Raw genomic sequence first — 118,450 nt, 5'->3', positions numbered from 1 at the left:
ATTGCCCCATTTGTTCAGTTCAGTTCAGTTCAGTTGTTTTTTTATTTCTGACCATCATATCAAAACAATACACATCAACATAGCAAAGGTCAAGAAAAAGGTAGAAGCGACAAAACGCGAACGTTAAAACGTGCTTGTGATCGAAGTAAGTTATTGAGTTGAAAAAAATTTGGCACGGTCGCAACACCTTCTTTGCCCCGATAGCTCAGTGGTTACGCGCCGGGCTCAAGATCACACGGCGCTGGTTCGACTCTCGGGGTGTGCGTTTGAGCAACGCATTTCAGGACTGCTCTCCATTCAGCGGCACCTAGTGAATGGAATAATTTCTCGGCAACAAGACTTCAACAATCGGAAACTTCACTCTGCCAATCGCGGTAACCGGCCCTGCGTCAAGTGCCTCTACAAGTATGCGAACAAGTACCAGGAATAACCTATCAAGGCTTTGTCAGTCCGAGGATAAAGATTCAAAACCAAACCAAACCAACCAAACCAAACCAGTTTGTACCTTTGTGCATTTGCAGTTTGTGTATTTTTTCGTTGTCTTGTTTTGGATATGGACAGCTTTGTCTGACGCAAATAAATAATAGTAAAGGAAAATTACTAAATAATTTGACAGTGTGGCAATGAGCTCGCCTCTGGGTCCAACTCTAGCCAATTTCTTTTTGGCGCTTGTATAGAATAAAATTTTTGCTAAAACTGATGTGAATTGCCATTCAAAATTGAACTATAACGTTAAGCTGACGATATTTTTGCTATATTCAATAATGAGAATTCTTGTGGGCAGTTTCTTTACATGCTTAACTCGCCACATCCCAATATAACCTTTACAGTAGAAAAAGTCGTTCCCACCATTTCCTTTCTCGACGTCGAAATCAAAGTTAACAGCAACAAACTTGATGTCCAACTTGGGTTTGGTGAAAACCAACTAGTAGCCTAAGCTACTAACCTCCTTCTGAATTTCAACGCTAGGCCTATATGCCCTTCTAACTATACAAGTCGGGATTGATTAAGTGCCTGCTTAAGCGAGCACGAGGCACTTTACGATTGCTCAAATCCTGATCGTTTTAATAATGAAGTCAATCGATTACATTCTTATTTTAATGTTAACAACTATCCTACGTGATTTTTTATAAAATGCTGAAAGGGTTTTTGGATTCAAGTTCTGCTGACTCTCAGACGGAGGAACGTAAACGCGAATTAAAAAACTTTCTCACTGTCCTTTTTATTGGTAAAGAATCTAAAGGTTTTGTCAAAAATATGCCTTATAGTTTTATTGAATTGAGGTTCAACAGTGATATATTATCCCTGTGTATAAATCATTTAAAGTTGGTTAGCCTACTATTTTCAGCTTAAATCTGAAATTCCTTCCTTTCTGTATTCATAGGCTAGGCTATGTCGTGTAGCCTACAAGTTCACTTGTTCGCACGACGCGGAGTTTACACTACAGTGTAGGCTACATAGCCTACATTGGTGATCGGTATGTTCACGCGACAATTGGCCACAAGTGTGAGGGAGCATTTAAACTTAACTACTCTCAACAAAAAAAATGCCATTAAAGATCATACTACACTAGAAAGATTGTCAAACTAAAAAGATTGTCAAACTTTGTTTTCATGATATTATGTTAAATGCCGTCTAGTTGTTAGGTTTTATTTGTCTATGGTTAAAACATCACCTTCTCTACCAAAATCGTAAACAGCAGTTAACACAAAAAACTTCTTTATAGAAATCTGTTAAACTGTGACCTACAAAATCATGAAATCAAATACTGGAAAATTCACAGATTGTTTTCATTTAATATAACCTTACTTTTTCACTTAGTGCAGGCCTATAGTTAGTTGCCAGGATCAACTGATCACAAAGGTGGTGTAGCCTACACAGGGCCTCCGAGAGAAGTTAGCACTGGTCGGGAAACAATAGCCTACGAAAAATGGGCCCCATAATATTTTTTTTAGCAAATATTGCGTTGCATGTTCGTGCTAAGCCGAAATTAGCCTACTTTCCTCAGTATGAAAAGAACTTTGTTCAATGTAAATCAATAATAGCCTAAGCTTAATTAATCACTGGATTACACTTGCAGAAAAAATGCGATTGAGGCTAACTATTTTGTCTAGAAAGCTTTGTAAACACACAATAAACTTACAGGCAACGAAAATAATTCAACCAAGCATTTAATTCAGGAATGTCCAAACTTTTTCCCACGCGAGCCAGATTTGATAATAAGTGTTCGCGGGCCAACAGCCACAATAATTTTTCTGAAAACTGCAAGTTGAATTTATATGCTTTTTATGTGTCTGCACGTCAAAAATAACACATTGTGCAACAACAGGCGCGGGCCATACAAAAACGTCTCGTGGGCGGAGTTGGCCCGCGAGCGGGCGGACTTTGGACATCCCTGATTTAATTCAGTCGGCAGCCGTGGCCGAGTGGTTAGCGCGTTGAGAATCGCAGTCGAGAGCTTGCATGTTCGACTCCAGCCACCCGCACTTGCTGTTGTTTCTCTGGGCAAGAAACTTAACGATAATTGCCTCTACCCAGTGATCGATTTCGAGTAATGGGTAGTACCAAATTTAAGTCATAAGTACAGTAGACAACCGGAAACTGACATTGCAGTCGGCTGCAGCGTGGGTCAGGTGTATGTCGGAAGGCGTACACCGATGCATAGCGCTCAAGTCCGCTTTCCCGCAATGCAGGATAAAGAAAAACAAACAAACAAACCCTTTCTGGACTTTTTGCAATGCAAAGTTACGGATCACAGCATCAAATAATAAAATATTGCGACATCTGAATTGATGCACAACATGTATAGTTAGGCTGTTCAATCGGTTTTGAGTCATAGGCCCAGGGCCTCCGAGAGAAGTCAGCACTGGTCGGGAAACAATACGAAAAATGGGCCCCATAATATTTTTTAGCAAATATACAACTAATTTGTATATTGCGTTGCATGATCGTGTTAAGCTGAAATTAGCCTACTTTTGCAAACTATTTTGTGTAGAAAGCTTTGTAAACACACAATAGGCCTACAGGCAACGAAAATAGTTCAACCAAGCATTTAATTCAGGAGTGTTCGAACTTTTTCCCACGCGAGCCAGATTTGATAATAAGTGTTCGCGGGCCAACAGCCACAATAATTTTTCTGAAAACTGGAAGTTGAACTTATATGATGTTTGTGTGTCTGCAGGCCAAAAATAACACATTGTACAATAACAGGTGCGGGCCATACAAAAACGTCTCGTCGGCCGGAGTTGGCCCGCGGGCCGGACTTTGGACATCCCTGATTTAATTCAACTCTTTCTGGACTTTTTGCAATGCAAAATTACGGATCACAGCATCAAATGATAAAATTTTGCGACGTCTGAATTGATGCACAACATGTAGCCTATAGTTAGGCTTTTCAATCGGTTTTGCGTCATAGGCCTACTGGAGCGCAAACAATTCTTTACAAATTTCAGTAATTGCTAAAGCCACGTTCTCAAAGCACAACCGTTGGAGGTAGCTACCGGGACACAAAAAAATCATAACAAAACTATTTGGAAAAACCTTTCGAAAGTTGCATTCAATGATTCCTTGTGTAGAGATTATGGGGTGGTTCGTTCTGTTTGCAGCTGAAGTTTGCTGTGTGGCTTTCTGTCAAAAGTAGCCTACCAACTTATCCAAAATGTCATTGTTGTAGCCTACAAATGGTTTAAATTTGTCCCACATGCCCGCATCTGCACAACAGACATACGATGAAAATTCCATGGAACTTCAAACTCACCGACGATATGTTTGAGTTTGTTGATAGGCTACATTTGTCAATATTCCAACAACTATCGAATCCTTTGCAATGTACGGTAGAATACATTTCCTTCGAATGATTCAGCTAGTTAAGTGGAGTTATAAAAGCGTTTTGTCCTCAGGAAAAGAAAATCATTTTCTTTTAAATTTATAATTACCCCTGCAACTTTAGCTTGCGAGTAGTAGCCTACTCTTCTCAGCTTTCTCTTACTTACACTACATCTTCCTTTAATTTCATTAAATTCATCAGTGAATCTTGTTTAGGACCTTACTCCACATAATGCAAAGCAGTCACAAATTTAAAACTGCTAGTTGTAGGCTACTTTAGCATTGACACAGCTTCCGATCAAGCTCTTGTTGGTCTTCAATTGCAAAAGGGTAATGTAAAGCATTGGGTTTGACTGCACCACGCCTTGATTACCCTCTTGAAGTCAATTTTCTTTGCAAGATGATAGGACAGCTTTCTTTAGATTTTTCAGAATTTTTCCTCTGACTGGGTGTTACGGCCAATCTCTGTACAAATCAAACGTCATATAAAACCGTTCAAGTCTACTGAATATTACGTCATGGAAATTCCTAAAGCATGTGCCAAAATTGCACCATCGTTCATAAGACCTGTTTGGACTTGTTTGGGCCTGTTTAAACAGGAAATATTACATCAGCTTGAACACCTGTTGGAATGACTTCATAATTGTCTTTCATTTATTGCGTCACAGTTACTTTCTACGTGAATTTGAGATATTGATATCTATTCTGGTCATTCGTAAAATGATTGTTTGAAAGTTGGCCGCACATTTAACTGTTGGCTTAGTGCTTGCTAGCTGGACAAAGGTTCCGTCTTTTATCCAAGTAATTTGTATTGTAGTGACAGTTTTTAGGTGTACGGCGTTGCACCAGTCATTTCGATAGCCTCGGGCTAACTTTACTGGAATACACTTTTGAATAGACGTTTCGAAAGTGTGTTTATTTTTGGGTCATTGCATGCAGACGAACGGATTTGGGAACCTTACGTTACAATTTTCCCACGAAGAGATTATGGTTTACCGCTGTGACCATAAAAAATAAAAGACGAGTTCTTGTTAGCTGGTGGGCCAAGAAATTAAAGCAAAAAAATAAAAGACGATTCTCTGGCTAGTGTTTGTACGGAAGCACAGGCAGCATAAAAAAATAAAAGACGTTTTTGTTAGCTGGTAGGCCAAGAAGCACTTAGAAGCAAAAAAAATAAAAGACGATTCTCTGTCTAGTGTTTGGCACAGAAGCACTTAGAAGCAAAAAAATAAAAGACGATTCTCTGGCTAGTGTTTGTACGGAAGCACAGGCAGCATAAAAAAATAAAAGACGAAGTTGTTGGTTGGTAGGCTACAAAAGCAAAGAAATAATAAAAGAAGATCTTGTTGGTTGGTAGTCTAAAGAAGCAAAGAAAATTAAAGACATTTCTTCTCGGTAGGCAACTGAAGAACTTTAAGCTAAAAAGTAAAGACATTTCCTCTCAGTTTGGTACAGAAGAAAAATAACTTTGACATTCATTGGCAAGAAAGAAGATTAAAGGCAATCCATCTGTGGTTGAAGATTCAAGTCGAAGAATCCAAGCAAGTTTTGTGGACGTTTGGACTTCACATACTCGTACAGCTACGGTATCGTGCATTTAAATTCTTTTTTGTATTTTTACGGTCTTGGCAGTTAAGTTTTTTATAACTACTGTAATTTGTGTGTTTGTGTAACTTAATTTTTTAATTGTTAAATTTAGCCCTAACATTTAATATGTCTACACTCGGTGGTGACAAGGACTCGACCGCCGTAGACTCGACTGAGTTTAAGCCTGATGATGTTCTTTGCGGTCGGGCAGGCCATTCTGGGGAGGGACCCATTAACGATGAGGCTAAGTCAGTTCGAGAGGCCCGGCATCTTAGACGGGATATTTTGACTCAAATTGGGGAACTTTCTGTAGCCCTAGGTTCTTTGAGTGATAAGCAGGAACTGTTAATTTTTCGATCTAACTTATCTACTTGAGAAGAGGAATTAAGGCATTCCCATGCTCTTTTGAGTAAAATTGTTAACTCTGCAATCTTGGCAGAACTTCGTGATAGGGTAGATCCCGAATTTAACTCGTTAAAAAATAACTTCGAACAAAAAGAAAGTGAGTTCTCAGATAGGTTGGATGCTGACATACATCCTGAGGATAGCGCCTCAAATGTAAGCACTAGGATGTCTGAGAGCTCGTCACGGATAGTTGCACAAATTAACCTACAGTTAAGACGAGAGGAGCTCCAGATCCAAGCTGAGGCCGAAGCAAGAGCTGCTGAGGCCATCGCAAGAGCAGAGGCCATACGAGCTGAGGCTGCCGCGAGAGCTGAGGCCGACGCGAGAGCTGCTGAGGCCGCACGAGCAGAGGCTGCCGCAAGAGTTGAGGCCGAAGCCGAAGCTAGAGCTGCTGAGTTCGCACTCAAAGACGCTCAGTTGAGGGCCGAACAACGTAAAGAGGCAGTTTTAGCTGAATATCGTTCTGAGTTGGGCTCCCGGCGTAGCTCTAGGAAGGGCTCTTCTAGGCATTCCAGAAGTGAACATCAATCGCAGTTTAATTTACCTAACCTTTTCCAGACGCCTGTTCAATCTGTAAGTGGACCAGTGCGATCCACACGTTTTCCAGCTGTTTCAGGAGGTCTCGGGGCCGTGGCTAAGGGTCTTCCGAAGGACCTAGTGCCAAGGCCTGCGAATTTTAGCCGAACTCTTCCCCCAGAGCGTACAGGTCACGGGGCCGCCATTAGCAGTAATGCTTTGCCCCCTTCAAAGTTTTCTGCGCCGCTAGTTGTTGATCGCCCAGCTACACGTAATTTGGGTGGTTGTGAGAGGCGTATCGTGTCTCCTGATTTTAACGTGTTTGAGGATCGTGATCGGGCTGTGCATGGGACTGAGCCCACTCAGCCCCTTAAGGGATATAGCTTGTCTTCTCCCGCTAAATCGAGTTCTCAACAGCAGGATTGCTTTTTTGAATACCAAAATAGTAGGACGTTCTTCGATAAGGCGGCCTTGATTGGTTACGATGGTAATAATATGCCATTTATTTTCTTTAAAAATCGTGTTATGGCCTTGATGGCAGCTTCGCCCTTTAAGGGAACTCGTTTGACTTTGTTACAAGCAGCTTGTGTTAGAACAGCTGCGCAAACGATTGCTAATTTGGTTTCCGACACTCCTGGCTTGTCAGAGGAAGACAGAATAGAAATGTCGTTAACTCGCTTGTCCCAGCGTTTTGGAGTTCGTGGAGGTCTTTTTGCCGAACCAGAAATTAGAAAGTATCGCTATGGTAGCAAATTGAATTCGACCTCTTCCAGTGATCTGAAAGAGTTTAAAGATGAATTGTCGCAGTGTCTGCTTTACGCGCAAGCTTATGGTCAGCGTGACAAATTGGAAGGACGTTTTGTTTTGGATTTGGCTAAGCGACTCCCGTTTGACGCTAAGCAGCGTTATCTTGACTTTTTAGGTGATCAGTATGGTGGCACTGATGAGCCTACTTTTCAGAGTTTGTTTGAATTTGTAGTACGGGAGGAAACGCGTAAGTCGACTGATTTTAGCATTATGCTAATGGGCGATTCTGGTGAGTCGCAGCAATTTAAAAAGTTTGGCAAAGGAAAATTGCCTTCATGTCCGGTTAGGCAGACGTCGGTAAAACCCCATGATAATGTGATTTCAGGGAGTTCGCAGTACTCGACTGCTGTTGGCGCACCGCGCGGCGGTGTGGCCAGACATAGTGACATACCGGCGTGTTTTTGTTGTTCGTCACGTGGTCAAGTTGAATATCATTTTTTGTCTAATTGTAAAGAATTTTTGCGCTTGACACCTAAAGATCGGAGAGATGTCATTGTGAAAGCTGGCAAATGCTTGAATTGTTTGCGCCAGCATATGGTTAGAGACTGTAATCATGCAAATAACTGTCGTAAGTGTGGACCTACCAACGATAGGAAACACTATTTTCTTCTGCATGATTTTTATGTGACGTCACGTGATTCTCTGGATTTGGTCGGTAAAGATGAGGCTGGTGCCAGAGTTCCTGTGCGTAATGTTAAGATTGGAAATGTTAAAGCAGCCTTTAACCGCGTTACTGCTGCTCGTGTTTTGAATCCAATGACTGGCAAATCGAAGTTGGTGTATTGTCAGCATGATCCTGGTTCGCAGTTGACCTTTGTTTCGAGTGACTTGGTGTGCGAACTTGGTCTTAAACCGTATGATAAAGCGTCGTTTAAAATGGATACTCTGGCTGGTCAGAAACCTACTTGTGCTGACCTTGTTAAACTCAACATCCAGTCGTTAGAGACTGATGAACTGTTTTGTGATATAACCTCGGTGGTTAACCCAGCTTGGGCTGACGATGTTAAAACTTTACCCCATAAACAAGATTTAAGTGGTTTCCGTCATTTTCATGACGTGAATATGTTTCATTTGAATGATTGTAGTACTGTAGATGTACTGATTGGCAACGACAACGCTTATTTGATGTGTGCAAAAGAAGAGCGTGTTGGTGACAATCGTAGTGAACCGCATGCTTTGCTCACTCCTCTCGGTTGGTTGGCTTGTGGTGGTAAGTCACCCTTAGTTGAAAGCGTTGCTAAAGTGTGCAGAGTGCAGACGTCTTCAGAGTCGGATGTCATCTCTGGCTTTCAGCGTAAAATTGAGTCTCGTGATATGGAAATAGCAGACCTGAATAAAGTCATTCAGGATTTGACTTTGCAAAATGAAACCTGTGAATTGTCTCGCAATGATATTTTGGCTAGAGAACTTGTCGAGCCGAATATTGAGTTGAAAGATGGTCGATTTGAGATACCTGTTCCGTTGAAGGAAGATATTGATTTACCTAACAAATTTGTGTTGGCGTCAGATAGAGCTGCTGATTTAAAGAAGAAGGCTTTAAAACAATCTGAATTCCGAGGAACTTGTGTAAATGATGTAATGTCTTCTTGTCCTGAATTGTCTGACTTGTTAAACCCTCTGGCAGATGTCTTGGCTAGATTTCGGCTTGAAAGATTTGGTTTCATGGCTGATGTGACCAAATACTTTTTTCACATTTTGGACTCTTCAATTCGTAAGCCCAATTTTATTGAACTGCTTACGTACACAGGCAGTGCCGTTCGGATCGTGAACGAACGCCCTTTGGTACCTTTGAGTGACGACCCTAGGGATTTTACTGTCATCACCCCTGCCTCACTTTTGACCCCATACTTAGACCCATACTGTGCTGTTGGGCAACCACATGATCGTGACCAATTAAGAAGGGATTATCGGTTCAATTTGTCACTTTCTCAGCAGTTTTGGAATAAATGGATCGATTTTTACTTGCCAGGTCTTCAGGGCCGGAAAAAATGGCTAAAAATGGCCGAGAATTGGGAGCCTGGTCAACTTGTAGTGGTAGGTTCTCTCCAAGACATTGGTAAACGTGGGAAGTATCAACTTGGGAGGGTGCATGAGGTAGTTCCACAAATTAGGAAAGGGAAGCCTGTGGTTCGTAGAGCCAAAGTTGCCGTCTGCAACTATGATGAGAGTACGGGGAAAGTGAAAGTAGACTACGTGTTGAGGGATATTTCGTGCCTCGCCCCCGTAAAGAACACCTAAGTGTTAGGGTTTGAGCCTGGTTTTGTCTGCGGTGGCCGATACTTGTCTGAGCCCAGAACAGTCGGTTATTATCGCAATAATTTATTGTATATAGCGTCATTTTAGCGTGTACCTATGGTACCAATTTCATGTATCGTCGCGTATTCTTATTGCTGTTCATTCTTTGCATGCCCTTTGTATTTGCGTATTAACTTAACGTGAGTGACTCAAACAATTTGTGTATCATGTGTTTTATTCATTGGCTCACGATTGTCCTTCAATTCTTTTTTAGTTATGCCATGTTAGACTGTCATAACTAGGGGCCGCTATGTTACGGCCAATCTCTGTACAAATCAAACGTCATATAAAACCGTTCAAGTCTACTGAATATTACGTCATGGAAATTCCTAAAGCATGTGCCAAAATTGCACCATCGTTCATAAGACCTGTTTGGACTTGTTTGGGCCTGTTTAAACAGGAAATATTACATCAGCTTGAACACCTGTTGGAATGACTTCATAATTGTCTTTCATTTATTGCGTCACAGTTACTTTCTACGTGAATTTGAGATATTGATATCTATTCTGGTCATTCGTAAAATGATTGTTTGAAAGTTGGCCGCACATTTAACTGTTGGCTTAGTGCTTGCTAGCTGGACAAAGGTTCCGTCTTTTATCCAAGTAATTTGTATTGTAGTGACAGTTTTTAGGTGTACGGCGTTGCACCAGTCATTTCGATAGCCTCGGGCTAACTTTACTGGAATACACTTTTGAATAGACGTTTCGAAAGTGTGTTTATTTTTGGGTCATTGCATGCAGACGAACGGATTTGGGAATCTTACGTTACAATTTTCCCACGAAGAGATTATGGTTTACCGCTGTGACCACTGGGCTATAACTTTAAAGATGCCACTAGCTTACAGATGTCGGCAGCAGTGGCCGAGTGGTTAGCGCGTTGGGCTCGCAGTCGAGAGCCTGCATGTTCGACTCCAGCCACCCACACTTGCTGTTGCTTCTCTGGGCAAGAAACTTTACGATAATTGCCTCTACCCAGTGATCGATTTCGAGTAATGGGTAGTACCAAATTTAAGTCATAAGTAAAGTAGACAACCGGAAACAGACATTGCAGTCGGCTGCAGCGTGGGTCAGGTGTATGTCGGAAGGCGTACACCGATGCATAGCGCTCAAGTCCGCTTTCCCGCAATGCAGGATAAAGATAAAATAAACAAAGATAACACTGGTCTACAAAAAAAGAATTTTTTTTTGCTCCATGAACTTTGAAAACTGCAAACTCCATGAACGTCAAAAGTGGAAGATTTGGCGTTGCGTTTACCACCAACATATGCAGTGCTGTAACGAAAGGTTAGTGTTAGACAGGCCAAAACAACCTAAATATGGTTACTGAACAAGCATTGCCATAGGCTTGCTTAAATCTTTGTGGTTTCATGCAAAACATTGACGGGGGGAGGGGGTCAGTTACACTTATAGCCTCCCTTTTAGCTTGTTATTACTGCCTTGTTAATTATGTTGCTTAGAAAACAAATTGGTAACAAAATTATAATTGGTAGGTGTATTTCAGCTACTTATGCACCACATGGCCTGGATTTCTGGATCTTGCACAATGTGTATGTGCAATAAACGCAATGTCAAATCTTCCACTTTTGACAAAAGTAACAATATGCTGTTATCATAGGCTATCTCACAAACCTGACGTGATAGCATAAATCTGAGGTCATATTCGGATTCAGCACCCCAAAATTACTCTAAATCAGTTTTCAAAGTTCACAGAGCAAAAATCGTGTAGACCAGTGTAATCAATTACTCCAAAAACGATAAGACATTTGAACAACGCTGTCTGTAGGCAACATTATGAATTCCAACTAGATTGCAACAACATCCATAAACAAAAAACTCAAATAAAGAAAAAACTCACGACCTTCCAAAATCACATCATCATGAGAAGCATGACCAACAAAAGGCTACTTGACCACACGTAAACAGAATATCTTTTAACTATGACAAAATTACATCCAATTGCAGCAATAATACAATCAAAAGTTTTAAAACTGTTCGGCCACACTAAAAGATCACAATTCGGAATCAGCAAAGTTTGCTTAGAAGGAAAAGTAGAAGGAAAAAGAAAACGTGGCAGACAACCAAAACGATGGCAAGACAACATCCAATCATGGACCGGACTCAACTTGGCGACACTGGGCGAGCTGGCTCAAAATCGCCACTCTTGGAAGCAAATAACCAGTGATGTACGCGCATACAAAAAATATTGACGCCGTCAGCGTAAACGCAAACGTTCGAAAAAACATACGCTGTATGCATCAACGCAACTTGTAAAAAAAGTTGGCGGCGTCAACGTCAGCGCATACACTAGCGTAAACTAATTTTGTTTGCTAGGTGCCAAACATTCACACGGTACAAACCACTCGAAACAAACAAGTTTTATTTCGAATTTCCACGAAGAAACACAAGCATAAAATTGTAGGCTACTACTACAATAAATACTGATGAAGAAATGTAGGTTAGTGTGTTTATCCTAATGAATATTTGTAATAAGCTTACCTCAGGTTCCCAAATGCATTGTTTTTGTTTTACATTTACTTTCTGCAGATACTGAATCGAAACTTAACATTCTGGCTAAATTTCAATGCCGTACCAAATAGAAAAGTTTCCAAAATTGTGGATGCTACATTTTACATTCAAAGAAAATTTTAATGTATTTTATACAAAATGCAACACTATAAAGTTACTAAACCAGTAGGCTTAGAATGTTGAAAACTTATGGTAAAAATTAATCATTATTTATTACAAAAATAGCATGGAAAATCAGCAGAGCCCTATTGGCATATGCAATATGCATTTCGCTCTAACTGTAGAGCAGTGTTTCTCAAACTTTTTTGGCCCAAGGAAAATTTTTACCGCCCCCCAACAATAACGATTAATTACGAAAAGCAAATATAAAACAATAAATACCGTACTATTAATACTACAAAAAGTGCTCCATGCCAAACAGAGCGAATTATACCAAATATAGGCTATTACCAGCAGGGGCGCCGAAACGATTTTTGACAGGGGGGGGGGAGCAAGATTATGAAAAAAGGGAATTTTTGTTGCTGAAAGGCCAACTTTTTTTAAAGTTTTAAGATAAGATATAGCGATAATGCTTACATATCAGCTCATTATCGAGTAATGATACAATAAGTGTCCGGTATACAAAGAACAATGGCACGGAAGGGCATCATGCTATATGTTATAATGATGTAACCAACTGTGAGACAGAATTTTGTATCGTGAATATTATTTTGAGGCAAAAATAAAACATTATAATTAGGCTAAAAGCAAATAGCAGAAATTGTTATTGCTAAATATGCAGGAGATTACGTGACCTTAAAAGGGCACCATTGCCCCCCTTGCCTCCAATCCACATAAAAATGGAGGGCAACCGCAAGGGGGCAACCGGCCCTCCACCTTGCTCCCCCCTCCTCGCTTCCGGCGCCCCTGATTACCAGTCTTTAAAACCCTTACAGTCTGTTTTACCCTAAAAGGTGGATCATCAGAAGGTCCTTATTCAAATAGAATTCTATTTCTATTAGAATATAAGGACCTTAATTATGATGATCCCCTGTTAGGGCGAAACAGGCTGTAAGGGCTTTGGAGACTAGGCCTATAGCAACTAGGCCTATATTTGATGAAAAGCAAATATATATTTGCGAGCATGAAAACAGTATAGGCCTACTGGTAGTCAGTGTGAACTTTGGGCTTGGTGAGAAAGTGCAAGTTTCTTCACATTCGGTGTAAAGCCAATGAGAAACATTCGAAGATCACCTATTATGGATATGTCAAGTGGGTTGGTATATAGCAGAACAACACAGCTGAATCCGTTTTCTACCAGGTATGAGGTAGGAAATGCTACCACGAAGATACGAGCTCTTTGACGAAGTCGTTACGCTGTGCGGTAGATAGGTTAAACCAGAATGCCCCCTAATAATCAAAACGCCCCCCCCCCCCTTAATCCGAAGTAATCATACCGCCCCCCTGAAAAATCAAAACGCCCCCTGGGGGGCGGTACCGCCCCGTTGAGAACCACTGCTGTAGAGCATCATTAGTGCCTAAAAAGCAAACATAAGAAAGCATTACCTAAAAACTGTCACTAAATAAATAAATGAATCTGCAGTAGCCTAAGATAATGGCCAAGACTAACTGCCAAGACTAACTGGTAGAATAGGCTACTGCGTAAATAATTACAGGCTGCGTAAAATATTTATAGGCAAATTTAAACTAAATTTAAACTAAACTACACGAACCTAACTACTATGACAAAATAATGATAACAATGCACAAAAGCAAACCATGGTTGATGAGAGTCGAATGGCTAAAGCAATACGTACAAAATGAAACTGTGTGAAGATAGCATGTCAAAATAAAACTAAGTGACAGAACATGGCAAAAACAATGGGTTCATGACCTAAGTGTTAAGTGCAAATCAATAAGATAGCGCAGCGAAAAATTCACAATGAAATGAAGCTGGAAAAGCAGGACCAGCGAGCCGAAACCTGTACTTAACAAGAGGTAAAATCATTCTCTTGATGTTAATCGAAGATTTGCTCAGTGAAGTCCATTTATCTTCGCATATGTCCAAATCTGCAACGGGTGGCTTTTCAACAAATGTTACTGTGAAACAGTCCGCCCCGATAGCTCAGTGGTTACGCGCCGGGCTCAAGATCACACGGCGCTGGTTCGACTCTCGGGGTGTGCGTTTGAGCAACGCATTTCAGGACTGCTCTCCATTCAGCGGCACCTAGTGAATGGAATAATTTCTCGGCAACAAGACTTCAACAATCGGAAAACTTCACTCTGCCAATCTCGGTAACCGGCCCTGCGTCAAGTGCCTCTACAAGTATGCGAACAAGTACCAGGAATAACCTATCAAGGCTTTGTCAGTCCGAGGATAAAGATTCAAAACCAAACCAAACCAAAACCAAGATGGTTTTGTGTTTATGTACAAAGAGTGTCGGGAGGCGTAATGTTTGAGTAATGCCGCCTTATCACTCCCGGACTGGTGTCAAAAGTGTTCCATGCAGACCTATGGCCGGACCACCTGGTGGAAAAGTTTCGTGTAGTTTAGTTTAAATTTGCCTATAAATATTTTACTCAGCCTGTAATTATTTAGGGGAAAGTGGTGTAACTTGGACCAGTGTGTAATTTGGACCAGTCCCCCAAGTAAAAAAATAAAAATCGTTTCGTCAATATTTTTGAACAGCTTGAAAGAAAAAATAATAATAGCCCGGATGTGAAAAACTCAGTGCATTTGGTTTAGAAACGTGGATGGGAGATTGGAATTTGTGGTTTTGGGTATTATGCTGATGTTATTTTGGGGAGTTGGTTGCTTAGCGCTCAGATGTTATTGGCATGACGTTTGAGACTGATATGATGTTGGTATTATCTCTAACCTATAAGGAGATGTTGTGATCAATTACAAGACTTATAAACAAGTATGGAGGTCATAGTTGGTAATTTTTAACAGTGCATGACCGTGTGTAATTTGGACCAGTCATCTCACCTATGCAGCATCGCGTCAGTTTAAAATTCCCAAAGCTTCAGTGTTAAGACATGTCAATAACGGGCTACCAATAAGTATTCTACACAAGGATCAAAAACCATTGGTCGACAACTTGAGTTGATCTTCCCAAAAATATTGAAGATCAACTGGTCAAACATGTTTTGGAAATGGAGTCAAGATTTTATGGTTTAAGGGCCATAGACTTAAGAAAGCCCTTCGTATGACATTGTGTCTGCCAATAATATCAATACCGCTTCAACAGTGAAAGGAGTTTGACTGGAAAAGGTTGGCTGAGAAGATTCTTGAACCGTCATCCAGAAATTTCATTGCGAAGACCTGAAGCAACTTCGGTTCAAATTACATAGCCTACTCCAATGGTCCAAAATACACACCCCAATGGTCCAAAGTACACACCATATGTGTAATTTGGACCATTTTTGAACATTTTTTGTTGCTTAATTATTCTGTATTTTTTTATTGTACGTGGTTTATATTTTCTACACTGGTTTGCAAGTACATAGACTGTATCTGGGTGAAAAATAATACACATTGATCGGCAGTTGGCTGAGTTGTGCTTATTTTTCTTTAAGGGGTTCAAAATACACACCTTTCCCCCGCAGTATTCTACCAGTTAGTCTTGGCAGTTGGTCTTGGCCATTATCTTAGGCTACTGCAGATTCATTTATTTATTTAGTGACAGTTTTTAGGTAATGCTGTCTTATGTTTGATTTTTAGGCACTAATGATGCTCTGCAGTTAGAGCGAAATGCATATTGCATATGCCAATAGGGCTCTGCTGATTTTCCATGTATTTTTGTAATAAAGAATGATTAATTGATACTTGATGGAGAATCGCTGGCCTGCTGCTTCTTAGTCAGGAGATCTCCTAGCCTATCCTTAATGGAAATCAATATATGTAGCCTATGGTAAAAATTGTTTTGTCCAAATAACTAGACATTTTTGCCCAAATGATTTTTACAAACAACTATTTTAGGAGGATATTGAGAAAAAAACAAGAAACCTCATAAAGTTACCAATATCCAGAAGGCTTTTAAATTTTACCCATGAAGAAATGCAGCCTACATGTTGGTGAATATCAGTCATAAACTTACCTCTGTTCGCCAACTGTGCTCTATTACAGTTGCTTTTAGCAGTTGAGAAATCGAAAATTATCATTCTGCCCACATTGCAATACCACACGCAATAGTTTCCAAAATCGATAATACATTTTACATTCAATAAAAAATATTAATGTATCTAATAAATTATAACAATCATGTAAAGTTTTGAAACTGGTGAGACGTCAAAACATCATGGTAAGATTGATTTTCCTAAATAACAGACCAGTCAATACGCCTAAGTCTTTCTGTCGTCATCATATTTGGTTTTAATCCTTTATTCAGTTTCAAAGCAAAACTAGACCCTAGTTTCAAGTTTGGTTTTAAATTTGTATCCTCGCATAGACAAAGCCTTGGTAAGTTATTTCTGGCAAAGTTTTGCCTACTTGTAGAAGCTTTAAACCACTGGCACTGACGCAGGGTCGGTTACGGAGATTGGCAGAGTTAAGTTTCCAACTGTGTTGAAGTGTTTTTGTCTGTGAATTATTCCATCACTTGGTGCGGCTGCATGGTGAGCAGCCCTGGAATGCGTTGCTCAAGCCCCCCTCCCCAAAGCCAAACCAACGCTGCTTGATCTTGAGGTTTTACTTGGACAATGGACATAGTTGAGTGCTAACCCATACTGAGGCTCCGAGCTATTGAGGTGGACTGGATTTGTTTGTTTTGTTTTTGTTTTATTATCTTTATCCTGCATTGCGGGAGAGCAGACTTGAGCGCTATGCATCGGTCTACGCCTTCCGACGTACACCTGACCCACGCTGCAGCCGACTGCAATGTCTGTTTCCGGTTGTCTACTCTATTTATGACTTAAATTTGGTACTACCCATTACTCGAAATCGATCACTGGGTAGAGGCAATTATCGTAAAGTTTCTTGCCCAGAGAAACAACAGCAAGTGCGGGTGGCTGGAGTCGAACATGCAGGCTCTCGACTGCGAGCCCAACGCGCTAACCACTCGGCCACTGCTGCTTTCACCCTTCTAAGTTTATTGAATTTAATGCCTTTTTTTGATTGTTAGAAATACAATCCCTGAAAGCCGAACAGAACCAGTTTTGTTAACTAGCCTACTGTGCCGTATATTAATTTTTACAATAAAAACAAGAAGTTTCTAATTGCAATGCTGCTTCGTATGAATAGAGATGGAAAGATTGCCAGTATTGTTGATCTTGAAGATCAAGATCAGATCACCAAAATAGTCTGGTGATCTTGAAGATCAAGATCAGATCACCAAAATAGTCTGGTGATCTTGAAGATCAAGATCAGATCACCAAAACAGTCTGGTGATCTTGAAGATCAAGATCAGATCACCAAAACAATCTGGTGATCTTGAAGATCAAGATCAGATCACCGAAATAGTCTGGTGATCTTGAAGATCAAGATCAGATCACCAAAATAGTCTGGTGATCTTGAAGATCAAGATCAGATTACCAAAATAGTCTGGTGATCTTGAAGATCAAGATCAGATCACCAAAATAGTCTGGTGATCTTGAAGATCAAGATCAGATCACCAAAATAGTCTGGTGATCTTGAAGATCAAAATTAGATCACCAAAATAGTCTGGTGATCTTGAAGATCAAGATCGCACCTATCTCTATCTCTCTGCATTCTATGTGTAATCAAGGTATCTAAGGTGTTCAGTTGTAGGTTGAATATTTGGTAGTTGAATTAATAGTTAAACTGATTAATAGTTAAACTATGACATGAGGAAGCCAAAAGAAGAAGAAGCAAGTACCTTGTGGTTTGTGTGACGAAAACGTTGAAGAAAAGCTTGGTATCAGTTGTGATGCTTGCCAGAAATACTTTCACCAAACCTGCTCGAAGCTGTCGCAAGCAAGCATCCTTCTGATGCAGGAATTAACAAAAACAAAGATGATAATAAACAAAATAAACAAATAAACAAATGCTAAGCAATCTTGAACGAATTAAACAAATGTCCCATGAAATAGATACTTTGAAAAATGACCTCAACACAAAATTCAAAGCTATGGAAGAGAAAATTAACTTGATTGAAAACAATATTGATTAAAAAGTAGAGGAAAACTTGGAAAAAATTAAAACTAGTACAAAGGATGAAAGAACAAATGAATTCAGAAAGAACAATCTCGTCTTTTATGGAATTCCAGAAAGTGCATCAGAAAATATTGAAAACAGAATCAAGGAAGATTTCCAAATTTTTTCCTCATGCACTAAAAATGTGACATTGAGGTGCAAAGTAAGGATATACAGAACATTTACCGACTTGGAAAGAAGGAAGAAAATAGCACAAGGCCTCTACTCATCAAGTTTAACAATCAAACAATTACTCTGTTTAAGTTGATTATATCAAACACTGACTTATTACCGTTTATTGTTTAATGCCATTCGCCAATTCGAGTGCTTTCTTCAATCCATTTGTGTCTTCAGTTGGGAGCAGCTGACTAGACGACTAAATGGTCTTTCGCTGCTCCTGGTTAATAAGATTGAATTTGTTAACACTGAGCGTACTTATGCTTTCCTCTATGTTCATGAACTGTTTGTTATTGTGATGTTAGCTTATTGTGTAGCGTACTATTACAGAATCTGATTGGCAAATAAAGTTCTTTCTCTCTCGCTCGCTCTCTATCTCTGCGTACAGTAGATTGCTTGACAATTTTCATATGGGCTACAAAAGTCAAGTAGCATTTACCAGAAAAGTAAGCAGGGCCAGTAAATGAAGGTTTATTGACGGCTACTTTTCGATTTGGAAACAGGATAAACTAGCATGTTTAGTGTTTACACTATTCTTTCCACTAGATCAGGGGTGGGCAAAGTTGTTCAAAGAAAGAGCCGCTCGCGGATGAACCATAAATACCAGCGAGCCGCAACATCAGTTGACATAACATAACAGCAATAAAAACACAGTAATTGTTTATCCATACTATTTGTTTTGTACTTGACTCACTAATCTCTGAAAATTTGGACCATAAGTTGTTAATGCTGTGCGAATTAATTCTTCCAAGTGTTCATTTGTCAAGGTTGCACGATGTTTTGATTTTACAAAGTTATAAATTCTTGTAAAAATGAATAAGTAGCCTAAGTTCTGGCACTACTTCTAAGCTTCAACTAATCGCTGCTTATAGCGACTTTACTAAACTTCCAATTGTTGCTGACTGAACTCCAAATGAGCCAGGAGAAGCACAATGTTGCTTTTGCAAAGTCACAGATCCATTGTTTAACAATGGCTACAGTAAAAGAGAGACTCTTTTTTGATCTTTGTGTTGTATTGGCCGCAAATTAGATTTTGAAGACAGTGTAGGCTAAGTAACAAATCTTAATTTATACCAACCGATTTTTGCGCCCCTATCAATGTGGCGTCCATGGCTCGAGCCATACCTGCTATACCCTAGGTACGCTACTGCTTGGTTGACAGTCCGAGATAATATATTTATAAAGTACTGTATAATCTTAATTTTTTTGTAATATTAGCCTACGATTCAATACAAGAGCCACAAAATTTATGTTGAAGAGCCGCATGCGGCTCGCGAGCCGCAGTTTGCCCACCGTTGAGATAATGCTTTTGTGTACTTTTGTGATTACTTATGTTTATTTACCAATTAGCCTATCCCGTATTGAATTGAATCACAAACAGTAAACTAACAAATACGGAAACACTTGCAAAAATACCGAAATACTTGCAAACATGCCGAAACACTTTATTTAGTAATACAACTTTTGAAAATGTTCGGTTATCAAAAAAGCTTTTTGTAAAGAAATAGGTCAGTTGTCCCAATTTTCAAGTCATGGTTGTAAATTGTTGCAGGCTCATAGGCTAGTTAGCCTAAGCTTATGCCGTTTGGGCGCTTGTTGTGCGATCCAACCATGTCTCTGATTGGCATCCAATTATAGCAAAGATTCCAGCAAGCACAAACATGCTACCGGAAACCCATCCTAAGTAAAATGAGTATTGATAGGAAAATACAATCGACGGTGATCCCGCAGATACTTGCATTGAAAGATAGAAAGCGAATCCACTTGTGAACACTCCGCATCCAGCAAAAACAACCAGTCCTTATTAAAAATTAAATAAACAAACATTACCAGATTTATCGGTTATTAGGCCTAAGAATTTCTAAAGATCTATGCTACACCAATATTTTCAGTGTGTTTCTTGTAATAGTGATGATGATGGGCTAGTTGAATTGTTTTTATAAAGTTATATTGTTTATAATGATAAAAGTAGCCTTCTCATCATTTTCTCAAAGTAGCTCACCGTAGGGCGTAGGCTAACTTGAAAATCTTATTTAATAACAATTATTCCATTTATAATTCGTCTTAATGTCTCCATATCGCAACAAAGGATCCTACGGTCATGTAACAATGCACTTACCTGCAATAATGTACAATATTCCTCCAGCTAGAACAGGACAGAACCGTTGGATTCCCATGCCGATGGAATGATTTAAAAATCCAGTCACAAGGAACGCAGCCACAACAAGCATCAAGATGCGAGTTACAAATATCCACAGAATTCCTTGTTCGCTTGGGTCCCAGCCTAATTATAATGCAAAACACACAGACGTAGTGTCATTTAAGAATTTTGATCCCGACCGAATTAAAACATTACAATGATAAACATATAGGCCTAGGCTACCATATAGTCGAGTGATGTAGCTACTGATACAAGGTTATAGGTAAATTGTTCGTAAACAGTTGTTCGTAAAGTTAACCCATTGGTGCCCGGTCATCGTTCTAGTCGGAATATTTTTACAAAAAGTTTCATGCAAGGTCCTTATGGGTTGAATATGAATATTCAAAAGAAAATTTTTTGATATCTGTACCAGGAATCCAGAAAATGGTACGTCCCTCTATGGACGCTTGGGCATTCGTACGAAGGCTTGATGTAAAATAAAAGAAATTAGCATTTTCCGGTAATGGAATTTTTGAAGTGAAAAGCAATACTGCTGCCCTGAGATGCGATAAAGATGAATTCTAATAAAAATGCATCGCCTTTTCATTAGATTTATTGAGAAACGAACAAAAGAAACTCGATCTAAACAGATAATATTATAAATTCCTTTCAGTTATGATACATTTCGAAGCAATCTGGGTTCAGTCGAATATAACACCGACGGCATCTGTATGACGTGCATTTGTGTCAGTGTTTGCAGACACTTTTTGTTCGTCTTGATGATCAGGTGATTGCCCTGATCCCTTCTCATCTCTTCACGGTAGGCAAGTGCATGCGTCGATGGTAAGAGAGAAATATCTTGTTCCCATTGATCATAATTGTCATTTCTACACACGATCGGATAAAGTCAAGGAAGCTAATCTTTTCAATATCTCTCTCTCCTCCGTGATTGCCCCAATTTTTCTACAAAACCTCCAAGCTTGCACCATACTGATATTTAGAATCCAATTGTACACACCCCTGTACCAGTTGCGGTTTCTTGAGCGGATGGAATAACAGAAACTGAGATTGTCCAGCAGGTCCACATCTCCCATGTTGTTATTGTAGATCTTGAGTAAGTAAGGCTGATCCACGTCCAGTTTCATTATTGCATCACGAGAGTATCTAAAATTTGATGAAATGATTACCTACTATAACTGAAAGACAGTACCGTGGTACTGCTATTTTGGATTCATCAAATGCTGGCATTTGCTGTACCGTGTTCAAGTGTTCAAGAATCGTTCCACACAACAATGGTTTGATCATCTCTAAGGTAAAGTTGCTTCATATCTCCCTTCTTCATATCATTAGTCTCTTTCTTTGATAGTAAAGATAGATTGTTCATTCGATTTCACATCATTGCCCCCAAAACACATATCTCTTTCTTAGACAAATGATCTATAAACTCCAGCCTCTTGAAAAGATTGTCGCACACAACCTTCGATCCAAGAATCAGTCGAGCACTTTCCACAAGGTCATAAACAACGTAAGGCCCCTGACTCAGTCCATACTTGAAGATGTTTGTTTTTGCACTAGCGTAGGGACACAGTGGATTAGCTTTCCAGAGGAGGTGCACAACTGCACATAGACCAAATCTTGTTGGTTTGCCCTTTATGAATTACTTGAGAGGGTGGGGGCCAAAATAACGGATCATTGATCAATTAATTCTCCGTAAAACAATTCTTTGTAAAGCATTTCTTCGTATACATCAATTGTCAATTGCAGGCACGAAGAAATGGTTTAGGAAGAATTGTTTTAAGAAGAATTAATTTTACGAAAAACTGTTTACGAAAAAAACGTCGGACACCCTGATACAATATAGGCTACCGGTAGGCTACTTTGTTTTAATTTATGTTAGATTCATTTAATATGCCAATACCACCAACATGTCGGTTGCAGAAACAAGCAGACGTGGACTATTTTTGTTGGTTGAAGTTTAAAGTTGTAAACCTTGTTCAATTCATTTAGTTGTAGGTTTGCTGATAACAAATTGGCAATATTGAACATTTTGAAAACATTTTTTTGATAGGATTGCGTAAACAGTAGAGTAGATTTTGAAAAAGTCAGAAAACTTACCAATATCTCGGCATTCTCCAGTTTGAGACACACAAAACCTGAAAAGTCCACCATAGGTGTAATTGACTGCTTCCACCCAAGAATCAGTAAGTAGTGAAATGAGATAAAATATGACACCAATAGCAAGAAACGTAACTGAGAAGATGGATGTAAACACACGCCCAGCCATCGCCGTACCAACTTACACAAAAACCTATTTTGTTCTAAGCAAAAATTTTAAAAACAATATTCAGAAAAACCTTAGATATTTGTATTATGGTAAAGAGAAAGCAATAGGCCTACGAAGACTATTTTTTACAAGTTGGCTATTTAGGTTTACGAAAAATATAATCAAGATTAATTTACCAATCAGGAGAAACAATGGGGTAGCCTACATAGGCTACAGTGGGATATCAATATCGTTTGTATTAATGCAAGCATAACATAACCTACTGTAGTCTCATGCTTCATTGCTATGTAGCCTACAACATAATGTCTATGTCTTAAACAGTGAAATCAATGGATAAGCCAAAAATTATGTTGACTAAAAGCTGAAGCGAAAGGTTTCAACATCTTGTCAGTAAAAACAGATTTTATTCTAAAAACTTGCTGAAATAAATCTGATACAACCTCACTAGCAGGCATATGCATCTGTCATTTAAATAAATGTGTTAAATTACACTGATTGTACTACACGCTGTAATCACGTATGTATCGAGTGTTGTCACCGTTTGCATCATACGAACACAAAACTACAGTTATTTTTCTGGTAAATAAAAAGGATATAGTGGCTTTGTGATGTCATCATTGTGATATTTATGCAAAGAGTGCTCTGTCATATTTACGTCACACATTTAGCTAAGTTCTCTTATTTTTTTGAGAAACATCTCACAAGTAGCCTACCATATAGTCGTCATTTGTGACGTGGTTTCTGACGTAGTCTTAAATATGTAGCCTGTTATGCAAACTAGTAGCGGATTCAGATGAGGGAAAACTTAGTCACGTACCCTCCCAGACCCACTGTAGCGATCCGTTATTGCGTCAGATAAGTTTTCCTTCCTAACAAGTGAACCGTCCATTTTAAGCCATACGTCATCTTCAAAACATTTTGTATTTTTCCATCTAAACTACTTTAAATAGACAAAAGAGAACAGAAAATAATTAAATTCATTTTTGTTATAAACCTTCAATATTATTGTTACGGCCAATCTCTGTACAAATCAAACGTCATATAAAACCGTTCAAGTCTACTGAATATTACGTCATGGAAATTCCTAAAGCATGTGCCAAAATTGCACCATCGTTCATAAGACCTGTTTGGGCCTGTTTAAACAGGAAATATTACATCAGCTTAAACACCTGTTGGAATGACTTCATAATTGTCTTTCATTTATTGCGTCACAGTTACTTTCTACGTGAATTTGAGATATTGATATCTATTCTGGTCATTCGTAAAATGATTGTTTGAAAGTTGGCCGCACTTTTAACTGTTGGCTTAGTGCTTGCTAGCTGGACAAAAGTTCCGTCTTTTATTTTTTATGGTCACAGCGGTAAACCATAATTTCTTCGTGGGAAAATTGTAACTTAAAGTTCCCGGATCCTTTCGTCTGTATATAATGACCGAAGAAACACACACTTGAACTTCTTTTCAAACAGTGTATTCCTGTAAAATTAGCCCACGAAGAAATTATGGTTTACCGCTGTGACCAATTATATGATCACCTTTTCATAAAGCTCAAAAATTCATAAAGCTATAGCCTGGATATTGGTCTTTGTTTTTGTTTGTATTTTATTTTTATTTTTTTCTTATTTTCCTTTTTATCTTAATTTTTTATGAAGGTGTTGCGACTGTGCCATTTTTTTAAACTTAATCACTTATTTCAGACCTCAAGCACGATATAACGTTCGCGTTTTGTCGCTTCTAGCTTTTTCTAGACCTTTGCTATGTTGACTTGTATTGCTTTTGCTGTGATGGTCAGAAATAAGAACAACTGAACTAAGCTAAAAAAAACACAAAATCAAAAACAAATGCCAAATAGTTTAAACATTTTTCACACAAATCTCATAAAATATGAAAATAAAATTATATTTTCTGTTGTGTTGCTGACACAGTTTTTTCAACATTTAATCTTTCACGTTACTTCCAATCGAAGAAAGTCAGAAAGATGTACAAGAAAGCTTTTCTCGATAAACTTTTAGTGCAGTCGTGGGAGCTTAAAAAGTGGTGTTTGTGGGAAAATTTTTTTATCAAGCTGATACTTTTCTCAGACCTTCCCCATATTATGCAGATGGCTCAGAAAAAATTCCCCATCAATCGGATGATGGGAACCCCCCTTTTGGACCCATTTTCCAAATGACGTCACAATCCCTTTATGAAAATTTTAAGTTTTTCAAAATAGGACATATTATACATCATTTTTTAGCTTTTTTCAAGGGGAACAACTTTTTCTATTAAGAAGAACCCTGAAAATGTACAGAAAAAGAGTTATTACCGATTTAGCAAAAGGATAAATCTGTCAATTTCAGGCAAATTTGAAATTATTCGTCACTGTTGGACTTATTCTTCTATATTCTATAACAAAAATTAAACAAAGTAAGCGAAATGTAAATTGAAGCTATCATCAAAAACGACAAAGATGTTGCTTTCCTCCTCGTCTTGTCCCGTTTCATATCTTCATTGTACGAGAATTCTTTTTCTTCGGTACCAACATCGACGTTACGCAGAAGTGAAAAAAAGTCTTCATTCTTAAGTTGTTCGTCTAGTCTCTGGAATATGTCGTTCATACAAATTATTACTTAGATACGAAAAAGATGTGAAACTATCTTTGTATTTCAAGCATGCTTAGGCTACTATACTATTACATTCCACACCATGACATTCACCACACGAAGAAACACATGCCATTCCATAATTGCGACAGGTGCAAGTTTTCGTTCCACATGGATTTTTCATTGATTTCTTACATCTGCATCTAATTACTTTGGTCAATGCTTCTGGTGCTATAGGCATATCCGTCATTATTGGGACAAGTTCGTTGTTGCTATTGTTTCTCCATCCCCATTCACAAACATTGAATTTAAATTCTAAAGACGTAACCCATGGAAGCAGGCTGCTCTTTGGCTCGGTGGTAGCTTTTCGGTGCAATTATCCCTTCGCATGCCATATACATGTAATTGTCATGTCTAAAAGTAAACAAAGATAAATATTACATACAGGGTATCTAGAATTGGACAATATCTTGAAAGTGTAAACATTATTATATAATCCCTATGTAAAAATACATACCTGAGTTTAGTAAGCGTTGAATCTTCATTGCCACAATACCAGATCTTGAATGCAGTTATAGAGGCTTCTCCGACCTCGTTTTGGGAACTCCAGACATTGCTGATAATTGCAGAATTCTCTTTCAGCGTTTCTGATTTTCGCAAACTTTTTTTCCCTTTTTTAATTATCGATGACGTTGTGTCGCATCCTGACCATGCATGGAGGAAAAGAAGATCTTCTTTAATATCTTTAATACTTGGGTTGGCTTCTTTGATTCTCCAGGCTTTGTTGAAGCGCTCCTTGGTCGAAGTAAATATCATCATGAGTGTCAGTCTTCCAATGATGCAGTAACATAGTAACTACATCAGTATCATCAGCAATGACATTTACTGGACCTTTTCGAAGAAGAGCATAATCAAGGGATTTCGCTACAATGGAACCGTCAGCATCATCAGAGCATTTTGCCTCGCGTAATTAACCGCCATGCGATGTGCCTTTCTCCTCTGCTTTGCAGTTTTATTCTTGTGCATTTCGTTTTTCAATATTCATTGTGTAGATCAGTTATTTTCAATGTAGATGTTATTGTAAAATCATCACAGCAGTTGTGAACTTCAACTTCGGATTGTCTCAGAAGGGTAGAAACAAACTTGATGAATTCAGCCTTGGTTTCGATGCAGCTGAGGTAGCGATCTTGAGTAAAAGGAAGTGAATTGCTCGCATCAATTTTCACAAACGTGCTCTGTGGAACGGAGTTTCGGCGCAAGTGCTCGTGACTTTTAGTACTTTCGTCATGATAGACATCAAATACAACTACAGCATGGGTATAATGTTTTTGGATATATTTCACATACGAATTTCAAACTTCCGAAAACTTCATTCCTTTTTTCCAGCGAACTTTATGTAGTAGGCCTAATGCACCACCGTCGATATAATAGAAGTTGCTTGTTGATTTCCTCTAAGGCATGCGACGAAGAACCAGGAAAAAAGAATTTTTCGAAGAGAGGGTTTGTCAGGCTTTCTCATCATACCTTCCTTGAACATAGACATTGGCTCTGAAGTCAACTCGAATTCGAAAAATTGCTCAAGGCTTTCCTCGCTTTCAGCAACAGCAAACATCCTATTGAACATGACTTTCGAACCAATACCACTTGCACTACTTTTTGCTTTGTTTACTTCCATTAAGGATTCTAATGGTTTGATCAATTGATTGATGCGATAGTAATTGCTACTCCATCTAAACCTTTTTGGATATTTTGACCAATTTGCTCCGCTTGTTCACAATTGACGTCATCTTTTCCGGCGATGGACACTAGACCGTTTGAAGGAGAAGATAGGTTTACATCTGGTACTAAGAATGGGTTTTTCGTTGTTAACCAGGCCAGAAACTTTTACAATCTTCGTAATCCCTCTTTTTTCTTGAAGCACCCAACTCTTCATGCTGGTTAGCCTACTTCATAGAAACTGAGCCTTGTTTAGTTGCGTCATTGCTTCATGAATACTTGCCGAGTGACTCACACCAAAAACCCAAAGATGTCGAACACTTTCTGCATACTTTTCCTTCCGTCAATCTTCCACGCGACTTAATTGATCGCATAAGAGCTTACTCGATCGCAAGATCTTTCCAAATTCCGGTGAAGCTTTTTGCTGTCCTCTTTACTGTGTGCTGCTCGGTTAGAAGTTGATCGTAGGCTTACAACCATAGATGAAAAGAGAATTCTGCAAATATCAGCAATATCTGGAGTCATGGTGTCGAATGTAATAGTATAGTAGCCTAAGTAGCCTATGCTTCAAATACAAAGATAGTTTCACATCTTTTTCGTATCTAAGTATAATAAGTATGAACGAGTGAACGACATACTCCAGAGACTAGACGAAAAACTTAAGAATGAAGTTTTTTTTTTCACTTTTGCATAACGTCGATGTTGGTACCGAAGAGGAGTGCTCTTACAATGAAGATGAAACGGGACAAGACGAGGAGGAAAGCAACATCTTTGACGTTTTTGATGATGATGATAGCTTCAATTTTTGTTTCGCTTACTTTGTTTAATTCTTGTTAACGAATGTAGAAGAATAAGTCCAACAGTGACGAATAATTTCAAATTTGCCTGGAATTCATAAATTTATCCTTTTGCTTAATCGGTAATAACTCTTTTTCTGTACATTTTCAGGGTTCTTATTAATAGAAAAAGTTGTTCCCCTTAAAAAAACCTAAAAAATGATGTATAATATGTCCTATTTTGAAAAACTTAAAATTTTCATAAAGGGATTGTGACGTCATTTGGAAAATGGGCCCAAAAGGAGGTTTCCCATCATCCGATTGATGGGGAATTTTTTCTGAGCCATTTGCATAGTATGGGGAAGGTCTGAGAAAAGTATCAGCTTGATAAAAAATTTTTCCCACAAAAAACCTTCCACGACTGCACTATTTATGGAGATCTTAATTAAGTGATCTATTAATATTGCTGTCGGACCAACTATGACAGCAATCTACGTTTGTAGAATTTTCAGTTGAAATAACTTAATTTGTTATATTTGAAAGTAATGCAGTTTTCAAAATGAAAAAAACAAACAAATTAATTTTGTTTGGCAATGTGTTTTCAATAGCAGGAGCCAGGAATTTATTAGAGCGTTTAGGTTGAGCTTTCATATACGCAAAAATAATTTCATTACAAATGTTGGCAAAGACATTAATACGTTTCAGAGCACATGTATGTAAATGCTTCACTAAATTGCAATGGCAAAAACAGCTGTGACATCACTTACAACGGTGTGGAAACAGACATCCATTGGTAAAAACACAAAATTAAGATTGCTGCAAACTCTCGTGTTTCCAATAGCCACTTATGAGTGTGACATTTGGACATGCAAAAACGTGACGTTAAAAAGTTAACGAGTTTTGAAATGTGATGTCACAGAAGACTATTACGTAGCAGCTGGATGGAAAGAAAAACAAATGAATTTGTTACCCAACAAATAGACGATAAATGGAGTCTGATTAACATCAACCGAGAATCGTTGGGACACACAGCAAGAAGCAACTCGTTGGAAAAATTAATGTTGATTGGGATGGCACAAGGCAAACGAACAAAAGACGACAAAAAATGAAATATTTTGACAATATCAAAGAAATTACGGAAATGAAAAGCATGTCGGAAGTAGGTTACTACTAAAAACAACAGACAGAACAGAGTGGAGGGAGTTCATATAGGAGATCAAGGCTAATCAAACATGGTCAATCTGTTGAAGAAAAAGAAAGAAATGCTCCACAACATGTAAGTATGATCTAAATAAATAAACTGATGTAATTCGAATTATTCCGTGACAAAAATGACTTGGAAATCAAACTCAAGATATAAAAAAAAGGATTTCATGCTTCTATTACACTAATAACAGATGCAAAATCAATCACAACACAATGTCATTTACAAAACCACACATCAATTACTATACGTATGACACCATGTAGCATTTGTTTTTATTTAGTTTTTAATGCAGTGGGTTAACATGTTATATCACAATCTCGTGTCTTGACTGGAACTGCTTTCAGATTCGTCTTTTTGTAACAACTCGGCGTCTTTCTTCATACAGAATGACAATACTTTTGGAGTGAAAGTCTCTTTCCAATCGCCCAACGAAAATATCATAGCAACTCCCTGTTAAAATAAAATTTGTCAGGATTTTGAAGTGTTTCGACAAGCCTAGGCGGGATAAATGTAATTGTTCCTGTTTACAAAAGGCCAGGGTTCAAGTCTCGGTGAAGCTGAATTAAAGATAAAATTGTCGGTTGAACTCGTTTGTACAAGGCAAGTGAAGGTGATAAGGTGTAATAAGTTAATGTCATGAATGAGCCGGATACGGTTGTAAAAACGTTAAACACCATTAAGCAATAGAACCCTTCGGTAAGATTTAAGCTCATTGTTGAGCAACAATAAGTAAACTATCATAATACTATACGTCGAAGGTTAGTTCTGCCATCAATAGATCATTCATTGGCCATATCAAAGCTGTATTATTAGCTCTCGGATTCCATGATAGCTTAGTGGATAAGCAAAAGAAGAAGGAACAAGATTCCGAATGTTAGATACGCATTTGGCATATATTTCGGAACAGAGAACACATCATTTATTCATGGATATGTTTAAAGATTAATTTAGTTGAAACTATTATTGATACTGAAAGCCATACAAGAATGCCAAGAGTTGAAACAAACGTATTGAAGCACGGCAGGTAAATTTTTAAAACGTTTCTTACTTTTGCGTTGTCTTATTGTCTAAGAACATTGAACGACGTGAAAAGATCCATATCGACAAAATTTACCTGCACCAAAGCAGCAACATCGTCCATTTGGTTAAAAAGCACAGCTGGCATTTGGAAAGAGAAAACCAGCCAAAGTAAAAGCTGCGGAAGCACAGACACAGCCAAGCTAATCAAAGAACAGATGGTGGCACGAAGCAACCATTGACGGACTTGAATGACTTCAGCCATCGACTTTTTAGAATCTGCATATGGAAACACTCTTCACTACAAAATTATCTTGTCACAGATGGTTGTTTTGTGCAACAATGTTTAGCTTACCATAGCCTATTTACAAACATTAGAATTTCTGTAACCTACCCCAGTTAGACTATCAAATACATCAAAATGTGGTAAGACAAGCGACCATAAAAATGAACAAGAAATCATAACAACAAATTGAAAATAAACATCGAAAAACAAACTCTCAAAGCAAACAAAAAACGAAATTTGTGCAATTGGTTTAAGCTTAAGCAATTGCCATAAAATTTCAGGACTGATCAGGCAAACTTTAGACTGTGCCAAATATAAAGTTGAGAACAAATCTAAGAACTCAAATTCTCATAAAATTAAAAATATGGAATTGTGGGGTTCGCTTTGAAGGATTTGTTCTGCATCGATTAAATGAAACTTTGACCACAGGTTCAGGCAACAGGTTCAAGTTCAGGCAACTTGACCACATTTTTTTTATGGAATTTTTTCAAACAGATTACAAATTGGCTTAACTTATATTTTGTTTTTCCAAAAAGTCCACGCATGGGCAAAATGTCGTTAGTGTATTGAATTTATAAATAGATTTTAAAAACAGGATACAAAGTCGAGGTAAAAGAGTACGATTAACTCTACAACTGAGCCATTTGTTAGGGTTGATTCCAATTTTGAAAAGATAAACTCTTTTCGACTTCACAGCTCTAGTTTCAAGATAGGTTTCATCATTACAATTAACTGGGTAGCCTAAAGTTTGTTTACAGTTTTCAAAGTATCAATTTACAGGCCATTAGCTTTAAAATTTATTTTTATCTTTTGAAAGCTTAAGCAAGAAAGTGATAAAACATCATAAACATCGGTTGAAAATTTATGAATATTAACAACTGTACAAAGGGTTTAATAATTCGTTTAATAAGTTAATTCAGATTAAATCAAACTGCATTGCGACTTCATTACCTTGGTGAGTGTATGTTTTTATACAGAGGTAAACATAAAGAAAGCCAATGGATGTAAGAAGCACGATACCACAAAAGGAGTTGTATATAAACGGAAGATTCCACTCAGTGAGGGTGACATTTCTTTCCGTGGCGTTGTAGACTTCAGAAACACATCCATAGAAATTGGAGGTTTTATATTGTACGCCATACCGCCATCTAGTAATTTGGAGCATAATTCTAACCTGGAAACAAACAGCTCCAAATATTATTTCTGACTTTACGAAGCACAATTGTATTCCGCCTATATGTTCAATTCTAAGCAGTGCTCTGAATACCTACCATGGCGACAAGCGCTGCGCATACCGCCACACTCCAACTCCATACGCGTATAAACATGGAATAGAAATGGTTCAATACCGATTGGTAATAGAAGTTTCTTTGCAAACGCCATACATAAGTGTACAAAGCCATCAATCTGAACATACAAGCCTTGTCAATGACATAAGTCCACATGTACAAACATTGCATCGGATACAGGCCTTTACCAGATCGGGCATTTATCTGCCTCGACATGGTCAAGATCTACACCAGATAAAATGTCTGTCAAAGCATTGAGTTTGTTTAATTGAGTACAATGTATAAAATACCTATTCCTTGTTTTACGTTCAGCCTGCTTAGTGAGTCATTTGTCAACTAATAAACGTCATCAAGTTTTGTAAAAAAAATCGCAAAATGAAGCATTCACAGGCAAAAATTGTTCAAACGTTTTCATTCAAGCCTATGTTTGTAATTTAAAGTTTCCAAACGTAAACTGCCTGGTCAATGGCAGTGTAAGTATCTTTACCACTATTGGGTCATATGCTACTGCATGTAATGTAATTCTGAGAGTGGTGTTATGTTTTGTAGTAGGACATTTTATTAACGATTCAGTTATTTACACTCATCAGAGACAACATCAGTGAGCGTTACCATCACAGATTTCTATAACTTATCAAAAATGTAGCTCAAAACATGGTATTGTCTGGTGTAAACTAAGCTAAACTATCCCTACATGTCACAAGTGATAATCAACATTTATTCCGACGTTTCGTCAATCGGAAAAGACTGACTTCTTCAAGAGGCTAGATCTGGTAATAACCAGGGAATGTAATGAAAGATAGAATGGAATGTAAGGCACATTTTGGGATGGAAGATGGGAAATGTCAAAGATGGAAGTGTTGGAAGATTTGGATGATAGGATGAAAATAATCTTCTATCATTCTATCATTAAGTTTGCACCGACATATCAAGACGTACAAAAGTTGTAAAATAAAGTGAGTAAAATTTTACGTTTGATTATGTTTTTTAAACAGGAATATGTTGATTTTTTGCATTGAACCAGCGCGGCTGTTAGAAGACGATTGTTCAAGGAAGTAAAGTCGACAATGTTCACACTTTATGGTATGACAATGACATACTTTCACTTAAGTTTAGACATTAAAATACACTACATTGAAGAACATCGCTCTTAGATGATTCTATTTCTGTGAATACTTGAACAATTAATAAAAGAGTAAGAAACAATGACATTATGTGGCAGCATGCAAAGCGCTATGAAAACTAAAACGCAAACTTAATTCAGCATAGCTTTATATACCGGGGCGGTCCATTACAGAAAATTAATACAACAAACACAGAACTTTTATCTATATAAAAGCTACATTGTGGAGTCACCGAAATAAAGCATAAGGTTTCTAAGTCAAAGTTTTCGCCCAACTATAAATAAAACTTAAGCGATAGAAGAGCGGGTAAGGTTGTATCGTCAGTAATCAGCGCAAAAGCAACACAAAAAAGCAGCCACTCTTACGCTACCTCAACCTGCAAACGCTGGTTGAGAATACACCTGCAAGTACCAAAAAATTATTTTCTACGTGATACCTGATATCTGATACAGATATACGATATACCGATATCTGATACCTATACCCCTGATGTCTCACATAAATTGACGGAACACGAATAACAGCCACTTTCCACCTCGCTGTGCTCCCTGCACAACAAGTGTTGAAGTTGCGCCGAAACAATCTCTCAGAAGCTCTCAGATTCTTCTAGGGCGGTGCCGTCGGTCGCAAAGTCGTACAGTCAATACGATTTTGGCGTGTCCGGAGTCGAAGTCGGCCCTTTGTAAACCGAGAAGTCGGGGTCGTATATTTTTTTCCGACTCTACAGCCCTGGATTCTTTTTGTAGTTGTAAGATAACTTCTTACACGAAACGGAACGGAACTCAGAAAAGTATTGTTGTAATTTTTTTTAGCTAATTACAAAATTTGCTGATAGAAGATGGAATGGAAGATGAAAAAAAATTTTTGAGATGGAATGGAAGATGAAATGGAAGATTTAAATGATGAAATAGAGGTGGCATGGAAGAAAATCTCAGGATTGAAAATGAAAAAAACGTCTCCCATTCCTTTCCATAGCCTACCCTGGTAATAACTAACATTCGAACAGTGCAGAACAAAAAAATGCGTTTTTGCCAAACAAATAATCATGCAAAATGGAATTCAAATTTGAAACAGAGTAATCTCAGGCAAATTTAACCGCATAAAAATGATCTTTGTTACATTGACTTAGTTACCCCATCCCTTTTAGGAGGTCCACTACTTCAAACAAGAGGTTGCAAGCCAGCTGAGACGAGACTGATCTCAAGGCAACCACTACAATGTAGACGATGCAACGCAAGAATACGGCGAAGAGGAGCAAGCTATTGTATACATGGAGGATCAGGAAATGATGATTGCTTCCTTCTGTTCCTTAAGATACAATTGAAAAATCAAATAAAAGTTAAAATAAGAAACTAAAACAACCCTGTCCATTGAGGGATGGAGCAAATTAAAGATGGACATGAAATATCTTAAAAGTATTTTTCTTTTAAATGTTTGAGAGATTATAATTCATCAACATTTTTTGGGATTTATCACTTTAAATAATTACTTCCTTGAAGCTTTGCGACCGAGTCAATGTTTTTTACTTTTTTTTTTTCCAAAGTTTTCTCTTAATTTTTATTGTTTTTCTTATTATTTTAGTCTCAAGCACTTTTTAACGCTCGCTTTTCTTTTAAATGTTTTTACCCTTTTGTAGTGTTGGGCATGTGTTGATTTTGCTATAATAGGCCTAGCTTGAAAATCAAATTAAACTGCACAGTTTTTTTTTTTTTAATTTTACGTTAAATTATATCAGGATGAAATGTAGCCTACATCTTTTTGCAAATTATAGCACGAAAAAATCTTAAAATTCTAGCAACGACTTACTTGAAGGTTGTCTCTGTCGGTCTGTATGTTGATTGCCACTGGAATTTATTTGTAACTCCAATAAACTGTAAATAATCACGTTAGATTATTTTTAAAAACACTCCCTCACAAAACGTATGTTTGCTGGCAAGAACGCAATGTAGTCAGAAAAATGAAATTACTTGATGGAAAGATGACAAGACCAATGCCTAAGAAAAGATTACTGAGTGAGATTGAAAAATAATTTGATAGCAATTTAAGAACAGCGGGCTAGAGAGACCCAAAACCGTGAAAAGGTAAGTTGGAAGTCATCTGCCGGCAGTGACATGACCAGTTGATGATGCTAGACCATGCTTTTTAAAAACGAATTTTAATTCGAAATTTATCTCTTAAGTGATATGCTATCAATTACAAAAATTTACAGTTTTTTCCCCAAGTGATTAACAGTTCGAGTGGCTTCTATTTTATTAAAAGCATTTTAACGTCTATCCATTGAAAGAAATACCCCTTACCTTTCCTTATCATATTTGAGATAAAACGTGATTCTGAAACTGACCATAACCAACAAGTATAAGATGAAACCAGTTAACACTGTTGTTGTTACTACTTCTACGGCTTGCAAGTTTATCTCGGTTGAAGTAAGATCCATCGTAGGGCCTAAAGAGCACAGTTCTTCTAACACCTTCTAATCTAAGGCCTCTTCGCAGAAAGCACAAATTTGTGACTAAAAAAAAAACTGCAAATGAAACAAATTAGAGACATTGACTAGTTGGTCATTTTGCTTTGGCTTTAACAAAAGAAATTATGTTTAAACATTTTTGATCTAGTCAAAATGTTTATCAATAAATTGTTCTACTCAAAACTTTAACTGAAAAAATATAATAAAGAAACATTTTATTGTCCACCTTAGTGCCTGTGTCTGTTCTTTGAAGCCTAAGAAAGTAAGAAAATTACTAGAAATATATTTCAAAACATGTGTTCTTTATCAGGAAATTATTATAGCTTTTATTTGACAAATCTTAGTTAAATACTTTCATTTTCTCAATCATTCGGTGAAGAGAGCTGTTGGGTTTTAATTACAAGAGCTACTGTAAAAGATGGCTGATATTTTTACGTTTACTACCTCCTGTCTTTTCATAGGTTGCTACCTGACTGAGCAAATGTTGAGCTAGTGTAGCTACCAATTACCCAGTCAGCTGAAGTTCCCGTTTTTTCACTGTTTAACGACATTTTATGTCACCAACTAAGTTAATGATGTAATCCTAAATACATGGAATAAAACACTTAAATAATGGGCATCTGCTATTGCAAAAGTAGCGCGTTAACCCTTACCTCTATTTGGGTTATCAAAGCAAGCACTACCGCTACTTCTCTGGCTATTTTTGCTTAAATTTACACAGGAAGCACTTTGTGATGTCAAAGTGACCTTGAATACGAATGATTTCATTTGTTACACTGCCATTTCAACGTCGTTATAGAAAACACGTTCTAGAATCTAGATGAAATGTATTGTTACGCATCTAATGCGGTTGTTGCATTTAATGAAGAAACGTTTTAAATTGGCATTAGGAAAGCTCAAGGACTTGCTTCTGTCCGCAAAAAAAGCCTCCACAATTGAGTTTTCTTTTCGTACCGATGTTTCATCGGTTTCATGCGATGGCACAAAGACTCCAAAACATTCATCCTCGTAATCGTGACTGGTGTTGGTGTCACTCTTGTCGGTATCAACGCGGCTTGATATTTTCTGCAACAGTCGAGTGATTTCTGCATTGATTTTGTCACGTATCGTTTTCACGAAAAATCTCCAAAAACGAGTCATTTTTTTCACTTTAAATTGGAAAGTAGAGAGTAGCGAGAGTGCGACTGAAACAAAAGCAGCGCCGCTACTGCAGCCGCTACTCTAACAAAATTGTAGCGGCGAAACGGATACCAAAAAGTAGCGCGCTACTGCCCATCTCTGCTTTATACAATCAATAACTTTTTTGCAATAATCATATTGTCGATTGACTAATGTCTGTCAGTTAGTTTTAATGTCAGTCTGTCTTACTACTGTTAGTGCGTTTTATCTTTTATAGAAACTACAAATTTCAAGATATTTTCAGAGCTGCTGTTATCTTGACATTTTTATTATTATCTCGACTGAATGGTGGGCTAATAATGTATACAGTGTACTCTACACTATTCCAAACGGAATCACTCAAGTTCTCACTAGGAACAAAGCTTCAACTAATGACCACTTTTCAACTCAATCGTTTTCCTGAAGTGAACGACTGAACTGGATACGCAGTGCTTGGTATTTTAAAAACGTACCGAACAAAGTACAGTGTTGGCTGCCAAAAGCGAACGTGCATTGGGCACTCTCGAATCTTTTTTGCAGTTGATATCGCATCATAACTGCATAGATTTACTTCCTGTCGCTCTACACCCAGACAGCAAAAGTACTTAACAATTTTTACATCGTTGGATTGGAGCAAGGCTTTGAAGCGGTGTAGAAATAATACTTTTTGCTGGCCGGGCAGTTGCTGAAGAAGTCAAAGATTGCAGTCCTTATTTTGTATCATATTTGTGCCTGCACTGTCAAAGATCAAAAGTACATCAGCTTGATACTGCTCCAGAGCACGCGGCTGTTTCTCAGCAAGACGCTTAAATGCACGGCAAAATAGTTGAGAGCAACTGACTCGGTAACTATATGTCCTTCCGCTGCTTTCATCGGCCTATTGTGTTGCCTATGTAATAAAAATAATCATGTTTTTATTGTGCGCCGATTGAGACAGTAAGGTATGGTGGAAGGAAAGAGGTGCAGGGGAAGAAGGAGACGAACATGGGGAGATGACGTGATACAGTGGGCTGATTTGTCAAGCATTGGAGAAACAAAAAGAGTAGCGGAAGAACGTGACTTGTGGAAGAAAGTGACTGCCAACCTCCGGATCGGAGACGGCACGTGATGACTGATGATTGAGACAACATACAGTGCACTGCTAATCACATACTTTACACCATAAATAACAGGAAGGAAGCAGCAAAAGGACATCTAATCTTCGATCCAGCTGCTGCTCTCATTATTGTGTATGTATCTAATTAATAAGATGAGCATCTAATTAATAAGATAGTCGTACATTACGAAAAAACTCTATAGTTTTAAGAAGACATTTTATAACGCTGTAAACATAATCTTAATAAGGACCTTCTGATGATCCCTCCTTTAGGGTGAAACAGGCTGTGAGGTTTTAGAAAGTAATAAGTATATTTTGATATAAGTTGCTTTGCTTGGCTTTTTTGCTTGGCATTGAGCACTTTTTGTATCAATAGTATTTATTGTTTAATCTTTTCATTAGATGTTGTGCTACTCTGTAAGCAACTCTGTTCTTACCTAGTTTAATTTTCATTTGAGCAGTTGGATCTTAAACATTTGCATCATGGAACACTGGAGCAGAAAAGTGGAAAAAAACTACCCATATATTACTACCACCTGGCAGCTATTATGTAAGGCGCAACTTTTCTGCACATTCGGACAATGTTTTGATGCAAACAAATGTGTTCAATCTTGATCTTTTAAACCAGTTCATTTTTATGACTCAATCGCTCTGGCACGTGTCCGTGTTTTTAACATGCTCATTAATATTTAAAAATGTAGGTGTACCAATGTGGCGTCTGCATTGGAGCAAAGCATGATTGTTATTGATCAAACAGAATTTGGTTCTGTTTCAATTAAAGTGGGAAGTACAAGTTAAATTGGTGATCTATTTTTCACAAAAAACATCTAACGAATCTGCTGCAGTGTACCTTACATTTAAAGACCTGTAAATTGTATACAACTTCAATCTTTTGATTTATGCATAATGGAAAATAGAAAATAAACCTTGTTTATTTTAAAATCTAAAGCATGTTAAAGTTATGTAGTTTGACTTTGATTTGTAACTCAAACAAGAAAGGGGCGCACAAAAATTTCCTAAGTAACGTCAAGGGGGGAGCAGCCCATAAAGTTGAAAAACCCCTCATAGCTTTGTAAATAGAACTACCACCAACTTGCACTCAAAAATAAGCACAAAAAAAACAACATTTTTTGGTTTAAATGTCAGCACATGGGTCAAGTCATGTATTGCCATATGTTTTACCAGAAGCAATATATTCCAGCTATTTCTTGTTACTGAAATTAGTCTGTGTATCTCACGGCAGCTGCGGTCTAAGTCTACTTTTTCTTTCAGCAGAGATTTAACTGTTTTTATGAAGGTTTTTCCTTTAATAACAGTTAAAGCTAACTGTACCCTACACCATAGATTGACATCAACAAACCAGACTACTTCAAATCAGCCACAGTTAATCATATCAAAAAGACATTTAGGCATTAAGGAAAAAAACTATTATTTGCAACATTGAAGGTATTGCTGAAAATAAGATAAAATACAGACGCAAGTGGAAATTAAGGACATTTCTTAGGAATAAGGACATTAATATTTTCTAAGATGTAGCTCAAATGATAGACAAGTCTTAAAAATAAGGACGGCATGGCAGCCCTTCTTGTAGGTCATGCTTTTTGAAGTAAGGCTAAAGGAAGGAAACCTTGATCAAAAACCTTCGACTACTGAGAGGTCCCCCTTGGTCCTTGCCCTTGATTTCTTGCATGGATATGAACAGTAAGCTGTTCTATTGTAGAGAGGTTGCACTGAACCATATTTCCATGCTAGTCATGAGACTTCTAATCCGTGCTATGTTTGGGCAGTCGTTCAGGCAATATAAGCGTTAAGTGTTTTGGCTATTGCGCTGTTCACGTCAGTATTTCACCGATTCTGCAAAAATCAATCGATTCAAAAATCAAAACTTCGAAATTCAAAAATCAGTCGACATTCGGTGTAACCTACATCGCCATTCTTGTTTTATGCTCCCAAGTATCGAACGCCAGAAAAAATGTTGTTACCGGCAAACCTACGAAAGAAGAAATATTTCAATCATTATTTTACCACTAGGGGTCATGTATAAGCAGTTCTTTCCAGATTTCAATCGTTTGATTTTATTAAATGAGTTAGAAGAAAACTCACAAACAGCAAGCCGTTAAGGAGAGACAGTGAATGAACAAAATGACAGGAAAAAAACGATGCATCTTCGTGCAATACATTTTCTTGTGTCATATTTTCCTAAAATCGGAGGGACACCCTCTTTTTGCACATGATGTTATGAAGTGACTTAAGGACGACGGCAACAATGCCTTCACTCGGAACCTGAAGCATTTTCACACCACTGTCACGTTGCCAAAGAAAATTTACGAACGGAAGCACTATCAGAGAGAAAATCTAATCAGCAAGCGGTATCGCAGTGCGCAGGAATTGATTGAGATTTTAGTCTTCGTTGTTAAAGATTGTATCTTATTTACGTAAATACCGATTCGTTCAACAGCCAGTTTATTGGTGCGGTTAACTAGACGATGTGTCCAAGAGTTGTGTTTTAGGTAAAGTAGCATTGACCAACGCCCAAGGTTAAACTTGCACCAGTTATCTACTACAAACAACCCGTTTCGTTGAAGTTTTTTTGCTACAGTTTATTAGAAACTTGTTAATTTTATGTTTCTCGGCAGCCGATTTGTAGCAAGAATTGACAGCGATAGACACGTGTTTCGCCCATGAGGCTGGGCTCATCAGTATCGCACCGTATTCTGCCACAAATTTATTCGACCACCGCTCCACCAGTCAGTTCAACTCCTATCTTTGTGGAAACAAAGAAAGAGCCAACAAAACCAGCAGGCGCCAGGGCAGAGGACATTGTGAAGAAAGGGGCGTTCTTCCCGGCTATCAGCACAAGGCTGAGCACTCACTAGTAGGTTGGCGAATCATTATGGTTATTCGATTTTATTCGATAAGCTGCGATTCGCCAACCGTTATGGTTGGCGAATCGCAGCTGCTCGCTGTACTAGTGAGTGCTCAGCCTTGTGCTGATAGCCGGGAAGAACGCCCCTTTCTTCACAATTGTTAATTTTAATTAATCAAGCCGATGAGATTTAAAGACCCCAGTATTAGCTCAATACAAATTTCACCTGACTCCTATCATGATCTTATATTTCAATTGTCTTCCAGCAAAGATCAACAAATATCGTTTGGATTACAGCAGAGCTACGTGCAATAGGTAGGCTACCATGCTTATGATGTAGGCGTATGATAGCTGGTGATTTTGATTAATTGTTAAATGTAAAATAGTTGAGACTTTTAGAACTTACGTTACCACGACAAAGTCCATAAGTTCTTCTCGTCTGAGCTTATTGGGTAACATTACAAGCGATGGACCGCAAAAATAATTTTGGTGGAGGAAGGGGCACTTCAGTTACTTTAGGTGGAAGGGGAAAGTAAGTTTTAATTTAAATTATTATTTTCTGTTTTTTTGGGAAAAGGAATCAAGTCCATCCTGGATTTACTACCAACTTGCATACAATTCTACATACAGTAGTTGCATACATCTGATGACATAGTAAATATAGTTAGCTGAGATTAGTGCTCAACGTGGTAAGATATTTATCATCTATGTCGAGATAAATTTTTTAATGAAAATTAACTTTGCGTTACCAGTGGTGGTGGCCTTAAGGTTTTGTGGGCCCTGGGCAAGAAGTAATATGAGGGCCCCTACAGCCCGGTATCGACAAATTAAAGTACGCAAACTCAAATAATCATAAATCACAATAACACAAAAAGGAATTAACATGATACCAGTGCGTAGCCAGGAACTTTGAAAAGTTTTTTTTGACCGAAGGCAGACGAAGCCCCACGACGTGTTCGCCTAAGGACACCCAGCGGCGGGTGGTCCGGGGAGTCTCCTCCAGAAAATTTTGAAAAATTACTTTGTGTTTGGTGCATTCTGAGAGCATTTTCAACAGAAATGTAGGTATGAATATTCCTGTAAAATGGCGCTGTCTGGTGGCATAGAAAAAGGATAAGATCATGTTTTCTTCTGCATTTTTTGGAAATAAAGCTAAGTCTCTATGTTTTCTTGTTGCTAATTCCTGGCTGAGATATTTGATTGTTTGGTATTCGCAAAACTTGCTCTTTTACTGCAGTTTCGTTTAAAATTAGGCAAACTTTGTTTTAGAAAGATAAAGAGACTGAAAGCATCATTCTCAAAATCGCGACGTCACACGCGTGCCAAGGGGGTTCAAACCCTCACTCCCTGGCTATGCCACTGCATGATATAACAATAAACAGCGATGGTAAGTGAGAAAGGTGTATTTCATGCTGTGACATCTTCACATCACTCTGATGCTATGTTGTACCACTACACACAGTGCTCTCCGAGTCCTACACCACCCGTCTGCAACACTTGCACAAAATGCACCTTTCTCATTGGGATCACAGAACGAAGAAAGAAACACCTATAAAAGTAAGAAAACGAAACACCTTCAAACAGCATTGCCAGGTGCTGGTTGAAAAAATATGCAAAACCGACTCTAAAAAAAATAGGGATGCAAACTATAAACTATGGTGGAAAAGTTTAAGTTAGCTTACTGCTTTCTGCTATAGTGCTTAATGTAAATTTTATTTGTGCATATTTTGGGTAAGCGCGGGCCCCATGAATTTGCGGGCCCTGGGCGGTCGCCAAAATATGCTTGCCCCCCCCCAAAGGCCACCACTATGCGTTACCCCAGCTACCATGCAGTCACAAGAAAGCATTGGGCTGATGTTAGTCAGAAGAAGTAAAGTAAAGCTTAATTTTCAGTCTTTCTGATCAAAACTATAAAAACGTTAAACGTTAAAAAAACGTTAAAAACGTTAAAAAAAACATTGAAAAAAACGTTAATCAAAACTATAAAAAACGTTCAGGTAGTTCATTTGCTGAAATGGACAAGGTCTTCCTCTTTTATCATAGACTACTTGCTCATTTTTATCAAATTACGCTTAACTTAATTTTGTGATCAAATTATTTAGCAATAAGATATTCAGTGATGGAAGTGTATCAGTGATATGTTTTAGTTCAGAAATTGCACTCCAAAATGTCCATCAGAAGAAGTTAATAGCATTACACGGAGCCCCAATTTGTTTGATAGAGTTCAGTTTGAAGAATGTAACAGGCTTTTAAGGCTTCTTCCATGAATAGTGTTTTCATTTCTTTCTGGTTGGATTAGAGCGCTTTTGGCCGCGTTAATGGGCCCTCTATCTATTGCACACTGTAAATTATGTAGAATTACAAACAAATCAAGACCATAATTATAGCATTAGGTTTTTTTATAAATCTAGTTAAGTACAGCGTATATAAATTTTTTTTCACTATCTTAACACAAATTACCGGCACAAAACTCTTTCCATTTAATTGTATACCGACAAAAATAGCTCTATAATATATTTCACCGATATGAAACATGTTATTTAAGTTTAAAAATACTGATCTTAAAGAATGTTAGATCCGTCTAGAATTTGAAACCTAGAATAACCCACAATAAACGAGTAAGCAATAGTTTAGCTTAGGCCTACTAACAAAAGATAATACAATTTTGCATCATGCAAGAAAATGGTTGTATCTCAATTTTTAAAGAGCAGATTTGTGAGATTTAAAGTACTTACAGAAATGGAGGCTTTGTAATTTTTCAAAATGTAAAGTTTTTGTAATAATCTCGTAATTAAACATATACTTTGCAGGTCTATATGAAATAAAGTTGTGTTCTTTGAGTTCAATATTTAAAACTTTTTATAAATGTTTACCGGTTTCTCCACAATTAGTCAATGTCAAAGATTAAAAATCTTTTCTTGTGATTGCACTTGGAAATCACGGTAGCGAATCATAAACAAAAACTTGTCCTGACCAGAGATGCATCACGTAGTAATCTATTTCATGCTGTACTTTTTTTGTACTGTATAAATGCAAATGGGTACACGAGCTACGCCGAAGTAAAACGGGAACACTAATGGCTATGCCGAAGTAAAACGATAACCAGTAACAGATTAATTGGCTTGAATAATGTTATTCAACTAAATTTCTGTTGTTTGTTATGACGAAATTAAGGTACTTCATATTTTTCGAAGTTGTAAAGTGCCTGAGCAGCAGCGACTGCATCATTATGTGTCCACCAAACGGACTAGAAGGTCTGCTTGTCTCGGACGACAAAATTGAAATTTCAAAACTAGCCACACCCCAATATTCTCTAGGTTTATTCTTGTAAACGTCGTTAACAAAGGCTGGTAGACTACAAGGTATGTCCAGCTTGAAGTGAAATTTATCAAAGTTTCGTATTGTAAGCTTTTAATTAATTTTAGAAATCTCATGTTCTGATAAAATATTTGAATTGAGCGGCTTAGCAATTTAAGTCATGAAAATCACACCCATTGAGAAGTAATCGCAAAATATTAATTCATTTAATCTTAAAAACAGGCTAAGCATTTTATCAATAAACCACCTGTTTATTTTTTGGCAAGCAGCATAATATTAGTGCAAAACTGATGTTTTGATCTAGTGATTACTTCCAGATTTGTTTTGTTTGTTTGTTTATCTTTATCCTGCATTGCGGGAAAGCGGACTTGAGCGCTATGCATCAGTGTACGCCTTCCGACATACACCTGACCCACGCTGCAGCCGATTGCAATGTCTGTTTCCGGTTGTCTACTCTACTTATGACTTAAATTTGGTACTACCCATTACTCGAAATCGATCACTGGGTAGAGGCAATTATCGTAAAGTTTCTTGCCCAGAGAAACAACAGCAAGTGCGGGTGGCTGGAGTCGAACATGCAGGCTCTCGACTGCGAGCCCAACGCGCTAACCACTCGGCCACGGCTGCCGATTTAGTTTTGCCGCTTCTCAGATGAGTACATTTCATTGACAAAATTGTTGTCATCATTAGCATAATAACGCGACTCATTGGTAAAAATTTAGCAAACTCTGTGCTACAAGATGCTTTAACACATTTTTTGTCATACAGTTTTACACGTACAAGCTATGAAATAGATCTCGTAGAAGCAAACCATCATATCGTAAAGATAAAAATCGAAAATATTAGCCAGCACAGAATTTAGTCATCAATAGAGGCTTCAGTATAAGTTAAATTGTCGGAAACAGACTAAAATCACATACAGTTTGAGGCCGAGGGTGACCAATCGTACAGAATCTTACCATTACCAAATAAACTTGAAGTTTTACGTCTCTTGATTGATGATGAGACAAATGACTTCTCTTCAATCGCTTCTCAGTGCAGTCCGGTAGACATTGTCAATGTGGGGTAGAAATATTTATCATCATCTGCATGAAGGCTCATGCGACAAAGTACATGCGTGACTTCGTGAACGAAAAATCTTCAAGATCAAGCGGCGCTGTGGTTTGACTCTCGGAGTGTGCGCTTGAGCAACGCATTCCAAGGACTGCTTTCTGTTCAGCGGCACTTAATGGATGGAATAAGCCCCGGCAACAAGACATCAACAATCGAAAACTTCACCCTGTCAATCTCGGTAACTGGCCCTGCTTCAAAAGCCTCTACAAAAATGCGAAACTACCAGGAACCTATCAGGGCTTTGTCTGTCCGAGGATAAAGATTGAAAACCAACCAAACATGACATTCCTAGCTAGATATGAACAAGTGCTGAGGTACTTAATAATAAGACACACAGGTAGATTGTAGAAGACAAACAACCCTACATTGAAAGTTAGAAAAATATTCATTTCTGTAAATTGCATTTTACTATTCTTAGACACAGGCAGAAATGTTGACAGGATATTTTGTGTCCGGTTCCAATGCCGCTTCCGGTATTTCAAAACAAAACATAACTAAAGCAAGAAGATACTTCTCATGAAATCCTACCTAAGAGGGCTGAAATACTTATAAAATCGTCTGGAAGAGAGGCAGTTTTTCAACTTCTAGGGCTTTTTAAAAAACTTTCTGGTCCATAGCCTAGTTTATCTCTGGTCTGGGTCCAAAAGTAGGTTACTCTTTGAATCCCCGTCAACGTTACTGGCATAGAAGTCAGTCAGGATCAACCTACGGTTCATTTGCCGCTTTTGTTGCTGCGCCACGCTACAAACAAAAGCAAATATTTATTGCTTGCAAAACAATGTTAGCACGGTATTAGGCTACCAGTATATACTGTAATGGTATACAATAAATTTACAACTATATTTTTGATGTGTGCACATTATTTGTTCACTAAAACAAAAGTAAGATAATAACTTTGAACGAATTGCAGCAATTTATGCAAAGTCTCTGTGAAAGCAAATTTTCTCTTTTTTTCACCTATCGTAAGAATAAAAAACTTGCGACAAATTCTTGAGAATCATTCAAAAGATCAAGTAAAAAAGTTATTTGGTCTGCTCAAATGTCATTTTCTTCACCGCAAAAAAAATTTCGGCTTAAATGAATCTGCTGTCAACACTTAGCAGAGAAATTTATGTAATAACTCAACAAAACTGTAATTAAAGCGACCTGTATAAAGCGCTGCCAATCAAAAAGAATAAATACCAAAGCCACTAGAATTTGAAACGTACCGGCCACAGACAGGATTGTGACGATGAAAGCCAGTGCATTGTTGCATAACACTTAAAAAGAGACAACTTGTCTTTTTGAAAGTTTTATTTTCCAGCCAAAAGTCTAAAATGTTTCATAATGTAGCGCCCGAGCACTCTCTCTGACGTCACGAGCGCTGGAATCCATTTGATTGGTTCAAATAACGCGGGCTTTTTAGCGCAATCCTGTTAAGCAATGAATTTTTGGAAGAATGCCTAATCGCATTCTGACTAGTGCTTCATGGACACGTAGATTTTTCGTTATGTTACATTGTATGGCTGTGTACAGCGACTAGGATCCTTCTTAGGCAACTATAACCATGATTCCTGAGTCACGTTTGTTACTTAGTTTGAGTTAGCGGCATTCAGTTTTACTCAGAAGAATTCTTAATTTCTGAAGTCAAGCTAACCATATAGCACGATAGCGTATTGTACTGAGTTCCAGTGATGGAATCGTTAGTTGTTCTGGTGTTTTCATTTGGTGTTCATCGTTGGATTTTGTCGTTCAGCTCTATTTAGCTAAAATAAGTCAATAAACGAATCAACAGTGAAGACCTCGTGTCCCGGTCACTCCTCACCATTCAATCATGCCCAGGAGAGTCGCCGTCCTACTGACGCTGTGTATGGGCGGGAAAGCTAATCAGCAGCGCCCGCTACACATAACTTAACAAAACAATATTAGTAATGTACTTTCTGACCAATACCGCGACCAGGGCCGGATTTAGCTGATGGGGGGCCCGGGGCACCTTTAGATCGGGGGGTTCCCGTGCAAAAAAATTTTTCGCGCCTACGGCGCAAAATACCGCCTCTACGTCTACAGGGGCATTAATCCAGCACTGCACACCATTTTTCAGAAACTTTAAAGACTGAAAGGAAAAAAATAACACAAAATCACATTTTTTCCACGTAGGGGCCCTTCAAAAGTCGGGGGCCCAGGCCACCTGCACCCTCTGCCCCCCCTAAATCCGGGCCTGACCGCGACTAACATTGTTTTTCTAGACGCAACATTTCTATTGGAAGGATTTGTGAGAGTTAGATTGGAGAGACGAAAAATTTTACAAACATTATTGCGGGATATCTCCTTTGTCTTCTTTTTTAACTCTTGTTTTAACTAAACTCTTGTAGCATAAGGAAGACATGAATAGTGTAGGAAAAACAAGCCCAGTATCATCCTCCGCTACTGGTTTTGTTTAGTGGGAGTGTATTGATAAAGCTAGAAATTGAATGAAGCAGTTCACCAGTTTGTAACTATTTATTCATCGTTTGCATATAATTCAATTACTATTTTCTAATAATCTCTACACTACAGCCTGTTTCAATTTACTGGGGGTTATCAAAAGGTCCTAAAAAATATGCAAGAATGATAAATCGGTAATACTTCAAACGATCATTATAACCTTAATGTTGTCTGCCAAAACCCTCAGGATTAATAAAATGGCTATTTGGCAGAAAATACTAAGGTTATATCTTTTCAAGTATTACCGATAGCCTATATTATTTTTAAATATTTCTCAGGACCTTCTGGGGATCCTCAGTGAAAAGGTGAAGCAGGCCGTAAAGGTTATTAGAAAGTAATAACTGAATTGGATGTAATTTGCTGTGCTTCATTTTTTTGCTTGGCATTGAGAAGTTTTTGTAGTATTAATAGCATTTTATTGTTTATTCATCGTTTGCATTATTTCCTTATTCAACATTAATCTAATTCTATAATAAAGATTGATCGTAACATCGATTGTCGTAACAGATTGATCAGATAATTGTGAACTGCTTGAGTCAGAATCGTAATTTGGTTTTTCTGACATAAACATGTTTTCGCAAGGTTTAGTGCATTGTTGCCGAACAAACCTCACTCAAAAAAAAAATGTATTTCTTTTTTTTACAGCAAAATCAATTTTCAAAGAAGTTACAACTCAAATATGTTGTATCGTTTTGGATTGTAAGGTCATCGATGCAATGCGAATTGACTAAGAGCTGAAAATGAACACGAAGTGAAACTGTTTGCCTTTACAACGACTTTGGTAAATTTTGTCACTTTTTTCATAAGGAATGTGCAGTTCGTTGTCGTCGTCATCATCGTTGTGTGAGCCTCTGGGGCCGAGGTTCTATTCTTTTACCACCCCAGATTCACGATGTTCCCGGACTAATCTGGAAGGGTACTAGAGAGCAGCCAATGTTTTGTTTCATCATCCAAGACAAGCAGACCTTCCACTCCATTAGGTTGCTTGAAGATGTTGCAATCGTTGATGATGTGGTCTGCAGTCTGTTTCTTAGCACCATGTCTACAAGTAGAGAAAGAAGCCATTCCCCATTGATGCATGGTTCAGCGGAAAAACCCGACGCGTGCGGAGGCAGTTGAGGCGCACCCACGCCAATCTTTGTAGTGTCTGGCCGGTGGGACGGGTGCCGGCATCAGGGATAAACGAATGGAATCTGCTGGTGTTTGACTTCCATTGAGAGTTCCAATTATGGTCCGCCCAATTAGCAGCATTAATTGGGCAATGTGCAATTGGTTATGACGCTTGTAGTGCAAAATTTTGCAAAACGTTAATCTTAATCTTCGCGTGTCAAAACTTTGTGAAATAACAATGATCTGTTATTTTAGAGTGGTTAAAATTCTGTTATGATGACACAAAAATCCGATTGTGACGACAATAACATTAATAACTGACCGTCACTTGTCTAAGTTTTATTTCTTTTTCGTAAAAGTTTTATCAGCTTTTCAAATATTTTATAAAAACAGAAAAAAAAAAATCACCACAGTATTAGCCTATTCTGTTTGCAAAATGATACGTAACCGTAGGTATGATGTCTTGATATCAAAATGTCCCAATATTTACGTAAAGTACTACAGTAAATGTGAAAACCACTGTCATCAAGTAGAAAAACAGGAAAATTATTCTTGTCTTAAGCCTTAAACCTAAGAAGTTTAGAAAACTGTTTTTCAGATTAAAGCAGTCATTCTTTCGTTGTATTGAATGTTTATCCAGAGAAAAATGTTTTGAGTGAGCCAGCAGACACCGAGCCCCACCCAAATAAACTCATGAAGATGATTGTTTTTAATGTTTTTAAAACTAACAAATTTAATGAGCAAAATCAAGTTACAACATGCTTTAGCTTATAATGCAATAAATAATGCAAAGATCTGAGTGCTGTGGTCGTGTTTGCAATAAATATGTCGAGAATCAAAAGCTAAGCTGCGTTTAAAAATGTTGAAGCCTTTTCTAAAAATATCCGATAACTCTGCATTGCAGTGAGAAAACGTTTCATTGAATCGATGTTGATTGATCGACAATGCTACTAACGTACACGTTAAAATCACTGCACATGTCCACTGCTACACAGACACCCCATATCATTACACATGTAGGCCTACTCCACAATGCTAACCCACTATTGATAAATTCTAAGCAAGAATTAATTTGAAGTGTTCCATCCTTGAAAAGAGTATTTTTTAATGATTTAGTTTTTGTTTACGCTTTGTTTCTTTTTATTTTTGTTGTTTATCAATTTCTCCGATGCTCGCACCAAATAACTGATATGGCATAATAAAGATACCAGACTGCAAACTGTGAGATGGAATAGCCGATGCCAAACCATGGTCCCTACTTATACTAAAAAAATCGACTTGTTGCATCTGGTGGAAATGAAAAGTCGATTTTGTGGACCAAGATTATGACGAAATGAAATATTTTGTCCAATCTTTTTTGCTTCAGCCTTTGCCAGTTACGTTTGTCACAGAAACATACCTCAAAGGTTTGCTACCAGATGTCTGAGGTGTTCCAATCACTTAGTTCTCTTTCTATAACTGACGATAGGCTGCGTTTGTTACAAATTTATGGTAATCCAGAACATATCAACAAGAAAGCACAAAGTAAAAAAATAAAAGCTCTTTTCACCTCCTTTTGGCAGTCGCAGACCATTCTTTCAAACTTTTTCTTTTCTGTGGTCTGTTATGGGGCTATGTGAGACAGAGATATGTCAAATTTATTTCAAAATCTTAAAAAAATATTTTGTTTAAGCTCAAAAAATTTGTTTAGATTTGATTTTGTTTCTTTTATTTATTTTTATCTTTTAACAACAATGTTGTTTTGTTATAAATTCCAAATGAATTGCTATTTAGATATTTAATTTTGTTTCTTAACGAATTAATTTTTTCTAAAAACCTTTCTTTGCATTTTGTTTACAAAAAAACAATGTTCAAAACACTCACCCAGATGGCAAAATATATCATTTTTGCATTGATTCAACATCTGCAAACGTTGAATTAATGCAAAAATGATATGGACAACAGTTTGTATGCTTTAATAGTGATATGTTTTCTTTGCATAAGGTTTAAATCTAGTTTGCAGCCTACAACAATATTTCAGAAATTTAAACAATAATTACTATTAATACTCAGAGAGCAAAATCGGTCATTTTTACCTTTACCCGTCTGGTTATGTACTACAAAAAGTGTTTGCCAAGCAAAAAATCCAAGCAAAACCACTTACAGTATATGATTTGAATTATTATAATAATTCTATTTAAATAAGAACCTTCTAATGATCCCAATAAAGGTGAAACAGCCAGTTCAGATTGTTATTGAATGGTAACTTCACTTCAAAAATTTAAAGTATGTAGCCTAGGTCAAAACATAAAAAAATAACCAGTGTAACGTATGTTTCTCGCCAGCCAAGTGTAGCAGGAACTCAGCGATAGACACGTGTTTCGCCCAATAGTGTAACGTAATTACATGGCAAGAGAGTACCTCCAATTTTGGAACTTTTCAGCAAATATATTCAATTCCATTTAATGATTTCAATTGTCGCAAATTCTAGGCGCTGTGTGGTTGGCCCACCATGCTTGAACGCATTATAAGTCTACCAAAGTGCTCATTACGTTAAAAATAGACCTCAACAGTTCAAGTTGTTATTTAAAACCCGGTATCTCACGCCATAACACCATTATAATTTCTTATTACCGGTGTATATGCGTACTTTTTAGCAAGAGCTAAATTTCTATTGGAAAACTTAACAAAAAAATAAGCTAACTACATTTTTTCGGAATAAAAGATAAAATTAAAAAAAAAAGAAACACTTGCTTACCACCTGAAATTTAAAAATTCATAAACCAAACACAACATCACTGAACAAATTTTACGTTTATCTTGTGCTATTAATAAATGTATGTAGCTTTTTGTATTTTCGTTGGAAATTGTTAATCTGATTAAAATGCTATAAATTTGTATTTTTTTTTGCTTCATCGAAAACAGCAAAGGAAATTCAATATTAATGAAAAGTTGAAACGGTCGCCAATACTTTGCCTTAGCCAAATGCCTTACCACCATGGCTAGGAGGTTAGAAGCTTTTGGTGCAGAATACTTATTTGCTTACCACAGAATTATTGCCACCTCATTTTAATCTGAAGCATTTGTAGCGGGCGCTGTTGATTAGCATGCCCGCCCATACACAGCCGTCAGTAGGACGGCGACACTCCTGGGATGATTGAATGGCGAGGAGTGACCGGGACACGAGGTCTTCACTATTGATTTATTTATTGACTTATTTTAACTGAGTAGCGCTCAAAGACAGAATCTAAAAAGAACACTAATTGAAAACACCAGAACAACTAACGATTCCATCAATAAAACTCAGTACAATGCGCTGTCATCCTACATGGTTAGCTTGTCTTCAGAAATTAAGAATTCTTCTGAGTAAAACTGAATACCGCTATGTCAGACTAAGTAACAAACGTGACTCAGGAATCATGGTTATAGTTGCTGAAGGATCCTAGTCTTGATTGGGAAAGAGCTACTGTGAGCATTGCAAACGCTGTACACAACCATACAATGTAACATAACGGCAAATCTACGTGTCCATGAAGATTAGGCATTCTTCCAAAAATTCGTTGCTTACAATTCCCTAAATTTATAAGCGAGACGCAGAATTGCGTTAAAAGCCCGCGGTATTTGCACAAATCAAATAGATTCCGGCGCGCGTGACGTCAGAGAGAGTGCTCGGGCGCTACACATTTTCAACTTTTTTGTTATCACAAGTTTGACAAAAGTTTACAGGTCGTATCACGTACCGGTAGCGGTTTTATGTTTAAAATATAAGCTATTTATTTGAAGTGCATCAGCACTGGGAATGCTTTTCAGTACACAGCATGAACTTTTGCTAGCCTTTTTTCAAGTGTTCTTGACACTTACAAGCATGATTGACGTAAATCCAAAGTAAATTTGAAGATTTATGGGCTTTACAATTGATTGTAAACAGGTCCACAACAATCACACAAAACCTTCAAACGGCCTTTAGTCGCATAAACAAGTGCTTTATCAAAAGGTTTCGTCGAGCCAAAAAGTATTTAAATTTTACTTTTATCAAAATACCAGCAGCTCTTAATCTATTGGAAGACACCTACTTGAACTGAAAATATACCCAGGCGCTTTTAAGTGGCTTACTAATACTCTAATTCTGAACTCATCGGTTTTAACGTCTATCATTGAAAATTTTGTTTGAACTTGGTAGCGTAGTTGCAATACACTAGTGTGGTAGCCTACTCCCTGCTATTTTTTTTGCTTATCCCATTGCGCAGCTATTCAGATCATATATAGATCTAAAAAAACGTATTTTAAGAAAAGTGCTGTGACGGACGTTTATCTTGGAATAGTGGCTATGTTGTATTTGAATAAAATATTCTGAAACATTCGGACATTCCATACTAATATGATAAAGTTGCAAGAAATCGTGTATAGCCTATAGGCTACTTCTCAATAGTAGGTTTTCCAAAAGCCTACAACACAATAAAAAACTTTCGCCAATTCTTTAATTTTAAGAACATCAATGCCATTAGGAAAGTCTCGTTACTTGTTAACTAAGAGCTTTAGAAAATGTTTGAAATTAGTTATTTCTGTTCTTAATTCTTATCAAAGCAAAGTTTATTTCAGGCCATCCTTTGAAACTATTGCACTAGACCTAATATTTTGTATGCAACAAAGAAAACAGGGAATGTAAACTGCTGTATGTAGTCTAAACCAGGGGTCCGCAAACACCGGTTCGTGACCCAGTACCGGGTCGCGAAAAGTTTGTTGCCGGGTCGCGAAAACACACGTCCAAAATGGCCGTAAAGTCTTCGAGATAGTTAAAAGTATGTCCTTAGTCATAGAATAACTTGATTACAGTGAATACATAAAAATGAATATTACCTATAACTACTGTATAACCTGTTGTATATCTATTGCAGTAAAGGATCCAAAGAGGGGGCACATTGTCACGTACCTTCTCCAAAAATAGAAAAAAACACGTAAATTTTCAACATTTTGCTCGCTCAATCCCATGTCTAACAAGTGGCATTGGGAATGCATGATTTTAGCAGTAAACCTAAAAAATAATACCGGTAAAGTTTTAAGGACACCTCTAGAACCAAGATACTAATGAACTATTCCACAGCGAACACCTTACTCACTAACAGATAAATTGACCCAAGTCAGGTATGAGGTGAAATGTGCTTTGTATAAGCTATTTGCAAAAGGTGGAGAACCTCGGATGGATTTTCAAAATTTTGCTTTTTAAGATCACGCAATCAGCTCACGATATAAACGTTCAACAAATGTATCATTGAAGTCCTTCTCTAATCGTGAAACACTGTACTCAAAAAGTAACTTACACTGTATAAAAAAAACTTGTTATTCAAGCTTCTTAAGAAATTCTTGAAAACTTTTAAAGAACGTATTGATCAAAATATCATTATTGGGCCTAAAAGTGCAAAAAAAAACAACCAAAACTACGTTAAATTATTTGAAATTTTCTGAGGAGCAATCTTCCCAGATTCCATACAAACTAGTTTCCTTTTCTGACCTTGAGTTTTACAATGTATATTTTATTCTACAAATCTAGTGTGTTTAAACCGCTATTTAAAATTAGAGCCATAAGGATAAGCTTAGTAGCCTACCGTAAATGCCAAACTTCGTTTTTTATATCAACGGTCCGCGAAGCTATTTTAATTTTAAAATTGGTTTGTGGGATAAAAAGGGTTAAAGACCGGTTGCCTAAATTACTAGAAATTTGAAAAAAAAATCGTAAAAGAAAGGATAAAATATGCTTAAAATAAACAACAACCTACACATTCCGCGTTATATATAAAACATTTTGTTAATTTTATTTCAAAATTGATTTTCAGTAACAATGTAGGTAAGCTTTTTTAAAGAGATCGACAGTAAACATTGTCAGTGCTATCAGTGCCGTAATTAATCAAAGCACCGACTTCAAAGAGTTTTCATACTCTTTCGATTTTTTTAGATAAATGTAAAAGGTTTTTAAAAATATGTTTCTGCATGATCAATTGGATCGTCCTCGATCGATTGTCTTCGGATTCAAAACTGATGATGTTCCTGTTTTCCAGTATAAAAGTCTGTTTCATACGAAAGAAGAAGAGAAGGTTTTGTAAAAAATGTATAGCCTACTAATAATTATTCTTTTTTATAAAATGCAGAAAAAATAAATAACCTAAGAAAGGTTTTTGAGACAAACAAGAAAAGGAATGTTATTTACGTTTGCATTGAAATGTTTAAATAGTTGTCCCATTTGATAAGTGATTGCGGTTGTGAAAATTACTACTTTACGAATTCAGTCTCATTCAAAGTCTCGTGTGATTGACATTTGGCGTGTAATCAACTGTTTATCTTTCGTGGGAAGATGCAACAAACAGGTTGCAGTTATTTGTTGAAATTGAGCAAGTAAAACTGTACACAAAAGATTCAACTATTTATATTTAAGTTGAAAAGACTGATTTGCGTCAATGATAAAGGGAGTATATGGCTTTATCTGTTCATTAACCTATTTTGATGGTAAATTCTATTTTAGAGAAAATTTTATTCTAGTTTGAATGCAATCTCAGGAGAGTCTAATCTCTGGTAGCAAATTGCTCAAATCAAGCTTAACAACCAGCAAAAGGGTCAAGTTAAAAATAAGATTAGTCTATATGAAACTGTTTATTTTTTTTGTAAGAGGTTTTGTCAAGGTTGAAAAAGATTATTAAAGCTTTTTCATTTATTTGTTTTTCTACTTATTTGTAAGTAATTGATCATATCAAATCAGTTTTCAAGTTATAATGATAACATGGCATACAACAAAGTCTTCATGTGCCAAAGCTTCAAAATGGAATCGTTCATTATTTAACACTGCGTACTGAATCGCCTTTCTTAGAAAATCTAAAAGTAACCTTTGAGGTGACTGCAATTCTTTGTTACGTAATAATTTCAGAAATGCACCACATACTTGAAGGACACCCAGTTTTGGGATTCCAAGTTTTTACTTGTGGGTGACAAAGAATATAATGTAGTCGGTGCAAAGCGAGAAATTGGTCAATAAATATGTATTCGCTATTTCCGCCTGTTTCGTTTGTATAGGCTTCTATGTCTATAAAAGCATTCAAATCCATGCAAATACATAGACAGGTTATGATTAAAATAAAAAAGGTTAATTATACAATAGAATTTATGTGTTTTTGATGGAAAGTTGAAATAAACAGTTTCAGGTTTTTTCGTTTAGCCAGAGTTGCAAATAGTGGCAAACTTTTTTCTTGCTATCATTGCCTCGATCAGACTTTTCTATAAATGTCAGCTGAGCTAGAATTTGCTCAGAATCAAGAAAAGCCTTGAGCGATGATCTTACCAGATTAACAACGCAGCTCGCAATAGAATGATGAAGTAGCATTATACCACATCACACACCGATGGAAATACGACCGACTGCGTAGCCTACAGTGAGTAATGAGTGACCAGATGGTGACCTCGGACTTAACTTGTCACCAAACATGGCGAAGGTTTCATTTGGTTAATGTAGCCAACACTTGGATCAAGCATAAAATGTCAATGGCAAACATAAGACAAGGAGCCTACGAACGTTATGACAAAACAGGATTATCTTCTAGCGCAAAGAGTTAGTATAAATTGTAATGTAGTTCGTTGATTCATTTAAAAGTTTAAGATAATTTGAACTGTGCACATTGGTGAGACAAACATTTTAATGACTGAAGTCACTTAGTGATTGTTAAGGTTAAGGTAGATTTCATTGCAGCTTATGAAAGACTCAGAGCAAAATATTACAATGCAACTACTTAAATCACGGCTAGAACGCATATCCACAGTTGAACTTAATTTAAGCTACATCAAATACCGTACATTATTGTGCATTACATGAAATTGATTGACATTGCAGATGCAAGTGATAATTTCATAATAGCGATTATCATTGTATTGACACTAAAAGTTGCTAAAGATTGCAATAAAATGGAAGCGGTTACAAGAAGTCACTGTTTTTGTAGTAAATGGAAGAAGATCAACTCTTCAAGCGTCATTGGCGATGGTCTTTCAACAATTTCCAAAATCTCAAAAAGTTATAACTGTGAACATATTTTAACAAAGAACTGTGATGTAAAAATCAGTCAAAGAACACTCTTTCGAAAGTTTAACATGTTTTTTATAATATTGACTGCATTAATGTGGCTTACCTGTATGGTGCCGAGTGCCAGGGCCGAAGGAAGAGCGCATGTATGCGGAGGAAGACTCATGGACGCTTTAAGATATATTTGCGGTACAAGGGGAATCTACAACCCGTCCAAACAAAGAGGTCGGTAACTAAAGAACAAGAATTTTGCGAATAATTAAAAATATTTTTTTATAAACTAATAGAAAGAATTATCAATGGGCCTACGTCTTTTCCTGAAATCTGCGATAAAAACTTTAAAATCGTTGATAAATGCTCAGGAAATGAGATACAGCTTCAGCTTTTGTTGCTAAAGATTAAGCTCGTGTCAATAAAATTAATTTCAGGATTACCTGAATTCAATCTTAATTATGATTGACCCAAAGTTACGTCTCTATAATTATAGCTCAATTACTTGTGCCGTTGATGGCGTTGATGGCGTTGTGCCGTTGATGCGAAAATATTACCTTGATGGATGTGGTAAGAATACCTACACCATCTTTCTAAGCATCATTAATATTTTAATTGTTATTTCAGGCTCTTCTCATGCTTACAGCGGCAACAAAGTATCAATAACAAGGTTATGTTGTGAGGAAGGTTGCACACTAACTCAGCTTGAAAGGTAAGCTTTCTCTTGATTGGCCGTGGTTTAGTATTATTTACATTGAATTTTATATTTCCTTTGTTTGAAAAGATTAGGCCAGTTTTGCATATTACATGAAAATGAAAAAATGAAAGGCTTGATCAATACAGTCTGAAAATCAATTTTGGCCAGGGTGCTTGACGAACTACAGCTTATCATAAATAAGCACGTGTTTACTAATCAGGCATGGATGTGCAACGTACAGAGTAACCTCAAAATACTAAACATCTTTCTTAATGTTGATACAGTATAAACAAGCCAACTTCTCTGTATATAAACTAGTTTTGCAACTTTTTATCAAAATATTACATGTGACTTTTTGTTTTTAAAGATTTTGTGCCCCCGTACTCTCTTCAACCTCTGTACGAACTCAACGAAGGAGGCCCAAACATCGTCAAGTAACAAACGATGGTCCGCCGTTACCCCCCCGGTGGACACCCCCAACTCCACCACAACCGAGGGTAAGTTTACTTGAACAAAATACAACGATCAACTACACTAATTTAATATTTTTTGTGATAGTAATATTTTCTACTATAAATTGAACAAAGAGGTCCACACCAGGCTTGGCACCAGAGCAACACGAAGCCAAGCGTGATTGACAGATGCCAGTTGAAGTTTCAAATACATTCTGAGTTGAACTGCCTGGTTAATCAGAACACTTGTTCGGTTTATTTGCAGACAATAGGGTTTATTCCGGTGTTCTTTCGGCACAAAGTTTAAAAATACGATTAATTGTTGCATCACATATCACCACTAATCACCGCTTAATAGGCATTTCAAACGGTGTTATGCTGCATAATAAATAACGCCAGTCAGTACAGGAAGGTGTAGCTAAAAGCATAAACTAAAAATTACAAAAACGTTTAGTCAGAGATAAGAAGAAAATTAGTTTCACATGCAGGCAAAGATTTCGACCACATTCAATGCGCACGACCTATTTATATTATCTAAATTCCTTAACAAATTGCGATGTAGTTCTGCCCAATTCACCACTTATAGCCTAAGTTACTTGGCCAAGCTGCAATAACCTCCTGAAAACCACGATATGTTTTTTAAGTTAACAAACAAACAATCAAAATTTAAAAGAAATTTTTAGTTCGTGTGAAATTATGTGGCGGCTCAGATAATGTGCGCTTAAGCATGGATTAGATTCTTTATCTTAGTATTACTAAAATTCGCGTGTATTGCTTGTATATTAAATACCGGCCTGCTTGAGTTTTGTGATTGGCATAAAAACACAAAATACCACCTTTGACATTGACGAACTGATAGCGACTACAAATTAAATCTGTTGTTGTAAACATGAACAGTTTTCCACACAATTTCTTGTAAGCTGGGAGCAAAAGTGCAATCCATATGATTCAGCTGATCCGCGTGAGAATATAGTGGTACTCGTGACGTCAGAGACAATGAGCGAGATTCAGTTAAAATAGGGACATTAATACATTTCACAGAACATTAAATATTTCCACAACGTTTGGAAGTCTCGGTTGGTAAAGGTTTTTGGTTGGTTAAGTCTTTTTTCTTGCTTAGCTTCCAAAAGCTATACTTGAAATATAAAAAAAAAACAATAATAGTAAACCAATCTGTTTCAGAATGCATTAAAGTTTTATAAACATAATTTGACATGTAGTCTACGGTGTGATGGTGCAATAAGCCATTAAAATTACACTTAAGAAAAAACCTTTTTGGTACCGTACGTTAGAAATTCGTTCAAGATTTTGGCAAATTATTACCACAAACGAAATAGAACAATGGGTTTTGGAACAAACAACAAACAATAACTAAAGTGGAAAATAACTTATACTTTTAATAATTGTATGTTTATGTTTTTCTTTTTAATTTGGCAGAGTATTCGTCCTTCTCCTCCTCATCCACCAACACCTCCGTCAACAACTCTTGTCCGCATCACAAGCTTTGTTGCAAGAACAAAGGCAGCTAAAAAGCAACAAACTTTGACTCAACTAGAGAAACGATACGAACATTTGGTGCAAAAGGAGAGACGTGCAAGCTCTAGAAATTCAAATAGAAACAGCCGCAAGAAAAACTTCCTCCAAGAGATTGTGAAAGTTGCCGCCGATATATATGAGATAACGGAAGAGGATGGCAACGCAGATTACACAGATCATACGAGTAATTCACAGTTTGTTTTGGCAACTCTGCACGATTCTTCATCCAAATCAGCGCGAGACCCTTAATATGCAACACAGCAATCACTTCAAGAGTGTTATGTCAAGACAAATTCAAAGCAAGGGTTATCAACAGCTGGAGGACTCGTTGTTGAAAGGGAAAAGATGGGTTTGATTCATGGAGTTTTTATGATGGTTTGATCTCAAGCGAAAGCTTATAGAAGAAGTTGTGCAAAAAGTTGTTTGAAAAATGTACTCAAAGATGAAAGATGTATAACCTGACTGCAATTGTTGCAAAAGAAGATGATGAGGTTGAAATGTTCAATTTATCCATTTCAAATGAATAAGCAATGTTAAAACATATAAATGTTACAAGGTTAATTACAAAACAAACCTTAGGGTACAAATTTTAGTAATAAGATCTCGTTTAAACATTATCATTTCTTTTGCATTCTGACAAAGAAAAATAAATTGAATTGAATTGTTTAAAATTTGCTGTTAATTTTTAAATTAAGAACGAAATAGGACTTTACTGCACTTCTGTGACACCAAGTGGCAAAGTATTTGACGTTATCTTGTGTTTGTTTTTTGTTGACATGATATATAAATCGCTGGATTTGCACTTTCGGGGTTGCAATTATGTGAGACCTTGTTTCAATTACTAAGTCGTGTTTTTGTCACAAAAGAAACATAAATATGTTTCATTTTTTCTTGTTTCTTTTATGCATGTTTCAAAAATAGAAAACACAATTGTTATTCAACAACCCCGAAAATGATGATGGTTATTTATACATGGCTTATCTATTTTACTGTAGATCAACGATGCTTGTGACGCAGTTGTGCCATGTTAGTGCATTACATGCATTGCTGCTGTTTTGCATGCAGTAATTGTTTGCAGTTCATCGTTGAAACAAAGTACGAGTTGTTTGTTTTTACTGTAAACTTTGGTTTATAAAATCCAAATATTCGAAAAATATAAATGAACTCTAGCTTTGCTACAACTAAATAATTTAATGATCATAACATTCCAAATAAAATACTTCAACGAATCAACGTGGTACTGAATGTACGTTTGAAAGATCTAAAGCAGAGTTCAATACAAGAAATGTTTAATTTTAAGCTGCCAAGCTAAGCTATGCTTTAATAGGCTAACAGAAAACACAGATATTGTCTGAGAATTTGGCCTAGTCTTGATATTGTCTGAGAATTACTTTAGAATTAGAAAAACAAGAAAAAACATGCAGATAAAAAACAAAACAAAAGCAGCCAACAAAAACTTGATGCAACTAAACTGATAGCAACAAATGTAATAAAAGAATAGATATATTTTTTCATCCACTAGGTTGGTAGGCTAGGCTATATCGCTAAAATGAAAGGTTTCCTTGAAATTAACATAAGCACACACCGAAACTTAACCGTTGCTGCTTCAATTTGTAGTTTACTTTGGCGCAAAATTATACGATTATTCTGAACTATCAGGGTGAATATTTATAAACTAAATTTGATGTTACCCGTTTAGCAAGACAATGGGTCTGTTTGTGCATACATAACACCGGCAAGCACCACAATTTAACTGTTGCGAAAAAAATTATAAAAAAGCTGCTTAAACAAATAAACCGTGATTGCAAAACTTGTCATTTTTCTAAATTGAAATCACGAAAATCTATTACGAAATTATTTCTGAGATTTACAGTAGCCTAGCCTATTTGTGCAGTTATCAAATATATCTTAATAGCTAAAATAGCTTATGTAGCGTTAAATGCGATTATGTCATATAGATAAGACTAGCTTCACCAAGTTTTGTATAGCTTGCTTATGAAAACCTTAAACCACTGACGCAGGGCCTGTTGCCGAGATTGGCTGAGTGAAGTTTCCGCACGTTGTTAAAGTGTGATATGTCAAATATTCCACCCACTAGGTGACGCTGAATGCAGAGCTGTTCTTGAAATGCGTTGCTCAAGTGCGCACCACGAGACAAAACTAAAGGTCGAAATATTAGTTAAAGAAAACGTTTTAAAATCATAAAGAAGAATCTCGTTGAGTTTCGATAAAAGTTGCAAAAAAATATACCAAAGTTTTTAAAATACATAGGCTGCAGTTGGATCCTAAAATCAGGGCTAAAACTGAAATTAAAATTGCTTCCCCCCGGTTGAAGTTTAACCTACTGTAGTATTAAACAGCTTGCCTTACCAGTGCAATTAGTGTAAACTCAAGAGTACTTAGCTATCCTAAGCTAAGATACTTTGACGAGCAAATAAATGTTCCCTTTAGTGAAATATTACCGTATGCCTTTGTAGCAAGCATAGGAAAATAATATTTAATAAACACCATACAAAAAACAGAACCAAAAATAGTGTACCTACTGAAGTTGAAATATGCGAGCGGGTAAAAGTATTTTGCTAACGTTGCTATTGAATGTGTTAAGATGCCGCAAAAGCCCAGAAAGCACAATCCGAATCAATGTAAAAATGATAAATTTTGCTGTCTAGGACACAAGTAGACTACACCTAGGCTATATGCAATCATAGACAAATAATTAAATGCCATTTAAACATTAAATCAATGTGAAGGCGAGCTAAGGCAATATTTGGCCTAAATGAACGATGCCACACTTCAATTAATTTTCAGCGCACTTGATATGTGATAAGCAAGTTTTTTTGCTGGTTATATATGTAACCTACCGGTAGCATTCACTGGAACAAGAGCGAATGCTATAGCGTCTTATCATTCAAAAGTCAATCTTTATAAAGCCAATTTTAAGTTTTAAAGTGTCAGCAATCTAACCATTTATTAAATTTGTTTTTCTTGAAAGAATAAAGTGTAGGCTACTGCCTAGGCTACTGCAAAAAAATTGTTTTTGTACGATATGATCGACGACCCATTTTGTGGAAAAAAATGAATTAAATTTGGTTAAAAACAAGTTTTATGTTTGTAAACGACTAAAAGTAATGTTGAATTAGTACTAACACAAAGACACAGTTTGCATTTTAGAGGTTTTCTAGAGACAGCAAACACCGTTTAGGTTAGCTGATAGTCTACTTGGCATGACATAGGCTACCACACGATTATTAAATTAACAATCTTTCAAAAGTATTTTTACGTTCAAGGGAAAGAAAAAACAGTAACAGTACTTTGCAGCCAAAGCTGCTACTCTGTCTCTCGAGCGCCTAGCAGCAACTGCAAAAACTATCTTCCTGCTTATGACGCTCTCATATTCCACAAAGCATTGCGTCAAAAACGCATGGGAAAGCCACACAATGATCAGTCCAGGCACAGTCTGTCGTTCAACAATGAGAACCCAAAATACTGAAAGCAATGATTATGAAGTTGTAGATATGTGAGAAAATAGGCCATCTACTGTTACAAGTTTAGACTACGTACAATGGTACGGTAGCATGGGCTCCGTTAGATGGGGGGGGGGGGGGTGATTACCCCCCACCAATTGGAGTGGGGGGTAACTAATGCAAAATTACCCCCCCCCCACTAATTTAGAGACAAAAATTTAATTTTTATATTTTTTCTACTTTTGTGTTTTATTTTCATTTTTTTATTTTGTTGCACAGCTTTTTAGTTGTTTGCTTGGAAAGTCCGACTCGCAAGACAACGCAAATATGTAATAGAGACCTGCATAATGCTATGAGAATTGTTCGGGAGCTAAGTATAGTTTGCAAAATCAGTCTGGCAAGTTCAAAATCGCCCTGCAGTAAGCAAAAGTAAAGAAATTTGGGCCGATCAAGTATGTGTGCGATGTTCGAAACAAGTTAATGGGACATTAGGTCTATTATTGCCAAAGAGTTTTATGCCAGTGTGGAAAAACTTGTAAAAATTTGCTTTTGGTCAATGGCCCTTCTGCAGAAGCTGAAAGATCGTTTAGCTCGCTACGCCGCTTAAAAACATGGCTCCAAAGCACAATAACTGCTTCAAGAGTCAATTTCATTGCCATGTGCCATGCCCATTAAGTGTATTTGGATGAACTAAGTAGATGAAATCTGCAAAGCTTTTTTTTTTCAACAATGCACAAAGATTTAAAATCTTTGGCGACTTCTGACTGTTCTGCTTAGAATAGTAGCAGATTGCACACAGTGTTTTGTTTGAATTGAGGTGTTCGTTTATAATGTTATTTCTTTGTAGTTTTGTGAGATTTTCGCATAAGGTAATACCCTGGGTGTTATGGTGTTATGGCATTTTTTATTTAGTGTTATTTCTTATATGGTAAGATGGTAAGTCTGTACCGAATGCTGTCTCGTATTCGTCATCAACCAATATTCTGCAGTGCAGTTATCTTAATTCAATTGCTTAGCCCACCGTACTCTCAACTGTTTCAAGTTTTAATTAATTAGCATTGCGTCTGGCAGCACTCGCCAAGGGTGACTGATTTCGCCTATAAAACATACTGATGTGGTATTTTTTTTCCTTTTCGATCAACGCTCTCACCACGGGAAGTCGGTGACGTTTCTGAATCCGCCTTGATCGCTTCACACGTGGCGTAATACAAGATGTACTTTCTGATACCAACAATCTAGTGTCGTTGTCAGCCACTCTTAGTCAGAAGCATTCAACCTAAAAACGTTACAATGGTGCCTCGATATCAACAGAACTCACGACTTGGGAACAAGACCTCACTCCATTTCAACAGAACTGACGACTTTGGACCAAGATCTCAGTCCATTTCAACGGCGGCTGGTAATGCTACCATGTGTTTTTTATCTTTCTTTAAGTAATTGCAATTAACTACCGTCCTTGTAATTATCTAGCACTGGAGCATACATTCACTATTTTCAACCACTTAGGCTACAAATTCTATTCCATGGTACCTTATTCTTGTGGTTGCTATAGAAACCACTGCATGCAAATTTTTTTTAAAAATATCTCTAATCATCTAGCAGCTTACTGCAACCTATATTAATCATTTTAAACCATTTATAATTTCTATTCCATGGTACCTTATTCTTGTGGTTGCTATAGAAACCACTGCATACAAAATTATTTTTTAAGTATCTGTACAGTAATCATCTAGTAGCTTACTGTAGCCTACATTAATCGTTTTCAACCACTTATAAATAATTTCTATTCCATGGTACCTAATCCTTGTAGTTGCTATAGCATCCACTGCACAATTTTTTTTTAACTTGTCGCAAGTAACTAGTACGGTAGCCTACAGGTAATTGCCGCCCTTATTCCTCATCAATCTCCCCATTATGCATCGATTTCCTAACAACTGCCACGTTTATAACACGTCATGATGTCTCTCTGCGCTCACGTCACTTTGTACACTCTTTTACTTAAGCCTACTGCCACCTTGTGTTATACTTAACGTCATCTTGCCGCAACTCGTGTTGCTGTTTTGCATTTTATTTTGCCTAAGTAGGCCTATCTAAGCTTACGCCATGACAACGTCATGTACTCTCTGTGCTCACGTCACTTTGTACACTCTTTTACTTAAGCCTACTGCCACCTTGTGTTATACTTACCATCATCTTGCCGCAACTCGTGTTGCTGTTTTGTATTCTATTTTGCCTAAGTAGGCCTATCTAAGCTTACGCCATGACAACGTCATGTAGCCTACTTTCTGTGTTTACTATGCCACAACAAACTCAACTATATGCCTAACGACTGAATTCTACTGCAATTTACCGTCCTGGGCAAGACGTCAAAACTGCATCCATTCTATAGCAATTTATGTCCTGGACAAGACGTCAAAACTGCATCCATTTTTCCATTCTACAGTCACTCGTTTAACTACAGTCACGTGACATTGCAAAAACTCTTTATGCTCGTGTTTGTCTTTTTTTGATGAGTGCTGAGCCTACTCAGTACCTATACTACGACTCTCATAGTTTCATGTCTAGTTTCCTACCTATCATCAGCGGGCACTTGTTGCCATGACCACGTCATGCCTTGCAACTTTAACAACTTGCATGCCCGCATGTATCGCTATTTTTTTGTAATGTGTCGTTGTACTGCTTTCTCGCGGATGCTACTTTGTATCAATTTTATTTCAGACGTGCTCATCAACACGGTTGCTGCGAGACTTGATGCGCGACTTCAAGGGACTTCAATACAGCACCACGATGATGTCACGACAAGCTCACTGATGAGACCACTTCAACATGGCACCATAGCACCCCATGTTCTCCACGACTTGCACTGAGTTGAACAGTCCCTCATCACATACCTCAACCACGAGATGCCTCCACGGAGATGACCTTCAACACAGCTATGCACAGCCACCGACGCAACCAACATGGTAAACCCCATGTCTGCCGCTACTTCCTGCGACACACCTTCGACGTGTAATTGCTGCATCGTTCATCATTCAAGCCTTCTCTGCGTCAGAAGCACAACGCATCGTTTCAAGCCTTCTCCACGTCAGAAGCACACCGCCGACGCAACCAATATGGTCAACCCCATATCTGTCGCTACTCCCTGCGACACACCTTTGACGTGCAATTGCTGCATCGTTCATCATTCAAGCCTTCTCTGCGTCAGAAGCACAACGCATCGTTTCAAGCCTTCTCCACGTCAGAAGCACACCGCCGACGCAACCAACATGGTAAACCCCATGTCTGCCGCTACTTCCTGCGACACACCTTCGACGTGCAATTGCTGCATCGTTCATCATTCAAGCCTTCTCTGCGTCAGAAGCACACCACGACGTTTCAAGCCTTCTCCATGTCAAAAGCACACCGCGACGTCAACCCAACCAGTGCCGCTATTTTGCGCCACTTTCGACATGCAATGGCTGCATGTCACACAGCTTGCAATTATACAAGCTGGCCTCCTTCGTGTCATATTCGTCCCATATCAACGGACTCACAACTCAACAGCTGTCGTGCTCGTCATCCATCAATGGACTACTAACTGAACTGCTTATCACCTGCTGTCCTGCTCATCATATATCATCAAACTTCCACATCAACTGCTGTCTCGTCCTCCCTCATCAAAATACTCGAACTAATAGTATGACTTTGGAACATCCTGTCTCGCACAACGGAGCGCGCAATGTTAGGCTACATACATTTTTTTTTTACCTTTCTGATTTGCTTCCATGGGTGTCAGGTTCTATCACTTCGGAGGCAGGACATGGACAGCCATGGACGCTTACCTGTTTGTATACATGCTTAATTTTTTTCTCTAAAAACGCTTGTAATTTTTTTTTTCTTACGGCTCATTTTACAGTTGCGCCCCAGTATTCAATTTCAGTTTCTAACCCTCACTCATAACTTACTGTTTTCGTCATTCACGACATCTCTCCTATGTTTCAATGTCGTTTTGACTGGGGCCAACGTATGTACCGACTGCTGTCTCGTATTCGTCATCAACCAATATTCTGCAGTGCAGTTATCTTAATTCAATTGCTTAGCTTACCGTACTCTCAACTGTTTCAAGTTTTAATTAATTAGCATTGCGTCCGGCAGCACTCGCCAAGGGTGACTGATTTCGCCTATAAAACATACTGGTGTGGTAATTTTTTTTCCTTTTCGATCTACGCTCTCACCACGGGAAGTCAGTGACGTTTCTGAATCCGCCTTGGTCGCTTCACACGTGGCGTAATACAAGATGTACAGTAGAACTCGGTTAATCCGGATTTGGTTCATCCGGATCTTCGCCTAATCCGGATAAAACTGGAAGTACAAATGATTTGTAATCTTATTCCTGAGAAACAACATCGGATTATCCGGATTATTTAATCCGGATCTTCGCCTATTCCGGACAAAAGTTGCGCTTTCTCTATCGCTTTATCCGGATTTTCCCGACAGTTTTGCCATTTTATGCTAACACGTAACGTGGCTTATTGTGAGAAATTTCTTATTTATTGTTCCGTTAATGTGACGCAATAAAGTATTACGGATTTCTTCCTTTCATGAACAGTAATTCCTCCTAACGCAAAATTCGTGCGCAAATGCCCAAACTCGTACTGTAACTTGAAAAGATATCGGTGGAATTTTCGGCCGTATGTCGGTGACGTTTTTCCAATAGAAGACCGTGATTTTTTTAAGTTTTCCATAGAAACACGTCTTCCGTAACTGTTTTCAAAAGTTTTGAGTGACCACAGATTATTCCGACACGCATGTCTGAAGATATAACTTTTGCCAGTGTGTTCTTGCGTTAGACGCAGAGTCTACAAATACATTCGTTTTACATGCATACTGCATTTCAAAAGAATTCTATCGCTAATGTGGTGATCGCGCGTCTAGGAATTGGCAGATGACGACACTAATGCATTCAATTTCGGTGATTTTTACCGATACCCTTCTATTTAGGTAACGTCAGGCTTGATAGAACCGTCATCGGTTAATCCGGATCTTCGCCTAATCCGGATGGAATCACCGGTCAAATCGAATCCGGATTAACCGAGTTCTACTGTACTTTCTGATACCAACAATCTAGTGTCGTTGTCAGCCATTCTTAGTCAGAAACATTCAACCAGCCAAACTAGGAACGTTACAAGTCTTCCTGTAGTATCGATCAAGGATTCAAGATGTCTCCTTATTTTCAGTTCTTGTAAACGTTAACGCGTTTTAGCTTTTTTTTTTTTCTGAGTTGAATGTAGGCCTAACCCTAGATCAGGGGTTCCCAAACTGGGGTACATGTACCCCAGGGGTACATTTCGACTTTCAAGGGGTACATTAGATTAAGTATAAGGATATTCTTTCCATAACTTCTAATCTGCCTTAAATTATTTTTTACACCTGATGATGTTAATAATTTGAAGACCTGAGATTAAGAACTCCTTAGTAAGTCACATTTTCACGACAGTAGAAGCTTTAACTACAACTACAGTAACTAACAAGTTCACATGACTTATTTTGTCCAATCATGACTTACTTTGTCCAACTTTTCCATGTTTAGTACTGTAACAGAATTTCTGTGTCAAAATCCCCAATTAGTGATCACAAGTTTCTCGGAATTGGTCACTGAACATCTTATGAAGTTGGAAAAGGAAATTGACAGCTATTTTCCAAGTCTTGGTGAAGTCGAAGTTGCATATCTTAGGAATCCTTTCACCGCGAACGCTCAGACACTGCAGGTTGGGACAGGGATGCAAGAGTAACTGATTGAACTCCAACATGATGGTTTTGCACGCGATGTGTACTCTGAGAGAAATTTAAATGATTTTTGGTTTACGATGTGCAAGTCGTACAAAAAGATTGCGAAACCTGCTATTCATGCATTGTTGTTGTTTCCATCAACAAAGCATTTGCCTTTTGATGACATTAAATAAAAACTCTTCTTCAATGTCATCTTTTATATCATTTCAACCTGATTCATTTGTATTATACCATTTGAAGTTGTGTCCGTGCCTTACGCGCGTTGGTAAATAAATTTGCATGGGGTGGTGGTTGACTAGATGACCGCTTATGGCCTTTTGCTGTCATCCCGATTGTGCTATGATGCAACCTAGCAATCTACGATTCACAAAGGAGCCTAGTGTTATGAGTGTTTTATTGACTCGTTGCATAAGGCGCTATTGAAACAAATAATTTGATTGATTATCGCTCCGAACATTTCAAAGTTTGAATCGTGGCGGCATTTAATAGGCTACAGGCCTTAATACATCGCGCAAAGTTTGCACTTGAAGGCTGATTTGTTAGCCGGTTGTCTTGTAGTTGACAAACATATGTGTACTCTGAGAGAAATTTAAATGATTTTTGGTTTACGATGTGCAAGTCGTACAAAAAGATTGCAAACCTGCTATTCATGCATTGTTGTTGTTTCCATCAACATGGTTGTGTCAGTCAACATTTTCAGTGTTGCTTGGAATCAAAGCAAAAAACAGATCACAGCACAAAACACCTGAACATGATCTTCGTTATGCTGTTGCTAATGTTTCACCTCGTATTAATGAGCTAGTTGCTAAAAAGCAGGCTCATCCATCACATTAGCTAAGATTGCTGGGCTTATTCAGCCGATATGTTGTTTGTTTGTTTGATTGATTGGTTGTAGTGTTTGTGTAACCTTGGATTACATTGTTATAAATAACTTTGTGTGCTTTGATTGGTACAAAATATCATGCATGCAGTCTTCTAATGCAGCTCTACTGTTAATTTGTTGCAATATCTAAACTTTCTAAAGCCTAAAATATGAGAAAATTTTGAAGGTACACTAGCAAATGGAAATCTATAAATTGACCAAAGGGTAGCCTACCGATGAACAGAAAGTTTGGGAACCCCTGCCCTAGATGCTGAAACGTTTCATTTCACTGTGAATGTTATGGCACAGGTTGTCGTGCTGTATTCATGTAATTGTAAATTAAGTTTTATAGATTATAGCTTTGACCTTAATGCTTTTGGCCTTTTAAATCTAACATGTTAGCGTCTGAAGTGCAAAATTTGGAGGACTTGAGCCAAGGAAGAATACAGAGAGGGATTTTGCGTACGTCCCCTCTTTCCAGTCAAAATTGTCTCAAAACCTCAAAAAAATGTGGCTAATGTTAAAAAGCTTTTGCTCGTGATTTCAGATTTGTTGAAAGAATTTTTCGATTTTAAATCGTGCTGAAAAGCAAAAATTTTGCGCCTTCGGCGCGAAACATGCAGCCTAAGACGCTGTTAAGAAACTGAAGCTTTCAGTAATGCGAACGGGGTCTGGGGAGCGACCTTCCAAAAGTATATGTGATGCGATAATCCAATAAGCCCCTGTCGATGTCGAAACATCGTTCCCGCCCCTGCTTAAATTACCCCCCTATTCTCAGGAAGTGTCCGCCCCTGTACGGTGGTGTTACAAGTTAGAAGAATTGAAAGTATTCAGAACGATAAAAACAATCAGATGACATATGGCAGGTATCAAGACTAGGTAACTAACAGCATACATAGAATTATTATAATGAAGACGGTAATTTGATATACCGTTTTCGGTACCGTACGATGGCAATCGGACCTCATCAGGGAGGCAACAATAGAGTTAGACGATACTTCGCATTTTCCAACAAAAGAAAAAACATATTTCCGAAGTAGCCTAATGCATCAAATGTTATAATGTTGCCCAAGACTTGATGTTCACGTACGCTATAGTGTTTAGGCAAATTGTGAATAATTTTAAATGCGTTATTGAAGGCAACACGCAGGCGATTAATGTCACGTTGATGATAATTGATAATTTACCCACAAATGACATGCATACATTGGAGTACAATATGAACGGAATGGAACATTTTTCATATCACTGGAGCACTTGTTAAATTTTGATTTTAATTTGTTGGCAGAACAGTAGATTGATCGCACTTGTCGATATATATTCTTGTCGTCACGCATTGCCGTCACTGCTGTGTCAAGAAAAAACACCCAAATATTTGACACTGTCTACGAATTTGATCTCACTTCCATTGAGCCGTACAATTGGATTCAAATTTAACTTTAAGTAATTGGTTTGGAAGTACATAACAAATGACTTTTTGCAGTTAAAAATGACATCGTTAGAAAGCGTAAGCTAGCCTGTTCCTAAATGGAAGGCACCAGCTCAGTCGGTTATGGCTGCTAGTTGTCGCCTTTGGCTCTGGCAGATTTGGATTCGATTCTCAATGGGGTCATACCAAAGATATTAAAAAAAATGCTACCGATAGTGTTTTTTCTTGCATAACGAAATGAGGATAAGTCGGGTAATAATGTGATGGTTATATGGTAGCCTATAGTAAATCTGATAAAAAATTAAACTTTGAGCCCCGTCATTAAAGGACCAATTAGTTGTAAAAAGACAGTGAATGAAACCATAACATATTGATTATTATCAAGTGGAAGGCAGTAGAGTAGCTTAATGCAGAATTATTTTGCTATTCGATATCTCAAGCAAGGCATTTTACCACAGATACTATTTCCCCTTTTAAATCGATTTTTTCAATTAAAAAATATATTTTATTGCTTGGCAGTACTGCATTTTTGAACTGTTTTGTTGCATAAAATAGGACTGTGTAGACTGTAGAATGTACGGTAGAGTGTAGAAGCATAGAAGTAGTGGTCCAAATCCATGGCACAAATGGTTGGTTTTGAATCTTTATCCTCGGACTGACAAAGCCTTGATTGTTTGTTTATCTTTATCCTGCATTGCGGGAAAGCGGACTTGAGCGCTATGCATCGGTGTACGTCTTTCGACGTACACCTGACCCATGCTGCTTATTTCTGGTAGTTTCGCATACTTGTAGAGGCTCTTGATGCAGGGCCGATTACCGAGATTGGTAGAGTGCAGTTTTCTAATTGTTGAAGTGTTGTTGCCAGAAAATTTTCCATTACCTAGGTACCGCTGAATGGAGAGCAGTCTTCAGAATTCGTTGCTCAAACGCACACCGAGATTCGAACTTGCACCGCGTGATCTTGAGAAAGGCGCGTAACCCCTGAGGTAACAGGACGGACAATACTTGTTGGCGCAATCCACCCAACAAACAGTAGCCTAATTGTAAATCTTCGCGACCCAAATGTTTCGGAGGCATATGATTTTTGCACAAAATACTGTGCAATTTAATATCAATTTCACAATTTCAATACAATTTTCCCAGTTTATTAAGCCAACATCGGGACCGGACATTTTTGGGTTTATTAAGCCTGTAGGCCGATAAAGCATGGGACGATTCTCTGCCACTCCTATACCAGGCCTCGAAATATCCGGCGGTCATGGCGGACATGACCTCCGGAATGATCTCGAATGTCTGCCGAAGCCGGCTCATTGGTCGGTCATAAATGACCGCCGCAAAATTCTTGACAAAAATAGAGCTAATGCAGCAAAAATATATTTTAAATTTGAATTGTTACAATTCTTTGTTTAACGCGAACAAATACGGAGCTGAAGCAATAATACAGACGAAATCGGTTAATAGTATACTGCTTAAACGTATCAACCGTTTATTTGAATCAAAACCTGAAATCCCAAACCAAATCCAATCTAATGTTAAGTAAAAACATCGGCTAAACGAATACCGCTTAAAAGAATAAGTCGGATAAAAGCATCAGGATTTGCTTCTAGTTTGCATAGTTCATTCATTTAATCGTATAATTGTGCCTGTTAGCAAAAAGAGAATGTCTCTTTTTTGCTTCACATAATTGTCTGCAATGTTCAAAGGCGAAATGAAGCAGAGGTGAGACATACGCATGCGATCAAAACAAAGACAAGTGTCTGTAATCCCAGGCCATAATCTTATGTGCTAGACATCGCACTACGAAGAACCGATTTTCGCACAGCTGGGTTTCATTAAAACAGAAAAGCAGACAAAAGGAATAATCACACTTCCCAATAAAGAAGTTTAAATACTTTTGATGTCATCCGTCGGCGACTGGCCTTCCAAGGAATGGACACGGACAAATTATTTCGGTTTGAGAGGGAAGTGTTGGAAAACTTTGGAGATTTTTTTTTTAAATTGCTGAAAAAAAGTAGCCTACTGTTGTGAAATGCAGTGCGTAATTTCATTTGTGCACTCTCGTTCAGTTGAAGAACATCGCAAATTAATTATTTTACCAGACAGGGCAAAAGACTTGAAAAAAAAAAACTTTGCGATTTCAAAACAAACAAAACACAAACAGCGCAAAAGACTTGAAAAAAAAAAACTTTGCGATTTCAAAACAAACAATGAGTGTGAGCCGTGTTTTTCTACCATACCACTATTTTCGTAGGCCACGTTCCATACTCACAACTACACAGCTGGTGCGGAGCTAAAAATAGCACGGTTGAATTAAAAACGTCAACGTCAAAGTTCGCGTTGTGACGTCACAAAGATCGGTTAGATTAAAAGAAGTCCGATTGCTACAGTTTGCAGAAAAATGCTTTGATCGTAAATGCTCTCCCAGTCAGCAAAGCTGGTCTTTTTTACATTGCTTCAACGTCTGCAGATGATAAATCATGGAAAAAGGACCAGTTTTGCTGGCTGGAACATACAACACGGTGTTATGTAACACAAAAGTAGTAAACTTTTTAAAATTTTCGTAGGCCATGTTCCATACTCAAAATTACACAGCTGGTACGAGCTAAAAATAGCACGCTTGAATCAAAAACATCAACGTCAAAGTTCGCGTTGTGACATCACAGATATCGGTGAGATTAAAAGAAGTCCGATTGCCGCAGTTTGCACAAAAATGCTTTGATCATAAATGCTCTCCCAGTCAGAAAAGCTGGTCTTTTTTACATTTTTTCAACGTCTGCAGATGATAAATCAATGCAAAAAGGACCAGTTTTGCTGGCTGAAAAACACAGCATAGTGTTATGTAACACAGAACTAGTAAACTCTTTAAAGTTTAACGAGAATCGTAAACAGTTGTAGGAAGTATCAGTTGTAATGTGCGTTGCAGCCTAGTCAGCACAGACATCTCAACAATTACGCCCATTCACAATAAACCTTTTTTTTTAGTAAATTGGTTAAACGAATCAATCGGATAATCGTATCAAAACGTCTGGCAAATAGGTGATTCGATTAACCGGTTTCGTCTGTAGTAGGGATGTGCCGATTACAGAATTTTTGCCGATGCCGATTCTTAAATATTTGCCGATTCCGATTCTTTGGTTAAATGATTAAAGCTGCTTTTAGTTGGCGCTCTACAAGTGGTTGCGATTTTGTTACAAGTTGCTGCCTTTGAAATGTCTAAAAGCGTTCACTTTGTCGCCTGCTCTAGACAGCGTGATTTTTTACGGTAGTTCTTCGCTTCTTGCGCGCTACAAAGTGGTGATAGACACGGGTTTTATTTGTGGCGGAAATCAGTGAAAAGAGAAAAATCGCCATTGCTCACAGAGTGCAAAATAAACGTAGCTTAATGCAGTGTGCAAAATATTATCTTGTGCGGTTTGCAGTATTTTTCTCGCAGAATTCAAGAAGGTGCCTGAAACAAGAAGGTAAAAAGACTAGAGTGTAAAAGAAAATGAACGCAGCGGTATTGAATATACAAAAACCTTTAAAAAAGTAACACACCAGCCTTGCATTCAAAGTGCATCAATAGGCGAAAAAAGAAAAACACTTGTGAAGAAATTAGTATTGTTTTCGAACGCAGAGTTGCAGTCAATCTTGTTGCTTAGCAAACACGTGAAGATTACCGGGTAGCTGGTTTGATTACGTTTGCGCAATCACACGATCGTTTGTTGAACGCATTAAGCGTAATAGGCCAATACTTGGAAGTTACTTCTCTCTGCTTAGTAAATTAACATTAAGCAACTTTCAGTGACTACGAATTTTACAACCATTAAACAATAATTACAAAGAACATTTCCGCTTTTTAATATTCAAAATTAAAGGCACGTAAATTAAAATGCAATATCATCAACTTTTCTCCAGTTGCTGGAGTTAGTGTGTTCCGTTGAGGCGTAAAAATATTGCCACCTGTGCTAAAAATTCGTTCGCTTTCGATCGACGATGGTGGTGACGAAAGCAATTTATTTGCAATTTTGCTCAGCTCAGGAAACATAGTATTATTTGGTTTCCACCAAATCATTTCTCTTCTTGCTGCGCTAAAAATGTCTGCATTAAGGTATATTCTACAGATCAAAGAAAACTCCCTAATTTTGCCGAGTGCCGACTAGAGCTGGGACAGCATTTGGCTGTAACATAGTCCGTTTCATGGGTTGAACAAACAATCAAGTGATTATTGCGCAAACGAGGTAATCTTTTTTCACGTGTTTACTAAGTGACAAGATTAATTCACTGCAATTCAGCGTCTGAAAAGAGATAACTTGCAACTTCACACGTTGTTTTCCATTGACGCCCTTTGTTTTTTTTTCTAAAAGCGTTTTGAATCTTTCAGACAGTTGTTCTCATTTTCTTTGCAGTTTATTCCCCCTCGCTTTTTCTCGTAACTTGCTTTTAGCGCCTCGCATACTGCAAGCTAATAACTATTATGTAATAATCCATTTCTCCTTTAACTTCTAACCGTTGTGTAATCATTCAACTTTTATATTTTATCTGGTCTGACTTTCTCTTTGAACGTTTTTCGTCATTTCAAAGAAAGAAAGTATTTTGATCTCGTGCCTACTAAACAAGAGTTTACAAAATGGCGGACAATCGTCATAATTTAGAGTTTTAGACTACCGCTCTCCGAATGCTAGTTGACGCTGATGCGGTTGTTCAAAGAAGCCGTTCTTTGATCGGTATTTCCACGCGCTCGCGCTACTTTTGATTAGGAAACTTTGATAAAGAATCGGAAAGAATCTGCAATTTTTTCCGATGCCGATTCTCCAAAAATTGCCGATACTTGCCGATTCCGATTAATCGGCACATCCTTAAATAATAGTACAGGCAATTGCTTTAAAGATCACATCAGTGGTTCTCAACTGGGGGTCCGCGGACCCCTTGGGGTCCGCGAAGCGATTTGAGGGGGTCCGTGAAAGCTTGCGAGTTTACAGCATGATTGATAAATTACGAAATGTAAAAATTGGTTGGTTGTGCTTTATTTGTGTATTAGGCTACCGTGATTTTCAAACTGTACTTCCCAACGAACCGGTGCGATGTCCTTTGAAAGTTCAAAGGTTTGATTTCTAACTAAAAAAATATCATATAAATGAATTAATTTTTTAATAAGGCTATGTTCAACTTAATTTTTTTGAGACAGTAGTCTATTGGTCAATGCTTAACTTAGAAATACAAACGTTGGTCAGCAGTCTATCACCACTCACAGTTTTGCGATGACAAAGATTATAACGAATTAATATTGATTAGAAACGAAAAAAGGAAGAAATTGTTTGTAACGGTCGCAAAATTCTATTGGTTTTTGATAAAATTTATAGAAAAACATCAAATCAACATAATTATAGATTATATAGCCTACTGATTTTTGATGTGCCAACATAAAGCTCATAACATAATTTCTCTAATGTCATCAATCGTCATAAGTGTGTCGCGAGTTCACCAAATTCTTTTAAGTGTGTCGTTTCGAAACTCATAAAACATTTGATTCCATTATAATTATAGGAAAAGCGATATACCAAAATTTCAGATAAAATTTTTTTGGGGGTCCGCGACCGCTTCGAAGGTACCAAAAGGGGTCCGCCAAAACAAAAAGGTTGAGAACCACTGGATCACATTAAAGTGGCCTGGTTAACGAGCTGATGGCAAAAGTAGCCATTTTTGCATCATTTCAATGCCTTGCAATGTTGCCTTGAAATAAAGTTGTCTGAACTTTTCGGCAGGATACATATGTATTCTAATTTTAACAATGTGGATTATTGCGTTACATTGATCGTTTGTTAAAACGATACGTCACAGAGAAGCAAGTCTCAGCCGGGTTCCGCACGTGCTTAGGCGAATGTGGCGACCTTATTTACGCTGATTTCAATTGTGTTTATTGCGTCATTACACGACTGTCATTAACGCACTGATTTATTTGCAAGCAATCTGCTCCAGTATACTTCAGGGTCGGTTAATTAAGCCATCAACCATTGCAGAGTTATTCTGTTGTAGAAAATCTTCTTCTACAAACACGACTACTGTAGTGTGATTTTGTGCAAAATCTACATGCAAAAAATATGTCCGGTTGAGATATTAAATGTCCGCTGAAAGGGCCAGTCTGGTAGGACATGCTTGACCGCCGGAAAAAAGTACAAATTTCGAGGCCTGTATACCTTCAGTTATTTTGTAATGGACCAATTTGGGCTTAATAGCAGGTGTACAAGGAAACCATGCAATTGGAGAAATGTGCAAATGCAAAATAGTCAAAGTGTAATACGGTATGCAGGGCTGCGATTTTTTCTTTTTTGTCGAACGACCAAAAATTCTACGCTTGTTTGTCGAATAGTAATATGACGTCACAAGAGTCAGATTATAAGCGTTTGGCCGCGAGTTACCGCACAAGTTGTGTGGTATCAGAGTCACTTACTGTTTTTAATCGCACGCTGGTTGAGTGATTCCATCTACGACGGCAAAAAACATTGCCGTCGCCAAATCAACACACCTTAGATTGCTGCGACAATTGCCGTATGCTTTAATGTTTATTCAAACGAAATTTTATGCGCTTCTTCATTGCGTGTCACACGGCGGTAGCCCAGAGCATCATGCAAACTATTTTATGCGCTGACAATGCTCTTGTGAACTGTAAAAAGTTTGCCACCTTATGAATACTGGCTTAATTGTTACGCAAATGTTATACTTTCATCGAATGCTTATTGTTTACCGGTGTCGTTGCGAATATAAATTATAGTGAAAGAAGATACAGTTAAAAAGTGGAATTTACCTGCTATAGATTATCAAACAGAAGGAAAAGTTAGTGTGGTATTTTGCAAAATTTGTAAAGAATTTTATGACGGAAACAAATCGGAATTAGAAAGCTAGGGGGTCAAGTTAAAAAAGTAATACGAAATTAGATAAACGGTTCTTGGGCAGAAAAGAAAAATAAGGATTCTGATTCTGATCATATGGCATTGCGCGTTCATGAACAGGCAGTTTTGCGTCTTCAAGTATTTCAGTGATGACGCGACAACCTCATCCTCCCATACAGCGTCTTATGATTCCGATTCTGACGGCTAGTTCTTTATCAAACAGACTCGTGTTTGCTCGCAGTATCCCAATTGTGTCGAAATTATGTTAGTGTAAACGTAAACCGAGGCAATCATCTCGCAGTGAGATATTAATTTGTTACCGGTACCTGGTTGAACAATTAACGTTATTTTATGATAATTCAAAGTCGCTAGATGTCGAATTAATGTAAAACAAACGTACATTTCTTCTTGGGCATTGTTACGCAGGCAGCAAAATTCGTTATTTTTGCATTGACTTCATGTCTGTAGACGTTGAACCAATGCAAAAATGATGATTTTTGCTGTTTGGGTACGCAATGTAACCCGCCAGGAAAATTAAATAGATTTGTGCTGAATCGAACGTTGAATCAACCCAAAATTAACTTACTTTTCCCCCTGAGTTATTTAACGTAACAGCGTGCGCATCGCTACTTTTGGTACATCACTACAAATCAAACAGTGCGGTCGTGACTCGTGATAGACTACTCTAGTATATTTTTCGCTTCTCGTTTTTTCGATTCAACGTCTGCAGACGTTGAATCAATGTAAAAACGACGGGTTTTGCCAGCTGGGTTGTGTGCTTTTGTAAATGCATATGCAAAATCGCCCATTACGTAATCACAGAAACCCTTTTAGTGGATGGAAGTCAAGTTGCAACCGTGTTTATCTGTCTACTATTCCTTATTCACAGTGCAAAACATTTCTGCAAGCTTGGAACAACAAGTGCATAAGTCAGACATAAATACAAACTTGCAAACACGTTGACAATTAAAGTAGCCTACTTCGGTTATTTTATCTATAAAGGAAACCCGTTGTGTCGAATAACACAAAACGTGTGTGGCAAAATGTTTGTTGCCAGGCGTTGGAACTTCGATCAAAGCATTCTCCCGCAGTGTTCAAAAATGGCGGCGCTGACGCCTTGGGAGTTTCTCGTGTGAAGCGTCACATTTAGACCTTGCTTTGAAGTACCTGGCGCAAGAAAGTTTACGTAAGTCAGCACTCTTATGATTGCATCACGTGATGCTCCCCCCCCCCGATTGTTCCTCGACCTGACGACGTTTAGTCCTCTCTCAGTTTTTTTTTTACCTTTTTATTTTCCTTTTTCTTTTTGTAAGGCACGGCGTTTGTCGAATAGTGATGGCGCGTGTCGAGTGACCTCGTCACCGAAAAAGGCAAAAATCGCAGCCCTGACGGTATGTTATTGTAGGCTAAGCGATTTTACTACAGTACCGGTAGTAGACTAACCTGTACCGTAGGTAGTGATGTAAAACGTCATGCAATTTTTACTGGGAAAAGAGTGCAAAAATGTAGTTAATGTAAAGAGTACAAAGCGTTGACTTGATTGGAATGCCATGCAAGTAATCAAATGAGACTCTTGTACCCTGTAGACACAAATGTTATGTTTAACAGAAGATCAGAACATTTTAAAGAAGGCAGTGGCTATATGACCGGCTCCGGTCTTTTAATCTAAAACACTATTTGACCGGTCATAACGTATTTTTTCTTACATTTTTCTTTCAAAGCAAAAGACAAGAGGAGATAAAAAGTGCCTATATAATATATATAATTCAACGATTAACTCTGGCGCGTGTGATAATTCTTGGGCTGGTGTTCCGGTGTTCCCGAGGGAATGAGTTCGATACTACCCAGAAGCGCCTTTTTTTGGAAGTGGCTACATTTACGGCGCCGTAAATACAGCCGTTCCATGTCTTTTTTTTAATCTTTACGTTGCTATTACTACGCGCGCTGTAGCTGCGTCTGCGTGCTTGCTGCATATTTTTTTCTGTTTTCATCTTCTCTTTCTAAGCAAAAGACGAAACAACAAATGAGAAAAAGTGCATATATAAGTTTTAAATTCAACTGCTTTTGCCAAGTGAATCTGCGGCGCGTGCGATCTTTGTCTCGCTCGTACTCACAAGGATAAGAGTTCGATACCACGTAGGGTGATTTTTTTCGAAAACTAAATTTTAACCCTAATTGACTCAATCGTTAGGCTACGCATTCTTGTGGCCGTTCAGTTTAGTTTGTTTTTAGTCCTGACCATCACAACGAAAAACAGTATATGACGAACATAGCAAAGGTCTAGAAAAAGGTAGAAGCGACAAAACGCGGAGGTTATAGCGTGCATGATATCAAAGCAGGACAATCAGTTTGAAATATGGCACGGTTGCAACACCTTAATAAAATTTTTATAAATTTAAAACAGAAAAAAAGGCTAGTGAGTTCTTTTCCTTAACATTTAAAATGAGTAAAAAAATTCTAAATCTATAAAATTTTTAGGTGTTACGAACGTGCCATCATGGTGCCATATTTTAAACTGATTGTCCTGCTTTGCTATCATGCACGCTATACGTCCGCGTTTTGTCGCTTCTACCTTTTTCTAGACCTTTTCTATGTTTGTCATATACTGTTTTTTTGTTGTGATGGTCAGACTCAAAACTAAAAACAAACTAAACTGAACGGCCACAAAAATGCGTAGCCTAACGATTGAGTCACTTCGGGTTAGAATTAAGTTTAAAAAAAAGTCACCGTTTGGCGGAATTGAACTCATATCCTTGGGAGTCGAGCCAGACAACGATCGCACGCGTCACTGATTTGCTTGGCACAAACAGTTGAATTTAGAAGTTATATATATATAATATGCACTTTTTTCCAGCAACAGCGCGCATGCGCAGTAAAAGCGACGTAAAGATTAAAAAAAAGGCATGGAATGGCTGTATTTACGGCGCCGTAAATGTAGCCACTTTTTCTTTTTTAACTAAATTTTGAACACTTGTTAGGCTGCTGCATTTTTGTGGTCAATTTTTAATGTGAGTAGCCCTATTTTTTTATGTCTTACCAAATATGAGTAATAAAGTTAAAGTTTGTGAAGAAAGGGGCGTTCTTCCCGGCTATCAGCACAAGGCTGAGCACTCACTAGTACAGCGAGCAGTTGCGATTCGCTAACCATAACGGTGTAGCTTCCACGCTAGCCATTTAGACCATCCAATCAACAATATGTTTCTCGGCAGATTCGGCTATCTGTCGCTGTCAATTCTTGCTACAAATCGGCTGCCGAGAAACAAAGTTAAAGTTTTATTAATTTTTAGAATTTGAGAATTTCTCTGGGTAAGTTTCCGTTCGTCATAAGAGGATGTGACCGTGTTTGCCAAACGACACATTACATTTTTGCTCTCAACAAGTTAGTTTGGTGGTTGTAAAAAGTTACAATGCTTCTTTAAAAAAATTATTTCATCAATGTTTTTAACGGATGCAACCTAATTCGTACCATGAACAATTCGTACCGTCAGTTCGTACCTTGAAAAGATCAAGAAAAAAAAAAAAGCCAAAGTCGGGGATCGCAGTTTCCGCAAACATTTTAAAATTTTGTGCAAATAAACAAAAACTCTTAGGATCATTACCAGAAATTTTAAAATGTTTGCGGAAACTCCGATCAACCCCTAACTCTTTTAAAATGTTTGCGGAAACTCTGATCAACTCTAACCCTTTTAAAATGTTTGCAGAAACTGCGATCAGCCACTTAGGATCATTACCAAAAATTTTAAAATGTTTGCGGAAAAAACGGAAACTGCTATCAGCGATGTTCTATTTTTTCTCTCGATTATTTCAATTTGTTTGTTTGCGGATACCGATACTCCAATACCCTAACTACCCATACCTAACCTTGCGGAAACTGCGATCACCGACTTCGGCTTTTTTATTTTTCTACCGATCTATTCAAGGTACGAATTGTTTATGGTACGAATTAGGTTGCACCGATTTTTAGCAGGATTTGAAATTTAGTTTGAAATAAAACGCTTCCGCGTAATATCAAACTCTTACCCATGGGGATACCAGGTCGAAAACCATCGTACGCGCTGCCGATTTAGTTGAATAAAACTATTGAATTTAGAACTTACGGTACGTAGCGTAGCACTTTTTTCTTTTGTTGTTTGCTTTGAAAGAGAAAAAAATACGTCATGACCAGTCAAATAGTGTTTCAGCTTACAAGACCGGAGCTGGTCAAATAGCCACTGCCTTTAAAGAAAGAGTTCACTGATATATTATGGTAACTTGATAAGTCTTCTAACCCAAAACTGTTCTTTTAGGGGAGCAAGTCTTTTAGGCGCAAACTTTTCGGTTAGCGAAGCGTTACTGCAGCTCGCTGTGCTAGTGAGTAATCAGCCTTGTGCTGATAGCCGGGAAGAACGCCTTTCTTCACATTGACCTACCCCTGGCACCTGCTGGTTTTGTTGGCTCTTTCTTTCCACAAAGATAAGAGTTAAACTGACTGGTAAAGCGGCGGTCGATTACTCAAGTGGCAAGAATACGGTGCGATACTGATGAGCCCAGCCTCATGGGCGAAACACGTGTCTATCGCTGTCTATTCGATGCTACAATCGGCTGCCAAAATAACTTAAACGATTTTATAATGTTATGAATTGCTAACTTAAAAATTTTAATTTTTGCAATGTCTCCTATTAAGAATTGTTGTATAATATACAATACAACAATTATATATTATATAATATATCACCCATGAAAGTGTGAAGTACAAATGGGAATCCAGTTTCTATCGTTTCCCTGACATTATGATTTTAATCATATTGTTTTCTAGTTGTGCAGAAGTTACACAAGGGTTTTGGGTACCGTAGTACTTGTACAAGTTTGATACGCATAACATGCAAAGATGTTAATTTATAGAGGATCTGTTATAAATCATTTGTGGCTATGGTTGCTTGTAGGTTATTTAAAAAAAAGTACATATATATTCAGAACTGTTTACCATACTGTATGTCTAATTTACGTTTTGATGCAGATTCCCATTCGACATCTAGTTATTTGAAAGTTTTTTTATACTTGTTTTTGGCAGTATGAATATTGAACCTTCAGGAACAAACGCATTTGTGCTTGCTTTGGGGAAGCTAACAATCTCTGAGAAATGCAAAGACTTGACAAAACTGATAGATGAAAGTGGCACAAAATTATTGCATCACAACTATGCCTTGATTGTACAAAGTATATTTGGGTTTAACATGCCTGGCTGGGGAATTCAAAACATTAATCCAAGACAAAGATCGTTAGAATGTTATATTTTAAGAGAATTTCTGGGATGTCAAGGTCCTATGTTTCGATTGGTCCACAAACTTCAAGCTGAAAGTATGCTGTTTCGTTATGAATTTCCTTGCAATCTGCTGCCATTTAAATTCATCAATGTTTCAGGTGAACAAGTCATTACACAACAACAACAACAACGTTCTTTCACAGCGCACAGTGGCACTCACAATGCATCACCGTTTAGCACAGGATCAGCAGCTGCAGGCCTCAAAGGTCAAACCTGTATTCGTGTTTCAGCATTTGAGTTTTACTTTTATCACTTTGCACACTGCATAGTAACAGCTCCCTCAGTATCACTGCCTCCTTTAAACTATTACAGTTATCAACAAACACCACCGTCTCCCGATGAGAATTTGTATTACTTACTGGTTGATGAATATCTTGGCTACTTTTTGCCTATTGATGGCTCATGCCCTCCAACCATGCAAATTCCTTCGTCAAACACACGAAGCGGGGTGCGGTCGACACCATGGGTACCTCACATAAGTTCAATGCTTAGAAAGACTTCTGTTACTCCAGCGACTAGCTTGGGTATCACACAAAATGATATTTGGAGATCTGATCTGCTGGTGCATATTTTGGTGGAGTTTTGGCTTGGGAAACCGGTTAGTCAACATGAGAAAAATGGACTTCCTCCTTCTGAAGACCTGATGAGGGCAATACGTCGACTGGTAAAACACATGCACTATTTCAACAACGTAAACAAGTCTTCTGTTTTGTTTTTGCCGCATGCTAATGACTCCTTGTTGGATTTATTCAAGCAAAACGTCATGTGCGGTTGCTTGCAGCCACGATTGTTTGGTTTTCTCATTTACTGTTTTAAGATATGGCCATTGAATAGCACCTTTCGCATTGTACTTGAGACATGGCTGAGTTACATCCAACCTTGGCGCTACATGGATGCCATCGGCGGAGGAAAGAATTCTGAGATGAGGCTTAGCAATGATCGCGAAATTGCCAATATTTGGTTTGACTTTATCAGCAATAACCTTCAATTTTACAACAAATTGTTTTGTGATTCTATAACTCGCTTTTTAAGAATGGATATTAGCAAACAGGCAAATTCACTGCTGCTTTATCGAGTAACTAAAATTTTTAGTCAACCAAATCTAATGGAAATGATTTTGGAAGCTGAATCCGGACTTTATGGTGAAAAATCAGCGTTGTTTGCAATGCCTTCTGGAAGCTACATTGCACCAGGGAGACCATCTGAAACAACTCTTAAAAATCCGTGCCATCTTCTCGGATCGGAAGAAGTGAGACAAATGGTAAACCAGATGCTCATTGTTTGTCAACAGTCACTAGGTACAGTGATGAAGTATTGCCAATCCCATCAGGCAGACTTTTCAACCCGAGTATTGACTGCCATCGGACTAGGCTCACTTGTAATGATGGCCAATGAAACAAGTATTGATATCAGTTATAAAAAATCAGAACAGCAAATTCAAGAGTCTATTCTGGCCTTATCTCAAATGTTTGACTTGTCTATCCCTGAGCTTGATCATAGTTTTCACAACCAGAGTCAACTACATAACCCTTTAGGACCAGATGCTCCGGATTGTTCAATCAATGAGGGGGGTGAAATAGAAATCACCGACATTGGTAGACACGAGATGGTAAACAACATAAAAAAATTACCGGTCTTGCCAAATACACACCCAGAACTTCGACCTATCACGAGTTATGAAAATGCTTTTCTAGTTCGTTTATTTTATGGAATTTCTACTTCCATCAACACCAAGTATGAGGACCGTTTTCAGATCCTTTGTGAACAGCCTGGTGTTGTTGGAAAGTTTGCCAACTACATGTTACGTGCAACTGAAGAAACTATTTCTCATCCAACAAGACATCAACCCAGCATTTTTCCACGAATTAGCTTGCGTTACTACGCGCATTACAGAAGATTATCGTACGTTGGTTTTTATTTTGCTACGTGCAAACTTACTGGCATTGGACTGATAGCAGGATTGTTTTATTTGATACTATTTTTGCAACTTTACTGTGTTTTGAAGTTTTTAGCGAAAGAGTATTTACGGCGTTAGGAGAAAACCCCCATCTAATTTTGCTAACTGCACGGTTCTGCTTTATAAAACGCAATACTTATTTTAAGCCTCTGACCCACTTATTCACCACCTATTACTATCGCTACTCGTCCAGTGTAGCAATCCAGAAGTTGCCGAGGTGTTATCTAACAATTTCCGTAAAAAAGAATCACTTTAGGTAAATCAAGGGATCATATTTATTATTTATTTGCAATCAGACTCAAAGTCCATAGAATTCAAAATTTTAACAGTCATCACACAAAATATCAGACTAACACAACATCAAGCAGGCTACATCAAACAACGTACAAAATACTGTTGTAGTGAATATAAAATGTAGAATTAAAGTAGCAATCAGAAGACATAACATTGCGCAAAAGTGGATTAATTGATCTTTTGCAACGTTCTACAAATGCATAGCAATTTTTTCTTAATAGAGCATCAAATGTTAACACGTCGTTCTGTAGCCTACCTGATACACTCTAGCACTGTCGCATCTTGACAAATTGTGGATAATTCTGTACGAGTCGTTGTAAGCAACTCGTATGCGATTTAAAGTAGAAGTTTTATAGTTACACCATAGTTGCGAACCATACATTGGCATACAATATGATTGGTACATTACATTTTTAACTTCGGTAGAGCAATTTCCAAACTTGGATCTAAGCTGATTGGCAGCGACATAAAGAGATCGCACTTGCCTTTTAATATCTGCGTCATCACTGATGGTATCATCAATCAGTATACCTAAATATTTCACTTGTTCAACAAATTTAATTTGTGTATTGTACAGCCGCATGCATGGAGAAGTCAAAACTTTAAATTTGCGACATTGATGGACCAATCCAACAGTTTTGTTACAGTTGAAAATAATGTCATGTCTAGAAGCATAGGATTCACACACATCAATGAGTTTTTGGGTACCTTTAGCACTTGGACTAAATACACACAAGTCATCTGCAAACAATAGGTGATTCAAGTGAGATGAACCAGTATTACATCCGACATCTAGGGAATTCAATTCAGTCGATAAGTCATCTATATACAAAGAAAACAGGTAAGGACTTAAAACCCCTCCCTGCCTTACTCCGTTGGTGACATGGAAGGAGTCAGAAATTTGATTCCCCCACTTTATTCTCATTATTTGTTCTTTATACCATCCTTTTTCAATTGATAAGTATAAAAAATATGCATTGTATTGAAAATGCTGAACAGCTTTAACCAAAGTTTAAACTCTTCAGTCTTCAAATCTTTATGTTTCTGTTAATCCAGCGTAAGCATCGCCATCTTGCTCTGAAAACAACAGAGCTACGTTACACTCACGATCGAAGTTAAATGAAAGTTGGTCGTTAAATTTCGTTTGCATTCTCATTGCAGTGCTTTATGTTTTGTTTCTAATTTAAATAAAGGTTATTTTTGATTTGACTTGTTGGTGTACCAGCCCCTAAAAGTCATTTGAAAAATAATAATTTACCGTAGCTATGTCACAACCAGCGGCGTATACAGGATCTTGTAACAAGGGTAGAGAGCATTCGATTCACTTTGACATTTTTTGCAAAGAGTAACAGTTTAATATCTTATAGCCAGCGCAAGTTCTAGCAAAGTTTTTAGTTGTACGTACGCCTCTGGTTGCAACCTTAATAACTTCTGGACAATTACATCGAAGCGTTGGTCTCGCCATCCAAGACACGCACGCTTTTTACTCTATTTGATGCAGTATGCGTCACACATTACAAATCAACGGTATGCGATTGATACCCTGTAACGAAGACCTTCTTGCTTTACATAATGTGTGTAGCCTGTTCTTAACGCAGACGTCCGCTGTTTTCTTTTTCTTGAATGTATTGGACGCCATATTATAGTGAGGTCGTATCGTATGCCACAGCGTTTCTACTTCTACAAAATCTTGAATGGCAATGATGGTAGGCCTACATTAATCAAACCTGGAAGCTCGTATCTTCGGTTTTCCTGGTTTTGGACCGTCTTGGAACATATTTAAACGTTACATTAATGTTCCCAACGTCGTACTTCGATACCTAACACTAATTTATTGAGACGTGACATCTCCCAATGTTTCGAAAACTGCAAAGTTTAAGCTTGAACACAGTTAAGTTGTCCACTTTTCATGAGCTGTCGTTGTTGATAATTTCGGATCAACTCAATCCATTCCTATTGTCATCTTTATTGCAATAAAAGCCTCGAGAGCAAGTGACCTACCTGTTAATATTTGTGTGTTAGGGCGGTGCTAATATCCCAGTTGATACTGCTTCTGGGATGGTAATACAATTTGGTATAATAATATAGACGAAACTTAAGGCTGTTAATTTCATTGTTAGATCCTCCACAAAAGTGCGTCAAAGTAGGCTACCCTTAACACTGGTTGGTTGGTTTTGAATCTTTATCCTCGGACTGACAAAGCCTTGATTGGTTATTCCTGTTAGTTTCGCATACTTGTACTGTAGTGTGGAAGCTCTTGACACAAGACCGGTTACCTGGATTGACAGAGTGAAGATTTCCGATTGTTGAAGTGTTGTTGCCGGGGAATTATTCCATTCACTTGGTGCTGCTGAATGGAAAGCAGTTCTGAAATGTGTTGCTCAAGCGCATACCCCGAGAATCGACGTGATCTTCAGCCCGGCGCGTTACCACTGAGCTAACGGGGCGAACAAGTCACTAATAGGGCACTCAACCGTGTCATCAATAAATATAGCCTTAAATAAATGAAGCTTCTCTTTGTGTACCATGCCTGCTACATGCTGAAACGTTCATACATACTACGCAGCCAAGTTCTTTCTATCTAGAGAAACAAAACAAAGTAACTTCAGCAGGTTTAACATGATGTATTACATAGCCTACGCACTTCATGTAATACATCATGTTAAACCCGCTGAAGTCACTTTGTTTCTCTGGTTCAACAAAGCAAGCTCTCTACCAAAGCTTTATCATTCTTTCTATCTATCTGAAATGAAGATTGTCTTCTTACCGAGCAGTGGCATGAAGATGATCTTTTAGGTTGTTGAAAGTGAGGACACTGCTATCAACGTGCACGTAATCTTGCAATAAAAAACAGTATTATTAGGCTATACTTTTTACTACTACACTATTCACGGTATTCGTGAGGATGAGGACGTTACAGTCAGTTCATGTTGTACTGTAGCTTCAATTTATCTTCAAACAGTACAGAAATTTTCTAATCTCTCACTGGTGGCAATAGTTTGCCCATATCCTGACTATCTTTCTCTGCGAAGTCCCACTATTCCAAAGGATTTTTTTTATACCCTCAGCCCTACCCCGTTAGCTATAGTAAAGCGCCCGACTTTGTACACAAACAAACCGGTTAAGCGGCGCTCGGGGTGTGCGCTTGAGCAACGCATAAAAACAAACTGAACTGCTTTCAGGATTGTTTTCCATTCACCAGCACCCAGTGGATGGATTAATTCAGACGACTTCACTCTCTGGAAATCTCGGTAACCGGTCCTGAGTCAGTGGTTTAGAGGCTTTGTCAGTCCAAGGATAAAGATACAAACCAATCAAATAACTACGTACTTGCGTTGTCTATGAAAATTCTTGCAACTTGAAAGAAAAACGTTCTGCTTTATATCCCACGTTTAGCCAAAAGTAACGTAGCTAAGTTATTAAACGTTGCATAGGATCACAATGCACCGATGTGGTAATCAATAACAATGCCTCTTTTCTAAATCATGTGACTGCATTTACAGGAATCAAAATGTTTTTAATTTTATTGCACACGAATCAATTTGAAAATGACGCCTACCTACATTCCAAGGCACAATTAATTGGACAAAAACAAAGCAAGGAAAAATGTTTAGAAAACGATAATTTTAATAAACATCCGCTGACGATAAGTGGATCCCAGAACAAATTAATCAGTGGCGGCTCGTCCATAGAAACTGCAAAACTGCAGCACCCCCTGCACATTTCAGTATTTTATTTTTTTTATTAATTTAACGTTTTTTTTCGTGTTCTCTATAGATCCTACCGACTGGAAGTTTCATAATTTCTGAGATTTAAAAAATATGATGATTTTTTAAGTTTTGTATTTGGCAGCTCTGAACTGCAAGCCCTGCAGTTGCGATCTTATAAAAGAAGAACAAAGAGAAATTGTGACGTCATATTTTGGCTGAGGTTGCTTCAAATCCCACAATTTTGAACTGCAAATTTTGCAGTTGCTGGTCACGTGGTCAGGCTAGCTACTGTTGCAAATACTGTTGTTTTCAAGCACGATATTAGGTGGCTGCGACTGATGCTGTTACATGGTTAGACTAATGTGCTTTGCTTTCTGCACAAAAAGATAAAGCTTAGACTAGGTTTTCATTAGTGTTGTTAAATTAAATTTAAGAAAAGCTCTACCAATAAATTTTTGTAGTTAGGCTACCAAACCTGGTGGATTTTTTATAAACTAAATGTAACCTAGGTTCATTGTTAACTTACGATAATAAGTTAAGGCCAAAGGTCACATGCTAAAACAGCCTATTTAAACTTGATGAACATCAGGAAATTAAGTGCTCAAATAGCCTCAGAATTCATAAAATACCACTAAAATAAGGTAAAATTTTATGGGGGTCATGTCCCTAGACCCCTTGGCATCGCGCCTTTGGCGCTCGCTCTTTCACGTATAGGCTACTTCCGGTTGCAGCACCCCCTGCTATAAATACCACGAGCCGCCACTGAAATTAATCATCTTTTTTCTTCAAAGCGCCTTCCTTATTTAGGCGGCGGTGAAACCAGATACTTTGCAACATGGCAATGCGGTATGGAGTTAACTGCAGCATGGCCATCTGTGAACATAGTACCTCAGTTAAGACTATGATAGCAACAAGGTACAATCAGTGTTTTGTAGAGATGAGCATGAAAGGGAACGTCAAGTTCAATAGCGTAGGTGTTGCAACTGAGAATCAGTTCAGCAGGCCATGAAATTTAGAAGGGCCTGGCGCTACTTTACAAAAGGTACCATAAGAAAATCCCCTAAGTTTGAAATTTGACTTATCAGAGCGGCATGATTAGTAGAGCGTGATAGTTATCACAAAAGGTTACTACATTTTTAAGTAAAAAAAATGTCAGACGACAGTGACGTGTTGCCGGTTAACCTTTTTTTCTTGCTCTACAAAAAGATTATGCTATTACAGTAGAATTCGCCTATAACGGCTTCGTTTATAACGTCAATTCGCCTATTACGTCACATTTCGCTCGGCCCGGCAGAATTCCTATCGTTTACATACATTGTAGTTCGGCTACAACAGCATCGCCTATAACGTCAATTCGCATGTAACAGCACCCTTTATTGGTCCCCAGATGTCTTTGGTCGTTTATAACGTCACTTTAAGCCATCACCTTCACCACGAACGGTCAGTCTTTTAATCCAGTTAGCGCTGCTGCTTGCAAAATGTCTTCCCTTTACTCAACGACATAAGCTCCACGAGAATCAAAGGTAACTGCATCAAAAGGTGTTAAACAGATCACATGATATGGTAGAAAGGGTATCAAACTAAGATCTTGAGTATCAAACTAAGATCTTGGAAGCCTTGTACATAAAACGTCACAATCCACTTTTGAACAGACAATTGTATGCTTGCGGCTCGTCTTTCTTGCTCTCTGTATTTTAAAATTAGTTTTTTCGCACCTTGCCTTTCTATCATATCATGTGATCTGTTTAACACCTTTTGATGCAGTTACCTTTGATTCTCGTGGAGCCTATGTCGTTGAGTTTGAGCTAGTCAGAAGTACTGTGCAGTTTTTGTCTTTTTCTGTTTATAGATTTAGTTAACCATTGTATTTTTTTCAGATGTAGTTAATTTGTATGTATATTATTCCTGAAGAGGACATCTTGTGATGTCGAAAACGTTCGATACTTAATTTGTTACGTAGTTTTATGTTTATGTAAATGTAATAAACTTGAAGATGTTAAACTTGGTCACGTTGCTCGGCTTCGTATGCCTATGGTTCAAAAGACAGTTGTGGAATAGTTTGCGGTAGTTCGTCTATAACGTCAATTCGGCTATAACGTCAGTTTTTGCAAATCCCCTAGAGGTGCCGTTATAGACGAATTCTACTGTAGTTGGCATACAAGATTTTTTTTTTGATAATGATTGAATGAATGAAACCCGCTCTGATTGGTCAAAATATATTGGCAAAGTTGCAGCATAGGGGATTTTTATGGTACCTTTTGCAAAGTTGCGTGCCGGGGCTCTTTAGAGCAGCTTGCTGCTCATAATCATGAGAAAAATCAAGACACGGCAACTGGGGATGGAACGGTAAATCAAGAACTTGTTTACTTTACAAAATTTCTTAAATTGTGGAGAGTTAACGTGAAAGATGATTTGGGACTGCAATTGATAAGACCTATTAAACAAACCTACATATTATCCAACTCATGTCAATGACACATTAAAATCAGTGAAAGTCACGCAAACTACACTGCAAAATGTATCTTTTTGCGACAATCTGCAGACAAATGTGATTACATAGAGCTGCCTTGAATGCAATACATCTCATCTCAGCCAGAAAGTCAACAAAGCTGTGTTGGTCTTGATACAACTTTATGCTAAAGTAACGTCCAATTTGATCAAATAACGCACAGAACCACATACAAAAAGTCTCTCACCTGGATAGTATGTGGAAAATATCCTGCATTCACCTTATAGTGGCCAAATGTTCGGACGGCATGCTTTACGTACGTCTCTGGCGTTGGAGAAAATATACTTAGACTTTGTAGGGAAGGAGAAAACTCGGTCATTCTTGTGCGGATATAAGATGGAACTAACGACTGCACGTGAACTTGATAGCCTCTAACTTCTTCGTATAAACATTGAGAAAAATGATCCATAAATTTCTGCATAAATGACTCCGGTTTTAAAATATATGAAGAGATATGGGCTAGTAAAGACCAAACATAGCCAACACAACAACTCAATCTATTGCACGTCTACAGTGGTATGACAAGACGGTTGTTTTGAGCTAAATGAGTATATATCTTCTCTACCGCGCATATATCGACCACACGGTTGCCCAGGGGCGTTGATATGCATTCTCATTTATGGAAAGAGCTAATCTGCTGAGATCATCCATTCGTAAAAATGCTCTGCGCATAGGGCACCACAGCACGAAGCCAGGAATACTTCGTCATCTCTAATCGCATAAGCATTACCTGAAGGTTAAACAAGATTTTTAAGAAATACTATGAAAGAACGGAATAGTGCCTTTAAGCCCTAGACTTACAGTCGAATGTATAAAACTTCCACACTAATTTGAAACATTAGCCAAATTTAACGAAAAAAATTTGTCACAAATAGGAAAAATAAAAAATTGTTAATCTGTTCATAGCAAATAAAGTACTGGACAAATTATTAGCCATTTTTGTAAAAAAATGCAAATTTTTATTTATTCTCATTCGATAAATATCTATACAAACTAATATTTATTAAATCCTTATGAAATGACAAAAAAAGGATTTCAATACTTCGTTTAGCCATCTTTAGCGGGCAATTCTTTCAAGCATACCACTTTTCAAGGTTCTACACAAAATCTTAAATTTTTTCTGCTCGTCGTCGTCGTGTGAGCCTCCGGGGTCGAGAGTCTATCCTTTTACCACCCCGGATTAAGCTGGAAAGCTACTAGAGAGCAGACAATCTTTTGTTTCATCATCCAAGATAAGCAGACCTTCCACTCCATTACCGGTAGGTGGCTTGAAGATGGTGCAATCGTTGATGATGTGGTCTGCGGTCTGTTCATCAGTACCACATTCACAAGTAAAGAAGCCATTCCCCGTTGGTACACGCATGGCCATCTAAAGATACGGCCTGATTTGTCACATTTTGCAGAAATGTCCAGGTTTTTCTAACTTTGGGCGAACGTTTGAATAAATTTTTCTAAAAATTATATTTTTACGCTTTCTTTATTCTTTTCCTCAGATGACACAAGAGGTTTTAACATTCTTACATGTTGAAGAACAAAGAAAATTTGATTTCGAAAATTTTAGTCAGACTGTTAATTTTCAATAACAGTCTGATTTTGCGTTTTTCAACTTGCTTTTTCTCATTTGCTATTGCTTCCCCAAGGCAACAAAAAAGTTTTATTTCATTAGGAAGCCGCAAAAAGTAAAAACATCTCAAAAAATGTCAGTCAAACACAAGCAGTAGCTGTAATCAAAATCTGCAAAATGTGACAAATCAGGCCGCATCTTCAGGTGGCCATGGTACACGGTTGAACAAAAAACCCGACGCCCGTACGGAGACGCTAGAGGTGCAACCACACCTGTTTTTGTAGTGTCAGGCCGTTAGGACGGGTGTCGGCATCAGGGATGGTCACTGGGTACTGGGTGCTTGTCACAAATGAAGTCTTGATTTCAGTCGATGGTGTGCTCTCTTGGGGGAGCATAGATCTTGGAATGGAGAAGATGGTTGGGCTACAATGCCGTCTACCGAGAGACAGAGTGGCTTCTTCACAACGAAAAGCGGGTTGAATGCCAGCTAGAATGGGAAGATTGTCCAATGGTGTGGGATGCAGACATCCGGTCACTGTGGGTAGAGCACTGTTGATGACAGTGAGCATTGCGGCACCAAACAAGTGCACAGTACTCTGCTAAAAAGTAGACTGGGGTGAGTGCTGCTATACGCAAAGTGTTAGTCATCGCTTCCCAGCTAGAGCCTGCTATGCACTTGAGCAGAACAGCGCACGATGTGAGTTTCTTGCTCAGTGACACCAAATGGTGGCGGTACGTGAGCAATCTGTGTAATGTCACCCTGAGGTATTTTGATTTGGGGCAGAAGGACAATGACTTTCCGTTGTTTAGGATATTCAGCTCACGATCAGCTTCCTGGTTATGTAGATGGGAAGCTGTTGCCACAGTTTTGGTTTCGCTGAGTTTCAGTCGCCAGTTCTGAAGATAAGCTGAGAGGGTTTTAATGTTCTGGCTCAGGGTGTCTTCTAGGCTTTCCCACGACTTTGTGGAGTGGAGAATTGCCAGGTCGTGGGTGTATAACTGTACATGTTAAAGAGAAGTGGAACTAGGAATGATCCCGGTGGGATGCCATTTTTCAGGCATCTCAGTCTGCTTAGCCGTGAGTTGCCGGTGGCGAGTGTAAAGCTTCAATTTCTGACAAGTTCCATATCGGTCTGAAAACAGGCGAAGCAGCTTGCAAGTAAGGCCGTGGTGCCATGCGGTAGCATAGTCTGAGTTGTAAAAAAAAACAGCGGAAGCTTTCTTTTTCGCCTTAAAAAAGCAATTTTCGATGTCTTCGGTCAAGAGTGTGACCTGCTCTAAGGTTGATTTTCCACGCCAGAACCAAGCTTGCTCCTTTGAGAGGAGTGTGTTGATGATTGGACGCGGCAAAGATCAGTCTTTTGAAAGAAACACAGAGATGTTATATGTTTATACACACACATGTTAGATGAGTTAAATTTACAACATCATACATTCCATTCTTCAAAATGTCCAGTATGCTTCTAAAAGGATTCATATCGGGTATATTACCAGGCCATGGCAGTACCTTTGTGTGTTTTTTTTATTTATACAATCATGAACCTTCTTTGCAGTATAGTAGAAGGGCTGAATCTTGTAGTATGCGTGGCTTATGTCCAATGTTCATACTACTTTTTGATTTCTGGCTTCAAGTGAGTTCAATATCTTATTATATATGTACTTTGCTGCATTCATACTTCCTTTAACAGTAAACAATTCGCTGAGACCACGAATGGAAATAGCACTCCACACCATTATTTTTGTAGGGAAGATTTTACTTGTACAGACAGGTTGAAACTCTACTGCAATTGACAGTTTCATTACTGTTTGAACTCTGTTATCCAAAAAAGCTCGAGTCAGATATTCATCAGAAAATATATACCTCAGAAGAACAAACATTGTTGTTGGTTTAATATACAGTGTGTAAATAAACACCGCATACTGTACCTGCTCTCAATCCTGTACAGCCCAGTATTTGCCTGCATATCCAATTATCCATAAATGATGAGAGGCTTTCATCTTCTGAGTCAGGCAAGGCATTTTTCTGGGTTGATATGCTTTCAGACAACTTTACATCATTTTCCAATGACCTTTCTGGGAATTAAGAATCCCTAACAGGCTAAAACTATTAAAATTTTCTTAAAATGACTCCTATTTTCATCAAAAACATCTTTACTATCTTCCTGTCAAGCCTGGGTGAGGTTTTGCATTTTCTTACACTTACCTTCACCATCTTTCAGTTTCCTTTTAATTTGATCAATAGTGTGAGTGGAGACATTTTGGTTCTTGCAAGTACGTTTTGTTTTAAACTAGTGGTCATCAACAACACCTTCATTTGTCCCTTTTTATAAGGACTTAAATCCATGTAATTACAACTGCTGACTGTAGACTATTGTGCAGCGCAAAAATCAAGAACAACTTTCATTTTTGTATATTTGTGAATAATGCATTTTTGTAAGAGTATGAACGACGATTGTATAATATTATTGTATTGTATTAACCAATATAAACTCTTACCACCTCATTTTAGAATTTTTGCCACAAATTTTAATTTCAAAAGTAAAATGGCTATTAATTTGCCCAGTACTGTATAGGCCTACTTCTGTACAGGCCTAGTTTTCCAATAAATGCAACAAGTTCTAATAAAGAATTATTAAACTAGTTGGCAAAATAAAAGCAATGCAGTAAAAATGGTTTACTTTGGATGAAGAGTAGAGTGAAATTAATGGAAAAGTCATTTGTGAAGCTGATGATGATAAATTAACTATTAAACCCCTCTTCCGTAATTTCATTCCTGGCAGTACAAGACGGGTCATTGCGACTGTAGATGCAATGTTAACTTGCACTAGGGCATCCACTCGTTCAATATCCACCTGACAAAATATGACATCGTCAGCTAGGCTACAACTTAGGCACACAAAACACCAATGAATCTGAAGTGCAAAAGACTTGATTGAGACAAATCACTCAAAAAGCATGTTTGTATCATGAAAAATCTGAATTTGTTTTTGGGATTTCGCTCTATTTTGGTACGGTACCACTAACCTAAGTTGTTTCTGACAGAACACAATGGCCGACTTGTCTTCACTGAGCAAGCCCACATCAGGAGCTCCCACTCTCATATGTAAAGCATCGTCGACCAAAGGGAGTGAGGACTAGTTACTAGTCACCCTCCTCTGCAGTTTGTTTTTATTTCTGACCATTACAATGAAAAACAATATCATATATGCCTAACATAACAGACATCTACAAAAAGATAGTTAAATAAAATTTACTCAACTCAATAAATGACAAACAATGACTCACATCACTGAATTCCATTGGATAATCGTAGTGAATTCCAACATTATTAATCAGGATACCTATATCAAGTTTATTTAAAAGTGCAATTATTTCTTTTGACAAAGAAATGGATTTGTCATTGAAATCATGCTTGACTATCATTGTGTTCACACCATACATAGTTTCAAGATATCTGAAATAATTCAACAAAACCATAAAAAATAAAACATTATGTAAAAAAAACATAATATATATATATATAAATAAAATATTCAGTATCAAGGTACACTGTACACTACAATTGTAATTAATAATAATATATGTGTAGCATACTGTCGATCGCTAAGCTTATTAATTCAATGTTTATGAATATAAAGATGTTCATTCTTTAAAATTTCTTGCTAGTTTGGAACTTTTAAAGTTTCCAACAATGTTACACATAACTAACTCAATCATACTTTGCTCTTTCATGCAGTAAATCAGAATTCCTTGCTACAAGCACTATATTGAGTCCCCTTGAAGCCAGTTCTGATGCAAAGGCACTTCCAATACCTGATGTACAACCTGCAATAGTCATACAAGTACTCAGAAGAACAGTATAAAAACATGTATTACATGCAACACAAAAAATAGAATAAAGTAGAAAACATGTAAAGTGAGGTGCATTCATAAAAAAATTAGTAAACATGTTAAATTGTTAATCCATGAAATATCAAAACACTTTAGTGTCAAATGCAAAGTATCTTCTGAGAGATGTCAAAACGAAACATTAATATGAACAGCTCAAATGACATGTGTGTCTTTATATAAAAAACACATCAATGTTCATTTACATAATTTGAAGCAATGATAGTACAGTTGTTACTATTCAGTGTAACCATAACATCTGAGGTTATAGTCCACTCACTATTGCTTCATAAAGATTACTACCTGTGATAACAGCCCATGGTCCATAACTCTTGATAAAATTTTTCTTTTGTGATACCTTTCTCAAATCATTCAGGCATGATACAATATTGGAACCTAGGTTGATAGTAAAACGAAGTGTATACCAAGCACCAACAATTGTTAAAACGTTTTTTAAGGAAGTTGTGTAATCATATAAATCTGCAGAAATTTGATTCACCAGCAACAGAAATGAATCACAACTGGTCATCATCAACTACGGTAACTGCTTTGTTGTTTTAAGTCACTTATCTGCAATACAGAAAATGCAATAAGTAGAATATAATATCAGAAGGTTACTGGTATTTGTTGTCTCTAATTCCTTTTTTGCACATAAAGTTTTCTGCAAACATATGAGATGTGATAGCAAACAACACTACCACATTTCATTACCGTAGAATGGGGTGACTTTGGACAGATTTGAGAGATATTTGACAATAACTTTGAAACCATTTGCAGGAACATTGTAAAAACATTTGAAAAATGAAAGTCCAGAACCAAGTTACATGCTAGTATGTGTTAACTAAACCAGGTTATTGCAGAAAATGATTATTTTTTTGATTTACTGCTGTCCAAAGTCACCCCACTGATTGGGGTTACTTTGGACAGCTTGATGTTGTATATGAAATCATTGTTTAGCAAGCTGTATTGTCCAAAGCAAAGCTGATAAAGGGGTGACATTGGACAGTTGTGTGATTTTTAAATGTATTTCAACTCAACTGAAGGCAACAAAATGTTTTCACTGTAAGCAAAACAGCAAGAAATGCAATCATATGAAGAAATATTACCGTAGGGTACCTAACTTGAAGGCAAAAAAGATACAGAAGAAATGCGACCATTTGAAGAAAATTGCAAATTTGTTTGATAGAAAAGTACACCTCACTTGAAGGCTAACAAGACATACTACCAAATGCAATCATGAGAAGAAAATTTTTACATACAAAACGAAAAGCTACCTAATTTAACAAAAAACAACCAAACATACAAAACGAAAAACACATGATATTTATATTAAAAAAAGCACTTGCAAAAGATTCAATCCTGTGTTCCTTTGTTTATCTAAGTTTGCTTGCATAGTCATGCAAATTTGTATGAAATTGTAATTCCGCTCTGGTGCCATTAATAATGGATACTGGCATAGGCAAAAACATTGCCACTTGCTCAACGTCGATAGCAGATACGTCTTTCTGCTCTGGCATATTTCATTGTCGTTGCTATATCCTCTGGCATCATTTTCTTTATTATACTTTCTAACCATTTTGATTAACTATTATTTGTACCAGTACTCGAGAAATTTAGATAACTGTAACTAATAGAAACGTTAAAATGCACCATGTAGCATTGTCCAAAGTCACCCCTAATTTCTCTGGAATGAAGGGGTGAAATTGGACTTGACAAAAAAAAGTTTATCGATTAAACACAAGACTTTACATGAGATTTTCTAAGAAGGTGACAAAAATATGCTTCTTGTCATACCACAGGCTTTTGAAAATACAAAGTACGAGACCTAGTGTCTGAAAAAGTGTATCCCCCTGCAAAAAGAAACAAATTAAGGTGCTGGTTTAGGATCGGCCGCCTTGGTTAGTGACGTCACAAAAATCTGTGACGTCATGCAAAAAAACGCAACTACTTTTAGGAAGGGTGCAAAAACGCGGAATAGAAGTAAAAGCAGAATGCCTATTGATTTTTAAATATTTGTAGGCATTATTATTGATCTAGAATACTGCCTCCACCAAACATGCTGTAGCTTTCTTATTTCTGCTCGGATTTTAACAATTTTACTATCGTTGGATGGCATTATGCTTCATCTACCCGAATGGATTAATTGCCAATCTAAAGTAGGCACTATATTTATGTAGCGCTAACTTAAACTTTACTATTTTGTAACAATTCTCAGCAATTTAATTTTAACAATAAAAATACCAAACCAACACAAATTAAAAGAGTATGTCTTGTTTTATTAACCTAACAACTTTCACGTTTATATGTTATCTACAAAACGAGCAATCGTTGTTCAAACGTAACCGCTCGACGAAGCTTTTTTCCAATGCATTTTTCAAGGCGATTCGATCGTGGTTCAGTAGGCTAAGCCGCCCACAGTTTGCTGTGATCGATGAATACTGCCTCCACCAAATATGCTGTAGCTTTCTCATTTCTGCTCGGATTTGAGAAATTTTACCATCGTTGGAATGCACGATACTGCATCTATCCGAATTCATTAAATGCAAGTTTAAAGTAGGCATTATATTGATCTAGCGCTAACTTAAACTTTACTATTTTGTACCAATTCTCAGCAATTTATTTTTTACAATAAAAATACCAAACCAACACAAATTAAAAGAGTATGTCTTGGTTTATTCATATGTTAACTTTCACATTTATATCTAATCCACAAAACGAGCAATCGTTGTTCAAACGTAACCGCTCGACGAAGCTTTTTACCAAAACAATGCAAACACAAAGCGATCAGTTTCGAGTGTTCATTACAAGCCGCCCACAGTTTGATGCGATCGGTGAATAGTGCCTCCACTAAATATGCTGTAGTTTTCTCATTTCTGCTTGGATTCTAACAATTTTACCATCGTTGGATGGCATTATGCTTCATCTACCCGAATGGATTAATTGCCAATCTAAAGTAGGCACTACATTTATGTAGCGCTAACTTAAACTTTACTATTTTGTACCAATTCTCAGCAATTCAATTTTAACAATAAAAATACCAAACTAACACAAATTAAAAGATTATGTCTTGTTTTATTAACCTAACAACTTTCACGTTTATATGTTATCCACAAAACGAGAAATCGTTGTTCAAACGTAACCGCTCGACGAAGCTTTTTTCCAATGCATTTTTCAAGGCGATTCGATCGTGGTTCAGTATAAGCCGCCCACAGTTTGCTGTGGTCGATGAATACTGCCTCCACCAAATATGCTGTAGCTTTCTCATTTCTGCTCGGATTCTAACAATTTTACTATCGTTGGATGGCATTATGCTTCATCTACTCGAATGGATTAATTGCCAATCTAAAGTAGGCATTACATTTATGTAGCGCTAACTTAAACTTTACTATTTTGTACCAATTCTCAGTAATTCATTTATTACAACAAAAATACCAAACTAACACAAATTAAAAGAGTATGTCTTGGTTTATTCAAATGTTAACTTTCACATTTATATCTAATCCACAAAACGAGAAATCGTTGTTCAAACGTAACCGCTCGACGAAGCTTTTTTCCAATGCATTTTTCAAGGCGATTCGATCGTGGTTCAGTACAAGCCGCCCACAGCTTGCTGTGATCAGTGAATAGTGCCTCCACCAAATATGCTGTAGCTTTCTCATTTCTGCTCGGATTCTAACAATTTTACTATCGTTTTTCGATCATGGATAGATGCTACTTCAGATGTTTCTCATCAAGAACAAATCATTCCGTAAAATGGGTTGACATTGGCCATCAAGGGCGACTTTATACCAAACAAAAAAAAGGTTACTGGTTAACTTGAGCAACTTAAAATATTTCTGCAATATTTTGGTCATTTTCATAGGTTTGTAAATATCCTCTTTTGTGTGTTTTCAGAATTTTTTAAGAAAAATGTGAATTCAGTTGTTCACTCTGGAGGATCCAATATGGCCGCCAAATAACACCAAAAAATAACTTTGCAAACTTTTACCTGGCACGCCAGTGTCTGACCATACTGGGTATGCCAAGCATTGACAGAAAGTAGGTCTTAGCTCTAGGTTCAGTATTAATTATGTAATTTGGCTGCTGAGCATTTGCTTCTTTCACCTAGGTGGCTATAGTCACCCCTTGACATGTAGAAAATATGGTGTGACTTTGGCCACTTTTGTATGATGTTAATCCACTTTTTGTCGTTTATTACAGGATTTTAGTTGTGTTAGTGATCCATTTTCATCAATTTTGGCTTGATGGAGTGCAGATTAATATTTCAAAAATTGACATGCCTATAGGAAATACAAACGGAAACCAGGTGCTAGGCCATATATTAGTGGTACATTTTCGTTCGATTAACTTGATATTTGATACGTAATCACGAGTGCTGATTGTTGAAAGTATTTTAAAAACTCTGAAAGGGGCCAGTGACACCCCTTTTTGGGGTTGGCAATGAGCATGTCTTGAAAAAAGATTACTGCTTATAGTTTTTTTAAAACACTGGAGTGAAAACCACTTACAGTTTTTTTTTTTTTTCTAACTCTACGCATGGATCAAATGACTTCAAACTTGGTAACATGTAAGGGCTCTTGATAGCCCTCAACATGGGTTAATTAAAGTTTTCTCCCAGAACCATTGTAAAACTAAAGTAAGCGGTGTCTCATAACTGGACCAAAGTCACCCCATTCTACTTCTCGTATTAAGACAGGCGATGTTAAACTGCTTCAAGACGTAAAATTTGATGCTGTTAAGACTACTGAGTTCTGCATCATTAACGGGTTTCTATTGTTTAATCTTGAAAAGTGGTGCTGCTGCGTTTGGCTAAATGTGTAGCCTACTATTTTTGCTTGACCAACTGAATCTTGACTTCAAAAACTGCGTAGGCCAAGCACATTGATCCAACATGTCTGGAATAATTAAAAATGTTCAAGCAAGATTCAATTAAAAGGAATTAGTAAACACTTTTTGCCTATTGTCTGCATATGGATATCATTGCTTAAGTTTGTTTGGAGTTCATGGTGTTGTCCAAATGTCATATCACTTTTGGAGTAATTGATGTTATAATAGTAAAGTTTAAATTAGCGTTAGATAAATGTACTGTATAGCTTGGAGTTGAACAATTGACATGCAACCAATTGATTCGGGTAGATGCAGTATCATGCTTTCCAACGTCAGTAAAATTGTCAAAAAAGCTTCATCGAGCGGCTACGTTTGAACAACGATTTCTCGTTTTGTGGATTAGATATAAATGTGAAAGTTAACATTTGAATAAAGCAAGACATAGGCTATTCTTTTTTGTTTGTTTATCTTTATCCTGCATTGCGGGAAAGCGGACTTGAGCGCTATGCATCGGTGTACGCCTTCCGACATACACCTGACCCACGCTGCAGCCGACTGCAATGTCTGATTTTCCGGTTGTCTACTCTACTTATGACTTAAATTTGGTACTACCCATTACTCGAAATCGATCACTGGGTAGAGGCAATTATCGTAAAGTTTCTTGCCCAGAGAAACAACAGCAAGTGCGGGTGGCTGGAGTCGAACATGCAGGCTCTCGACTGCGAGCCCAACGCGCTAACCGCCGGCTGCCACGGCACTCGGCCACGGCTGCCGACAACTTTTAAAATGTGTTGGTTTGGTATTTTTATTGTAAAAAATGAATTGCTGAGAATTGGTACAAAATAGTAAAGTTTAAGTTAGCGCTACATAAATATAGTGCCTACTTTAGATTGGCAATTAATCCATTCGGGTAGATGAAGCATAATGCCATCCAACGATAGTAAAATTGTTAAAATCCGAGCAGAAATGAGAAAGCTACAGCATATTTGGTGGAGGCACTAGCACCGATCGCATCAAACTGTGGGCGGCTTGTAATGAACACGCGAAACTGATCGCTTTGTGTTTGCATTGTTTTGGTAAAAAGCTTCGTCGAGCGGTTACGTTTGAACAACGATTTCTCGGTTTTTAGATAACATATAAACGTGAAAGTTGTTAGGTAAATAAAGCAAGACATACTCTTTTAATTTGTGTTGGTTTGGTATTTTTATTGTAATAAATGAATTGCTGAGAATTGGTACAAAATAGTAAAGTTTAAGTTAGCGCTACATAAATGTAATGCCTATTTTAGATTGGCAATTAATCCATTCGAGTAGATGAAGCATAATGCCATCCAACGATAGTAAAATTGTTAGAATCCGAGCAGAAATGAGAAAGCTACAGCATATTTGGTGGAGGCAGTATTCATCGATCACAGCAAACTGTGGGCGGCTTATACTGAACCACGATCGAATCGCCATGAAAAATGCATTGGAAAAAAGCTTCGTCGAGCGGTTACGTTTGAACAACGATTGTTCGTTTTGTGGATTAGATATAAATGTGAAAGTTAACATATGAATAAACCAAGACATACTCTTTTAATTTGTGTTGGTTTGATATTTTTATTGTAAAAAATGAATTGCTGAGAATTGGTACAAAATAGTAAAGTTTAAGTTAGCGCTACATAAATGTAATGCCTACTTCAGACTGGCAATTAATCCATTCGAGTAGATGAAGCATAATGCCATCCAACGATAGTAAAATTGTTAGAATCCGAGCAGAAATGAGAAAGCTACAGCATATTTGGTGGAGGCAGTATTCATCGATCACAGCAAACTGTGGGCGGCTTATAGGGGAGAGTGGGGAGGTTTGAGCCACTGGGAGGTTTGAACCATGGCTGTTATTGCGGATACCATAAAAGTAGAAATGACGTAACTATGTCTGTAGACAGAGGAAGTAAAGTGATTCCAAAGCATGTCTACGTTAGAGCGATAGCAGCAGCGATTTTAGCGCAAGCAGGTTAGAACTTGTTTTCCTTGCAAAAAGTAAATTTTAGGAATTTCAGTTTGTAGCTGCATGCCATCTTCGCTGTTTTACTTAGGCAATAGTTAATACTACCATGAGTAGTCCTATCTAAAAGGTGTTTAATGATGCTGGCAAATGCTCTGTAAGTGAAAGATTTAATAGCTGATTAGACAAGTTTCTTAAAATGGTGGCAACAGGGAGGTTTGAACCAGTTGATTCGGGAGGTTTGAACCGGTGGCTCAAACCTCCCAGAAGAAAATAAGTTTTAGTAGCTTCTTCTGAAATAGTTTGCGGTCTGTAGTAGTCAATGTATTGTAAGTCTAGTGCTTTAGTATGCATTTGGCTACTTATAAATAGGCTATACAGTCTATGTTAACTGTAGTAATATTGCGAATTGCTTACACAGGGTATTCCTATTGGCCACAGTAAATTACAAGCATTAGTTGAATTTAAGTTTTTATTTCCATCACTATGCCTCGCAAACATGTTAGAACTACAAGCCACGCATCAGCCACTCGTGAGGAGATGTTGCTTGCTTTGGAGGAAATAAAGAATGGAATGTCGATCAGAGAAGTTGCCAAAAGAAGACATATTAACAGGACCACTTTAGGTCGCTATTACAAAGAGTGCAATCGTCCTGGATCTGATAATGGTAGACTCTCAGAAAACATTGGCTATAATAGAACGAAGGTAAAAAGTCTGGTGTTTCCTTGGGAGTTGGAAAGTCTGCTCGCACAGCACATAAAAGACCTGGACGATAGATTTCACGGACTCACACGCACCAAATGCCGTGAGTTGGCTTTCAGTTTGGCTGACAAGAACAACATTCAGATGCCAAGTAACTGGGTGGTTTCTAAGATGGCAGGTTTGTTTTATTTTAAGCCTATGTTGTTTAAAAATTGAATGAGACTGTTCACCAGGCATTTAATTCAATAACATGATACGCTCTTCTGGTGTAAAATAAGCAAAACTATCACAAGGTGTTTTTAGTGATAATCTGCATTTATTTTCCGACGTTTCGTTAATCAGACACGATTAACTTGTTTATTAATTCTGTGTGGAAAATTGTGTACGGTAGCACATTGTAGATCACATTGGTTTGTTTTTTCGACATTACTCAACACACACCACCTCTCAATTCTTTCCCATAAACTTTTGCAGGAATTGACTGGTTTGAAGGTTTCAAGGAGAGACACCATCTGACATGTCGTAAACCAGAAGCGACGTCTTTAGGAAGAGCGACAGCTTTCAACAAAACAACTGTTGGGGAGTTTTTCGACAACCTTGGAAGAGTTATGGACAGGTCTCGTAACAATAGCCTAACATTGCTTTGTACTTAGCAATTCTTATGATCTGAAAAAGGCTTCATTGTATCGTTTTGTGTTTTAGGTACAACTTTGCTGCAAGTAGAATATACAACCTTGATGAAACAGGTGTCACAACCGTGCAAAGACCAAATCATATCGTGACAACGAAAGGAAAAAAACAAGTTGGTTCTGTGACATCTGCAGAGAGAGGAGAACTTGTAACAGTTGTATGTGCTGTCAGTGCTTCAGGTGTTGCCATTCCCCCCATGTTTATCTTTCCAAGAGTAAGATATAAGGAGGAATTTGTTAGACATGGACCAGCAGAATCCATTGGAGAAGGTACCAAATCTGGGTGGATTAACGAAGAAAAATTTTTGGTCTACTTGAAACATTTTGTGAAGCATAGTGGTTGTTCCCCCTCTCAACCTGTCCTCTTAATTCTCGACAACCATGAGTCTCACGTTTCTTGGGAGGCTGTGGAGTTTGCTGATAAAAGTGGCATTGAATTGCTGACTTTGCCTCCTCACACTTCTCACAAACTTCAACCGCTTGATAAATCAGTGTTTGGGCCATTTAAAGGCTATTACAACCAGGCTGTAGATGGATGGATGCGAACCTACAACAACAAAACTTTTCGGATTTATGACATTCCACAATGCGTTAAGGAGGCTTTTTTAAACGCTATGACGCCAAGGAACATCACTTCTGGCTTTGCCTCTACAGGAATATATCCTTTTAACAAAAGTATATTCACAGACACAGATTTTGCCCCATCACTTCTGAGTGATAGACCAAATCCCCAAACAAGTACCTCCCATCAACCTGAAGTGAATGAAGCTAATGTTATGGCCGCAGTTCCCAACACTATTGCTAACCGATCAACTGATAATGCTTATTTCTTTGAAGGTGCGACACATTTACCCGTATCTTCATTGCAAGATCTCGAGGAATATCACGCCTCAGAAAGTTTCATACCACCCAACGAAGTTATTCCATTACCATCAAGCAAAACCCCAAGAGTTCAACGCAAAAGGAAACGAGTAAAAAGTCGGGTTCTCACAGAGACTCCAGAAAAACAGGCAATAAAAATTCAGCACGAAGAAAGACGTGCAAAGCAGGAAAAATTGCTCAGAAGAAAACAAAAAATTATTAGACCAAAGCCAAAGAAACCCCCCACAAAACGTGTGCTAGCTCTTAATGAAAGCTCAAGTTCTGATGAGGATGATGCAGTTCCTTTGGACGATATGTCAGACACAGCATCAGAGAGTGGAAGTAGTGTAAATGAAGAGCAAAATCCCAAAGAACTTGCTGTAGGAGATTTTGTTGTTGTTAAATTTAATACCAAAGAGAACACACGTCATTACATTGGCAAGATAGATGACGTGGGCACAATCGACGAGGAGCCTGAAGCTCGCTTCTTGCAAAAGGTTCCATCTACAAATAAGAGTGGAAAGCTGTAACAGAAGTGGCTAAACTAACATTCTGTATACGTGGACAAAGCACTACTGTTGCTTCTCAAAAAGGTTTCTTTATTGATTACCCAGCGTGCAAGAGGATGTCATCAGATAGCCGAGACAACGACGAGCTACACCAAGTTGTGTCAATTTAAAAAGAGACGAATATTGCCATGCTAGCGTGTTTTATGCAAGAATCGAGTGCTGCCAGGCGCATTGGAAATGAATTAATAAAACTTGAAACAGTTGAATTATGCTAATAATATTAAAACTTGAAAGTAGACTAAACAGTAGAATTATGATAACTGCACTGCAGATATGGCTGATGACGAATATAAGACAGCAGTCGGTACATACGTTGGCCCCAGTCAAAACGACGTTGAAGCGTAGATGAAACGTCGTGAATGACGAATAATTAGGTTATGATGTAGTGACTGAAATTGAATGCTGGGGCGCAACTGTAAATGAAAATGCAATGATAGTAAAATTTACAAGTGTGGTGGACAAATTAAGTAGGCTACACAAGCAGGTAAGCTTCCATGGCTGTCCATGTCCTGACTCCGAAGAGATAGGACCTGACATCCATGGAAGCAAACCAGAAAAGTATATAGGCTAAGCGGTGCGCGCGCAGGGTTGTGCGAGACATGAATGTTCGAGAGTCATACTATTAGTTCGAGTTTTTTTTGATGAGGGAGGACGAGACGACAGCAGTTGATGTGAAAGTTCGATGATATATGATGAGCACGACAGCAGGTGATAAGCAGTTCAGTTCGTAGTCCATTAATGGATGACGAGCACGACAGTTGTTGAGTTGTGAGTCCGTTGATGTGTGCCGAATATGACACGAAAGAGGCCAGCTTGTATAGTTGCAAGCTGTGTGACATGCAGCCATTGCATGTCGAAAGTGGCGCGAAATAGCGGCACTGGTTGGGTTGAAGTCGCGGTGTGCTTCTGACGCAGAGAAGGCTTGAAGGATGGACAATGCAGCAATTGCATGTCGAAGGTTGTGTCGCAAGTAGCGGCAGACATGGGGTTTACCATGTTGGTTGCGTCGGTGGCTGTGGATAGCCGTATTGAGGGTCATCTCCGTGGAGGCATCTCGTGGTTGAGGCATCTCATGTTGAGGTATGTGATGAGGGACTGTTCAACTCAGTGCAAGTCGTGAAGAACATGGGGTGCTGTGGTGCCATGTTGAAGTGGTCTCATCAGTGAGCTTGTCGTGTCATCATCGTGGTGTTGAATTGAAGTTCCTTGAAGTCTCGCATCAACCTCTCGCAGCAACCGTGTTGATAGGCAGGTCTGAAACGAAATTGATACAAAGTAGCGACCGCTAGAAAGTTACACATAAGCAGTTCAGACACATTAAAAAAAGCGATACGTGCGGGGATACAAGTAGTTACAATATGGCAGTGCCATAGGCGGCAGACGCCGGCTGATGATGGGACACATAATAAAAAAAGAATAGCGATACATGCAGGGATACAAGTTATTAAATTGGTAAGGCATGGCAAGGCAATGCCGGCTGGATAGGTAGGAAACGAGACAAGAAACTATGAGAGTCGTAGTATAAGTACGGAGTAGGCTCAGCACTCATTAAAAAAGAGCGACAAACACGAGCATAAAAAGTAGTTACAACGTCACATGACTGTAGTTAAGCGAGTGATTATAAAATGAATGAATGGATGCAGTTTTCACGTCTTGCTCAGGACGGTAAGCTACAGAATGGATGCAGTTTTGACGTCTTGCTCAGGACGGTAAGCTACAGAATGGATGCAGTTTTGACGTCTTGCTCAGGACGGTAAGCTACAGAATGGATGCAGTTTTGACGTCTTGCTCAGGACGGTATATTGCTGTAGAATAAATTGGTTGAGTGGAGGTTAGTCTGTAAACCTGGAAGGTTGTACGATGATGCGTCCACTACGAGTCGCTTTGGGCTGAAAGTGAATGAATGAAGGTTCGCGCACGATGGATACTGATTGGGGGAAAGGTAATTGAGACAAGGTAGAACAGTTGTCTTTAATATTAGATACGGACGGTGGACGAGGTGTGTTTGTAGGTGAAAGGGTGACGTCAGGTGGTGCAAGCGGGTAGAATGGTTTAAGTCTATCTATGGAAACGTTGGAAATGCGCGAACCGAGGTCTAAAGTGAAAAATTTGTCAGAACGTGATTGAACACGAAAAGGCCCTTGATACGGACGCTGAAGTGGAGATCTAACTGCGTCGTCGCGAATGAAGACATGGGAGCATGAGAATAAGGCATCGTCAATGTGAGTTTGGCGGTTGCGCGTTACGCGGGTAGGAGCATAACGCAACGCGGCCATAAACTTGATGAAGTCATTGACGAGTGGAGTGTGAGATGAAGGTGTGTCATCGGAAGGAGTAAAAAAATGGCCCGGCAGACGGAGTTGTGTGCCAAGGGTCAATTCTGCGGCAGAACAGTCGATTTGTTCCTTCAAAGCAGAGCGCAAACCTAATAAAACCCATGGAAGGTTGGAGACCCAGTCTGCAGAGGTAGTTTGTGCTTTTAAAGCCCATTTGATCACGCGGTTATATTCTTCAACAGCGCCCTGGCATTGAGGATGATAGCTAGTGGAATGTGAGAGCTTAGATCCAAGAAATTGGGCAATATCTTTCCATAGAGTGGAAGTGAATTGAGCGCCCCGGTCAGTGGTAATTCGGGCAGGCACGCCGAATCGGCTGACCCAGTGCATGAGAAAAGCGTCTGCGCATGATTTTGCAGTTATATCACGTAAAGGAATGGCCTCGACCCAACGAGTGAACCGATCCACAATGGTGAGAATGTAGGAGAAGCCCTGGGAAGATGGCAGTGGGCCAATGAGGTCCAGGTGAATGTGAGCAAAACGACCAGCTGGCGGTTGAAACTGCTGTAAGGGTGAGATATTGTGACGAAAGATTTTAGTTTGCTGACAGTGTAAGCAGGTGCGGCACCAGTCGCGAACATCTATTTTAAGCTTAGGCCAAAAAAACCGGTCAGATAGTAAACGCTGTGTTTGTTTGATGCCTGGATGAGCCAGAGAGTGGATAATGTCGAATACCTGTCTGCGCATGAGCGGAGGAACATAAGGGCGAAAACGGCCGGTAGATGTCTCGCCTAACAAGGAGAGGCCATTTGGGGCGGGTCGAGTGGTCAGTTTTAGCGATGAGTTGTCATGGAGAGGCGGAAGCGTAGTGTCTTGATTCTGCAGGATAGCCATACGATTATAATCCAGGGACGGAACGTCCTCAAAAATAGCGGCTATGGGAGGTCGGGAGAGACAATCAGCGGTTACGTTGTCTTCACCGGCGAGATGCTGAAGATTCTTAGTGAATTGAGCTATGTACGACATGTGGCGAATCTGTCGTGGCGAATGTGATGCGGTAGGACGGTGGAGAGCGCTAATTAGCGGCTTGTGGTCTGTGAGGACGGTGAAGGTACGACCTTCTAAAAAATAACGAAAATGTTGTATACCGAGGTAAACGGCTAAAAGTTCACGGTCGAACGTTGAGTAATTGCGTTGTGCGGTAGTTAGACATTTTGAGAAGAACGCTATGGGCCGGGATTGGCCGTGTACGGTTTGTTGCAGTGCGCAACCTATGTGAGTGGCGGATGCATCTACCGCAAGAAAGGTGGGAGCTTCGTGCGCTGGAAATGCGAGAAGACACTCCTTGGATAAGGACGATTTGGCTTGAACAAACGCTGCTTCCGCTTCAGGCGTCCACGTGAGACGTTTACGACTGGCTTTGTCATGTGTGAGCAAAGCATGTAGCGGTCGCAAGGTGTCAGCACAGTTGGGAATGAATTTGGAATAAAAAGCGATCATACCTACAAAACTGCGTAGTTGTTTCATCGTAATTGGTTGAGGAAACGATTGAATTGCGTCTACCTTTTCAGGATTGGGTTGAATACCTTGCGATGAGAGAAAGTGACCTAAAAAGGTGATTTGGGGTACTGCGAATGTGCATTTGTTCTTGTTAAGGGTTAGGCCAAAGTTGGCAAGTCGTGAAAAGACTTCTTGCAGGTGAAATAAATGCTCTTCCTGGGATTTTGAAAAAATGAGTATATCGTCAATGTAGCAAAAAATGAAGGGTAAGTCGCGTAAAACTTCATCCATGAGGCGCTGAAAGGTTTGACTAGAGTTCGATAGGCCCATGGGCATGAAACGGAATTGAATGGAGCCAAGCGGCGAGATGGCAGCAGTTTTGGGAATGTCTTCAGGTGCTACAGGAATTTGATGAAAGCTCTTGAGTAAGTCTAAACTAGAAAACACGTTGCAGCCATTAATGCGGTTAGCAAAATCGTGAAGGAAGGGAAGTGAGTAGCGGTCCGGTTGAGTTTGGAGGTTAAGTTTGCGATAATCAACCGTGATGCGATGGGACATTCCGTCCTTTTTTTTAACCATGTGTATGGGTGAAGCGTAAGGCGAATTAGAATACTCAATTACACCCAGATCAAAAAGAGTATTCAGTTCCGTGGACAATGTGTCGAGCATTTCTGGGGACATGCGCCGTTTGGGTGAGCGGACTGGTGGCCCTGAGGTGATAATGTGATGTTGTACGTGGTGAGAAATAGATTTAGTGAAGGACGATTGATCAAAAACGTCAGCGAATGAGTCGAGGAGAGAATCAATGGAAGATGGCGCAGGAAGTGTACTAGAGATGTTATGAGAGGCAGGTTTATGTAGTGACGCCGTAGAACTGTGATTAGTATCGCGACTTGCATGAATGGGCTTTGCTGAAGGCAATTTACTGGGACACATATTAACATTGGTGGAAGAGCGAGCGTCGTTTGAACATGTAGGATGCTTATCAGGTGGTAGAATTAATTTACGCTTGGGGATGTCAAGTGAAATTTTGAAATGTTCAAGAAAATCCATTCCTAGAATGGGATGAAGAACATCCGCGATGAGGAAACGCCATGAAAATGATTTGTCGAACCCTAGAGAGAGATGCAGTTTAGTGTAGCCAAAGGTGGGGACTTTGGTATTGTTGATAGCATATAGATGGGACGTACTACGTTGAGAAGGTGCATGTTGCACGGGAAAAATGGAATAAGGACTACCTGTGTCGATAAGCCATTTAAGCTGAGTAACAGAATCGTAAATGTAAAAAGGTTGAGGCGATGAAGGATATAACTGTGTGGATAGCCCCGCTGTAAGTCCTATTGACGAGGCAGCGGGGCGGCGCCGTTTTTTGGTGGACCGGAGAATGCGCAAGGAGGGGAGCAGTTGCGTGCCTGGTGTCCAAACCTGTGATGGTAATAACAGATAGGTGGGGGGGTGAAGCGTGTGCTGTTATTGGTGCGATGAGGGTTGAAGGGCGGCATGGCCTGAGGATAAGAACGTGGGCGCGAGGGTGATTGTGGACCATGACTTCGCGTTGGAAGAGGTGCAGATTGCTGATCGGGCAGCGACATGAAGGTTTCGAGAGAATGCGTAAGTGAAGAGATTTTTTGTTCTAAGAGCTGATTGATTAGAGACTGAGAAGAATGATCGTGGGATGTGAGAGGGTCATGTTGTGAAGTGGAGGCGTCTAAAATGTTGTTGGCCTGAAGGGCCAGGGTGTCAAGATCTAGATGCGTGGAGGCAGCTAAAATGGGTCGTACTTGTGACGGCATGCGCTCCAGAAATAAATTTTTTAGAATGGCATTAGCCGTGGGATTGTGAGCATTGTCATGTCCCAGCAGCTTACGCATCTCATTTAGGAGGACAGTAGGTCTTTTATCCCCTAGAGTGCATTTGTGGAAAAGGGTGGATAGACGTGCGGAAAAGCTCTGCTGATTGGCTGAGATGAGAGCCTGTTTGAGTGTAGAATAAGGCTGATGGGTGTGTTGACCGGTGAGGATGGCGTGGTCAACATCACGCAATTGAGCATAGGATAAACTATTTAGAACAAGATCGAACTGGATCCGTTCATTGTTGAGGTTGTGCGACCTAAATAGAGATTCGCACATGCTGAACCAGAGGGGCACATTCTCCGTCCAGAATTCAGGAAGTTTAATATTGACAGGGGAATAGTAGGTAGGCGTAGAAGTGGAGCCTATTGTGGTGATATCGTGTGGCGCAGTTGCAGAGGAGCGCATGGGTGTGGTGAAGGTTGCGTCTGCGTGGGACGTCATAATGGGGGTGGTGGAGGCTGTACTATCTAAAGTGTAAAAGGAATTGTTGGAATGCATTGGTATTTGAGAGTTTGAAAAAAGATTGGTGGAATGTGTGGCCGCAGCGCAAGCGGGAGTGGAATGTTGAGTTACCGGAATGTCAGTAAGAACTGAAACGAATCGAGGCATAGTGGGGAGATTAGTAAAAAGTATGGCGGGCAATTAATTAAAAAAATTTTGTACAGTGGTTTTTATAGCAACAGTAAAGATAAGGTACCGTAGAAAAAAATGGAAGTTATAAACGAAGCATAAAGACTACCGTAGATAATTACATAAGGTTAAAATTTTAGCATGCAGTGGTTTGTATGGCAACCACAAGGTTAAGGTACCGTAGAAATAGAAGTTAGAAGCTATGCATGTAGACTACAGGAGATAATTTCAGAAAATTAAAAAATTTTTTGCATGCAGTGGTTTTTATGGCAACCACAAGATTAAGGTACCGTAGAAATAGAAGTTAGAAACTATGCATGTAGACTACAGGAGATAATTTCAGAAAGTTAAAAAATTTTTATGCGGTGGTTTGTATGGCAACCACAAGGATAAGGTACCGTAGAAATAGAAGTTAGAAACTATGCATGTAGCCTACAGTTAGAGATAATTTCAGAAAGTTAAAAAAATTTTATGCGGTGGTTTGTATGGCAACCACAAGGATAAGGTATCTAGGAATAGAAGTTAGAAACTATGCATGTAGACTACAGTTAGAGATAATGTCAGAAAGTTAAAAAAAATTTATGCGGTGGTTTGTATGGCAACCACAAGGTTAAGGTACCGTAGAAATAGAAGTTAGAAACTATGCATGTAGACTACAGTTAGAGATAATTTCAGAAAGTTAAAAAAATATTTGAAAAAACGTGGTACATTACCAGGTGGCGTGGATGCCTTTGTTGCAGGTCGTGAGTTCTCAAGATGTACTCGGGGTCACCATTGTAACAGAAGTGGCTAAACTAACATTCTGTATACGTGGACAAAGCACTACTGTTGCTTCTCAAAAAGGTTTCTTTATTGATTACCCAGCGTGCAAGAGGATGTCATCAGATAGCCGAGACAACGACGAGCTACACCAAGTTGTGTCAATTTAAAAAGAGACGAATATTGCCATGCTAGCGTGTTTTATGCAAGAATCGAGTGCTGCCAGGCGCATTGGAAATGAATTAATAAAACTTGAAACAGTTGAATTATGCTAATAATATTAAAACTTGAAAGTAGACTAAACAGTAGAATTATGATAACTGCACTGCAGATATGGCTGATGACGAATATAAGACAGCAGTCGGTACAAAGCCATCATTTACATTCAAAGAAAATGATGAAGGGTCTTTTCCACGAAGCGACATAGTAAAAGTTTTACCCAATCCACAAAAAGCGGGAGGAACTGCAAGAAGGGAGAGCCATTTTATATTCAATTGTTGCCTGAAAGAGTTCAATTTGGAATGATAACATATTGATGTTGACAATGCTTAATTACTCTTACGAGACAGTTGATTGACAGTTACTGGTCGTTGTTTGTGTTGCATGTTTTTATTATTTTTGTACTTATACCGCTGTAAATGTTTGAGACATCTTTTTCATTGATTATTTGTGAAACAATGTGTATTTATCCAACTTTGAAAAGGTGGGTTAAATTACCCCAGTGTGGTTCAAATCACCCTTTTGAGTGGTTCAAATCACCCCAACGCAAGGGTGATTTGAACCACTTGAGAACTTTCTGAAAATACTTTATATTTTTCGTTGTAATAAATTTCATTTGCAAATTCACTTTGGGCTTGCTCAAGTACATCCTAGACTTGGATGTCATGCAAAAAAATTGCTGAAAAATTGAATCCTGAAGCAGACATTAGGAATATTGAGAAAAGTGGTTCAAACCACCCCACCCTCCCCTACTGAACCACGATCGAATCGCCTTGAAAAATGCATTGGAAAAAAGCTTCGTCGAGCAGTTACGTTTGAACAACGATTACTCGTTTTGTAGATAACATATAAACGTGAAAGTTGTTAGGGTAATAAAAACAAGACATACTCTTTTAATTTGTGTTGGTTTGGTATTTTTATTGTAAAAATAGAATTGCTGAGAATTGGTACAAAATAGTAAAGTTTAAGTTAGCGCTACATATATATAATGCCTACTGTAGATTGGCAATTAATCCATTCGGGTAGATGAAGCATAATGCCATCCAACGATAGTAAAATTGTTAAAATCCGAGCAGAAATGAAAAAGCTACAGCATATTTGGTGGAGGCAGTATTCACCGATCGCATCAAACTGTGGGCGGCTTGTAATGAACACTCGAAACTGATCGCTTTGTGTTTGCATTGTTTTGGTAAAAAGCTTCGTCGAGCGGTTACGTTTGAACAACGATTGCTCGTTTTGTGGATTAGATATAAATGTGAAAGTTAACATATGAATAAACCAAGACATACTCTTTTAATTTGTGTTGGTTTGGTATTTTTATTGTAAAAAATGAATAGCTGAGAATTGGTACAAAATAGTAAAGTTTAAGTTAGCGCTAGATCAATATAATGCATACTTTAAACTTGTAACCAATAAACTTGGATAGATGCAGTATCGTGCATTCCAACGATGGTAAAATTTCTCAAATCCGAGCAGAAATGAGAAAGCTACAGCGCATTTGGTGGAGGCAGTATTCACTGATCACAGCAAACTGTGGGCGGCTTGTAATGAACACTCGAAACTGATCGCTTTGTGTTTGCATTGTTTTGGTAAAAAGCTTCGTCGAGCGGTTACGTTTGAACAACGATTGCTCGTTTTGTGGATTAGATATAAATGTGAAAGTTAACATATGAATAAACCAAGACATACTCTTTTAATTTGTGTTGGTTTGGTATTTTTATTGTAAAAAATGAATTGCTGAGAATTGGTACAAAATAGTAAAGTTTAAGTTAGCGCTAGAACAATATAATGCATACTTTAAACTTGCAATCAATGAATTTGGATAGATGCAGTATCGTGCATTCCAACGATGGTAAAATTTCTCAAATCCGAGCAGAAATAAGAAAGCTACAGCACATTTGGTGGAGGCAGTATTCACTGATCACAGCAAACTGTGGGCGGCTTGTAATGAACACTGGAAACTGATCGCTTTGTGTTTGCATTGTTTTGGTAAAAAGCTTCGTCGAGCGGTTATGTTTGAACAACGATTGCTCGTTTTGTGGATTAAATATAAATGTGAAAGTTAACATTTGAATAAACCAAGACATACTCTTTTAATTTGTGTTAGTTTGGTATTTTTATTGTAATAAATGAATTACTGAGAATTGGTACAAAATAGTAAAGTTTAAGTTAGCGCTACATAAATGTAATGCCTACTTTAGATTGGCAATTAATCCATTCGAGTAGATGAAGCATAATGCCATCCAACGATAGTAAAATTGTTAGAATCCGAGCAGAAATGAGAAAGCTACAGCATATTTGGTGGAGGCAGTATTCATCGACCACAGCAAACTGTGAGCGGCTTATACTGAACCACGATCGAATCGCCTTGAAAAATCCATTGGAAAAAAGCTTCGTCGAGCGGTTACGTTTGAACAACGATTTCTCGTTTTGTAGATAACATATGAACGTGAAAGTTGTTAGGTTAATAAAACAAGACATACTCTTTTAATTTGTGTTGGTTTGGTATTTTTATTGTAAAAATTGAATTGCTGAGAATTGGTACAAAATAGTAAAGTTTAAGTTAGCGCTACATAAATATAGTGCCTACTTTAGATTGGCAATTAATCCATTCGGGTAGATGAAGCATAATGCCATCCAACGATAATAAAATTGTTAAAATCCGAGCAGAAATGAGAAAGCTACAGCATATTTGGTGGAGGCAGTATTCATCGATCACAGCAAACTGTGGGCGGCTTATACTGAACCACGATTGCTCGTTTTGTAGATAACATTGCTCGTTTTGTAGATAACATATAAACGTGAAAGTTGTTACGTTAATAAAGCAAGTATTTTTATTGTAAAAATGAATTGCTGAGAATTGGTACAAAATAGTAACAGTTTAAGTTAGCGCTAGATCAATAATAATGCCTACAAATATTTAAAAATCAATAGGCATTCCGCTTTTACTTCTATTCCGCGTTTTTGCACCCTTCCTAAAAGTAGTTGCGTTTTTTTGCATGACGTCACAGATTTTTGTGACGTCACTAACCAAGGCGGCCGATCCTAAACCAGCACCCAAATTAATATACTACACAATGTAGATAATTTCTGCCAAACTTCATTATCTATAATTCCCAAAAGTATTGGCATAAATTTCTGTGGTTCCAAGCTAACCCAAAATATCTTCAGAAATTGGCTGCAGCAACTAGAAAAAAATTTACAGTGTTACCAATCCTTTTTTTAATTTTTTGTCCAAAATCACCTCACAGTCCAAAGTCACCCCATTCTACGGTACGTAAATATTGCACCAGTTGGCCCATTGAGCTATTTGATTTATGAAACATTTGAATCGATTGCAGGATCCTTCATCCTCCAATTGAGAAAGCTTTTTTGCTGCAAGTTAAATCCTGGCAGTTTTGCATACGGTATATATACTTGACTTGTAGAAGCTTTGAATCACCGACACAGTCCAAGTCACCCAGAATGAAGTTTCTGCTTGTTGTTGTCAACTTGTCAGCAAATTATTCCAACCGCTAGATGGAGTGTCCCTGAAGTTGTTGCTCAAACGTACACCTTGAGAGCAGAATCACCCACAATGTTGGGTGCTTCATCATCATCCAAATTCGGTTTTGCCCCCACTAGTGAGGGTAACCGATTCTTTTCTTGCAGTGATTGCCTCCACTCCTAATCAATTATAATTTTTTGTCCTCAATGAACTTGAAATTTCTCCTAATTGGCAGAATAAGGTGGCTTGTGGCATTTTTACATTGCTTGTTAGCTGTTTTTGCAACTTTGCAGCTGAAACACGAAGTTGCCAGATCCAAAATAATTTTCTAGCCAAACTTTGACAAAAAAATAGAAAAACACATTGAAAAATAGCCTAATTTTAAAACGCATAAAGCTACAAAGATTTTTGAGCTATTCAATTGGTTATTCAAATATTTTTACAGAAATACAGTAGGCCAACACTATTTATAAGACTAAAAAATTCCATTATCAAAAGGCAACTACATAAATAGCTACAAAAAAACTTGCATTACAGGGAGCGAGATACATCAAGTAAATGTTGAGGAGAATGGACGCGCCTCCAGCAAATAATTGTTTGTTTAAATTTTGGTTGTAGCGTTTGATTAACAGCAGTGCTTCCTGAATTTTGGTGTCAAATTGAGATTAGCCTTTGTGTAAAATTATGAGTCAGCAGAGAATTTTGGATCTGTGCAAAAAGAACACTCTATAATATGGTCTTTGATGGCACTTTTCTTTAACTTCCTAAAGTTCAGATCCTCCCGTACTCTCGTGGTCAAATGTCTGGTGGACATACCGATGTATACCGTAGCCTAGGCCTACGTCAATGACGAATCACACGAACATGTAAAACTATAAGTTATAGCCTACGACATTGAGCAGAGAGACGAAGGCGTCTGTGACTTTATACAGTAGTTGCAAATGCAAACTAATTTTGAATGTTTTGTAAGTAGGAAAAACATCCACGTCAAATTTACTGTTTACAAAATTAGTGTTTTGTTTCAAACTGTTTTCGTGCTAGCTGTTGTTTTCGCACTTAGGCTATTTGTGTTGGCAAACAGAAAGCTAATTCTATTTTGTCATAGGCCTACGGTAGGCTACATGACGAAAAAGTCGAGGTTTATAGAAGATTGTGAGAGTGGACGTAGGGATGAGGATGCTGATGGTGCTAGTAGCATGGGGTTCACTACTAGGCCAACTTCTAATTGGATAGACAGAACGAACCCTGATGTAGGCTATCGGCAACCGGTGGGTCGTGGGCCGTGAGTGCTTTTAAATATTAATCAAAGGGATGGTCATAGGTCTTTTGTCACTGTTACTATTGTCGCAAATCACTTGGCGATATTTTGGTTTGGTTTTGGTTTTGAATCTTTATCCTCGGACTGACAAAGCCTTGATAGGTTATTCCTGGTACTTGTTCGCATACTTGTAGAGGCACTTGACGCAGGGCCGGTTACCGAGATTGGCA

General features: G+C 38.0%; 3 protein-coding genes across 3 annotated transcripts; 2 read left to right on the top strand and 1 right to left on the bottom strand.

Annotated features, from left to right (window-relative positions):
• Positions 1 to 56,763: 56,763 nt before the first annotated feature.
• LOC145770888 (uncharacterized) lies at positions 56,764 to 59,236 on the top strand. The gene is made up of 4 exons (XM_082582632.1): positions 56,764 to 56,872; positions 56,930 to 57,014; positions 57,367 to 57,496; positions 58,889 to 59,236. The coding sequence occupies exons 1-4, from the start codon at positions 56,764 to 56,766 to the stop codon at positions 59,234 to 59,236; spliced, it is 672 nt and encodes a 223-aa protein (XP_082438758.1).
• Positions 59,237 to 82,390: 23,154 nt separating this feature from the next.
• LOC145770499 (sphingomyelin phosphodiesterase 4-like) lies at positions 82,391 to 86,142 on the top strand. The gene has a single exon (XM_082582162.1). The coding sequence runs from the start codon at positions 82,432 to 82,434 to the stop codon at positions 84,715 to 84,717; it is 2,286 nt and encodes a 761-aa protein (XP_082438288.1). The 5' UTR covers positions 82,391 to 82,431; the 3' UTR covers positions 84,718 to 86,142.
• Positions 86,143 to 88,147: 2,005 nt separating this feature from the next.
• On the bottom strand, positions 88,148 to 97,170 carry LOC145770270 (inactive hydroxysteroid dehydrogenase-like protein 1). The gene is made up of 6 exons (XM_082581867.1): positions 96,908 to 97,170; positions 96,436 to 96,541; positions 96,002 to 96,170; positions 95,395 to 95,568; positions 91,340 to 91,567; positions 88,148 to 89,516 (listed from the first exon to the last, which is right to left on the bottom strand). The coding sequence occupies exons 1-6, from the start codon at positions 97,134 to 97,136 to the stop codon at positions 89,412 to 89,414; spliced, it is 1,011 nt and encodes a 336-aa protein (XP_082437993.1). The 5' UTR covers positions 97,137 to 97,170; the 3' UTR covers positions 88,148 to 89,411.
• Between the last annotated feature and the right edge of the window lie 21,280 nt (positions 97,171 to 118,450).

Source organism: Aplidium turbinatum, chromosome 5 (assembly GCF_918807975.1).
Source record: "Aplidium turbinatum chromosome 5, kaAplTurb1.1, whole genome shotgun sequence".
NCBI classification, from domain to species: Eukaryota; Metazoa; Chordata; class Ascidiacea; order Aplousobranchia; family Polyclinidae; genus Aplidium; species Aplidium turbinatum.
The sequence above is the reverse complement of the archived record's forward strand: the minus strand, read 5'-3'. Positions and strand labels throughout refer to the sequence as shown.

Coding starts and splice junctions, on each gene's coding strand:
- LOC145770888 (XM_082582632.1), top strand. CDS start 56,764: ATGATTGACCCAAAGTTACGTCTCTATAATTATAGCTCAATTACTTGT. Junction 56,873..56,929: donor ATATTACCTTGATGGATGTG/GTAAGAATACCT, acceptor TTGTTATTTCAG/GCTCTTCTCATGCTTACAGC. Junction 57,015..57,366: donor ACACTAACTCAGCTTGAAAG/GTAAGCTTTCTC, acceptor TTGTTTTTAAAG/ATTTTGTGCCCCCGTACTCT.
- LOC145770499 (XM_082582162.1), top strand. CDS start 82,432: ATGAATATTGAACCTTCAGGAACAAACGCATTTGTGCTTGCTTTGGGG.
- LOC145770270 (XM_082581867.1), bottom strand. CDS start 97,136: ATGATGACCAGTTGTGATTCATTTCTGTTGCTGGTGAATCAAATTTCT. Junction 96,542..96,907: donor ACCATGGGCTGTTATCACAG/GTAGTAATCTTT, acceptor TGACTATTGCAG/GTTGTACATCAGGTATTGGA. Junction 96,171..96,435: donor TTACTGCATGAAAGAGCAAA/GTATGATTGAGT, acceptor GAATTATTTCAG/ATATCTTGAAACTATGTATG.